This window comes from Strongylocentrotus purpuratus, unplaced genomic scaffold, assembly GCF_000002235.5.
Source record: "Strongylocentrotus purpuratus isolate Spur 01 unplaced genomic scaffold, Spur_5.0 spur5_scaffold_3, whole genome shotgun sequence".
Lineage (NCBI taxonomy): Eukaryota > Metazoa > Echinodermata > Echinoidea > Camarodonta > Strongylocentrotidae > Strongylocentrotus > Strongylocentrotus purpuratus.
The window spans coordinates 32,850,155-32,981,629 of record NW_022145609.1 but is presented as its reverse complement, the minus strand read 5'-3'; the positions used below and the strand labels follow the sequence as shown (position 1 = coordinate 32,981,629).

The 131,475-nt window shown below is 37.0% G+C and overlaps 6 protein-coding genes and 2 long non-coding RNA genes across 9 annotated transcripts; 3 read left to right on the top strand and 5 right to left on the bottom strand.

Moving 5' to 3' along the window:
* The first annotated feature begins 7,231 nt into the window (after positions 1-7,231).
* LOC100893045 lies at positions 7,232-25,127 on the top strand. The gene is made up of 10 exons (XM_030995899.1): positions 7,232-7,528; positions 14,823-15,155; positions 16,305-16,574; positions 17,524-17,655; positions 19,399-19,551; positions 20,809-20,940; positions 21,759-22,154; positions 22,919-23,185; positions 24,350-24,414; positions 25,086-25,127. Exons 1-10 carry the CDS (start codon positions 7,450-7,452, stop codon positions 25,125-25,127), a joined length of 1,869 nt encoding a protein of 622 aa, XP_030851759.1. The 5' UTR covers positions 7,232-7,449.
* A 9,198-nt stretch (positions 25,128-34,325) lies between these two features.
* LOC115928432 lies at positions 34,326-40,505 on the bottom strand. Its single transcript, XM_030995577.1, has 4 exons — positions 38,067-40,505; positions 37,259-37,573; positions 36,020-36,109; positions 34,326-34,978 (listed from the first exon to the last, which is right to left on the bottom strand). Exons 1-4 carry the CDS (start codon positions 40,318-40,320, stop codon positions 34,842-34,844), a joined length of 2,796 nt encoding a protein of 931 aa, XP_030851437.1. The 5' UTR covers positions 40,321-40,505; the 3' UTR covers positions 34,326-34,841.
* Positions 40,506-51,500: 10,995 nt separating this feature from the next.
* LOC591245 (receptor-type tyrosine-protein phosphatase epsilon) lies at positions 51,501-79,541 on the top strand. Its single transcript, XM_030995898.1, has 25 exons — positions 51,501-51,528; positions 52,079-52,381; positions 54,479-54,763; positions 55,853-56,064; positions 56,348-56,417; positions 58,094-58,323; positions 59,152-59,242; positions 59,610-59,694; positions 61,469-61,524; positions 62,150-62,325; positions 64,074-64,158; positions 64,781-64,857; positions 65,528-65,564; positions 66,144-66,241; positions 67,581-67,703; positions 68,301-68,458; positions 69,291-69,426; positions 70,342-70,491; positions 71,391-71,490; positions 71,995-72,074; positions 73,012-73,137; positions 74,388-74,519; positions 75,211-75,353; positions 76,047-76,182; positions 76,955-79,541. The coding sequence occupies exons 1-25, from the start codon at positions 51,501-51,503 to the stop codon at positions 77,027-77,029; spliced, it is 3,192 nt and encodes a 1,063-aa protein (XP_030851758.1). The 3' UTR covers positions 77,030-79,541.
* Positions 79,542-85,173: 5,632 nt separating this feature from the next.
* LOC105443009 (receptor-type tyrosine-protein phosphatase F-like) lies at positions 85,174-106,762 on the bottom strand. The gene is made up of 10 exons (XM_030995897.1): positions 106,697-106,762; positions 106,224-106,473; positions 105,369-105,671; positions 100,923-101,207; positions 98,426-98,637; positions 98,088-98,157; positions 97,229-97,458; positions 89,997-90,084; positions 86,996-87,092; positions 85,174-86,007 (listed from the first exon to the last, which is right to left on the bottom strand). Exons 1-10 carry the CDS (start codon positions 106,721-106,723, stop codon positions 85,767-85,769), a joined length of 1,803 nt encoding a protein of 600 aa, XP_030851757.1. The 5' UTR covers positions 106,724-106,762; the 3' UTR covers positions 85,174-85,766.
* LOC115928837 lies at positions 90,175-94,952 on the top strand. 2 transcript variants are annotated; one of them, XR_004066246.1, is made up of 4 exons: positions 90,175-90,411; positions 91,979-92,292; positions 94,303-94,406; positions 94,640-94,952. It is a non-coding gene; the product is annotated as an uncharacterized LOC115928837 (long non-coding RNA). The 2 variants fall into 2 exon arrangements; XR_004066245.1 differs by lacking the exon at positions 90,175-90,411 and having other exon boundaries at positions 91,896-92,292.
* Positions 106,763-108,961: 2,199 nt separating the features above from the next.
* LOC115928567 (tyrosine-protein kinase receptor Tie-1-like) lies at positions 108,962-117,631 on the bottom strand. The gene is made up of 6 exons (XM_030995896.1): positions 117,311-117,631; positions 116,370-116,636; positions 114,721-114,852; positions 110,705-110,848; positions 109,796-109,918; positions 108,962-108,975 (listed from the first exon to the last, which is right to left on the bottom strand). The coding sequence occupies exons 1-6, from the start codon at positions 117,624-117,626 to the stop codon at positions 108,962-108,964; spliced, it is 996 nt and encodes a 331-aa protein (XP_030851756.1). The 5' UTR covers positions 117,627-117,631.
* A 59-nt stretch (positions 117,632-117,690) lies between these two features.
* On the bottom strand, positions 117,691-119,678 carry LOC105436729. Its single transcript, XR_004066096.1, has 3 exons — positions 119,591-119,678; positions 118,644-118,775; positions 117,691-117,712 (listed from the first exon to the last, which is right to left on the bottom strand). It is a non-coding gene; the product is annotated as an uncharacterized LOC105436729 (long non-coding RNA).
* Positions 119,679-120,181: 503 nt separating this feature from the next.
* Positions 120,182-130,894, bottom strand: LOC105436733. The gene is made up of 4 exons (XM_030995895.1): positions 130,743-130,894; positions 126,092-126,424; positions 121,157-121,279; positions 120,182-120,321 (listed from the first exon to the last, which is right to left on the bottom strand). The coding sequence occupies exons 1-4, from the start codon at positions 130,813-130,815 to the stop codon at positions 120,182-120,184; spliced, it is 669 nt and encodes a 222-aa protein (XP_030851755.1). The 5' UTR covers positions 130,816-130,894.
* Positions 130,895-131,475: the final 581 nt, after the last annotated feature.

Here is a 131,475-nt window from a genome sequence, read left to right as displayed (position 1 = left end):
GGTCCTACTCAGGCGCTTACGTAGGGAGGGGGGTTGACCCCCCCCCTTTGGTATTTTTTATTTGTGTATTTTGAACGAACCCCACCCCCCCCCCCCCTTAGGATTTGTTTTGGGTTTTTTTTTTTTAAATTAAAAAAATAATAAAATATATATATATGCCAATGGCTGACCTAAAAAAGGTGACCTTACCCCCCCCCCCCCCCCTCCAACGAAGAAAAATGTCAAATTTTCAAATTTCGAGACCAAAAAAAGAAAAGAAAAAGTGTCCTCTTACCCCTTACATTATTTGAAGGTTTACACAAAATAATCCATGGGTTATATGTCCCCCACTAGAAAAATCAATCTAGTGCTGCTGCAAGAACCCCAACACCCACAGATCCCAGGCCTAATGATAATACAAACAGAAAAACAAACAAACTATATGGTACCTGGGAGAGTGGGAGAAAATTGCGATGAAATAGTGAACCTGAAATGGAAAAAATTGTGACAAATCAATCAATCGATCGATCAATCAACCTTACACTCTTTTTTATTTTTTCGATTTTCATTCATTCATACTTTCATTTACGCATTTGTTTTAAAATTTATTGGGTGCCCCAACAATTGCCCCTTTTACTTCAGATACGTGCCAATTTTTCTTTCTAATAAGTGTCCGTTTCACTTTTGATCATAACATTCACATTTGGGCGTCATGAGTATAGTTATCACGATACCAATAACCATGACACACACCAGACGTGTTCAGACATATTGACGAGGATTACGAAGAACAAGACGACACGACAAGTTTTTTAGTACAAAAACAAAAACGCCCACTCTTCGCCACTGAGCAACGCCCTTAATCCAAAATGTAAAAACGAATTATATCCGTGTTCCCATAATTTGTCATTGTACATTTGTGTATATTATTTTCTATTGTATATTGTTCATGTGTTTTATGTAATGCCAACAACTGAATTTCCCAATGGACCAATAAAATGAATCTGAATCTGAATCTATATCTGAAGTGCCTCTTACCACCTCTGATAATTGTCTCCTGTACCTTTGATAATTGCCCCTTTCCAACTCTGAGAGGTGCAACTTTTTCCGTTATAATAAGTGCCCCCTTTCCATTCACATTAGTGTTTTTTCCATCTCTGGTGAGTGCCCCTTTTCAGGTGCGAAAAGTGCCCCATTTTACTACTGATAATTGCCCATTTTTACTTGACCCTTGCTTCTGATCTCTTTTGATAAGTGCCCCCTTTTCCTTTCTCTATAATATGTGCCCTGTATCTAAAGCAAAAATCGATATTTTCTTTAACCCCCCCCCCTCTCACTCGCATTCATTGTTGATATAATTATGTTACTTATTAACAGATCGTTCAGTCTTTTATGATTATATTGTGCTTAAAGATAAAGTTGAGTTCAGGTCATGAGATTGTATTGTGAAAGAAATCGATTGATTATGTAGCATATACTGTAAGTATTAGTGTGTAATGCAAGGTTCTGGAGTCTTAAAAATGATTATAAATTTGGCCCAGTCTGGCTTGGTGAAGTAACAAAGACTGTACACAGAAAGATGTATATGGGACTTCACAAAGATGTGGCATAAAAATCGGCCCTCATTTTGAAGCTGTTACTTGTCATATTTAAATATGTCGTATTCCACCTTATAATATTCCTCATACATCTATATATCTCTCTTTGTCTTTCTGGATTTCAAAAATTGTATAATATATGATATGCAACTATATGTATATTAAAATTCTCTATTGCAAAAGGCTTTTTATATATTACAATATGAATGTACATGTATATGTAATACTTTAAAATCAAGACAAGGAACTTTGTACTAGATTCACCGATCCAAGCATAGATTTATCACGTACAGCATTTTCCCCTTTTCTCCAATCACCGTTCAAGCTATTATTTGGTCTCACAGCCTTGGGAAACGCATGTACGTACACGTATATTGAAGAGCGCAACCTCATGATGTTATCGGGGGTAATGAGGTTTTATTTACCAGACTGTTAACGATCAATTAGAAACGGACACCTTTTACGGTGTCTATTGGCTGGGAGGGTAATGTTTAATACGTCATCATTCCTTTGTAGTGAAGATGGGCGTCGTTCGTCGGGATTAGCGGGTGTGGAGGGGATGGTGTGACCGAGGGGCAGATGACGTGAGGATAGTGGTGTGTGACACTTTGTTCCTAAAATGACCCTCTGTCATGGCTGGCTGTAGACTAAAACATGAATTTCGATGGACCAAATCGGACTCGTGTTTTAATATCTTCTTTTTGATGGGAGGTGGGGGGGGGGGGTAATATTGTGCTATTTCTTTCATATCGAAATCAAAAAAAGAATTCTTTACAACCATTACAAAATAAATCCTGGAAAAGGCATAAACAATTTTGTTACAATTCACAAGTAAACTTATCTTCACCATAACGAACCACTGGGTACTTGTGTTCATTAAAGAATTACATAAGAGTTAAACATTATAATCATAGGTAACTTGAAACCTCAGTTTACTTGAATTATTTAATGTATAACTTAAAGAGAAGGTTGAGTTCTGGGAAGAGGTGAAAAATAATTTGTGAGCGTTATCATTCTTATTATGCAAGTGTGGAAGAACATCAGATAAGACATGTTCCCTGAAAAAACATGGCTCTTCAGATGCCTTCATATTCTAAATATGTCATGTAACATCGTAAAGATCCAGGGTAGGATTTTTATGCCGCGTGTTCGTGTAGTCCCATATACATCTTTCTGTGTACAGTGTTTGTAACTTTACCAAGACTTGGCCAAATTTCTTATCATTTTGATGATTCCAAAACCTTGCAATACACACAAATTCTTATATGCTAGATGATTAACCTTTTCTGGTCGACTCCACACCGTTTCTTTCACAATGCAATCGCATGACCAGAACCCAACTTCATCTTTAAAGGCATCGGTTAACAATGTTAAATCTGAGATGCACAGCCCTACGTTTCAGTGTCTGTGATATGGTGCAATATTGAAGCCCTAACAAATTTGCGCTTTAAAATGATCAAGAATTGCCTTAAAAAGTAAAAAACTTTGAGTGACCGGTTTTACCATACTCGTTTACCCCAATAGACTGTAGTGTTATGAATATCGTTCGGAAAACGCACAATTTGGTTTTGATTTCCAATCATAAATATCTTGATAATCAGACAGGCGATTGGCTTGTAAATGTTATGGGGTTCCTGACTGACCTAAAGGCCAATAATTACTTGCTCCTATTTTTGTAATTAAATCATTGAATAAAAGTATATATGCTTTTCTTTGGAGTTCAAAAAGAGAAAGAGTGAAAAGAAATGTCTGTATAAATAAACAGTTAGATGGTGGTCTTGATATGGTAGACATTGAATCGAAAATAAACTCTTTGTATTTATCTTGGATAAGCAAATTATTGGATAAACAAAATTGTAGATGGAAATCATTATTCAGATATTGGATTGACAGGATTGGATTTTTTCCAGATATTTTACGATATAACTTGAATAAGAAAGCTATGAAAATGATGTGTATACAAAAAGGACTATCAGAGTTTTATCAAAATCTTCTTGTTGCATGGTCAGAATTTAAATATCGAGGTTTAGTTGATGTAACAGAAATAGAAGAGGAGATATTATGGAAAAACAGCCATATTAGATTCAAGAATTCTACATTATTGTTGTCAAAGTGGTACGTAGCTGGAATGTCTAAAGTAAAGCACGTAATATCAAATGGTATTTGAAAAAACTCGTTTATGTTAAATAAAAAAAGTTGGTATTCATCAATTAGTATTTGAGTTCGAATATGCAAAATTGAAGAAATGTTTCCCATGCGATTGGTTGAATAAATTTATACGTTTGACAGAATGTTGAATTAATTAGTAAGCAAAACGATTCAAATTTAATTAAGGTAGCTACTGGAGATTTTGTTGATATATCTAGTTTCAAGACGAAACATTATTATTTACCCCTCCTGAAACAAAAACTTCAAAAACCAAATGTTACACGTTACTGGGAATATTACTTGAACTTTAATACCTGTTTCTTTTAAATGGCAGAATGTATTCAATTGTAAATTTCAACAAATAGGAAATAATATGATAAAGCAAGTTAATTTTAAAATATTGCATAACATATTTCCTTCAAAACTAAATTTATGCAGATGGCGTAAAATGGAAAATGACCAGTGTGACATATGTAAAGAAACAGAAAATACTTTTCATGTCTTGTTAAAATGTAATAAGGTTAGAGTTTTTTGGGAAATTATTGAAAACTTATATTAAATTACTTTCATGAACAAATAAAAATTAATGAAAAAGCATTAGTAATAGGTTATTTTATTGAAAAAAAGGAAAAATTTGTAATAAACTTCTTGTTCATTTTAGGACAATACATAATATACATAATGTATATTAAACTTCGGTGTGATGGAAAAGAGTACAATAGTAAAAGTCTGTTCATTAATTTCAAATTAAAACTACGATATTACATAGCAAATAAACAAAGTTTTCTATTAACGAAACACAAAGAAATTTTCCAAGAAATGTTAAGGTTATAACTATTTTTTTTAAATACTTTGTCTTTTTTTTTATGTTAAAATGTAAAATGATGTAAATATATATGAAATGTGAAATATGTGAAATAAAACACCTCGGTAAAAGGACAAGAAAAAAAAATGAATATCGTTCGGAAACCGCAAAATTTGGTTTCGATTTCCAATCATAAATATTTTGATAATCAGACAGACGATCGGCTTGTAAAAGTCATGGGGTTTCTGACTGACCTAAAGGTTCATGATTATCATTGCAGCATGAGCTAAATCTATGATTTTGTTTCAAAATCTGAGACAAAGATACCCAATCCATTTGTCGTTAACTTGTCTAATCCCCCCCCCCCCCGCCGTCATTACACCCAACCTCCATTTCAACGGTCCTAGCGACGCCCCTGATGAGGAAATAATGTAGCAATTAAACTAAAAATATTCAGCATGGCATACTGTAGGAGCAGTTCAAGGGGGGGGGGGGTGGCGGTTTAACCCCCCCCCCCCACCCTTGGCAAAGAGCTAGATCCGCCCCTGTACTGGGTTATAGGATACTTATATAATGTGTAAAACTCCACTAAGATTCTAATCTCCAGCGCACTTTACATGATCCGATTTTCGAAGAAATGGCAATTGTGTTAGATATGGGTTTTTAAACCAACACCATCTTCCCGATTAAGGTTCTGAATAATAATAAAAATTGTAACAAACGGAAATTCAATGCATTCAAGAAGTCAATCGTACTACTGATCGGACGTAACTACAATTCTGAGCTCATTTTGCTTTTTCTTCTTCAAGGAATCTTGATATCTCTTGAAAATTAAGATTTTGTTAATCATACGACTACTCAAATCCTCGTTCATACTAAATGCTAAAGCAAACTCTTCCCAAAGTGGATCGTAGTCATATCGTATAATGCGCGGTAGGCTTAAAGTGACTCGGGAACATTGTTGAAAGTTGATGAAATAACTGTAGGCCTACTTACCCTCGAACAGGCAAAAAATCCTGAGAAAATTCTCAAACCACAAAGATATTTATGGGTTTCTTTGAAGGCGTCACAGTACAACATCCTCTAAAAGTGATTAACAGTAAATTCTCCCAACCATTTTTACATTTTCGAAACCGTTTTTTCTTGAAAATAAGACATAAGACAGGCTTTTAAATATCTTTCAACACTTGAATGTCTGAATGGTATATAGAGCTAATTCATTGCTTTGTGACGATTTAAATTCACCTAAAATGTAATTAAATTGTAATATTATAGTTGGGAGAATTAAGAAATCGATCCGATAAGTTTTTCCCAATTTGTATCATTAATAATGGACCATTCAAACTCAAAATTTCAGATTATCTTTAATTGTACATCTAGCATTTAAGTCACTACCTTAGCACCATGTTCTCTCATCTTAACAAAGTTACTTTAAGGAACCGACAACAGACGGACAACAAACAGACCAAAACTTTAATTACCCCAAATGGCCAAATTTAGTCAGTTATCGATTTTGGGGGAAATGTTTGGCGGTGTGAACTGACATCCCTGACTAAAGTACTTTGAGTAGCAATCTATGACGCTCGTTAAATAAATAATGTAATTCTGGAAAGACGGCTCTTGGTTTTTATGCGAGGTGTACAAATGCACCTGTCGAAACAAGAGTTAGACATTAACAGTACACAATGCAACAAGACTTGCTTGGAATGTTAGTCGTAATTACCAATACAATATTCGAACATACCGTGTGTACGTGCACTCAATAATTGTTAAAAAGGGATAACGCATATTCCTATTCCAAAATGTTCATTTTTTGGTAAAAAGTGATCATTATTGGACAAAATGCTAACCTGTAGATTTACCAAAGTATGTACTAGTATTCGATTCTTAAAGATAAGCTTGAGTTCTGGTAAATTTATAGAATAAATTATCACAAAATCCAACGAAACTTACACTAAATGTGCAAAATTACCAAAAAATGGCATTTGCCAAACAAGATGAATAGCATAGATTTATTTATATCATATTCTAACCGTTCAAAACCTATTGCTCCGGTTTATCACACAATTTCACTGGTCTTTTTTTCTGCTTTGATACAAATGACAAATTTGTGTCCCTTTGTTGCCACAAAAACTATCATGTTTTGCCACTACTAATATTACTGCTGATACGTATTCATAACGATCTTGGTGCTAGCAAATTTTGCCTTTTAACTTCCTTAAAGTTCTCCCCGTTTTCCCTATTAACAATGCTCTATGATATTGCGTCTGTTCTATTTCAAAACAGACAATAGATGATTACGAATCTCATTTACGTAGCCTTCAATGTTTTAATACAGGTGCCCTTTGAACAGCCGAGCAAGGTTTAATGCCATTACAGCGGTCTTATGCCTATAGCTTCTTCTGGACCTTATCAACTAGACAAACAAAATGCCAAGTAGTACCCTTTAATACCAGCGATACCAACATCAGGGGGGTGTTTCACAAAACTTGTCATCAGTGACGAATGACAGTTTTTGTTATAAGCCACTGAAATCCTTGCTTCTGATTGGTTATCAGCAGATTTGTCACTGATTTTGGTCATTTGTCATTGAAAAAGGATTTGTGAAACAGGTCCCAGATCATCGACAACGGGCCGAAGCAAGACATACATGTACACTACCGCCCATGGTTAAGAATTAGTCGGTTTGGCTTCGGTTTTGGAGTGGGTTTAGCGTTGTGACTGAGGCATCAATCATAATGAACCAGGAAGCAGTATGCATGAAAATATTTCTAATTTAGAGGAAGGAAATTTGAGGAAGCAAATCGGATGATACTATATACATGCATGGAGATAAGAAGATCACTTTACTCGGCTTGCTCGTAAATGGACATTTTGGTCTTTAGTTGATGGTTACAAGTGGTTTCTTTGTGTAGAGCGATGGACATAAACATGTTTGGAACATTTCTATACTGGTTTATCTTCTTGCAAGTGACACTCATAGGACAATTGACATGCGGTAAGTAGTTTGGACGCTTCATGTAAACCCCTCTAAAATTTTGGAAATTCAAGTTTTATTGATTATATTTTCTCTCTTGTTCTGACACAATCATCACTATGTTTATTAGAAAGTGTGTTTATTTCTTTATAAAAATGATCTCCTATTCGTTACGATTTTTTTTTCATGGAGTTCGCATTTATACATCAAACTTAGAAACAAGTTGCAAAATGCACTGCTCTTGTACGGCTTTGCATTTTTCCTTCTTTGATGAATGTAGGGCTGGTGTGTAGTGCACTGCGTAATCCATTTCGCAACTTTTCACTTTTTACCCTGCCCCTTATTCTGATGTACTGCGCATTCCTTGTTTACAGAAAATTAGTCAAGGAATGCGCAGTACATCTATGGTATCAAATATGGTATCATCTTAATAAGGAAGAATAAACAAACAATCTGATAATGCTTACTTAAAGGAGCAATTATCTCGTGACAAGTGAGATGTAATCGATCGAATTCGAGTTTCAAACTTTTCGAGGGTTTTATATTTGTGTTTTTTAATATTTTATTACTATCCACTTGTAAGTGTAAGGGATTGTATTCCTTCTGCAGTCGTTTCAGCAATCGGGATAAATGTAAGATCGCAGATTTACGTTCGTATTTTTCATGATAACTAATGGGTTAAAATTACTGCTGCTGCTACTACTACTATTACTACAGCTACTTTTACTACTACTAATACTAGTAATACTGCTACCACTACTTTAACTACTTCGACAATTCTACTAGTACTACTACTACTGCTACTACTACTAATAGTACTTTTTCTAGTACTACTACTGGTACTACTTCTACTACTACTACTACTTTTGCTACTACAACTATCAATACTACTCTACCACTAGTAGTACTACTAGTAATTGTACTGCTACTACTACTTCTACTACTTCTAATTTTGCTACTTCAACTATCAATACTACTCTACTACTAGTAGAACTACTAATGTTGCTGCTGTTAGGACTAATACTAATACTGCAACTTCTGGTACAACTTCTACTCTACTAGCACTAGTACTACTCTGCTACTGATAGAGGTACTACCACTGCTTCTACTACTACACTGTTGGTCATAATGGTGGAATAATTTGGTTTTACCCCAATTTATGGAAAGATTTTAACAATGATTTTTATTCCTACTAGATCTAGATAATAGTATACATTCTCAGATTTTATTGAATACAAATTTGTGAGTGTTTGTTTTGCGTGACTGCTAAAGCATGCGTATGCTACTATGCTAATCTACGAGGAGATCTACGTCCTTAAGTCATAACTGACAGTTATGAGGAATAATGCCTCATAAAAGGGCACTAACAAAGCATATCGACACGGTTTTGATCCTGGGGGCTCACATAAACGAGGCCATTGCTTAGCCACTGAATCATGACTGTACGCAGCGGGGGCTAGGGTACGTCGCCGTCCCCACAAATACAAAAAACAAAGAAAATGCAATAAATTATCAATAATTCATTGCATTTTGCCCCGACCCCTAAGATAAAAAGGTCCTCTATGTGGGCATGCCTTGAACCATAATGCATTGCCCTACAGAGGATTTGTAATGTTGGGGGCCGGGGGAAAATGCAATAAATTGTTGATAATTTATTGCATTTTCATATTTTTCTAAACCGTGTCGATCAGCTATATTAGTGCCTTAATCCTTAATATTAGAGGCATTCATCCTCATTACTGTCAGTTATAAATTAAGGAAGTACGTCCCCTAGTTGATTAGCATAGTAGCACACACATGCTTTAGCAGTCACGAAAAACAAACACACATTGTCAAATTATTATTCAATACAATCTGAGAATGTATACTATTATCTAGATCTATTAGGAATAAATTATTGTCAAAATCATCCCATAAATTGGGGTAAAAAAAAATTATTCCACCATTATGACCAACAGTGTAGTAGTAGTAATACTTCTGCTGCTATTACAGCTGTTGCTTCTACTATTGCTCCTGCATACTACATACATACTCATGATTATTTTTCAATCTCACTTAAAGATACACAACACAATTCGAAGGACTTAATATAAGAAATTGAATATTTTGTAATTTGAATTCCCTATTGTACTGCTTATAGGTTTCGATTAGGTATTTCGTCTTTGTAATTTTCTTAAAGTTCACAAGTTGACGCACGAGACAGTTTATTGAAACTGACTTTAGATTTAATGTTTCAAATGCCCTTCTATAATATGTTTATCATATACGGGATTTTTTGTCAACACTTATTTCCGCAATCTTTCTAATCAACTCCATTTCATTTTGAACTCAAAAACCTATTTTACTACGCACAGTATTACATATATATTAATAATAGTACATAATATTTGTATGGCGCCAAATCCACTTGACAATCAATGTGTTTTTTACAATTTCAACGATGTATTTTCCTCTATTGTGTCCTCTAACACGCTTAGACAGTTATGAAAGCCTGGATACACACTCATGCTGAGTTGGATTGATTTTTTGGAAAATGTTACACAAAAGCTCTCTTTTTCTTCTATTGCTTAGGCCATAAGAGGGGTAAATAAAGAAAGAGAGATATATATAAAGAGAAAGAGAGAGAGAGATAGAGAGAGAGATGAAGAGAGAGAGAGAGAGAGAGAGAGAGAGCGGGAGAGAGAGAGAGAGAGAGCGAGAGAGATGAAGAGAAAAAGAGAGCGAGAGAGAGAGAGAGAGAGAGCGAGAGAGACTTGAAAGTGAGAATAGGGGATATTTCGAAAAAGGAAGGATGTGTGTGTATGTATGTATGTGAGAAAGAAAGAGAGCTCGGAGAGAGAGAGAAGGAGTACTTTAACCTGTTTCCAATTATTAAAGTGTAAATTGTAATATGGAAAGGTTGATTATGTAGTGCTTAAGAATTGAAGGAGGCTTACGGCACTAGTTTCTTTTAACTATGACCAAATAGCTAAATGGCTCTTTGAGAGCCTGAAACTTTACAAAGATAAAGAATTAGAAATCAGTTACAACTTTTTCTTTTGGCCTTGACCTAGATTGACCTCCCATAGCTTAATGAAAAATGTTCAACGTTGCTTTATGTGCATGAGGTATCCCAGAACAGCAAATTGTTTACGGAATTTTTGGTTGGAGCCGAAAAAAATATATAGCCACAAACAATATGTTTTTTTTCTATTGATGATTGATGAGCATGGGTGGATCTTAAAGAAAGTTAACAGTAATCTGAATTAACTCGTGTATTTTGATGGAACAGTGCAATTGAAAATGGTGTTTCGGACGTTACATTTTCCGTAAACAATGTAGACCTTCATTTAACCCACTAGAACGATAAATTAATGAGATTGTATATGGTTTGAATAAGCTTATTAGTTACTCCAAGTCATTAAATTAAAAGAAAATAAACTTTAATTATAGTAGCGCTTATTAGAAATATACTCAAAATTTGAAAAAGTTGTCTCATTTTCCGTAAACAATTTTGTAACGTCCGAAACAATTTCCAATTTGAATAGCAGAAAATATATGAACTGCAGGACCTATCTATCGTAACATTTTAAAAACATTTCATGTCGGCTACCCACCAAACAAAAGAAATTTGCAATACATTACTACAATACTATTTTATAGTTAAAACCAATTTTCCGTTAACAGTTGTAACGTCCGAAACCAAAAATACCAATTAAATGATGATAATTCATATTTTGGGGTATCTGGAGTGAATAAATCATTATGAAATAAGTTGTTATAAGTCTTAACACAAATCAGCTCTTTCAAATCCAATAATTTTGTGTAAACACAAGAAGGGTGTTTCGGACGTTACATGATTTCGATGTTAACACATAGTTTGCAAATTTCAACTAATTTTTGATCATATGTGCAAGTAACGATTTCACAATGCACACTCCTGTTAAATACACTAATTTGATAATTTTATTTAGATTTGATGCAAAAAACGAATTTTCTGTAAAATATCTATTTTTTTTGCAAAATTGACTTATAAAACATAAAATATTGAAGCCACACTTTGTGATGCAAGGCAAGGCTGGCTGCTTTAGTATATCTTTAATTGTAATTTATCAGAAAAAATCTCAATAAAAGTGACTCATAAAAAATATTCAGCCATTTTAACAGCACTTTCTGGTATGCTGTTAGCACGTTTCGGACGTTACATTAAACTGTTAACAGACATTTTCATACTTTAACTCGTTCAAATGAGGGGCAAAGATAGATGTGAGAATAGCAAATTTCAATTTTTCAGCCTCTCTTCTTGCTATTTACATTGCTGTGTGTTTGCAAATCGTCAGGTTTTCATTTTATAGAGGTTGTTCCAAATGATGTCATATAACCAAAGATTGTATGGTCAATTTAAACTATTTGGTAGGTTACAAATGCTCAAAATCACCCATTTATACAATACCCAGTGTACATTTACATGACATGGGTATGATACAGTTATATAAAGTTGATAAAATCAATTAAATTAAAATGTTTTTCTAAAAAATTATGGGAAATATGGCTTTTTCATCTGAAACTACATTTTAAAAAGGGCATTCAGTACACGTAACTAATCTGTGTACAAAGGATTACTACTGGCATTATCCAATACTGAAAAGAGCATTAATACCTTATCTAATGATCCTAAACATACACAGTATCTTCCTCAATTGTATGCAGACATTTACATGTAAGCTAGTGTGAAATATAAATGGGCTTTAATATTGCTTGTCCCTTTTCTCTTGCCTATTCATTCACCATCGTTATATCGTTAAACAGAGAATTTGGAAGGATCTTTAACAAAAATTATATTATATGAATCTATAATGTTTTACAGATAACTAGAATACTTGATTTATGAACATCTAATTGGTATCCACATAGCTGTTGGAGCAATGTGCACTGTAAGATACATGTTTAACCTATACTGTTTGTCACCTGCGATATCGGCACAGCAAGAGTTAAGATCAATCAACCAACCAACCAATCAATCCATCCACCCATCAAGTAAATAAATAGATACTTATTCAAGAGCATTTTTAAGTGCTGTCTTTCGTGGTAAAGGATGATTCTTACTAGTATTACAATTTAAAACATACACAATTTTAAAATACATGTAAAATGTCTCATTCTCGGGATGTACAATGGATAAGAATTCCCTTATTTCTTATTACTTTAATGGCGGGGGTTCGTCTTTATAGTTTTATTTAAGACAAAAAATGTTAAATGTTTGGCTTACATACATGTACATGTATGTGTAGTGATATTATTGAATGACCACTACAGTATATAGTTTAATGCAAAGTGTAACTTCGTGTACCATCCGAAAAAAAACTATAACATACATTGTACATGTACACTGTTGTTCATAACATGCAAAAGAGAGTATGTTTGTAAGTAAATTTTTTAAGGAATATTGATGACTACAATTGCTATTAGCTTCATATTTTGCTCTGTTAAATCACACAAGCATTTATAACTACACGTTCTTGAAATGAACAGTATAACTTACATAAATTGGGTAGTCGATGAAGACAATATAGGTATATGTAATAGACTAATTAAAACTGCACAATTGTTTCCATAAAATATGTTAAAGAAGAATTTTTCTGCAAACAATTAATGTAACTTAGGTCAATAATACCTAAAGAAAGCAACTAACTTGAATAAAGTTATGATGTTAAGAGTGTGTAACGTTCGAAACACCAGTGGTGTGACATGTGAAAATTATTAGGCAATGCACTAGTTCCCAATTTTGTTTGTATGTATTTATCTTATATCATCATTTCTTATAATACAATAAGTTTGACCCCAGAAAAAAAGCACTTTACCTATTGAAATGAAAACTTGTTATTGTCAAAACCCTAATTTAGAACTATTTTTCACTTTCAAGGGATACGAAATCTGTATTTTTCAAGATAGAAACTCAAACATTTGCATGAATAATCTCTGAAACATATTCTTAAAGACCAACACATTTTGTTGGTGTAGTTAATAGCAAATGAGTTTTATATCACGGTTATTAGATATGCTATAGTTCACAATAAAATTGTAAGAACTCAAAGTATTCACATCTGGTGAATAAATAGGGAGATAGATTAAGCTCCGAAATTTGCATTTCTCAAAAGTATGAATAGTCCTGATCCTTAAAATACACGTTTAAAGTAAGTAAATATAATTTAATTTTTGACCCTTTTGTGGACACATTTGGTATATGTTAAAAAAAACCAGTGCCTTCTTACACTATGATGTTATGGAATGACCGAAATGGTTTGCCCAAACTTGCTGAAAGTCACGTACACTGAACACAAAAATAGGTATATGGGACCACACACAACAGTTGTGAGTACTCAACCTTCTGTTAAATATACAATCACTCCTATATTCAACCCCTTTCTAGACTCAAGTGCCACTTACTACGACCTATAATCTTTGTACCATTATCCAGCTTATTCATATAATGATGCATAATTCATTAATCATATACTAGTGTTGAATATGATACGAACGCCTATTGTCTACCCAGATTAAAATGTGTCGGTTCATTGACTTACCTAAAATTCATAATGTTCGTTCCGCCATCGTGAATTTTAGATTGTTGTAAGCATGGCCAATATTTACATGTTATTGTAGTCGATGAATAGTCTTCGTGGTAGTTGCATATGCTTTCCGTCCCCACGGTTATATCGTATTTCAAGAGAAATGATCCAGGGATTTTATTTTTAAGATTTCCCTAAGATGGTGCGCACAAGGAATTTCCTGAACACCATGTATATTATCATAATAATACTACACACGACCTTTAAGTCCACATGAACCCATGACATGGTTTACATTAGCTTAACGCTGTTTGATAATATACTGTTTGTCTTTGGTAAAAAGGATAGGAAACTTTTGTGGTAGCTTTTTATGAAGGATACATGGTAGTTTCTTAGAGATAATTTCAACTTCGTTTTCTATGGATGTGTCGATTGGCCGTCATAATGTGTTGGTATGCACGTGTAAGTGTGCGTGTGAGTGTGAGTGTGAGTGTGTGTGTGTTGGAAATGAGATATAAAGTGATACAGAGAACGTGGAACCAAAATCTATCAGTCTCCCAAAACAAATACGGTTAACCTTCATTATTTTATCTTCTTATCTTCTTTTTTTTCTTTCTTCTTTTGTTCCAAACTGTCGAATTCAAATCTAGAGGAGATGTAAACAAATCCAAATAAACGAGCAAACGGGGAAGCAAACGAATATTTGACACGTACTGATTCACAACGTGTCTATGAAAATTCATTTTACTTTTTTGTTCACCATGCAGCAAACATTCTGGATGTGACATGCATCAACTTCAACCCCATCTACGATACCAGCTCCTCGGCATCCTACGCCGCCATCTTGAATGGAGCTGATGTCACAAGCATGGTGTCCTTCCAGAGGTCGGTGGACTTGGATACGGGGGACAGGCAGTCAACCTGGTGTTCGATGGATGATGATGCAGGAACATGCGGGTTGCCTCAAGGATCGATGATCGACTCATCGGGAAGAGTTACTTTCCAAAATACAGATCAAGATAAATTTGGTGCTTACGGATGCCGAGCGGAGAGATACAACTGGACAACTGAGACGTCCACTATATTCATCAGAAATGATGGTAAACAATAATGATAATTAACTTAATAATAAGAATAATAATGATAATGATAATAATTATAAATTATTAGGAATGATAACGATATTTTGTATTACCCAGGGAAACCTCATCAGCAATAATGCTGTTCTCCCTAACGGACCTGCAATTTTAATTAACACATTAATTTCCATGTTCCCACTTTATAAACCTCGGTGGAAAGTAATAAATGTGGTAAAATGTAAACGCAATTTTCACGAAGTGACGGAAAATTGTTACGCAAAGTGAATGCAATTTTTTTTTCACTACCGTCACTTCGTGAAAACAGCGAATAAGGGTACTACTAATGCTTTACAATGTTTAAAGGGATTGGGTAACTTTGTCTCAGATTCTGAAACGAAATCCTGGATTTAGCTCATGCTTGAATGATAATTATAAACCTTTTATAAATATAACACTATATCACAGACACTGATATCACGCAGGGCCATGCATCTCAGATTTAACGTTGTAAAACGATGCTTTTAATGATGATTGTACATGATAATGTCGCTTCAGCATCGTGAGCTGTGCATCAGAAAGTAATCGGCTTGCATGCCAGCTGATTAGAGATTATTAGTTAAAGGGACAGTTTCTAATAGAAAGTTACGAACAAAAAAGAAATATTGCCCAGGCCTATGTACTCGATATAAAAACTCTTTCTGAATTTTCTTCCATTTTGAGCTGAAATCCCAAATCCTGGGTTTGGGGGATGGGGCTGCATCAATGTCCTCCCTGGATTCTCAACTGAAGGGAGAATTTAAGTTTTGTTGATCATTAATTCAATACCATCAGGGGTATCATGTAGATGGTGCATATACACGTCAAGTATACAAATAATGCTTTGATATACCTTATAAATATACACTGCATTCCAATGATATATTAAAATTACAAATAGAAAACATTTATTTACTGGAGACTTGATGAAAATATTGCTAATCATGGTTATAGTGTATATAGAACACTGCAATACAAACAAATGAACTTTATGAATGCGCTTTAAAGCCTAATTAAAGTGATTTAAAAAAATGGTGTACAAATGAAGTTCTTTTAACAAAATAATTTACGCAGAGGGAATCGTTGGAGATAAAACATTAATTTTGATGTACTCCATATTTCTTCTTCTTTTAGCTCATTTCACTCCTGGTTACTTCACGGTGACAGTAAGTCTCGATGAAGAGGTTCGTCTGTCAATGAATACTAGCTCATCAAGTGGAACTAGTGGTTCACTCGTGTGGATATTAAATCACGAAGATGGTAGGCAAACTGACTTGTCTACTAATGTTTCTGGGGATGCCCTCTACGTCAGCAAGGCTAAGAAAGCGGAACATGCTGGTGTTCACCATTACTACTATTCTGACGATCCAGATAGAGGAGGACTAGTGAAGCTTATTGTTAGAGGTAATCATGTCACCTTCTCTTCCAATGATCCAAAGATAATCAGTTTTACTTACAAATTATTTCGGTTGATTAACCCATAGCCTGCCATGAGGCTGCATGCACGCTACCTATTGAGTGCCATGTGCGTGCAAGGGCGCATTCGTAGTAGCAGTTATTGTTTATGCTCATTGGGCTGTGCTGTGTGTTTTGCACTCGCCATTCATAGAACCATCGCATTAATCAGATTATCTCCAAAACAACCTGGCACAGTGGGGATTAGCCCTGTGGCACGATAAGAGTTAAGAAACAATGTACCACAACATATAGGAACGAGGCATTATTTAAATGGCATTTATCTTGACCTAATATTTGTTTCCCGCCATTTAAGTTTACCGAATCCTTTTTTATCAGGAGAGATGTCTGGACAAAACCTTTATTTTTATTTGTGCGGATGAGCTCAATTAAATTCTGTTATTACTTATATATGTATGTCATTCAAACGTTTTTATGTAAGAAATTGCATGTTTTCAATTGATGTATTTTTTAAATGTTTTAAACAAAGATGGAATCTGAATAAATTAAATTGGTTTGAACTGAACTGAATTGAAAATGAGCTTTCGATGTCAATCGTGGAAATGATATTCAGAATACGACTATTCTGGCTTTTTGTCAATACATGTTTACGGTTGCCTTTTCGTAATGGTTTACTTGTAGAAAGTAGAGAACGAAAGTTTGACATTATGTAATGTTCATTGTATGTGAAGTTCTGATGATTTTTACCTTGTTTTTTCGTGTTTTTTTATAATACAATTTGTTTCGGACCATATAATTTTTTAACGATATCCCTAAACTACAAATATTTTTTTATTTTTATAATTTCATATTCTTGATCAATCAATAACTCCTTTTTGGGATGCAAGCATACTGTTTACAAAACCATTATGACTTCTTCATTTTTTTATGGTTACAGCTTGTCTGGATAACCTCTGGGGACCTGGCTGCCAGTACACATGCTCTGCTTGCTACAATGGAGGAGTCTGTGATGATGTGAGTGGACGCTGTGTGTGTCCACCTGGTTTCAGTGGTGACCACTGCCAAATTGGTAAGTGAAAAAGAGAATGGGGCAATTCTTGTTATCATCTACTCTCTGATATTAAAATGATTGTAATAAAAGCATTGATATGAATGATAGTAGTAAAAAGATCTGTAAAACGACTGAAAATGAATGATGATGGCGATGATAATATTAATGATGATGATGATGATACTATTACTACTACTAATGCAAATAATAATAAGTATCACTATAATCATTAGCATAATATAATAATGATAATCGTAATGATAATTATTATAATAATCATAATCATGATAATAAATAATGAAAAGAAGATCGAACAACAACACGACATCAAAAATAATAGCAACACCATCACTATTAACATCACTAATAGTACTTCTAGTACGACAACTACTACTACTTCTACTACTACTACCACTACTACTACTACTACTACTATATACCAATAATAGTACTGCTACTGCTACTACTAGTACTACTGCTGCCGATGCAACTACTACTACTACTACTACTACTACTACTACTACCACTACTACTACTACTACTACTACTACTACTACTACATACCAATAATAGTACTGCTACTGCTACTACTAGTACTACTGCTGCCGATGCAACTACTATTACTACTTCTACTACTACTACTACTACTACTACTACTACTACTACTAATACTATATACCAATAATAGTACTGCCACTGCTACTACTAGTACTACTACTGCCGATGCAACTACTACTACTACTACTACCACTACTACTAATACTACTACTAATGCTACTACTACTACTACTACTACTACTACTACTACTACATACCAATAATAGTACTGCTACTGCTACTACTAGTACTACTGCTGCCAATGCAACTACTACTACTACTACTACTACTACTACAACTACTACTACTACTACATACCAATAATAGTCCTGCTACTGCTACTACTAGTACTACTGCTGCCGATGCAACTACTACTACTACTACTACTACTACTACTACTACTACTGCTACTAATACTACTACTACTACTACTACTACTCCTACTACTACTACCAGGCGCGTACGCAGGATTTGTTCAAGGGGGGGGGGTTTAACTTTTTTTTTTTTTTTTTTTGTTAATTAAAAAAAAAAAAAAAAAATCCAAAGGGGGGGGGGGGGTTTAGGGGGGTTATGGGGGGGGGGGGTTTATACACACAAAAATAGCAAAGGGGGTGGTTTAACCCCCAACCCCCCCCCCCCCCTGTGTACGCGCCTGACTACTACTGCTACTACTACTACTAGTACTACAACTTGTATATTAATTATATTTACATAGCGCCAAAGCAGTCAGAACTAACTAGTCCAAGTGCTTTGCAGTGTATGGTAACTACGATCATTGGGTTTTAATATGCATTTTAACTCATTTAAAAAAGTAAAATAACTTTTTAATATCTCTAATCGGAATCTCTAGAAATGACTTATGATATAAATGTATAAATAAAGATAACTTTTAATGTAGACTATCTTATACAAGGAATTAATTAGGAATCTCTAACTCTACCTCTCTATCTCTCCGTCTCTATGTATCTCTGTCTGTGTGTGTGTCTCTCTCTCCGTCTCTTTCTCTTTCTGTATCGGTCTATCTGTCCCACTTTTTCTCCCTTTCTCTTACTCTCTTTGTCTCGGAATTGTGCTAAAACGACAAATAATGTTTGTAAAAGTACAACAAATAAGCAAAACCTATGAATGCTCCTCTCTGTCATGTCTATTCAACATTATATACAGCATGTGAAGCCGGTAAGTTTGGACAGGGATGTTCTGGATCTTGCACTACCCTTGAATCTGGTCGGACTGACTGCAGTGGAGCTGTGTTCTGTCTCCCGGATCCGTATGGATGTTCGTGTGCTGCAGGATGGACAGGGTTACAATGTGACCAAGGTAAGAGAGAATCAGATGACATGCCAGTTATCATGGCGATGTTTGCTTGGCATGCCATAATCAAGGAACCATTGCTGCATTTGATGTGATTTCCTTTTTGTTTACATGTACAGTACCGTAGCCATGATTAGATATAACATGGAAATTAATTCTAGTAATAAGACAACTGATATGATGAAAATGATTACAACAACAATAATGGCAATAATATTAATGTTGATGATGATGATATTTTATTTGTTATATATTCGTTTACCACAAGTGTGTCATTTATTTACCACTACTTATATTTATATACCACTACTTTTCTTCATAGGGATCCACTGGTGAAGATGACAATTATGATAACAACAACAACAATGATAATAATATGAAAGATAATGATGATTATAGTAATTACAATTATGATAATATGTATAAAATAATAATAATGATGATAATAATGATATCATTGCATTCTTCAATTGAGCACATATCCACCATCATGACCATGCAAGGTGCTCATGGTGCTCCAATATTACCCCGACACAGGCTGGGCTACACCACGTTTTTGGTGCTCACAACATTTAATGGACCCCCCCCCCCCTTCCCACACCCAATGTTCCCATTAACCATTGGGAGATGAGTGGCAAAATGTAGATTCACGTCTTGGTAAAGAAATTAGTGCCGCACAAGAGCCCGAGCCGAAGTCTTTTGCATTTCCAGTCATTAGATTATTAAACCACTCGACTTTGACACCCTTCAGAGCACCACAACCTCATGGCGCCACAACATTTCAACAAGAAAAACACAAGAGGAAAACAAAATAAACCAAAATAAAATAAAACGATGACTATCATTTTTTGCTTCTTGAAAATGACGGATTTCATATGACAAATTTTCAAAGTATTTCCCCTGATTTGGTGCTTATTATTGTTTCATTGGTAAACCGTTTCTACCCTGTTCAGGCACAGTTATAGAAAAATGATTAAAAAAAGTGGCATTGGGGGCTTTTGCAGTTCTGTTGTTAGGGGTGGAGCGGAGCAGCCTCTCATTAAAGAACAACTTTCAATATTTATTTCAATTTATTATTTACGTATTCATGTATTTTTAAAAATTTTAATTATGAATATTATTATTATTATCATTTTTTCGGGATGGGGGGAGGGGGGGGGGGAGGGGGTGGGGGGGGGGGAGCTTGAATAATTTCTTTTGGAGTAGTGAACCCCTACTGATCCTCTATTCTTCTTACTGGTTATCTCTTTTATCTCCACAAAGCATGTCCTGATAGTTCGTACGGCGCAGGATGCACTGAGACATGTCACTGCGTCTCTACAGGAACATGTGACCCTCTTACGGGGGCCTGTTCTGATGGTTGCGAAGATGGCTGGATTGGAGATCAATGCCAAGGTAAAGGAGCATAAAGGAAGTGATCAAATTGGAAAAGTGACCGTGACTAAGTTGTACTGATGAAGGCTTTTGATAAATTGCATAAATTAATGAAATGTTATGGGGTACACTAGTTTGCAGACGAGCAGAAGTTAAGGTCCTCAAGGATTCACATGTTTCGTACAGCTTCTAAACTTTACAAAACAACAACGAGAACAACGACAAACAAAAAGGGAACTCGCCGACTTTAGAAGGTGGCAGTGGAGTTATATTATTCCTACCTATATAACAATTTAACAATCTTTATAGGTATATCAAGAACTATATGGATATTTTGTGGATATCAATCAATTTCATCACAATCAACTAATTTTTCTTTTTTTTGTATATATTTGGGTGGGGGTGTAGAGGCGTGATGACAAAAAATACTGCAAGAGAATACATGTTTTAGTATGAAGGCTTTTTTATGTTATTGTTCTTCTTATCAGAGCACTTGAAATGACTTTTGTTCATGAAAGAACTCGTGCTAAATCTAATATGATTATGTAGAAACGGTCAACCAAACATTGAGATTGTGTCCTTCTTTTTGGTCGTTTAGTAATCGCAGGTAATTTTGCAAATATGTGGTAAAAACCATGCAATACCATGCTAATCATTATTTGCCTGTACACCTTTTCTAATTTAAGACGTTTCTATTTATACGCAAAATATGTTATAGATTATATGGGAACACTTCTTCGACTTTTCGACTTAAAATATCAATTGTATCATTGTGTACTTGAAAAATGTTGTTATCTGGAGAATTACTTCGCGGTTTCACATTTTATTTTCTACTGCAGTGACTGTTTTGGACATCATAGCTATGTTAAGAGGAGGTGTCTATGATGCCACGGCTACCAATAATTTCCTCGGTATATTCATGATTGGGGATAGTATTGTAACCGGAGATCTTTCCTTGACGTATTCCATCGGACGAGAAGTGGACACGGGACCAGGAGAGACTGGTCACGGAGCTTACTTTAAGGTTGATGGCTTAGTGAAAACAGAAGCATGGGAAGACACAGGGCTGCCTCCCGGAACACAGTTTACTAGATCTACAACTAGCGCTCAACACTCATTAAGAGCTGGAATTGATAAAACAAATGGCGGAGCTGCACGTGTCGGTGCATACCGAATGTCCGTCGATTACAAGGGATGGACCGAGCGAAATGTCTTGCTGAATGAGTACCGCGGTGGTATGATCGTTTGTTGCATTTTGCATGTATTTCTTTAAAAAATCTTATTGCCCCCTTACTAAACAAAATTATTTGTGCATATTGATACACATGTAATTGATGCGTCGCTTTGAATATATTCATTTCAAAGAAGGGTCTAATTTGTACTTCCACTTTGTTGATTAGGTAGATTGATATTTTTTTTAATTTAACATGTTGAAGGGTATTCATGCGTTTATGTATGAGGTATGAAAAAAAAATTACTCATTCACTCCATAATATAACCATGCAATGGCCGCATTACTGTTAGACGAATGTTGTATTATCAAATTTTGGGTAAGAAGGCAATTCCGACACGATCACAACCATTTTCGAAAAAATCAACCTCGGGCAATTTCAATAGCCTTGTGCGTCACCTATTGCAATTTGCGTACATGACAATGATGCATTACGTAGTTCGAACATGATTCTATGGGATGTAAAATAGGATGTTGAAATTGCCCTTCAGTTGATTTTTCAAAAATAGTCGCGATCGTGTTTTCTATCCTAAAAGAGTTTTCGTGAAAATGGATCAGTTCCACGATTATTAGATAAGCCTATCATACTAGAAACTACATTACCAAATATGTAAAGAATTGTACACTTTAATCTCTTACGGACTCTTTAGGCTTAAAGAATTCTTAGACATCAGAAGTGTTGATATGTTCCTATTTTAATTGATATGTACAAAACGTTCATGTACATTAAGTACATGCAACCTATCATTTTTTTATCTTTATTGTCAGAATCTAATTCAGAGGTTTGGCCTGAGAAATTATCAATTACGGTAGGGATTGGCGAGACCGTCACTCTCGGCGTCTCAACGACACAATCTGTAGACACTTCATCTTTGAGATGGCGATTCAACGGAGGAAGTGAAATCACCGAATGGAATGGAATGACATCAGTTACCATCTATGACGTCAGGAAGTCTGATGAAGGAATCTACGAGTGCTACGTCGAGGGTAACAGAGAGACAGGAAAACATGCTATTCTTAAACTCATCGTAAGAAGTAAGTAAACGAAGATTGGTACCGCCATATTTAAATACCTCTACACTTCTTAAACATTCTGCCGACGTTCTGCACCGATTACATGTTGATTTTACGAAGTTTCATTAAAAGGTTTATAATGCCGAAGGTTCATAATTCCGAAAATGACAAGAAACCCTGAAGGCCTACCGTATTTTTGGAATTACGAGCCCTTCGGAATAACAAACCCTATTTCCCTTTATTTGTTGGTATAAACCCTATTCTAATTTCGGAATAACGAACACTATGTCAGTTTCAGATTTATAAACCATTGGATAAACGAACCTTCTGAATAACGAAACAAATGTTCGGAATAGTGGACCCCTGGAATGGAAAATTTATGTTTCGAAATTACAAATCTTCAGAATTACAAACCGTCGGAAAGTGCCTCCTATATCAGCACACTGCAAACGATTCATCAAAGTATTATTTTTTCTCGAATAACGGCGTAAAGTAAAATATGTCAGAGGCGGATCTAGGGTGTTTCGGCGATTTAACCCCCCCTTCTCCATTGGGCGGCCAAGTGAATAAAAAAGTAAAACAGTAAAACGGCGCGATTTTTGGAATTTTTTTGGGTCAACCCCCCCCCCCCCCTGGCAAAAAGCTAGATCCTCCCCTGTATGTAATGCAAAGATTAATCTTTGTCAGATGTCTATAGTGAAATTTATATTGTAAAAATCGTTTTACGGAGTTTGCGTTGAAATAAAAACCATACAATTTAAGCAACATCCAATTCACAGATGAGGACAGCAGCAAGTCCTAACTTCCCCTGTCATTCTCGATTTTGAGCTCGCATCACAATATGATATATTTAGAATTGCGTTATCATGGCCACCGTTTATAGAAAGCTGCAGTGTATTGCTGAGCCGTCAGGTGGGTTACAAGAGGCCTACAAAAAAAAAATAATGTTGTATTGCCCTTTAGGTGCCAAAACATGGGTCGGTCAGTCGGAAATCTTTTTCTTTTTTACTTTAAAAAAAAAATTCTCCCTCTTTGGGCTGATATTTCTCAGTTTTTATTGCTTTAATACATTTTTTTCCTAAAAAACGGTAAAAAGAAAAAAAAAAGCCCACCGTATATTTCAAGATTTTCTTTTTTTAGGCCTGATTAGATGCCATGATTTGTCTTCCTACATTGTGTTTTTAGGTTGCCCATCTTTCAAGTACGGTCTTGATTGCTCCCTGAACTGTCCCGTGTGTTACGCTGGTGGGGTATGTCATGACGTCACGGGAGAGTGTGTATGTCGATCAGGATTCCGAGGAGTTAACTGCGAAATAGGTAGGCCTAAGTATTATTTGGTAACTTGTTTCTTTTTACTCAATCATTATTCATCTTCAACTACAATTAAGTATCAAAGAACTACGGCGTAATAATTCCGAAATAATCGAATTGCGAAATCGTATTGGAAATTGTAACGTTGAGATAAAAATAAATAAAAAACGTCATTAAAGACCCCTTCAGAAGTGAAAGATTAAATGGATGAATTATATATCCACGGAAAGCCCATAAACCATAGATTACAATGATTAATAATACTATACTTCAGTATCTCAGAAAAGTAACAGCTCTCTGACAACTTGAAACCTAAAGCTTTGAAAATCGAAGGTTGTCGACCTATAGAAACTAGCTATATATCGACTTGATGACATAATTTTATGTGGAGTAAGCGTATTTCCATTGAATTTGTATAATTAAGCAAGGTTTATCGCCGATCAGGTTCCCCGTTCACATGTTATGTCGTCACCGTTACTCTTGCAAATTTTATGGGATGCGGAAAATGAGGTTTGAATTTGCTTTTGTGCATTAATGAAAGGTAAAATATTTGTTATTCTTCTATACTTGTAATTTCAATTAATACGAAGTTGTCTATTCGTCGGATAAGGCCATTAAGGACTGGAAGCACTACCGCAAACATCTCCTCTAGCACCATCTCAGGACAGCTGTTAGGTCTATCTGTGAAGTGAGAATTAGGTGTTGCATTACACACTGTTGGCAATTTGACTAAAAGATGGAGCTGTACAATAAACAATACGCTATGGCAGTGTCGCTTGAAATGTAACAAATAATCTGTATTTTCTTCTTTGTTTACATGGTCATGTAAATGTCATTCCATTCACCAGCTTGCGGTGACAATAACTGGGGGAAATCCTGTACTGTGGTTTGCTCTAGTGGTAACCCCGGCTGCCCAAACCGGTTATTTTCACCACCAAATCCAGTCGGATTGGCTTGCATCAACGGATTTGGAGGAAACAGGTGTCAAACAGGTATGTTGAACCATAGATACCATACATACAACATTACAGATGAAAAAAGGAGGAAATTTAGGTTGTCAAGGCGCCAATATTAGAAATGGACCGGAATATGTTTTTTTTTTTTATAGAATTTTAAATAAAAAGTAGTCTATAAAAAAAAACATGTGTAAAGACTACAAGTAGAGTTCCCGAACACAAAATGTTTCTTTTTCTTAAAACTTGCTTGGCTGACTTATGCTACGTTTACACTATGTTCCCGGCGGCCACGGCAACCCCGTTTCGGGCCACCGTGAACGAAACAAGATTGACGTGACACAACGCGGGGTACCGTATGTGCGAACGTGACAGTCCTTAATAGGCCGTAACAAAACTTGGAGGTGGTCCGTAATGGGACGGGAAGCCCGAACATTCCCCGGCATCTTACGGTCTTTTCAAGTTTTGTTACGTTCTGCAACGTTTAGTGCACGTTTTGACGCGGTTGCTTCACGGTTGCTGCGCATTTGGTCCCGTTTAACCACGTTTAACCAAGGATTGCCCCGGTTCTCACGGCAGGTATTATGTATGGTAGCCGTTTTGTCGCGTTTATTCACGGCGCATCCCGGCGTCTAACGGTTTACGGGCGCGGTGCGTTGCGTTCTGACACGGCGCACACGGTCGGGAGTAGCATATATAAAAGACGGGCGCGGCAGGAGTTTCATTCGAGTCGGAGCAATCGACGCCACATTACTGCATCTACAATACGAAGAAAGAAGGCCAAACTATGCCACCGAAGAAGCCAAGCCGTTCGAAGGCCTTCCGTCCTGCACCACCACCACCACCACCACCACCACCACCACCACCACCACCACCACCACCACCACCACCACCACCAGTAGTAGAGGAGCAGGAACAGCCTGAAGATCCTCGCCGTTCGCCCCTGTCAAATGAAGAAGAGCATGCTGCTGCTGCTGACCCGGTCCCTGAACCTGAACCTGAGGCTAGGGAGGCTTGGGAGGCTGAAGAAGACGCACTAGCTAGGAGGAGGGCAGCCACCAGGGTCGTCACCACCTTTACGGAGGATGAGTCCGATGAGAAGGAGCTCATCATTGACTTCCTCCAGCAGCATCCTACGCTGTACTTTATTGCTTGGGAGGCCTCCTTTTTATACCATGGGCACAACCGTGCTCCAAAGCTGCCCGGCGTCCACGTTTCATCCGTAGAAAGCCTTGACAGAACGTGAAAATCGTGTCAGACCTTGATCAGAACGTGAGAAACGTGAGGGACCCCATCAGAACGTGACGGGCCGGGAGGGAATGTACTGGCGTCCGTGGTAGGCCGGGGCCGAACCGTAGTGCGCCTTGGAGCCTCCGGGACTCAGCAGCCCCTTTTCCCGCACGGCCCGTCATGGATACCGTGAAAGACCGTGAGAAAACTTGACAAGACCTAACAAAACTTGAACACAGAAAAATATTTCCAAAATCCCACGGCGCACTACGTTTCGGGCAAACGGGGCTGCCGTGGCCGCCGGGAACATAGTGTAAAGGTAGCATAAGTACTGCTCTTACCCTGTTATAATAATAATTAAAAGCAAAGATTTCCCCTATTTAGTTGATTCGTACATTTCTCACAATTTTGATTAGATATGTAATCTGCACAATAATCTAATGGAATTAAAACAACAATAAATTAACGGCTTTCTGGCAACATTTTCCTTTAATTGGCAGTGTACAAACAGACATATTTAATATCTATTTATAATTCATCATTCGTATGTTTCTTGACATTTCACTTTTTATTTTATGTCGTTAACATAAAAACGGCATTATATATTGCTCTGGCCTTCTCTACAAATTTCAGTATAGCTTCACAAACAGCACTGTTTTTCGTGGTTGCAATCCAGCATAAATTTAATGGAAAATGTTCATAATTCAAAATGTTTCAAGAGAAATCAAAATACAATTTAGTCTGATGTTTCCATCTAACCGAAAATGGAGTCATATTTTGTTGTTCTAGAGCACAAAAGTATATATTTTGTATCTACCTATTACAAGGTGTCATCGGATGGTTGGTGAAGATGATTGTGGATGTTACACTTATGAAAATGTAAAATATTTATCATTGACACAATCTTTTAATGTTTCCCAAAAGCTTGCACCGGTGATCATTTTGGTGCTAGTTGTGAACTGGATTGTAACTGTGATGGTACGTGCGACCGTGAGGATGGATGTGGAGGCCAATGTTCAGCCAACTATGAGGGTACCTACTGTCAAGGTAAGCATACAGAGGATGTTTCGTGATCGTCCTTCCAAATAATTTTCTTTTTATGTGATCTAGTGGGGATGCCATGTCTTTAATGTTAAAGCGATACTGAGCTGACGAACGTCCTGCCCTAGCGTATTGCACATTGCCGTTTCATGGTCAACTTGCCAACAGTGCGTAACCCGCTGATCTCTACATTACGTTAGAGTGAAGAGTTAAGAGGAACTAACAGCGCAGCGAGCTATGGAATCATACTGCTACCTGAGATGGCGCTTGAGGAAGCACTCGTAGTGGCTTTAATCCACTGACCATGTATGGATAAAAACATGAGGGCAAACATGAGGGAAAAATGCGAAATAAATATAAGCCACTACATTTTGTATAATTCATCTCAATGCATGCATCATAAGAAAATACAAACAATAATTTGAAATTCATATATATATTTGTATGGTCATGTTTTAAAGATATTCAAAGTGAAGTGCACAAATAGAATGTCGATATGCCAATTATCTAATAATTCATTGTCACAAAAGCCCCCTACAGGCAGCATCGTTTAATGACATGAAACGTTAATTTCCTTTGGCACATTTCGTTTGAAAGAAACAGTTTTGTATTAATAACACGTTCTTACAATAATTGTTTGACGGCAATTAGGACACGGATGTCCAGAACATTATTATGTCACTCAAATATCTTTTCATGATTTTGCTTTGTTTGCTTGTTTCTTTAGCCTTGAAATCAGACCGCTCTTGTCCAACCGGGTATTTTGGTACCCTGTGTAGCTATCCATGTCATTGTGCTGGTGGTGTGGACTGTCAACGGACCAATGGTCATTGTCCGAATGGAGTCACGTGTGCTGAGGGATGGGCAGGATCAGACTGTCAACAAGGTAAAAATGAGCGTATCTCAGGAAAAAAGGAAGGAAAACAGAACTTGCAGGCAGACAGGATGAAGCAATGTTTAGACTACGGATGAAATTAATAAATCATTATGTAGATTCATTGAGCCCGTTCCCCTCCCATTGTGTCACTTGCACATTCATTTTTAATTGCTCTATAAAATATATAATGATAGACTTCAGGTAAAAACATATGTTGCCTATGATCTATAATAGAAATAGAACCATACGATAATACTTTGATATTGCATGTGAGCATTTCCACGAGCCTTTTTTTTTTTTAACCTAGTGAATAAATACCGTGACCTCATCAAATCTTTCCAATTTGCCTTCGATCTCTAGGAGTGCGGAGTTGGTTCTAAAAGTAATAAAGGTGGTATTGTAGTATTATGTTATGTTATTTTGTTTGACGGTATGCGGACTTTTGGTCATTAAGCATAATTACGTTCGCGTGTCTAAATTCATGTTCAGCACTTTAGCCAGTTTCTGATGAAATACAGTTCCATCACCAGAGGTAAATATCTCCTTTATAAACACCAGTGCACACGCACACCCATACATGCATACATATATATATATATCACATAATCGCATTGAGTCACAAATAATTAATTTGCACGATATTAAAGGTATAAAACCAGTTCTGGTCATGCGATTGCATTACGTTGTGGAATCACTCAGAAAAGGTTGATCATCTAGTATAAACACATATGTGAACTGCAAGGTTCTGGAATCATCAAAATTATAAGAAATTTGGCCCAGTTTTGGTAAAGTTACAAGCACTGTACACAGAAATATGTATATGGGACTACCCTCTATCTATCCAGTCCGGATATTAATAATTTACCAAATATATCAATTAGAAGGCAGATTCCCGGCAAAAATGTTTGTCATCACGTATTAGTCAAAACATAATCTTTCACATGTTTGGTAATATTATGAGCTTCCATTTCATTTTTTGGAGAGGGGGTCGTTTCCAAAAACTGGTCTTTAACTGGTCTTGGATCGAATACCAATGTACCAATTGAAAAATGCGCCCATGAGAGTATTCAATAAGCTTTTATCAACCCGAACAGCTCTCCCACGACTGCTTGAATCACCATGGGTGTTTGACGTCACCAAAGATTCGGTCCTGCTCATTTGGAATGCCTGGACAGATGGTTACGACTTTGGAAATGGCCCTGTCCACTCCTACCAGATTGATTACACGAGGACGGATAACACTGGTGAATCCGAAGAACCTTTAATTATCACTGGAGATAGTACTGCTGAAATCACGGGGCTTTCCGTTTTCAGGGACTACGATTTCTACGTCAGTGTTAGAAGAGAGGTCGAGGGTCAGGTTGTTGCCGGTGTAAGGAGTGGTCCAATCAGTGCCAGAACAGATTGTGGGGGTAGGTCTATTCATTAACGAGTTCAACTGTCTTTATTATCTTCGTACTAACGTGATATCCCTGCAGTAACTACTTCCACATCGCAAACCGCAGTCTTAGCGTAAATTCATTCATTGAGAGGGCATTGATGTCTTGAGAGAGGGGGGGGGGGGGGGTGGGGGGGGGGGGAGGGGGGAGATGAGCATGGGAGATATGTCATAAAAACTGCGAGAGAGTACGGGAGAGGCCATATCTCCTCTTTATTCACTCCCTGTTCTTTTTCTTCCTTGTTATAGATAGACATGTCCACCATTTTGAAAAAATAATTTAAACGAACTTTAAAATGAAAGAATGTGAATTTTCCAAAAAAATATGTAATCGGCTGTCCTCAAGAAAGGCCTTGCTGCCTTTATAGATTCCTGGCTCTTACGGCCTTCCTGTGGGTAGATCTAGGAATGTCTTGATACATACACAAATATTATAATACCTTCAGCTTTTATCATGGTTGGGTGAACAAATTTCGACAGGTTTCTTAAAACGACCCGTGGTCGTCAAAGTTATTATTCATCATTATAACCTATACCTTCCAGGCAGGTGAATCACTGCGAGGTTTTTAAGCAGACTATAGTGCGGCGCGCTAGCTGGATATAGTAACAGTATAAAACTCTTTTCGGATTCACAAAGGGATAGGTAATGATTATATTACTGACTAGATCATTTTTCGTGAGATACAAGGATATACTGCCGGTACTGTACAGTTTCTTAGTATCTCCCTCAATAATTATACCTATCATTACAGCATATGAAACACTGCATATTAATCTTGGCGTTAATATTTTGGTCTTGATTTCAGCCCCGCTATTGGAACCAGACATCCTTTCAACAACCGTGAATGGAATGGACAGTATCACTGTTGAATGGAAGGTAAGTTGTGGAAATGGCTCTTCCAACTTGTTCTGAATATGTACATGTATATATATATATATATATATATAACTATGGATTGCACATACGGAAGACATGTGATAAAAATCAATATTTTGGAGACAGTAGCAAAATGGTACCATAAAGTTAAAACAAGCATACAAACTTTCGTTTTTATTTCGCAGAAAAGATCTTCAAACCAGAGTCTTTCAATTACTTAATTACTTTTTACCCTCAAAGACACACTTTTTCGGTAAAAGATATACCGTCGTAATTTATGTCTCCTTTACGTTTCATTACTATCTGAGCAACAAAAGGGAGACATTTTGTCTTTCTCATACTATTGGGAGACATGTCTCCTAATGATAGTGATACTGAGCATGCACACATATATGTATATATATATATAAATGTAACATAATTAAAATGTATGTTTTGCTTTATAGATTTTTGAACATACTATTAGTCTTCATACAAGCCTAAAGGGTTATAAGGATTGCACATAGGCTTAGTCTATATTAAATTACAATTATCGTTATAATTATAATAACTATTATCATTATTATCATTTCTATTAACATTGTTATAAATTCTTGTTTATTAACACGAAAATGTCTCCTTCATGTGGGTGTCTCCTATAAGTAGGTATAATAACACCAAAATGTCTCCCAAATGTCAGATCTATAGAAATATTATCATCATCATTATTATTATTGTTATTTGATTTAATTCCACAAACTGGAAACTTCCTGGGTCTTTGAAGACATGCATTACTTCTAGGAAACACCCACTCAATGGAGACATATTTGTGTCTCCTTGAAGTACAAGTTTATCGATTATTTTGTCTATGTTATTATTAATGTTTTTTTTATCATTTTTTTCTTGTGTGGAGGTATATTCGCACATGTCCTTTGTTTTTGTTAATACTCGATATGACATGCAGTGGCGGATCCAGGGCGCAACAGGTGCGCAACAGTTTTTACCATCTTCATCCCATTATCATAATTATAACTATCCTCTTTATAAATCATAATATCATTATCAATGTCATATGAATGGATTTGTATACTATAAGAAAAATATGAAAAGGAAAAAGAATCTTGCATGTGAAGACACCATATGCTAACTTTCAAAAAGGAACCCGAACGCGACCCGACCGTTTAGCACAAGCCAAACAAAACGAACCAGACACAACGAATCTCACAGACATGTGTATATGGACACAAACTCAATCAAAATATGCATTCACATCTTCAACTGGTCATCCACAAAAGGTCACATTCAAAAGCAAAAACAAAACGCGGGAACTATTTAGTTATTTTATTAGCAAGGAATTTATTACAAAGGTAAACCATGGATTAATTGAGCAAGTCTAAAATCAAGCAATAAAAATTGGGCACATGCTCAAAATTATAAATAAGCATGAAGTAGAATACATATATTATATAAATGGGAGAGATCTCAATGCAAAATATTAAATTAATAGTCACATTGAATATTAAAGAAACAATTTAAATTGCACAGACAATACAAGAAAATATTTCAGTGTATCACATCATCAGGCAAGAAAATAAAGAAATGGCAAGAAAGAGACAGAAAATTGGAAATAGGGAAAGGGAGGGAGGAAGGGGAGAGAGACAGAACAAAGTAGTGTGGTGGTGGTTTTGGTAGTAAACCTCCTTGGTAGTGGTAGTAGTAGTAGTAGTAGTAGTAGTAGTAGTAGTAGTAGTGGTAGTAGTAGTAGCAGCAGTAGCAGTAGTAGTAGTAGTACAGTGGAACCTCGTTATAACGATATCGGATATAACAAAATCCTCTTATAACGAGGTAATTTTGCTGGTCCCAGCTCTTTATATTTCTTTGGTTTTTTACACTGATATAATGAGAAACCTGATATAACATTAGGTAATTTTCATGGTCCCAAGGACCTCGTTATAAAGAGGTTCCAATGTAGTAGTAGTAGTAGTAGTAGTAGTAGTAGTAGTAGTAGTAGTAGCAGTAGTAGCAGCAGTGGCAGCAGCAGTAGTAGTTGTAGTAATACAAGACTAGTAGTAGTAGTAGTAGTAGTAGTAGTAGTAGTAGTAGTAGTAGTAGAAGTAGTAGTAGTAGTAGCAGTAGTAGTTTTATATTTCTAAAATATTTATAAAACTAATAATGCTTAACCTTGAAATTCTACATATAATTGGAACATACATACTCTACCCAACCATGACTAACTTGACATGAACCAATGAATAACCACTCGTGCATGAACGAAAACAGAGCTTCTCAAAAAAGGTGTAAAATTAAGATGTGGTCAAAACTTTGCCTGTATCTTTTGAATCTAGTAAAGGAAGTCATCTCATTTTTGGTCTGGGTCCTCACAAATGAAAGCAAAAGAAAGAACATACATGTGGAGATCTTCGGTTCTGAAATTAATCCCGATGTAGTCATTTTCATTTTATTCTGGGATGAATAGGGACAGTGCCCAATGTTATGCAACACTACAACCTAGTGGGTCAGAATGTAATCGTTATACTTTTCCTACATTTCTCATGAATAAAAACATTAACACATGTAATTATTATAGCACTAAATGAGCAAATTAGCATTATTTACTCTTGTCACAAAGAACACTGATGTAGCCAAATATGTACACCATATAAAAGGCAATGCTGTAAAATATTCCAATAACAGGAATAACAATAACAAAAGTTCAACTAGATGCAAACGTGCAATCCATATATATGCAAGATTAGATAGTAAAATGACATCTAAGTGTCTTTGTAATATCTGTGCTTGTGGAATCAAGTTGATGCTCTTCAAAAACACTTCGAAAAGGGATTGTGCTCAAACTGACATCATTATCAAGTACTATAAATACCCTTTGTCTAATAATATGTAGTTCACTCTAATAAACTTGAATTGAACTTGAAGTTTGACTGCATAACTACACTTCACTGTACAGTGTGCAACCAATCATTTCTAATGTCCAAACCTTCATCATGCACTGAAAGCAGTATTCATCATTACATCATTAATTAGATACATGTCATCTTCATTTGATCCTGAATTAAATTTAAAGGTAATACAAAGTTTTGGTATGGGGTCATGAATTTTGTTCAAATGTACATATTGGAAGCATATATACGATCCAACAAAACACAATGATCGTTGTCGCTGTTGTAATCGAGTCTAAAGTGATGAAATTGTAGATAATAAACTCTTTATGTTGTATAGCGCCCTCTCCGGATTGATATTACTTTAGCTTTAAAGCAATGTTTCTTGACTATTCTTTTGGAAACCTAATATCAGAACTGCATATTCCGAGATTTTCATGGTCGCAGCTACCGTTATATGACCGTAGGCGCTATTTGAAATTTATCGGGAGCACCGATAAATTTCATATTAGAATATCTCGAAATCCAAAGCGTTTTAGAGCCCAATTTATTCAGAGGCGGTTTTTCGTACACAAGGTTTTACAATGATAATGAAAATTTAAACGTTATTCTCCGACCCTAGTGAAATATTCCCAAAACTTTGTATTACCTTTAATATTCATTTAACTTGCATACATCCAGGTTACAAAATGTCCACTATATAACCATTTAGCACTTTCTTTAATACATACACTAAGTCAATGGCAGGGAAAACCGAAATAAACTAACTTCATTCAGGCTCATTAATCATCATTACACCAATGTTTCAACTGACCTCTTTGCCCACCATATTAGACTTTCATCAATTCAGCTCTATCACAAATTAGAGCAAGTTACAGGTTGCGCATGTGCAGATAAAGGACCAGGCTTGACACTGAAACAAAACGAGGATGAGTCCTTGTGCAAGCTCTTTCATGAATATTCATTTAGAAGCCACATACCTACTGGAATATACAGGTGAAGGTACATGTATTGTGCCAAAAAAGGCAACAAAAGATGTTAATCAGACCATATGATCTGACCCAACTAATATTATTAGTTTAGGAAGCTCCTCTCTCTGTCATCAAAGTTTTTCTTTGCTTTATTCCTTTCGTTCATCACCTTATTTCTTACCGCCTGCCATTCCATGGTGATTTGATGTCTTTGCAGGAAAGTGGTGCAGGCCTTCCTCCCTGGGTATGAAATAAGAACAATACATTCTAAATCCTTTGTCATCATCGATACTATCTTAGGTTATTAAATAGGAACTAGTCGACTTGTATGCCTCTGCCCTCTCACGCACTGCATTATATTGAACAAATTTGCATATTTGCACTATCAACTCATATGAAATTTCAATACTTATTATTAATTTGACTAAGCTATCTTTCAGAGTACATGAAAGCCAATTAATGTCAATTAAGTGCACTTTCTCCATAAATGCTGGAAACTGAAGAAAAAAAGTAGAACTCCTGGAAAAAAAGTTGCATATGTGCATAATCAAATAGGAATAACAATAAATTTGACTATGCATTTTTGTAAAACAAATAATCCATGTATACACACATGCCACACATTGATATATGGCCGAGGTCCGAGATGGGGGTGGGGAAATCAAATGAGTCCTGAGTTACTTGTCATGTCCTACATGACCGTCTCACCAAGTTTAATGACATCAATCAAGTCATACTCAAATTATCGCGTAAACGAAGAACATCTGATGGATGGGGGAATAACCCCCTCCCCCCCCCCCCCAGCTATTGCAGTGTCACTCAAAATCAAATTTATTAATTGCCAAGTCCTACTCAAAGTTTGATGATATTCCATCAAGTCATACTTGAGTTATCACGTAATTGTTCAAAACTGAAGGAGTAGTTCGCGACGCAAGATCCCCCCCCCCTTTGTTTGTCATAATATGCCATTACCATGGCAATGCACTTTCTGCCACTGTCATCAACTGCTGCCAACACGCTGATTCCTATATACTTCGTTTGGCAGGGGTATAATAATGACTAGACCTTGAAACTAGTAAATGGAAGCTACCAAAACTGAAAGCTGGGGATCCCTGGAACTTAGTTTCTTGGAACACAATATTCTGATTTTTATATAAATTATATGCACACTTCTAATACATGCTATACCAGTTTCCTGCCCTTTAAAATGACAACAAAATTACAACTTTTCTCAACCCTTTGCCTAAAGATGCACTTAAACATAAACACAAAGAAGCTTACCTGGTAATGGTTCCCCTTGTTTGATTGCTGCAGAGAAATACTGCTTGCACTGCTTGCTTCCCTGCTTTGACCAGCGGTTGTACCTTCGGGCTGTAATGACATAACATATAAGCCTTATATACTTCTACGCTTCAGACATGTTTCACAGTTTGTCACATGTTGTGCCTACATCTATGAAAGATGTTTGAAAAGAAGAAAAATACTTTAAAACGCACAACACTCCGGTTGCAGCTTGCATGACTACCCTCCCCTGAATTTGCTTTATCTCATGAAACATAACCACAGCATCGGGACACCTACAAGTACCAATTTATTTATGGGCAAAAGATACTGTAATTTAAACAGGGTGATTAATGTTTTGCAAACCTCAAATCCCCATCTCATATGATGTGGCAAAAATAAAATAAAAAATACTCAAAAAGAGCCCAGTAGACTAGATGCTCACCTGAATTTCGTAACCTCCCCATAGTGCCCCAAGGGGGAAAAAAAAGTTTGTAAATTTGCTCAGGGGCCTATAGTGTGTCTGCTCATCAACACCCCAAGGCAAACATTTGTGCCAAATTTCACTAGAATTGTTCAAAAACTGAGGAAGTAGTTCACGACACAAGATTCGACCGACCGCGCGACCGCCCAACCGACTGCACGCTGATTCCAGTATACCCCCTTCAAACAAAACGGATGGCAAAATCTCACTTGAGCATTCTGCTCACATGGGCTAAAAAATATGGAATAAATCAATCAACAAGCTGTATGCATGCGCACAGGTAGTTAGAGCCCATGTGTCCCTCCAACTTTTAAATGTCTAGGCCAAATACACCTTTACCATTACTCTCGCAGTTGCTAGATTCAAATTGTATCCATATCACACAATCTTTCAGTATTTACAATGGTTGCTGGGAAAACTTCTCATTATGGTCAGCTATAAACTTTTCCCATACAGTGTTGCGTTCCTGAGCAGATCCAATTAGTTTTACACCAATATTTGTCATATAAATGCATGAATCTACTACTTTTTTTTTTCTTCATGAATCTCCATTGTATCATATGCTGAAACCTTTATGAACTGATTCATTCTACAAGAACCAAGTTTTGAACTCATGCCTATGATTCTCAACAATACAATACAACTATGAATTCAGCACATGTGATAGTTGAACTGCAGAGTTAATGGGAACAACTCCCTGTTTAATATCAAAGCAACAATGTGCAAAAAAAAAAAACACTTCGCTTTCATATTACCTGAAGACCTATCCCCAGAGGTCAATGTTGCAGTAGAGCAGCCATCCTTTGAGGTCGCTGGTGTAGTTGAGCTGCCATCCTCAGAGGTCACTGTTAGAGTTGAGTTGCCATGCTCAGAGTTCACCCGTGCTGTAGAGCAGCCATCCTTTGAGGTCGCTGGTGTAGTTGAGCTGCCATCCTCAGAGGTCACCGTTAGAGTTGAGTCGTCATGTTTAGAGTTCACCCGTGCTGTAGAGCAGCCATCCTTTGAGGTCGCTGGTGCACTTGAGCAGCCATCGTCATCAGACGCTTCAGATTCTTTGCGTGCCCTCATTCCTATGGGAAGGGAAAGACAAAATGCGAACATCAATAATTTGCATACACGATATAACAACAGTCAATATAAGAGAGAGAGAGCATAAACAAATTAACAAATTTGTAATAGTGCAATCAAACAAATACAAAATAAATATATACCAAACACAAAGAGTTTGTGAAATAAATAAATAGTAAATATCACTTGATGAACATTTTTGTTTTCTGCGTTAGGTTTGCTTCAGATTTGGGAATATGAAATGGTGCAAGTTTTTTCCATCAATATTTTGCAATTGTTTTCATATAAATGTACAATTGGGTGTATCATTTACTGGTTGTTTTGTTGCTCGATGTTATTATCCTATATGCTATCCCAATTCAAAATTATATCAGCTCTTATTTCTATTACTACTGCCTCGCTGTTATAAATCTGAACTCGAGATAATCATAAATTTGCTGTACATATAATATGGTACATTGAACCAATGCAAAATTTGTATAAATGTTTACCTACCTCCTATATCTATATGATGGAGATGACTCCCTACTCGGGTGATTTCTTGGATGGCAAGTGGGGTCTGGTAGATTGTTTGATTGATTGTAGAGGAGTGTCCCATATGCCGGTAAAATAGTTCCAAGTCAGCATCAGGCAAGTCGAGGGATGCGTAAATTGTAGACACTCTGTGCCTGTTCTTGGTGGCATTCACCGTAACGTTGGACGAAAGGCTGATGTTGTCTGAGACATTCTTTAGAGCATGCCACCCTCCAACATGGTCATGAGACATTTGAGTACAAGCGAATATGTACTTATTATCAGGTCTTATTCCTGCTGTATGCCGGATTTCCTGATCACATAGAAGTTGCACAGGTTTCACAGTGTCTCTTGGGAACAGGACTGGAACCAAGCGATTAGTGCCCTTCCCAGTCTGGTAGCATATCTTGAGCTGAGATAAAAGTTCCTGATGGGCTGGATTTTTAACTTCATGAATCTTGTCTTTCTGCATCCATACACCCTCTTCTGCATCTCTCCATTCTTCGGTTGTAAGCCTGCTGGGTTCTCCACCACGCCTTGCATTCCACAATGTCAATCGCGAGCAAGTCAGATCTCGTAACTCTACAAATGTGTGAGAATCCCAAACCAGGAACTCATCAGAGATGATTTCTGTGACTTTCTTTTGAGTGTATGTCTTCAATGCTTCAATGTCAGCCTCAAGCGGGAGCTCTGCAGGCTTCCTCAAACGCACTTGGCGATTCTTTTGGATTTCGTAGTGTGCATCCCCAAAAATCAAATTCTGGTTCAAGTCAAGAATCTCTACGAACTTGTCAATCTCAGATGCATCTTCATCTAGCCTGGATACAAGAAAACTAGCTTTAGTGATTTTGCTAGCTTTTTTCAGCACAAAGTACAAGCAGAGTTTCAGTCCTGGCTTTAGTTTGCCTTCAGTTTCATCATAAGTGAGCGTCTGGATTGCCTCTGTCAAAGATTCGAAGTGCTCTCTACTGAACATGTCTCCAGCATGTCCCATTGTGAGATCTGCAGTCCCATGAACCTCGTGTTTCTTCTTAAACTCAGTGTATAAGGTGGCAAGTCTTCTCATATCAGCCATAACTGATTTTCTTACTTCAAGTTTCTTGTCTTTTTTGGATCTGTGTTTAGTCCACAGTCGATGTCCAACATTAACTATCACTTTGTCCGTTCTACACGTATTCCCAACGTCATCATTCTGGAATCTACTAAGTATGTCAGTGACAAAGTCTGGGTGTTTTTGATACACTGGATCTTTCCCTTCCATGAGGTTTACTGGTACTCCTTCAGATGGAGTGCATATATCACCTTGGCAAACTTTCCTGTGATGCCAGAAGAAATGTGAGCTGTAAAAGCCCTTGCAGTTACTGCACATTTTAAGGTTGTCATCATTCCCTGATTTTGGTAACTTTTCTCTTTCATAAATGGGGTTGTCATCTTTCATACGTTCTCTATTTACTTGGTATATGCCTTCCTTCCTGAACTTTGAGAACACCTTGTCTCTCTCCCGCTTTGGCAGCTGCATGGCAGATTTCACCTGCTCCTTATCCTTATGTACCAAACAAATGTGTCTCGAGAGCTTTTCACCACAAGCTTTGTTGCAGAAAGGGCATGGCCTTGATGGCTTCTTGTACCTTGTTTTCTTGTCCTCGTGTTTGTGTGTCGTTTCCATATTATCATTGGTTTTCTGATGTGGCAATTCTGGCCCTGAAAATGATCCTGGAAGGCACTGTTTATAAATCTTTGTAGGTTTTTCATCTGGTGTAGATATAACAGAAGATGGTCTCTTGCGCACTTGAACATTTCTTGGATGAATCTCAAGAGTTGCCTCATCATCACTGCTGTATTCCTCGTTGCTACCCTCCTCTGGTAGATATGTTGGATCAAGGTCAGATTCATCACTGTCAAAATGATTTTGGAGTTCACTTGATGATTTAGATAGGTTAGGGTAGATGAACCTTCTTGGGCGTGTGTACTGCTCTTCCTCATCTGAGGAACAACTTGATGGAGATACACAGTTTTGTGGATGCTCAGATTGTTCTAATCCTTTGAACTCTCCTTCGACTGGTTGGTGTCCTTGTGTCTCTCCTTGTTGGAGTCCTGGAGTCCCTCTTTCTTGTTGGTGGACCTGTGTCTCTCCTTCTTGTTGGTGGAAATGTATGTCTCCTCCTTGTTGGTGTCCTATAGTCCCTCTTTCTTGTTCGTGTCCTTGTGTCTGTCCTTCTTGCTGATTAATCTGCATCTCTCCTTCTTGTTGGTGTCCGAGAGTCCCTCTTTCTTGTTGTGTCTCCCTGTGCTGGTGGATTTGTGTTCCTCTTTCTTGTTGATGCCCTAGAGTCCCTATCTCTTGTTGGTTGACTTGTGTCTCTCTTTCATGTTGGTGGCCCTCTGTCTCTCCTTCTTGCTGGTGGACATGTGTATCTCCTTGTTGGTGGACATGTGTCTCTCCTTGTTGGTGGACATGTGTATCTCCTCCTTGTTGGTGTCCTAGAGTCTCTCTTTCTTGTTGATGGACTTGTGTCTCCCCTTGTTGGTGGATTTGTGTTCCTCTTTCTTGTTGGTGGTCCTCTGTCACTCCTTTTTGGTGGACTTGTGTCTCTCCTTGTTGATGGATTTGTGTTCCTCTTTCTTGTTGGTGGTCCTCTGTCACTCCTTTTTGGTGGACATGTGTATCTCCTCCTTGTTGGTGTCCTAGAGTCTCTCCTTCTTGTTGGTGGACCTGTGTCTTTCCTCGTTGGTATATATGTATGTCTTCTCCTTGTTGGTGTCCTAGAGTCCTTCTTTCTTGTTCATGTCCTTGTGTCTGTCCTTCTTGCTGGTGGCCCTCTGTCTCTCCTTCTTGTTGGTGGACCTCCATCTCTCCTTCTTGTTGGTGTCCTAGAATCTCTCTTTCATGTAGGTGGCCCTCTGTCTCTCCTTCTTGTTGGTGGACCTCCATCTCTCCTTCTTGTTGGTGTCTTAGAGTCTCTCTTTCATGTAGGTGGCCCTCTGTCTCTCCTTCTTGTTGGTGGACCTCCATCTCTCCTTCTTGTTGGTGTCCTAGAGTCTCTCTTTCATGTAGGTGGCCCTCTGTCTCTCCTTCTTGTTGGTGGACCTCCATCTCTCCTTCTTGTTGGTGTCCTAGAATCTCTCTTTCATGTAGGTGGCCCTCTGTCTCTCCTTCTTGCTGGTGGACCTCCATCTTTACTTCTTGTTGGTGTCTTAGAGTCTCTCTTCCATGTAGGTGGCCCTCTGTCTCTCCTTCTTGTTGGTGGACCTCCATCTCTCCTCCTTGTTGGTGTCTTAGAGTCTCTCTTTCATGTAGGTGGCCCTCTGTCTCTCCTTCTTGTTGGTGGACCTCCATCTCTCCTTCTTGTTGGTGTCTTAGAGTCTCTCTTCCATGTAGGTGGCCCTCTGTCTCTCCTTCTTGTTGGTGGACCTCCATCTCTCCTCCTTGTTGGTGTCCTAGAGTCTCTCTTTCATGTAGGTGGCCCTCTGTCTCTCCTTCTTGTTGGTGGACATGTGTATCTCCTCCTTGTTGGTGGATTTGTGTTCCTCGTTCTTGTTGGTGGTCCTCTGTCTCTCCTTGTTGGTGGACCTGTGTCTCTCCTTGTTGGTGGACATGTATGTCTTCTCCTTGTTGGTGCCCTAGAGTCCCTCTTTCTTGTTCATGTCCTTGTGTCTGTCCTTCTTGCTGGTGAACCTGCATCTCTCCTTCTTGTTGTTGTCCTAGAGTCCCTCTTTCCTGTTGGTGGACTTGTGTCTCTCCTTCTTCTTCTTCCCTTTGAACTTGTCCTCTGAAATGCTGAGGGGAAAAATAATTAGAAATTAGATGAATAAAGCCAAATAATGAGTAGAAACTTGTCCAAAATGTAATCAGTTTAGCTATATCACATGGGGCAATTTTTAGTATTATGGGTAATGTTCAGAGGTAAAGAATTGAATCTCACATACATGACTTGTATTGCTTTGTCTATCATGGGTTACAAGCAAAAACATGAAAAGGTAAAATTCGACTTTTATCACATCTGATAATAATCTTGTAATTTCCATCATACTCTAAATTTATCAAAATTAATTTTACCTTTTTCTTCCACGGCAGTTCTCGAACTCCATAATTGTACAGAACTTCGGTCCCTTTAGATATGTTCTTTGTAGCAATTATCCACATGTGTGGATGTGACTTCATATCTAGTATCTTCATTCGGGCGTTCTCCTCCCTCCCTTGTCCATGATTCACGAGGCGGCCGAGTCTATCCCCAAAAGCACACTCATCAGTTGCATCAAGACTGTATTCCAAAGAAAAGTGTACAATATTGTATGTCATTCAACTAGATGGATGTTCGACTGCGCGCAGTCGAAAATGATGCCTCCACTATTGCGCGATTTACATATTAAGCCCAATTACATAACGTGATCACAAGCTCTTATTGCATATATAATGAGCCCTGTGACCTTTGACCTCATAACCCAAAAATCGAATTAGTTCATCATTGGCCCCTTAAGGTACATACATGGGCCAAGTTTGGTGAGAATCCGTCAATCGGTTCTTGAGATAACACGACCACAAGCTATTTATTGCCCTATGACCTTTGACCGCATGACCCCCAAATCCAGCTTTAGTGAGGATGGGATGAACCATCCAAAAGTAATATGTAGATTTAACATCTTATGTACAAATTTAACATTTTGTACACAAAGTCTGAGTGACCTTTGACCACACTAAAATGTATAGGCCTCCCTAGCTAATGCATCTACCATTCAAATTTGGTAATGATAGGACGAACCATTCAAAAGTAATAGGTAGTACACATACGGATGGACAGTGCCCGTTTCATAATCTCCTAATAGGAATAAAACGTGCAAACTTACCAGTAGCTTTGTCCTTGATGCTTAAAAAAAAAACGAAAACCAGATGATTCCTCCTCCTCACGTTGGTTGCCTTCTTGGGCAGATATAAGTTGGCCTGGGTACTCCAACAAAAACTCCCCTTTTGAGATGTCTCTTTGTGCCACTATCCCTCTTCCTGTAAGAAAAATTACAGTAAGACATCATTACACCAACATTATGGTACCTCTAAACAACGATAGTTGATTGTTGACGTCACAGCTGAAAGTCATCTTCAACAAAATATTGATTTGCAATTTATTTCGTGCAATTTACTTTCAGGCGCACATCTAGACATTGTCCCTATATACTCTATATGTAGTAAATAAGGATGTCCAGCTCAACTCAATTTGTTTTGTTTCTCACTGTTTTCATTTTGGACACCCTCCAAGAGTTGGGTTTGCAGGTTCTGTACATTGTAGAGTTTGAGGAAGTAAGGATTACAAAAAGTATCCAAGAAGTGTGTCTGATTTTCTTATGCCAGATTCACTATTCTATTTCTTTTATGTTGAGATGGAAATGGCAGGAATTTATATGTTTCCAAAAATCACAGTGCCAATTTGATCAGTACAATTAATTTTGTCAGAATATCTTGACAATGTGTACTCGGACAGACGGTGTGAGTTGCCATTGACACCAATATATGTTATTCGATCATACCGGTGTTTACACAATGCCATGTTCCAAACAGTAAAAAAATGATGTATGTAAATATGCCTGGTCAATCTTCGGGATAAAATTGGCGGCGCACAACATGCCATCGAACAGCGCCTTCTAGAACACCAGGTATACATGTACATCCCTTTATGTTATCGTGGTAAGAAGAAATATGGACGGACAGACGGATAACCTAAAAACAGAATGCCTCCGGCACCACTTCATGTCGGAGGCATAAAACAAAAGAACTTGAGTTGAAATGAATGTGCAAAATATGCAAATTATGTTGTTAAGTTATGTTTCTGCTGTGACATCAATCAAATATTGTTGGACAGTATACGACCTAAACTTGTAGCAGCCCCATGAAACTTAATTATGAATTAAAAAATGATGTTGCTTACCTTTGTTCTCAAACAGCTTGACAATGAAGTGAGGAGGGTCCTTTTCTTTCTCTGTGTATTGTGCTGCTACCTCAAGGGGGTTGGGTTTTCCAACACCACAATGTCTTCTTCTGGTCAGCATGTCTAAAAGGGTTAGAGAAAAATAGAAAATGAAGACAAGGCCTATATAAACCAAGAATTATAACAGCATTTAATAGGAAAAACTACAGATGGTATTCATCAAATTTAGTAGGGTTACACCGCTATGGAAGAAGGGATTACATTCCAGTAAGGGAAGTATCAAGTTCCAAAAAGGGGTCCATTATCTATTTTAGTGTATGTCACCATCACCACAAGTGGCCTAATTGGGAATGATGAAATTGGGGGATTGACAATAACTATTTGGCCGCTAGAGGGCGTTAAATTAAATGAATTAAATGCTTGTTTCTGATTGGTTGACGTGCGCTGTTGGCTCAGCGGGTCCAGCTTCAGGTTGTGCTACCTACTTCCGGTCTTTTACGCCGAAATCCTACAGAATTCAATTTTTGCCGGCTAATTTGATCATTTCATCCGCAACGGAACCCCATACTCACAAAAACACTTATTTAAACTGATTTAAATCAATGTTTAAATCACTTTTCGATAGCGTTTTAGAACCGTTCGTTATAATGACGCATCATGATTTTGGCTGATTTCAATAGGAAAGCTATTCATGATCACTCGTGCCTGTCCTGGAAGTAGGCAGCACAACCAAAGTAATATAGCGCCGCTATCGGAGAATATCTTACAGCTCTTGTCGATCTCTCGAATTGGTCTTGCATGGATACAAAATTTTGAATACCCAGTGAAACTTACCAGTGACTCTTTCCTTGATCTTGATGCTTGAAAAAAAAAGCCCTAGCCCTGCAACCGCGACTCCTCACATCGCTCGTCTTCTTGGGCAAGTAGTTGCTGCAGGAAAATAAAAACATGTACATATTTTTCATATTGTGTCAGAAAAATTGTGTTAAAAAAGACTGTTTGACCCTACAATGTAGATACACGCACCCGCTATCTCTTGCGATAGCGGTGCACCTACAAAGCTTCCTCTAGAACTTAATTTCCCTGTCTTATTTTTGTTTCTCAATGGAATTGTCATAGATCCAGTCTTGCATGGTCTACAATCCAATGAAAAAATCAGGAAAATTATTTTGACAACCCAAAAAGCATGCAAAGTTTCTGCAGATACTGCATGTTCATCGTTGGGTGTTTCGCGAGCAGTTCAACGCAGAACCCTATGCCAACAACACAAATAAACAGAAATTTGTTTTGTTATAGAGGTCTAGGGTAAATCGTTGTAATCAGCATTTTTTGACATATGGTTCTATATTCGCTGTCGAAGTTGGAATGCGCAGTGCGTGGCCACGCACGCGCACAGTACACATTCGCATATAATCCAACAGCACTTGATTGCCCTGCGTTAAGCATTTGTTTGAGCGGTTGCTATCGAAATGTACAAGCCGGGACCGGGGTCGTTACATAGGCTTCGACAGTGAATAGGAATTAAGCTTCATGCTTTGTACATGTAGGTGCAAGCAATAGCGGGTGCGTGTATCTAGGTTGACCCACAACAATGCAAAACAAAAAAGTTTGACCTTGCAATGATTCCAATGTCAGAGGAGATCTAGATCTAGGAGTAGGCCTACTAGGACTAGACTCTATATGGAACTCTTGCCATGACCCGTTCTCAAGACCCTATTTTTCACTCAACTTGTTGCCCCCTAGGCTATAGCAAGGCTAAGCCCTATCCTTTACTCAGGGGAGGGCCAATTAGCCCTAGACTCTACTAAACTAGCTGAGTAGACCCTACTAGCTTAATTTGAGCTGACTGCGGCCAGGGGCGTCGCCAAAGGGGGGGGGGGTGGGTGTGGGGGGTGCGAAATTGCGCTGCCGTCGGGAAAACAAAGAAAAGGGGGAGGGGAAAAAAGAGAGGGAAAGGGAAAGAAAAGAAAGAAAGAAAAGGAAAAGAAAGGAAAGAAAGGAAAAGAAAGGAAAAAAGGAGAGGAAAGGAAAGAGAAGAGAAAAAAGAAAAAGAGGGAAGAGAGGAAAGAAAAGAAAAGAGAAAAGAAAGAAAAGGAGAAAAGGAAGAAAAAACGAGAAAAAGGAAACAAGGGGAGGTAAGAGCCTGAGAGAGGGGGAGGGGGTTGTTGGGTGGAGTCGTCTCGTCGAGGGAGCAAGAAAGACACGCATAAATAAATTGCTGTGTCGGGTCAGCCGTGTCGGTATTCTTGCTCGATCCTCGGGTACTATATAAATGCAGGAATTTGAAGTCGGCGAGATGTATAATGTCGGTTGGCCGACAATTTTTTTTCCCCCTACTAACTGTGACGACATCGAGAGAGACTACAACTATAATACTTGTACTTTCTAGAAGTTTGACTTTCCTATAATATCAGCTCAAGAAATCAGAGGTTTAAAAGTTTCGGGTAAACTAAATTCAAACAAGGATTAGAGTCAAGAACGGTACAACGAATCGTCCTTTTTCTCTAAAATGTTAATGAAACGTCAAAGCTTTCGCGCTTCGCGCGGAACATTATTTAGATAAGAATTAAGAGTCGAGAACGGTACGACGAATCGTCTACTTTCTCTATATTGTGATGAAACGCCAAAAAGAAAACGTCAAAACTTCCGCAAGCGCGGGCGGGGGAAAAACTGAATTCAGACAAGGATTAGGAGTCAAGAACGGTACAACGAATCGTCCTTTTTTTCTAATATGTTAATGAAACGCTAAAGCTTTCGCGCTACGCGCGGGAGGGGGAAACTTCATTCAGACAAGGATTAAGAGTCGAGAACGTTACGACGAATCGTCTTCTATCTCTAATAGTTTAATAAAACGTCAAAGCTTCCGCGCTTTGCGCGATTGGGGGAAACTGAATTCAGACAATTAAGGATTAAGAGTCAAGAATACTACACTGAATCGTCTGCTTTCTATAATAATTTAATGAAACGTGAAATTTTCCACGCTTTGCGTGGAAGGGTGGAATCTTCATTCAGACAAGGATTAAGAGTCGAGAACGTTACGACGAATCGTCTTCTATCTCTAATAGTTTAATAAAACGTCAAAACTTCCGCGCGGGAGGGGGTAAACTGAATTCAGACAAAGATTAGGAGTCAAGAACGGTACAACGAATCGTCCTTTTTCTCTAATATGTTAATGAAACTCCAAAGCTTTCGCGCGAAGCGCGATAGAGGAAATCTGGATGCGGACAATTAGGGCTGATTAAGAATCGAAAACGGTACAACGAATTGTCTTCATTGTCTAATAATAAATACTACAAATTTAATGAAACGTCTAAGCTTCCGCGTTTCGTGCGATTGGGGGAAACTGAATTCAGACAATTAAGGATTAAGAGTCAAGAATACTACACTGAATCGTCTGCTTTCTATAATAATTTAATGAAACATGAAATTTTCCGCGCTTCGCGTGGAAGGGTGGAATCTTCATTCAGATAAGGATTAAGAGACGAGAACAGTACCAAGAATCGCTTTCTCTCATAATTTAATGAAACGTCAGAGCTTCCGCGCTTCGCGCGATTGGGGGAAACTGAATTCATACAAGGGTTTAGAGTCGAGAGCAGTACAACGAATCGTCTTCTTTCTCTCATAATTTAATAAAACGTCAAAGCTTCCACGCTTCGCGCCCGGTGGGGTCACTCAATGTGACTTCCGGACCGCATGACCGTTACCAAAATCGCGGAAAAAGGGGTCAATTTCAAGCAATGTCCGCGGACAAAATATTCCTCGAAATTAAGAAAATAGGGGCGCACATGTGTCCCCGAAATTGATAAATAGGGGTCAGGAAAAGGGAAAAGAGAAAACCGGGAAGGGAAAAGAGAAAACGGGGAAGAAAAATTCTCGGAGCCGAGTCTTGTCCTTGAAATATGGTAAAAGGGGTAAATTTGCGAAAGTGTCCTTACAATCTTATAAATAGGGGTATTCCAAAGTACGATTTTGTCCTTGTTTTGACGTAAAAAAGGGGGTTAAATTTCACAAAATGTCCTTGAAATTGACCGCAAAAGGGGGTTATATGCATTGGTGGTAACGGTCATACGTGTCACTCTATGCAGGGGAGTGACCCCACCGGGGCTTCGCGCGATTGGGGGAAACCGATTTCAGACAATTAAGGATTAAGATTCGAGAATACTACACAGAAGCGTCTGCTTTCTATAATAATTCAATGAAACGTCAAAGCTTCAAAAACGTCAAAGCTTCCGCGCTTCGCGCGGAAGGGTGGAATCTATAAAGTCATCTATAAAGTAATCTATAAAGTCAGATAAGGATTAAGAGTCGAGAACACTACAACTAATCGTCTGCTTCTCTCATAATTCAATGAAACGTCAAAGCTTCGCGCGGGAGGGCCCTTTGCGCGCTCTTTAAGTGATTCGCTTATAGGATCCAAACTAGATCTACGCGCCTGCATTTAAATATATAGTCTAGATCTAGCTATGATACTGACTAAGTTAACGAAATAATTCTTATATTTATGTCAAGGAAAATGACAATTTGCGCATACGCAAGTAGATCTAGATCTACTATAGATCTAGATTCTAGATAGACTAGATCTAGATCTAGATCTAGTTCATAGAAAAAATAATTTAGCCTTCGGCCCCGGGTTGATACTAGTATTGATAGGGTTAAATTTGTAGACACAGGGACATTATTACATTTTGTCGGTAATTGGTGGCTAGTTTTGTCGGTAATCGGTGGTCTCTAACTTACACCCCCCCCCCCCCCCCCCCCCCCCCCCCCCACTGAAAAAGGTCTAGCGACGCCCCTGACTGCGGCACACCCCCAACAACAAATAATTTGAGTACTACTACTAGCCTAGATCTAGTAGTAGATCTAACTTAGATCTAGACCTAGGTCTAGATGATACTTGATAGATCTATCTAGACTAGTAGGGTCTAGAACCTATAGTAGAGTCTAGATCAGCTAGTCTAGATCTAGATATAGAGTCTAGACCCCTACTACTACTAGATCTAGATTTTACTAGTAGACCTACTAGTACTAGTAGGGTGTCTGAACGATTTTTCAATTTTCAATTTGGGATCGTTTTTCACCATTTTTGTTTGATATTTGAATTAAAAATGTAATCAGAATAATACATTTCAAATTTCAAGTCTCGCCGATGTTTCTATCAAAAGATACAGCCCCTTCAAAACGCTGAAATATTCATAGCATTTTGCTCAGAATCGACGAAAAAGACGTACACGCAGAGTTATGTTGTTTTGCTAAATTTAGCCAAACAGCTGTATCGCGCGATATGCAAGCGTATGCATATCGTACGCAAGTTGCTCAGCCAATGCGCGACTTGCAAGCTTGAGCTACGCTGTCTCCGCGACACGTGCCATTGACTAGTATGGTTAGCGTTCGTCGCACAAAAAACCCGGAAGTGAATGCACGTTATAGTCAATGGCAATATCGCGGAGATGTCTCCGCGATATTGCCATTGACTACAACGTGTATTCACTTCCGGGGTTTATAGTGGGAACGGCCATCCATACTTTCATTCACTATAAGCGCACATGTTACGCGATGTAACCATGGTTTGGACTGAGCGGAGCTCACGCCTCCCTAATTAGCTGATTCCAAAAATGTGGGAGGGTATTTTCAAACTGTTATAACAAATGATCCCTTGGGGCTAGCAAAAAAAAAAGCATCTGGATATTATCCTTACGTCTAGCCCTGCTTAAGCCGCGGGGCGGCAGCTCAGGAAAGTGGCAAATTTTGGAGCTAGGATGCAAACAACATTTCAATCGCTATTTTGACCAAGATATTTTTAGAATTCTGGGGGTGGCCCCCGATGGGGAATATGGAGAAAAACCTGCTCTTTCATATGACACCTCATTTATTGAGTTTCACCTGCAGGATCATTTGTTATAAAGGTTTGAATTTCAAATTTTTTCATAAAATCATTGACCAATTTTGGATGGTCGCGCAATGCACGTAGACCACATAGGGAAGCGTACAATCTCTATGGGAAGGGTTTTAGCACACAACATTGGGTGCGCGATCAGACACCCAGTACTAGACTCTTCTACTTCTAGATTCTAACTGTTAGACCTCTAAATTGGAGAATTTTTTTTTGCCAAGCCAAGGCCCAAGACGTACTAGATCTAGTATGAGAATCACACAGGGTCGACTCTCTAACAGTTAGAAGAGCTTTGCTGGAGTGGATCTAGTCTAGACTTTTCTACTCTAAAGTCAATTGGCTACCACTCTCATGAGTGTCTCAGCCCCATATATGCAGGACTAGTAGTACGGTAATAGAAGTAGTCTATGAATATGATTAACAGAAAAGAATAAAATATCCACATATAGACCCTATAGGCCTACCTGAAGTTCAGACAACCGTCCCGACTTGCATGCTGCTATAGCCTGCATACCGTACCGTACCGGCGCGGGAAGCTTGGGCGGCAACGCCTGGGCTACATTCGTGGAGGTCCTAGTAACATCTTGATCTGCTGTGTAGCGGTGTAGTTAGGAGACACCTTTTGCTATATATTACGGTGCAAGGGAGACAATTTTATCGGCAAATATATGTATATATTACTGCGCATGTGCGAAGATCGCGATATCGCATTGGAATAAACTACCTTAAAAAAGAGGGTGCTTTTCACACCATAACGGATATATATTTTTCTTTAAAAAAATAATGAGCAAGATGCACATTATTACGTTGTTAGAATCACATCTGATCTTAGAAATGAATATCCCACACATATACGATTGAGAAAGCGAGATATATCCCATAAACTTTGTGTCTCTCAAATGCACTGTTATATCAACGCCGAGTATACACCCCCATATTTGAAAGGGTTTCTATTTTAAGTTGATGTACCCTTGTATCAAATGGACGGTGCGAACATTGAGCTACAATGTTAACATGAATATTCATGAAGCATTTTGGACACCGTTCCTTGTAAAACTGCATGTATGGGGTGTTGAAACGTAAAGGAGACACGAAAATGTCTCCCTAATCTGGGTGTCTCCTATAAGTAGGTATAATAACACCGGAATGTCTCCCAAATGTCAGATCTTATATATATATATATATATATATATATATATATATAAACCTAATGCAGACAGTAACTGTGGAATACATACTCCCAGGCTATATAAGAACACTTAAACAACAAGAAATCATTGAAATATAGGTTTCCTAATGAAGTTTTAAGCATATTATGCTTAAAACTTATTAAGTAAATAAATAAACAATCGTTAACCTTTGACCTTTCTATACGTAACTGTGCAGATCCCTGAGACACCTTCTTCATCTTGGCTCCAATGTGATTCATCAATCGTTAGCTACAACCTGACTTATTGGCCAAGGGATGATCCCACTAACTCTACAACTATTCCAGTAAATAGTACAGAAGATATAGTTGTCAAAACAGTCAATGAGTTGGATGTCTGCACCGAGTACGAGTTCTCCATTGTCGTTGTTAATTCAGTCGATTTAGCTGGGCCTGCGAATATGACGTCAGCGATGACTGAAAAAATACGTGAGTTTCTGCATTACACTTCAATTTTGGGAACAAAACCTTGTGGCTACGAAAATTGTCACTTTTAAAAACATTTTTAGTTTTTATATTTGATAATCATTTGATACGATAAAATTTGTTTTCGCAGCTCGGCTCAAAATGAAATATTAAAAAAAAAAATTTTTAAGGAAAATATACAAATTATATACAAATATACACAACATAAAGATATACAAATACATAAATCACAAGAAATGCTGGTTTTAATTTTCATTTGAATTCCGAGACCAAGGTTTCGTTCGGCTCGGCTCCTGCTATGGCCATTGGTTAGTCACGTGTTACTTCTCTGTCGCAAAGTCCATAGAATGTTCTACAATATTATTTTAGTAGTAGGGCACACACGTGATAATTGAATATGAACTTCACCTGCCTCATATTCCATTCCATAAGGATAATCTAAAATGATCCACATGGAGTTGTGTATAGACACTTCAGACATTACCTACAAAGCAAAAACTTGGGCCTTCGATACTGCCTAACAACCTCCTCTCTTCTTCTGATTTGCCCACAGCTCCTCAACCAGTGGATAGTGCTGACGTCACTTCTGATTCGTACAACCACCTGGAGATCACGTGGTCAGAACCATTCAGCCAATGCGGTGATCCGAGCTACAACGTATCACGTAGGCTACTTCTCATTGACCAATGTGACGATTCTATGGCGGATATGGTAACGCGTGAGGTAACAGGCGATCCAATCATCGAGTATGACGACCTTTTGCCATACTCAACCTATGTGTTTACAGTTCTGGCGACTCTGGAAGGCTATGAAGCAGAAACAGTCTTTTTCATCACATACAACTCCACTGAGTCAAGTAAGTTAAAGACACATACGCATGGGTCCTCGTTTGTAAGCTTCACATCGTTCGGGTATTCACCTAAAAAACTGATGTTATCAATCACTAGGAGTTTGACCTTCAACTACACTGTCGCTCATAACGGTGGAATTTTTTTTTTTACCCCAATTTATGGAATTATTTTAAAAATAATTTAAAAATAATAGATCTAGATAATACTATACATTCTCAAATTTGATTGAATAATAATTTGCCATTGTGTGGTTTGCGTGACTGCTAAACCATGTGTATGCTACTATGCTTATCAACTAGGGGACCTACGCCCTTAAGTCATAAATGACAGCAATGAGGATTAATGGGGATCTGGCGCTGCTCAGTGGCTGCCGGGCTCACGATCAATTGGCAAAAAGAATTTTCGTTTCGGTTAAATAAAATTTGGAGTGGACTATTAGGCTATTATTATTATTATTAATGCCCTACAAAAGGGCACTACTATAGCACATCGACACGGTTTTGGTCCTGGGGCCTCACAGTTATGAGGCCTTTGCTTTGTCACTGAACCATGACTGTACGCAGCGGGGGCTAGGCTAGGGGGCAGTTTCCATAAATAAAAAAAACAAAGAAAAAATCAATAAATTTTCAATAATTTATTGCATTTTACCCCGGTTCCCAACATTAAAAAAATCCTCTGTGTGCCCATGCCTTGAGCCATAATGCATGGCCGTCCAGAGAATTTTTTATGTTGGGGACCGGGGTAAAATGCAATAAATTATTGAAAATTTATTGCATTTTCTGTTTTTTTTTTTAAATTAATGGAAACTGCCCCCTACCCTAGCTCAAACTGCGTACAGTCATGGTTCAGTGACAAAGCAATGGCCTCGTAACTGTTAGGCCCCAGGATCAAAACCGTGTCGATGTGCTATATTAGAGCCCTTTTGTGGGGCATTAATCCTCATTACTGTCATATATGACTTAAGAGCGTGGGTCCCCTAGTCGATAAGCATAGTACAATACACATGCTTTAGCAGTCACGCAAAACACACATTGGCAAATTATTATTCAATAAAATCTGAGAATGTATACTTTTATCTAGATCTATTATTTTTAAATTATTTTTAAAATAATTCCATAAATTGGGATAAAACAAAAATATTCCAACTATATGAGCGACAGTGTACATGAATGATAGGTCTTTAAGTATTTGCAGTGCACTTTCCAGCAATTATTGTCCCATTAGGAAATGTCATCGTGACAAGTATTACCTTTACCGGCAACCCGAAGACTCTCTGCGATTTTAAGTATTTCTCGGTGAGATAACTAGGTTGCTGTGTTGGAAATTTGTACAACCATTCAAAATATTTCCACCGAGTAAGGTGTTAGAAAATTGAAATACATATGACATAATTTGGAGTCTATCCCTAAGAATGGAATTCGTGATCCGTCCGCTTTTGTCAGGACGGCACTCGCCGGCTTTCCGCGATAAATTACGAGTTACGACCCTGCCATGGGATGACGGGATCGAAATCTTCAGGGAGGCTGACGTCTCTTTGCTAGAATATTAATTTCCTGTTTCCTTTTTGATCACTAGTATGGCGAAAATATAATGGTAATTTCAAATAAGATCCAGTAAACACAGAGAAAGCAAACCACGTGCAAAATGTAGTGGTTAAACGAGTATTGATAATTTAAAATTCCCAAGGGATTGCGCCGCTCAGCATCCCTACCCCTCATCTCTTATGCCTTTGGTACCTACCCACAGCAACACCATGCTGTATCCCTCGATCTTAATCAAACCGGGTTCTACTCCTTTTAAATCAGATCTTGTTAACGTTTTGTTTTCGGAAAGAGACGTTAAAGATTGTTCTCCAGATATAAAGAATTCCATCTGGCATGGTAGAAACCTGTCTACATTTGACACTCTTCACCCAGGTGAAGTAAATGGATGCAAGGTAAAGAATACTGTTGAAAGAACCTATCATGGTAGCTTGCTTACACTAAAGCCGGGATAACGATGTGTTACTTAGGACACCAGTAGTGTATTTGATACATTTAGTAGCTTCACTATATAAAGTGGATAGGTAACCAATTCGATTTATAACTTAATCCACTTAATAGATTCCACTGGGCCACCTGAATACTTCACAGTGGCTAGCACCGTGAAAAGAAAATTGGATTATACCTGGAGCAGTCCCCCATGCGGAGACCGGAACGGAGCCTTAAGTTACGACTACGAATTCGGAGAAGCGGGAGGGGATGAGGTGCAGAGGGAAAACCTTATGATGACAAGTCAATCATTTGAGGATTTAAAACATTACGTGATGTACGAGTTTACTGTCTGTCCGAGGACAGTCGTTGGACCGGGTCCCTGCATCTTCAATCAGACCAGAACACTACCAAGTGGTAAGATCCATTATGAATATCGTTATCAAAGATTGGACGTTATTTCCTTTTTATTTTGGGTTTATTTTCACCAATGACATTTGATTCCTTGCCTTAGTCATATCATTATAATATAGACCAGTTCCGAGATATTTTATGTACAGATGATCCTAGAAATCTCCTAAGATCTTTTAAACATGGAGAAGTTACACTTTGCGCATGTTAGAAGAATCACTGCCCAAGTGATGGTAGTGCTCAATGAATACCTATTGTTTGCCATCTTGCAAAGGATACTTCCACCAGTGTATCATAGAACATACCGTCGATGCATAAATGAATAATTAAACAAAATTATGTACACGTATCCAGCTTTCGTCTCAATGGGTTTTACAGTATTGTGCAAATTCCATTTATTTGCCCGAGCGCAGAAAGGATCTCCAAAATGGCTTATTTGGTCGAACCCTCCCATGAATTGGGTCATTCAAAATAATTTTCGAGCCATACTTGCGTTCCGTATACCAATGTGCAATGGAGGCCTCATATAATGCTTTTGAACACTGATAAATAGAGATAATCTTGAATTTAGTGATCCGAAGAATGTGTTGTTGTGTAGAGGTTTCGTGGTTCAGTGGATAAGCCTCCGGACTATTAACCGTAAGGTATGGGGTTCGAAACCCTGTCGTATAATACTAATATCCTTTGGCATAACATTAATCTGCATTTGCCACTGTGACACTCAACTGAGGTGAGGTAAATGAGTACCCGCCAGGAATCAACTCCTGAAAATGCTCTAGCCACGTAATGGCAGCTGTGGTAAAGCCGGGTCGATACACAAAAATGGAGGGCCATGAGTGGCAATGTTCCAGACATAAGCGCTTGACGAGACCCCATTATTTATATCGATATTATTATAACTACTTTTATCATCATAATAATAATTATATTATTTTTGTTATTATCAATATGATATTAATATTGTCATTATCGTATTATTATTATTATCATTATCGTTATTATCAATATGATTTTATCATTATCATCATTATTATATTTATTAATATTATTATCAATTTTATTTATTTGTTATTAATATTATTATCTTTAATACAGAGCCCATTGGCCTTCTCAATACCGGCAGCGAAGTGGGGTCAACGAATCAGACATATACCATCATCGCCTGGGAGAAACCGGAGTCAATCAACGGTTTATTTTTGAGATATGAGATCCAGAAAGACAATGATGACGTCATCATGATAGAGGAGGAAGACATAAGAATGTATGAATTCTCAGATTTAGAGCCTAACAATGAGTATACCATACAGGTAAGTTGGTTATTCAGCTAAATGTGCCGTCTCTGCTCGGACTTTCTAAAACCCAATGACAATAACAGCTTTAGAAGGATATTTCTTTTAAATCGTGAACAAATACTAAATCGCATGCGGTTTCAGCAAAGTTCAGGATTTGTCCCACAAATAAAACACCCTTGTGATATAGATTTCGATGCTTGGACATGCTAAGAGCCGGTTGGACAGTAACATGATATACCACTGGGAACCCGTTTCAGAAATTAATATCATAATTTTGTTACAATACTGCCTTTGTTAGGTACGTGCTGTCAGCAACGGAGGGAATGGTGCTTGGGATTCGGTCGATGTCACAACACTCCCAATACCAGGTGAGTTCAAGAGTATTTTAGTGAACCGTCGATCCTTCACCCCCTTCCCCCTCCACCTAAAAACAAAGAGAAATCAAAACATTATTACTGGGAACATCATCATCATCTTACCTTTTTCATCATTATAGATTCTACAATAAACAACTAACTTAAAAAACGGGAACATTTGACCTTGAAAACTAAATGTATAGTGCTTAAAACCAGTGGCGTAGACAGGTTCGTACACCTGGGGGGGATGACTCAGGGGCGGATCTAGCTTTTTGCTAAGAGGGGGGAGGGGTGATCAAAATAATGACGATGCGGAGCATCGTCCACGAGCCGCGAAGCGGCGAGCCGATTTTTTGGGGGGTGTTTATTTGAACCCCGTAAGTGATGTTTTCCTGGCATCTATTAACACAATGGAGACCATAAAAAGCAGTGCATGATAACGTCTTTTTAAATCAAGTAACAGTTAAATACACAGTTATATCCAGAGTTATCATGTGTTTGGTTAAGTTACCAGATGAGTTGAATATCTTCTCACAATATTTGCACTTGAAAGGGTTTCTCTCTAGCGTGCGTTCTTTTTTCTTTCTTTCTTTCTTTTTTTTTTTGTGGTTTTTTTTTGGGTTTTTTGGGTTTTTTTTGGGCCGCCCAAGGGGGGGGGGGGGGGTTAAACCCCCTAAACTCCCCCGTAGATCCGCGCCTGTTTAATCTTGTGGTTATCTTGTGGTTTCCAAACCACAAGATGACCACAAAATACTTGTAAGATTTACTTTTTTTACCGTCTGAATTGGCTTTCACCTTGTGAATGCGGCTAATAACAATAAACACAATTACAATAATGATGAGGATTATTATTATCATCATCATAATTATTATTATTATTAATATTATAATTGTTATCATTATTATTATTACTATTATTATCATCATTATGACTTATTAAGTAAGCAAATATCATTCCCCAAAACCTGGGGGGGATGATTGTACATGCCATCCCCCCCCACCTTGTGAGGTGGGGGGGATGCATCCCCCTCATCCCCCCCGTTGTCTACGCCCCTGCTTAAAACGATGGACTGCTGATTAATTTGCGGCGTGGTCGTAACCGGCGCCAGTGATATTTTAATTAGCAGCCGCATCAATACTTGTGAAACTTTTCGGAAGCGCCTTTAACAAGTCGTAACTATATGGAATCTCTAAAGAAGCTTTTTATTTAATATAAAAAGTGTCTATTTTGTTCTATCACCGTGGGTTATTGAGAAATCCTCTGGATGGGATGTCGACGTGTCTTTCGAAATGATACTTGCCAAAGAAACGCCGGTCACTCTCTGAAAATTGTCTTTGTATAGAATGTGCATATTGTAAACGACGCGTATTTTCATAATCATTGTTCGAAAAAAACCTTTTAAAACAAAAATGTCCTTCACTACTGGAATGCTCTGAATGATTCCCGCTTCAAATACTTTGAAGTAAAACGATTGGCTAAACAGCTTAAAAGTAAAGGCAGCCATGAAATGAATCCAAATGTCTCAGAGTCAGCAAGTTTGTATATATGAATTGTTATGCCTTTTTAGCTCACAGCAAAAGATATAGACCTATTTGGATCATGAGACATGTATTTATATAATACAAACGCCTATATTACTATGAAATTGAAATATTCATTAACCAAAATTTCTCTTTTCATGCAACAGAACCAAACACGCCAGCAGTACCGCTTTTCAAGGCAAAGAATGATACATCAATCTCCATAGAGTGGCCCCTCGTGGATGATACAAATCTAGGAATATACAGGATAACACACTATACAGTCAGTTATTCAAGTAGCACAGGGGATGAAGATACTATCGACGTCACTTATATTACATCACCTATGGTGTGCACTATCGCACCGCTAGAACCGGGAACGGAGTACTACATCAAGGTGAGCGAGTAATCTATCTTTTTGTTATCATTCAGACTTTCCAACATAATTAATATTTCTTAAATAAATGACGTAAATTGAAAATAACAATAACATAATGCATTACTCAAATGAACTCTTGTTATGGAGGGGTCACATAGTGACAAACAGCCGAGGGTGGTATTCTGAAAACGATGTGATATGTTATGTTAGTAAAAAGATGAGGACACGCCAATATAATTAATGTTTTGGTGAAGCTGGCTGCGTTTTCGTCACAAAAAATAAAAGAGTGCAAGCACCAGAGTTCATTACGACAATTAACAGGAATTATGAATATGTCATGTATGTCCTATATGTGAGATTTAAACGATAGCAGTGTCCGAATATAAAAATTATGTAAATATGTGATGCTCATGTTTTGTTTTAATAAAGTATACAATGAAAACAAATTATGCAAGGAAATCTGTTAACTGTCTTGACTTAACTGTCAGACACTATAGACTGACCGACTGACATTTTTTTATCTTTGGTAAGAGCATACATAAAATGAGGTGTAACAGGTACATGAGCATTTGTCTACATCAATAACCCACTACCTGAAATGTCCAAAATTAAACTGGCTTTTCAATTATCTTCATTCATGAAATGGAAAATTCGCGATTTTTGTTTCGTTAAAAAAGCACTGTTTGTGCTTTGATAACATTTTTAAACAAGCAAAACCTCTTCACATAGTTTGAATTAATATTTTATACAGCAATAATAGCTGTTGTGCGATTGAGTCTGAATTATATTATGCAATGACGATTTACGTCATTTCATCTATAAACTCGTATGTTATTGATGACACAGGTTCGCGCTGTCAATGAAGGAGGACCTGGGGGCTGGTCTGAAAGTTTGACTGAATCTACCGAACCAAAACCTACTACCGGCGGTCCTAACTGTAAGTTTCCAGTTCAGTAATAATTTCTAAAATCTTTGTTCTATTTTTTTTTAGCTACAGCTCATTGCAATGCTGTAAATTATTCCAAACCAAATAAATGAATACATTTTAATATATTTGAAATTACAGCAACGCGATTTTCGTAATGTTCATAATTATGAACGTTCCGTTCGAGATTATGTAAAGACAGGGTGTCCGAATGAAAACGCAACACCTGAGATCTGTAATTTCAATGACATCACAATCATTATGTCATTGTCTTGGTTTTAGGTAGATTTTGTGCATGCTGCCCCCTATACAATCCGCTGTGTTGGCAAATGGATCGTTGCTGTTGAAAATTTTGTCTCTATTTCTGTTTTTCCAACAGCTCTGGCCGTTGGTTTAGGTGTTGGCGTTCCCATTTTACTTATTATAATGGTTTCATCTGGTTTTATCGTATACAAGAAACGAAGGTACGTGTTATAATATTAAACTGCTACTTATATCAGTGAAATTTTGCAATTTTGATCTCATGTTTTGTGGAAGTTACAGTTTTGTCGATAATAAAATCTGTCGTATTGTCAAGAATGGATTTTTATTGCATATAGTATTATTTTGAAGTATGGAGTTTTGTTCAAACAGATTCACAAAATAATAAACAAAATAGATTTTTAAAATAATTTATGGATTTTCTTGAATAATCCTTTATTTTATTTTGTAACAAGTCAGTATACACATCCCCATAAAGAGGGAAGGAGAAAAAAGAGGAATAAATAAATGGGAGAAAAGGACACGAATAATTACGTTCCAAAGAAACAAGAAGACATTTTAGGAAACAGAGAAAATGAGATGAAAACAAAAACAATCTAGGAAAGAAGTGGGCCTTGACGGGAATAGAATGCTCATTTGTGTGCGTGTGCGTGCGTGTATGCGTGTGTGTGTGTGGGTGTGTGTGCGTGTGCGCGTGTCTGACTTTCGTTGTTCAATGCACTGTTTTATTCCTCACCCAGTAACTTGGCGCAAGTGAGATCTGGCAGTATTGTAAAGATTGTCTGATATTCAGTGATGCATGCAGAGATTCAAATGAAAATGGTACCTAAATGTACTGGGAGGATAACTCTATCAAGATATATCATGAAACCCATGATTAAATATTTATACTTCAAACAATTACAACTTTTAAAAAGTGGGACATTTTTTGTCTGACTCACTTTGTAGTTCAGTGCACCGCACGGCACCCGGGCAAGCGCCTTGAGGACCCCGGACCGGCCACGGCAGGGCACCTTCCAGGAGCCGTCGCGACGCGTCGGTACACCTGCTCATCGGACAGAGCCCGTAAGGTTACCGGCCGGCCCTCGGCCGGCAGCCTGCCGGCACCCTTACGGGCGCCTTGCATTTTACTCGACCAATTTTCTCCGGGCACCTCCTGGGCGCCGCACAATATGTGACCGCACATGCCGTAGAAATGAAAATCGGACGGTTCCCGTACGGTCTCTAAATCAACGGCAAGCCGCCGGGTAGGGGAAATCGTACGGGACCCGGTTTATATGTGACCTAGGCATTACACTGCGCTGCAAGAAAATTAACTTTCCAGTCTGCTCCTACGAATCTGCGCATTAGTAGCCCAAATTTGCGCTGTTTCGAATACGTGCTACGCGTTGACTTACGTTACAATGGCCTACGCGTATTTCGCAAAAACCATTACCCATAAGCTCTCACCATGTTTGTATATGCGCAACCAGCGAAAAGAGACTATCGCATGACAATGTGATAGATTTCATTATATTTTTGATCAATGAAATCCTGTGATCAAACATAACATTGCTATGATGTTACCGATAAGAAAAATGCGCTATACAGTGACGTCTGCGCTGCTCACACTTCACTTCCTTATTAACAGTATACATTATTGTTATTATTATTATTATTTGTTATGAAGGTTTGTTTGAAAAATATAAAACAAATCATATAATTTCAAGCCACTCAGAAAAATAGTGCTATTCCTGTCACCTCGATCCATAATTTCAGCTAGAGCCTCTCAGTGCATGGTATATTTTGTTTACTTTCACTACGACCGCGCCGAGAATTGGAATCTATATAATTCGTCATATGACCTCATTTAGACCAATCGTGTTGCAAGATTCTTGGTACGTGTAGGTGCCTAGGTGGGGTACAATGTAAAGTAGATATTGGGCTAGACTGTATGTCTTAATTTGTTTCTTTGTATGTGTGTTCCTTATTGCTTAGGGATGCTCCACCAACACCACCAAAGGAATATGATCTAGAGAATGTTCCAGCTGACGGTAAGCAACAACTCATTTATTTATTATTAATATTATTGTTTTTATTATTATTATTACTATTAATCATATAATTATTGATATTATAATTTCATTAATGTTTGATGTTTTTACGTTTAATTTGATACTTTGATTTCCTCCACATCAAGAGTGAAAAGAGTGAATTGCCGCCTTTTCTATTGAACGGAAGTTGATTTTCGTAGGGCTTTGCACACAGTTGCATGTTCAAAATGCCGGATCAACTTCAGCAAAATTGTGATTAAAAAAAAAATAGATAACAATATGAATATGGATAATTTTTGTATACGTCTATTATGTTCGTACATCCTCTCTCTCTCTCTCTCTCTCTCTCTCTCTATTTCGTCATCACTTCTGTCTGCTTGAATTTTCATAAATGTCTCTAGAAATCCTTATTCTTAAAGAAGTAAGACAACTTGGTTTCGTATTAGTGCAACTACTATAACAAAGATTATACCTTCAAAAAATCACAAAACTCCCACAATTAAAAAAAAAAAGGTAATTCACACAATGGTGTTTCTGGACTATTAATCTTTATTTTACATCAATTTCTGGATACCTCTTCAAAATGATTATATTCTTTTAATCTTGCTATGATTGTACTTTAAAGAAAATGGGGGAACCTCGAACCCGGTTCTGGTGCGTACCACCATTCCTAGCACACCCAAGGCCAAGCCTCCCGTCAAACAACGGCCACCACAACACGAGCCTATACACATCAGCAATCTGGCCAAGGTTATTAAAGCCAAACGAATGTCACGTGATGGATTCGAGAAGGAATACAAGGTATAAAGACACTGAGGCTCTAGCGAAAGGCTCTTCACTTTGATTGTTTATGGTTTACATCATCGGAGATCCCACTCGACCACCGTTATTTTACGCATACCTAGCAACACGTGGATATTAAGTTAAAGCGGTAGGCCTATCAATATGCAGTAGTGGCACTCGCCATGCTCGCATTTCATTAGTATATGGGATATGGGACATGACAAGGCTTATCATGGCAATTACCCCCGGAAAACTACCCCCAAGGAACTTAACACAGGTGTTAAATGGGTACCCGGTAGGATGCGAAAGCTAATGTGGTTAGATTAGCAAGTGTGCGCTTGTAAAAATGACGCCTGGCTGGAATGCTCCCCAGGGAGTGGAGAATGTACATACATTTTGTGCAGGAAAGCCTGAATCCAATGAACGGGGTAATAATGTACTTATCTGTAAAGCGCTTTGAGAGGGCCTTCGGTCCTGAAAAGCGCTATATTAGAACGAGCTATTATTATTATTATTATTATTAACCCTATACAAGGACAATAATCCCCGGAAAATATCCCCCTAGGACAATTACCCTCTGTGGAAAATTACCCTCTAGACAATTAACCCTTGGTCCTAAAAAGGACCCCTAGGACAATATTCCCACCCTCATATCTACCCCCAATCGGAATTTGATGTAGATGGTAAAATTTCGGGTGGTAATTGTTCTCGGGGTCTGGGTTGTCATCGGTGGGTAATTTTTCGGGGGGTAATTGTCCTGGGGGGGGGGGGTAATTGTCCCGCTGGTAATTAGGCGGTAGGCGGGCACCATAATATGTACACGCTTTTAGAGTAGAGGGTGGGGGAGCCATTATCGGATTTGTGTGGGGCCTTTACCAATGAAAATTACTACGAGTGGATCACGACCAAGGCCATGCGTACTTCCCCCATCAACCACCCCCTCCCGCCCTGATCCTCGCAAATTATCATGGATGTATAGTTGATATACAATTTTGGCGTGTTAAAATAATTGCTATCATTTAACCCTAATAAGGCCGGGGGGCCATTATGCCCCCCCCCCCTCCACAATTTTTCCGATTGCTCGGGAACGCATATGGATGGCGCCCCGCCGCTTTTGTCTTTGCATGTCAGCCCGAAAATCGCTCATTTTCGTGATTTGTGTACAAAACATATGGGAAAGTCATTTTTCCTAAAAACAGATCAAACATGGGTTATTGGGTCTTGTTTAAAGTTTAGGTGGTTGTTTAGGGAGTCAAAATAGTTGAATTGTAGTAAGAAATGAAATAAAACAACAAAAACAATGAAATACATAAGTTAAAAAAACAATGAAATACATAAGAAATTATCAAAACAAGGGATAACATAAGGAATAAGCTGGCTCTTCCAATTTTTTTTGTATTATTATTATTATAATTCAGAATGGTCTAATGAATATATGTAGTGAAAAAGAATTCTTAAATATGAATAATATATGATTTATGGGTAAAAATGTGATTTTTATGCCTTTATTTCCATAAATTACCATAAATATGCAAATAAGTGAATTTTTCAAAAAATTGAAATTATCATATTATTCTATACACTTTACTTGACATGCGTGCAAATTATCGCGGCGATCGGCCGCTTTGCGGCCGAGATCATAATCCCCCCCCCCCGCCGTACTAAGAACTCAAATAGCCCGGCCTTTTTAGGGTTAACATGCTGTTCTTTTAATACTTTGACTAATACTAAGGTAATTTTTTTTTTATCAATTTTTCGATCAATAGGCCTTGTTGAATAAAAGTGACGAGGGATGCATTGGCAACAATCCTGAGAATAAACCAAAGAACAGATACAAGAACATCATAACGTGTAAGTTACGAATACCTCATATTTTGTATCGCCTAAACTATAAGGTAAACGACTTGTAAAAAGCCAAGAAAAAAAGAAAAATATTTAAATTGCTATTCAATTAGCAAAATGTGGACGTCCATTCTACAGAGCAACTGTTTGGTGCACATGTTTTACATTTGCTGAATATTCATTGACATATTCAAAAGTATGCTATAGTGAACTAAGTATAGCTGTGGTATGGGGTGCTATAATTTAATTGTATAATATTGTGCAGGTGAATGTGAACACGTTTTACATATGTTCGCTTGTATTTGTATGACAAATTGTGTTCAAACACAATAAAGTGTAGTTGTCGTTTACTCGATTCTCGCAAAATATGACTGCTCGTGAGTTAATATTGTGGATAGTATATAGGTAAAGCGCCTAAAGACATTTGTATTTAAGCGATATATAAAAGCGGAATATTATTTAAATTATTATTATTATAGAGGCATAAGCCGGCCTGATGGAAACATGCCCGTACCCATGATGATTTGGGCAGGGGTCGCGATTCGCCCGCTTTTATTGACCCTCCCCTTCCCTACCCCGTCAATTGCCTTATTAACGATTAAAAACCGCTTTTCTTTTGTTCCCTTTCCAGATGATGAGCATCGGGTCAAACTCAACAAGTTACCAACAGAACCAGGAGCTGATTACATTAACGCAACGTTCATTGATGTAAATTATGTTGTCTTGTTGGTGATATTTGTGACATCATAGATTTGTCCTACGCACAGTTATTCTTGAGTTAGGGTTAAGGCTTTACAGGGTTAGGGCTGCGATTCGGCCTAGTGCTAGGGCGAGGGTAAGGGCTAGGTTAAGGCATAGGGTTAGTGCTAAGTTTAGCGTTAGCCCCTTAATCACTGAATGGGCAGGTTGCCAGTGCTGGACCAAAATACTGCGTAGGTTTAATGTTTTGTGTCACTAGAGGCTCGCTCAGTTATGGCTCAGCAAAACTGCTGCGTTAAAAAAAACATATGACGTTAAGTGTAATTCGCTGAACATTTTTCTATTTTATAACGCAGTACAGAGCTCAGTGAGTACGCGCAATATTTTTGTTGTGCACACTCCCGTGGTGGTCTTTTCTCGCCAATCTTAGTCATTTGTAAGAAGAAACGAATGTGTTAATCTGCTTATTATTTTAGTAACTCTCAGAAGATAATTTCGGCCTATATTCCCTCATGTAGTCTGACCAATTCATCATTTTGTTATCGTTCGCATTTACGGAAATGTTGACTAAGCTTGTATTCAATATCATATCAGCGTCTGCAAAGGCATTACTTTATTGTATGAATAAATGTACCTTCATTTTGGAAATATCTTTTATTTACTATCTTCTCACTTACAGGGATACAAGAAAGAAAATGCTTTCATCGCCTCCCAAGGTACGAATAGTATAAAGTCATGTACATGTTTTTGCTTTTTTGTCTAAGGTGTTTTAAAGGAGCGTGATCATTGACCGCAAGCCTCAAAGCAAAGGATGATCAAACTAGAATCAAATTTCGGTTGCACTTATTGTGATCATTTATAATGAAAGATATAATGACAATGATAACAGTGATGACACTATACTAGGCCTACTACCACTACTACATCTACTAATATAATAATAACTACAATGATGATTATGATAATACTACTGCTAATAATGATAATAATAAAATAACATAAATAATAATGATAACAATAAAAGCGATACTAATGATAATGATAATGCATAAATAAATTATTGTGAACAAATTAGTTAGATAGAACGACGGATTTGATGTCAGATTTTGTAATAAAATTACTGGCAGAAAAAAAATATCACCTCAAAACATTTGTGGACTCCAAATACTTAGGAGCTTGCGGAAATATCATTAAGAAGAAAGTAGTAATTATGTTGAACCGCCATCTATAGGAACATATTATTTTTTCATATCAATGGCAATTAAATGCCTTTGCCTCCCCCACCCCCTACACAGGTCCGAATGCTGCTTCTTTGAATGATTTCTGGCAGATGGTTTATGAACAGAGGACGTCAACTATTGTGATGCTGACAAACCTCTTAGAGAAAGACAAGGTAAGGTTTCAAACTTAATAAGTACTGATCCGTCAGTTATTTTCAAACCAGATGATACAAACCAAAAGATGAATGAAAGAGCTCTATGCAGAAAATAATGGAGAGCGTTTAATGCTTGAAACGTGCTAAACGGCAGGGCACCATAGAGAGATAGAGAGAGTCATAATAAAACTCCCCGCAAGATCTTCAGAAACCCGAGCTCTGAGAAGGCGCGATGGCTTAGTGGTAGAGCAGTAGTCTCATTATCTGGAGGTCCCGGGTTCAAAAACCAAGTTGATGCGCTAGTGCCCTTTGGTAAGGCATTTATCTTCATTTTCAATTCCCTCGGCGAGGACTTAAAGCCGTCAGTCCCCTTTTTGCTTAGTTACAAGCATACACATGCTTTCATAACATTAGTAGTCGTGTACACAAAAACTGACAATGATAAAAAAATTGTCTGAATAGCTATGCTCTAAAGGCAGTCATAGAGACGGTCGTTTTTGGAGGACAATAGTTGTCCTCCATTAACGAGAATATTTCCGCGTGGCTTTTAATTCACCCATGCATTTCGTCGTGGCGGTGCTTATAAAATCTATGTCTGTAACTTTGTTGATTTGACTCTAGTCCCCACTCCCTCCCCCTCCTCACTTAAAAAGTCATATTAAATTAATGCCCGAGGCACATGTGCGTTCGTTTTCTTCTAAGGAAACTCCAATTACCGCAGACTAACATCTTATGTTATCAGGGTTTACATTTCAATGGCCTTTTAAATGTAATTTATCAAAGGGAAATTATATTAAAATGTGTCAAGTGCCTGCTGTAGAGTTTATGTGCATGAGCAAAGCGAACAGAATGTGTTCAACGGTCATAACGTATCTGGCACCTGCGCAGTATTAGGGAGTTATTGTTTATCCCCTAAACGCAAGTGTGAAAGGTCTTGCATCTCTAATATGCGCTTAGGCATCTTTAGCTACAGAATCAATATCGCAGACAAAAAGATCTCATCTGAACCTCTATTTATTCGTTGATCTTCTTCTTACCAGACTAAACGTACAGGATAAATAAATAGAACTGTAGACCAATCTAACCGCATAAAATTCATGGATAGCAGTAATCTAAGTCATTTCACAGTAGCATTATTTTTCTCTTATTGATTTACAATTAATTATAAATTGTTATCGTTCTATAATTATGAACAATCCAATATTTAATTTCCCATTTAATACGTTTAAAGTAGCGTTATTCTTCTTACAAATTTTCTTTCATTTTCTTACAAAATATACCTTAAACGTACGTTATGACGATTTGCTGATAAGATGGGACATTTTACATGGTTATGCGACATGATTTTTTTCTACAGAAGAAATGTATCGAATACTGGCCCTCCGCGGGAAATCATAAACGTTATGGTGAACTGGAAGTAATAGCCAGAGAAGTAAAAGATGAGGGAAGTTACGTCCTCCGAAAGTTCGAAGTTGGAAAGGTGTGTACATTTCTTCTTCATTTTACCAATTGTCTAACCTTAAAGTTAATTAGTGTCTCGGTCGCGTTATATCAAAGGTTACGATTTATTATATCACCCCATAATGAATCATATCTTTTTTAATCAATCGTAACGTTCACAATAAATGTAACAGTGAGATTGAAGATACAGTAGGTTTTTAGGATTAATTGTAGGTTGATGTGTAAGTTACACGGCTCTCCAAAAGATTGAAAGGGGGACGAGACAGAGTGAGTGAGAAATTAATATACACAAAGAGCAAATGCTTTGCTCCACCCCTCTTTTTAAAAAAGACATGCAAAATATAAAAGGCTCTAGTGCATTCACTTGAGCATCGTTGTACGAAATCGTCGTAAATATAAGCCGAAATCCCATTGCAACGCGTGTTAAATAAAATATACGCTCCAATGGGGGTTTCATTTCTCTGGTGTCCATGTCTGCGAACTTGTGACAGTTTCTTGAAACGCTGCCCTGGTTGTTTATAAAGTTGTAATTGCCCTTTGATATTAAAACACAAGAAAATGAAATACTATGAATTCCTTTTTTCCTATCTTTCTCTTTTTCCATCTCCTTCCGCAGCCTGATAGAACAACCAACAGACTGAATATCACTCAATACCACTATACAATTTGGCCTGACATGGGCGTTCCTGAGAGTTCCCAACCTCTCCTAGATTTCAGGGATATTGTAAAGAACGCCAACCCCGCCGACTCCGGTCCAATCATAGTCCACTGCAGGTGAGGTTTACTTTAAAACACCCGATATTGCATACGATTGATTACTACACGATCGCATAGACTTTCAAAAAATCCACCTGGGGCTTTCAAAAGACTTATCCATCACCTTTTTGAAATGTGCTAACATTGCAGCGACCTTTTAATGTAAATCCTAAAATGCATTCTATGGGATATTCTGTGGAATATCGTGTTCGACCGTTTTACCGATGATTTATGGCTTATTTTACCTGACTTCTAAGAATTGAGTTTATGCATGTAGTTAAGCAACAATTGGAAACCAAGGCTTTACATAATATTCCAGGGACTTGGTAATTAAGATTGTAATGCCTACGAAAGGACACATGCAAGCGCATCGACCCGGGTTCGAACCCGGAAACTTCCGGTTACGATGCCACAGAGCCTCCACGCCTCCTCATAGTAATACTATATGAGTGATTAGGCAATATTATTTGCGATTTTCAGCTTTATCTAAAGTAAAATTGCATAGATATGGTTATCGTTTCTCTTATACAGAATAGAAGGGCAGTTCAACAATAAGAATTTATGTATTTTAGTTCGTTCTAATATCAATAGTCTCAAAGCGAGAGCGAAATAACCTTTTGTCACACGATAGGAAGGCCATACTTGTATGAAACCTTTATAACCTTCATTCAACGGGTATTCACATTTTTACGCGTTTCGCACCTCAAACTATGATATATTGATATTTACTTAGTAATAATATTCTGCATGGTCATCCAGGTACATGTACCTTTGCTCAAAGAGCCAGACTTTCCTGGTTGGCTATAAATCCTTAATATGAAATAATAATGACCCTTCCTGAAAATTTCAGTGCTGGAGTAGGACGAACGGGAACCTTCATAACCATCAACTGCATGATAGAGATGATTGAAGCAGAAAAGAAGATAGATGTCTTCAATTTCATAAACGAAATGAGAAAACGAAGAGCCTTCATGGTACAAGTACAGGTAATATAAACATAACAATGGATAACCCTTTATGGGTGAGCTGCTACTATCTCTATTTATACTACGATTACTACTACTACTACTACTACTACTACTATTACTACTACTACTACTAGTAATGAGAATGATGATCATAATAACAATGTTAGTAGTAGTAGTAATAATAATAATGATGATAATAATAATAACAATGATTCTTATTATCATTATTAGTATATAGCCATTATTTCCTTCTGAAACCTAATTACAATTGGAAATATATAAATATTTATTGAAATATAATTTCATCATAGTACAGAAGATGATATCAATTAAATCTCTTTTGAAAGTTTTCATTTTATTTTCCATTTGATTAAATCTTTTCTTTGATGGATGGGGCATGCAGATCCGCCTATATTGTATCATCGCACTCAAAGGACAATCCAACCCTTTTTAACAAGTTCAATTCGTATGAAACCTGAAACATGAGAAAAACAGAACGGCGAAAGTTTAAATAAGTCAGACAAATAATAAGAAAGTTATGAATGTTCCTCTTAAGTGCCTTTTACCTTGGTGCACCACTCAAAATATATCATGAATAGTCACTTTATATATTTAACGGTTCTCTGAAAAAGAAACTCCCTCCCGAGCCATTAATTTTTAAAACAAAATGAAATTTAGTCGTTTTTTTGTGTTGGAACAACCGGAAAAGTTTTCCGGCATTACATCACAGTGACATAATCAATATAAAGTCCCCGTACGTAAAGTGATTACAACTTTAAAAAATGTATTACTTTCTTTTTTTCTGTCCGATCTCGTTTAAACTGACACCAGCCTGCTTTTCTATTTTCTGCTTTCTTTTAGAGTTGTGTGCTAATAAGGTTATAATATTCCCTTTAAGCCAAAATTGTTCCATTTTTTAAATATCTCTTTCAGCAACAATATGAGTTCATCTACGAAACACTTCTCCAGTGGTCCCACTGTGAGAAGGTATCATTCAGCATCATAGACTTACCGACCACTGTCAAGACCTGGGGGACTATTAAAGATGCCGATGGAAGAACAGAAATGTCAAGGCAATTTGAGGTGAGTCAATAATACGAGTATTAAGCAATCCATTATAATTTGGATATCAGGAAACTTTCGTGCAGGTGGGACGTTTCGAAGGAAACATACCTTCAACGTATTTCAAAATTCTTTTTTTCACCATAATTTGATGGTATAAGTTTATAAACAGTTTTTACAAAAATATTGATATAATTTTGGAAGGGAAGGACATCTGTAAAATTGAATCCGAAGGCCTAAACATTCTGACCGACAGTTCCAGCAACACTTCGAAGATTGCGAATAAAACTGTTGTATTTGTCTGCATGTATGCTACTATATATGCCATTTTTACGAAACGTTAGTAATATAACTATGTAATGCTAAACAAATAAAGAAAGAGAGAAACTATCGGACAAGTCCAATGTATGTCATCATTTGATTACCAAAGACGTATGGAATGCCCCTTTAACGAATACAAATTTACATCAAAAGTTTTAATTCTTTTTGTTTTACTTTATATTTCTCGATCTGATCCAAGCTCGAGTAAGTCTTGAAAACTAATTATCAGATACATACAATAAGCTTAGATCAAAGCCTCGTCTTATAATGAGCTACTATTGATCCAAATCAATCGCAAGTCCTCTCACCAATCGCAAGTTTCTAGTCTCCTATCTCTTTTGTACATATTTAAGATTTATTTAATACAATCGCAAATACGTTGCGATTAATCTCCTCTGATTATAAGACGGGGCCATGGTCGATAATAACATAAGGAACAAAATCGATTGTACTAGCTTTACAACATGTCCAACCCAAACCGAAAAATACACTATTAAACTCGTTCTGATAATTAGAGGAATGGCAAGTTGCATTAAAAAGTGAAACTTTGAAGGTCTGTACATCAAACGTATTTAACCCCATGTTATATTGTTTCCTAGGTCCTTGAATACATGGCCCCTATGGAGTCGACAGGATCGGACCAAAAGGGCTCACTGCCGGTAAATGCTAAGAAGAACCGCTACCCTGATAGGGTACCAGGTAGGTGTTATCAGTTTTCTTTTAAAAAGACAAGTTATTTAACAAGAAATTTTTGGAATACTTCACCCTTTATCAAATCAAAATGCGGCTTCACTTTTAATGTGGTAAAAATAATTGCGAGCGCAAACTAAACACAACGTGAGCTCACATACGAGTGTTTTCGTATAGTATAACAGAAAATAAATACGAAAATTTTGCCGTCCATCTATCTTACACCTCCTGCTCCTTGATACAAAAATCTCCAAATATTTCTCTGTGATGTCTGTGATATCAACATTTCCACCAAAAAAAAAAATTACACTCAACAAAATATATTTTCTGGATTTGCTGTGATCTTGGTTTGTAATATTACCCCCCCCCCCCCCAAAAAAAAGGAAATTATAATAGACAAATTAATTTCCATTACCAGGGACTAATATTTTAATATTTTCGATATCATAATATATGTGTTATATATGATCACGATAACAAGGTGACTACAAATAAATATTCGAATTATTGCAGTGGACAAGTTTAAACCGCTGTTGATGACGAAAGGAGACGAAGTAGACGACAACGATTATATCAACGCTTCTTTCTTCGATGTAAGTAAAGTTGATATCTTTTTATCACGAATCTTGCACATTAACCCATCTTGCCCAAATGGAAATATATCATTCTTGTAATCAAATAAGAACGAATGATGCATTGAATATAATGTATTAATTATCATTGCAACGAGCTTAACATTATGTGATATCGGCATGTGTATTGTATACGCAAACCTGTCTACTAGGGCCACCAAAGGGAAACACAAAAAGAGGCCACTGCTAACAGGTGGCCTTTCTAGACAAGATCGTCCACACACATTAATGTGGGTGCCCAAAATAGACAGTTGGCTTTTTATAAAGGATGGTCATTAAGGCAAGTTTGACTGTATTCATTATTATGTATTATTTCAAAATAATGATTGCGCAGTGCCTTTAGCGATGTTGGTGATGCTCTGAAAGAAAATACTTTTTCTTCCGCATCGTTAATCCTTGGTTACAGAATTGTTACTTAATAATAAACATTGTCATGTTTCTAGCAATGTTTCAAAGTCTAAATTATACTTTACTTTTACTTTCTTTATTTGGATGGGGCAAAATATGACAATACAAATAGAAATTGAATACGTTCAATAAACCAAAGTGGAAGTCACTTGAATAGCGTTCCAGTTTTCAGTGTGAGTAACCTACTCACACTGAAAACCTAATGAATAAATGAATGATGCTAGTTTGTTGATTTGATTGAAGCAACCCGCATTCATTGTTAAGGCGCGTTCAGAGGTGGCGCGGTAAACCGCCACAAAAAGCCGCCGCGGTTTGTGTTTCGCGTATAAATAAATGGCAACTGCGCGGCGTGCAACCGAGGACATGCGTGTATTTCATGCGTTCTGTGTTGTACGATAAAGAAATGTGAAGTGTATACAATTTACGTCATCATCACGTTATATCTTAATGAAGGTTTTATCAAGAGTGTTGAATTATTTGCATGTTTTAGGTTGAGGGTCGGAAGAACGTCCATGTATGCACCCAATGCCCGTTAATGTCTACTGTAGGGGATTTCTGGCGTCTTGTTTGGGACTACGACATACACACGATCATCCATCTCAATGAAATGGACTCGGTAAGTATCACTGGCGGTTTTTGTGTTGAGAATCAGCTAGGCATATCTTAACCCATTGCTTACTGGAACCTGGTTGTCTATGTGTTAAAGGTAATACAAAGTTTTGGGAATTTTGAAAATTGGGTGGATAGTGAATCTTTACAATTTTGATATATTTGGATGCCCCTGTTGATGTATTATAAGCGCTAAAAAAATTAGCCCCTAAAACACTTCTGTTTTCGAGAAAAATTGAATATAAAAATTTACCGGTGCTCCCGGTAAATTTTGATAAATTTCAAATAGCGCCTATGACCGTACAATGGTAGCTGCGACCATGAAAATCTCAGAATATGTAGTTGGGATATATATTTTCCAAACAGGAATAGCTAATCGGTCGATTTTAGTCAAGAAACATTGTTTCATAGCTAAATTAATATCTTGACCTTGAGAGGGAGCTATACAACATTAAGAGTTTATTATTTATAATTGCATAACTTTAGACTCGATTTCAACCGCGACAACGATCAATGTATATTGTAGGAACGCATATGCTTCCAGTATGTTAATTTGAACCAAATTCATGACCACATACCAAAACTTTATAATACCTTTAAGTCTATGGGAATTAGATAAATTAGTAGTCAACGGGTTAAATCTCATCACTAGTTTGACCAGGAGGGAGTAGACCTCCCTGCAGGGTCACTGCAGGTGGTTATCTCATCAAATTAGCTCTCAATTGACATAAGGAAAATGATATCATGTGGAACCAATGGTTACCAATTAGGCGTTGTTTGCCATATAGAGGGCACAAGTAGCTATAAATAGTGCAGTAGGGCTTTAACTACACTAAAGCAAATGAGCGCCTATCAAATTTGCAACCGTAAAGACACGTGCAAATGTTCGAGACATTTTTCTATTCAGTTTTGTCAGAGATATGTCGGTTGTATATAATGAAAATTATGTTTTATGAATCGGCGGACCCGAAACTTTCGGTGGGGCTTTGGTAGGTCTCCCAGGTTTTCAGTCTCAACCCTCCAATTTGCATCTTAGCCATACCGCTACATCGACTCTAACCCGACCGATAACCGACTATTTCCTGTCTATTTCGGGTGAAGTTATTTCTAATTGGTTCCAAAGTGTCCGTCTCGTGTCAGTCTTATCGGTATTACTGAGGTGATCATCATATTGTTACTACACATATTAGATATCAATTTTCAGTGAATAATTTGAATGGAAAAAAATAATTAATCATAATTGTTGTTGTGTATCAGACGTGTGGACAGTACTGGCCGGACTCCGACAAAACGAATTTCGGTTCGTTCACGATTGAACTACTCTCGGACAGAACGCTCACGGATACCATGACTGAACGAGTTCTCAAAGTAACCACGTCAAAAAAGAAGGTGAGAATGCGTATAACGATGCTGATTATGATAATGATAGTAGTAGTAACAATATGACAGTAATGACGAGATGATGATGATAATGATGATGATGATAATACTTCTACTTATACTACAAATTACAATCATGATAATAATAGTAATACTACTGATGGTATCAATAATGACAATGATAATGAATATTATAATAATAATAATAAACGAATAAATAAATAAATGAATGAATAATCAAAATAGTAATCTGTTCTTGTCTTTATCTTAACAAAACTTTGGCAATGTCTCAATGGGCTTCCAAAGCCTTTTTAGGGTTTGGGTTGTCATGGAGTGAAATATTCTCAAGCTGACGAATATTCAAATCTTTTAATTAACCTTTGGGTTGTTTAGAATGAACGTCATTTTCAGCTTCGACTTTGGTTAACCAAACGGCTCGCTAGTGAAATACCTACATATAGCTGAAGTAAATTCTTTATTTGACTCAATATTTGTAGGGGTTTCTTTAACAAAAAAAGTTCTTTTTTACTCTAAATGCTTGGTCAGATTTGACGCGTTAAACTAGTAAACTGCTGCAAAAAAATGGAAAAAAGCTATGGGTGATAAGATAAAGGCAAGTGAATCGTTTTTAAGACTCGTAAAAATCCCACCGTGGCCGTACTGCGTCATATCTGCATCACCCTTGATTTTGTTTGTTTAGGGTGAACGTCAGATCACGCAGTTGCAGTATCTGGGATGGCCGAATGATTCGCTAGTTCCGAGATCAAAGATGGACTTCTTCGAACTACTAACGCAGGTCGACAACAACAACACCTCTGAGAAGAAGTTCCTCGTCGTTTGCATGTACGTAATTATACGAAAGATTATTGTATTGTTTTAATATATTGTATTATGTTCGAATGTTAAAGAGGACGTACACCATACAATCCAACTCATCCTCTTCGCAGTACTTGATGGAAAAGGAAAATGAACCACTCCCTATATCATGTCTATATCATTCAGCATATAACATGTAGCATATCATTATCATGTGCAACTACCAATCAATGCTGTCACTGTGTATCTATGCATGAAATGTACTGACCAAAAAAGTTCGGAAAACTAAAGTTTGATTAAAGATTTCTTTCTTATTGGTAAATTATTATTGTTCAATTAATTTTCAGTTTTTAGCCTGTCTAGTTCCCCTTGTATTTGTTGCATTTAATCATCGAAGTCTCGGGCTAGCTTCAATTTGTGATTGTAAACTTTAGAAAAAATTAATAATTACATGTATTCATAAAATGAATTCCCAATTTCTCCCCTCCCCCCTCTGTCTGTCATGTTGTCGGCTTTGCTCTCTGGTTATGTTTGTCTCCCTCTGACTCTTCTCTCCGACTCTCCCTTTATCCCATGTTAACCAAGTCCATTTTACAATCCTTTCTTTCTCTCCCTCTCGCTTCTTTCTCTCTCTCTCTCTCTTTCTCTTTCTCTGTCTCTTTACCTATGACTCCCCCCTTGGCCTCATTTTCTTACTCTTCTCACTCTTTGTTCGGTCAGGGATGGAGTTGGAGCCTCTCCTACCTTCCTTGCCGCCAACGCCGCTATCGACAGGGTAAGAGAAGACAAGACGGTCGACATCTTCAGCGCGGTCAAACGTCTTCGCAAGTCTAGACCAGGAGTCGTTGACGAATTGGTAAGACTTTCCACCTGATTGCAGGGCCGTGACAATACCTTTTTTTAAAGGAGGAGGGAGGGGATCAGATCAATTTCCGACATGATAGCTGAAAAATGTCTATTATAACAACAAAGAAAATCGTCCAAGTTATAGGATTTGTAGAAAAGATTTAAAACAAAAGGAAAAACAAAAGTCATTAGCTTTTGAGATTTACCGACTGCCAATACAAATGTAAAATTCGCCAACATAAACAAATGAGGAGTGTCGCCCCTGCGCGATTTAATAGAATGTAAGATATTATTGTACCTAAACATGTTTAACCGATAAATCCATCATGACTAAATCGTGCAACAAGATAACTGATAGAAAAACAATATATCCCGTCACAAGGCTATGAAAGCAGCCTTTTAAAGAGTAATTCACACTGTTTATGAAAAATAAATTTCAATTTGCTCTAAGACCAAGTAGACGACCAGTTTTATTCAGTCTGCTTTGAAGGCTAAAAGAGAAAAAAAAGTTTTAAAAAAATATATAATTCATATTATTGTTGGCATCCCCGATTTCACATTATTCTATGATTTGTCAACTTTATTATTAAAGTTAACCATATAAATGACAAATGTACGTAAATTGTAAAGTATTCGGGGAATCTCCCGTACAACAAATATTAAGGGTTTCATGAGATAAATTTCAAGATGTTGTTTTACCCTTGATATTCATTTATTTTGAGTCCTATGATGTTTGCCAAGACGTAAATGTTCTGATTTTTTTTAACTCTTCATCTTTGCAGGAACGATATGAATTCTGTTACGATGTCTTAGCAGCTTATCAAGACTCTGTACAAACATACGCAAACTATATGTGAGAAACAGACGACTACGTCTCGGATTGTGCTTTAAATTTCAAGCCATTCAAGCCAAAATTGCCAGTAGAATAGCCCTATTAGCAAATTGAAGGAAAGCTTCTATAAGCAGGCTAAATTGTGCCTTTTCTGTTACATTACAGAATTTTACGACTCTTAGTTTTGTTACCTCTTTAATTGTGATAATACTTTGTTGATGGTACTGCAAACAATTCACTCGCTTCATAGGATATTGATATAACATTTGTTAAATTAATATACATGTATTTTGTGTACAGTCATAAATTGGATATCATGTACTACTTTGTGTAGCTTTTGTATTGAATTGGGTAATACTTCCGGTCATTTTATTTGATGATGACATTACATACAATATATATGGATAGAAACAATAGAACAAATCTTCTTTTCATTCTCTCTCTCTCTCTGTTTCAATCTCTCTCATTTCCCTTAACTCTCCCTCTCCAGACACCCCTTGTCATATTTGTATTCCATCTCTTTTCTTTGTAGGCTCACCCATTTTCTCAAACTCTCTATTTTTCACTTTGCGTATTAAACTGTTTTTCCTATCTGTATATTTCTAGTATTCCCACTAACGAATTTTCAACAAAATCTTTAAAACCATGTGAACCTTTCACCTTATAAACCACATTTTATACTTAAACTATAATGGTAGCATATAAAATATTATTATGGTTTATCCTATATTGACATTGCTTACATGTACGTTTGAATTGACTTCATACTAGGGTAATGGGTTCTAGCCGTCACGCACCAGTGCGTACAATTTATTTATATATACATTGCTTTCAGTTACATTCCCAGAGTTATAGTATTAATATAAGAATGCGCCATTGTGATGTGTTAGGATACAGTCACTTATATTGAGGTCATTAATTCGAATCCCGACATGAAATTTGAGTAACTTATAGGAACCTGTTTAGAAGGAAGTCCTCAATGGTTCTTCTAGTGGAAGGTTATGGTGACTGGGATTAACAGGTTTAAGGCAGTTCTGATGTGAAGTTATTGAAGAAATTGCAGTCTAAATGTTTGATTGGGCGTTTCATTGAATCCTAAATTCCAAATCGGTTAGAACAATCGAGTATCAATAACAAGCAGACAAGTACATCCCCCACCGAAAAACCGCATTAAGGTTTACCCTAATTACACATGCAGCATGTGCTTCTAAATTGTATTACCATTTACTTTTTTCCGGATTTGCAACCACCCCCATCTTTTTACTGAAAGGAAATTAATGATCTGCCACTGCATACTGTTACCGATTTAATGGCTTTTTAAAATGTTGTATATGTTTCTAGTTTACCGCTACCGACTGGTTTTCTTTGTCTTATTTTATTGATATCTTCTTCTTTTTTCAACAAAAAAAGCCGAATGAAACACTGCTATAAATATCTGAAACATATATATATGATAAATAGTATGAATAACTGCTTTTTAAGACTTTTATTAGTCGAATGTTAAACAGAAACTACACGCATGTTACATATTAAAACAGCGTGTTTATACCCGGCTCTTTGGGTTGTATGGTTCTTACTTTATAATATTATGATTACACAGAAATATAAGTCTTTTTGTCTAGTCTGTAGCAGGAGAAACGAAACATGTTTTAAATTGATGGTAGGAAAACGTCATGGTAGGAAAACTTCAAGGAAGAGTTTTTTTTCTTTGTTTAAAGTTATTTTTGCTGCTACTGACATGCGAAAAAAATTGACGCTTTTTAAGTAACTATTACACAGAATTATATGTTCGTTCTTTCTTAATATATGCCTGGTTGTGTACTTGCTTTACCGATCAAAGTGAAACTTATATTCTTGGATCTTTTTAGATTGAGGGAAGAAAATCTATGACCAATCGTTTTCTTTTCTGTAATTGCATTACATTTAAACATTACCCACTCTTTAAATCTTAGAGACGATATTGTATACGACCGTTACCGTTTGATAGACAGCATGCTTTTGCAGTGTTTCTGAATGATTTCAATCTTATGTTCATTTAGGTAAAGAAAAACACTGACATAAATCTCCTTGTAATCTGTCGAAGCTTTGCATTCGTTGATTTGATTTGATTTGTTTGGTTTTCCGTTTCAATATAAAGTCAAACTACATTATCGACAAATATAATGTAATTAATTCATAAATCAAACAAATTAATTGAAAGTAACTAAAATAATTAGATCATTGTTGACCTAAAACTGATACGCTTATTCAAGATATGATTACTAGTGTAGTCTATTCCAAGGAGACATGCTGAGCAAAACATGTTTCAAGAATTATACTGAACCTGTTGCGTTAAAAATATATATATAATTCCCGTTTGATAGCAGCTTAAAATTTATTCAGTATTCGGACATTCGTGATAAATAATTTCTCCTGATAAAGAGCAATACTTACTCTAAGGTTGAAGTTCATTTTTGTTTCTCTTTATGTTTATTGTAAGAGTTTTATTGAACATAATCTGTAAATGTAGAATTTGCAATTAAAAATTGAAATATTTATGGTCGGATTTCTTGAACTGTTTTTTTCTTCTCTCCTTTGGTTGAGTTTGAGTTGCAGTTATTTTTTTCTTTGTATATTTCGTTGAATTAAGTCGAAAATGCTAAATTGATATAAAATGAGATCATGTATACAAAATATTTTAAAAAAATCAAATCTATTTCCCCGCCTTGAAATTATTTTGAGACTGAAGATCGATATCAAATAGCTTTGAGTTGTAGGAGAACTTTATAGTCGTTTATAGCCTAATAAAACATAGAAGATGAGGTATCCAGTACGATCAGATCCAAAGAGTATTTTGATAAAGCGCCTTTTCTTTGCAGTTTTATAAAACACGCTTCACAACTACACGTTTTCCTATGTCTGTAATACGCTAATGAGATGATATTAGGAGGCTGAAAACACAGTTTAAAAATACTATGTCCCTTTTACTGCCAACAACAGATATTGTAGAACTGTGCAGGGATTATGAATATGTCAGCTATCTGTGAAATTTAAACGTTAGCAGCGTCCTAGTATCCAGACTATGCAAGGAAACCCGTTTACTTTGTAGACTTCCCTGTCAGACAATATTGAGGGACTGACTGACTTGTTTCTTCTTTGGTAATAACATACATTAAACGAGTTGTAACAGGTACGTGAGCATTTGAATACATGTACATCAACAACCCACTACTTGTAATGGCCAAAATTGAACTGATTGAATCTTTGCGTAGCACAAAACTTATACGACCATTCGGTACAAGGGTCTGTACTACTTAGGTGATTGCAATCGCTGAAATTGTCTTTTTGTGGGAAAAACGGCCATTAGTTGTCGAATCGACGGATACAGATATGCCGTTCATCGGTTCAAGGATTAAATGGTTATGTCGTTATGATATATGGTTATTTATATAAATGATACATGGTTGATCAAAAAAAAATTGCTCAAACAATCGCTTTGAAGAGTTAGATTATGATACGTGGTGATGTAAATAAATGGTACATTGTCCATGATTGATAAAGAAAATGTAGAATGGTTTTAAGCTCCCGGTATAACATCATTCATATTCACAGTATAAGAAAAATATTTTCCATACATATTAGGGGTCGAATAAAGTTTATCAACTTGACACCTGCCCCCCGGACACCAACCGTAGTACAATTTACCTCCGACAACTACACACCGCCTCTAGGACAATGACAAGTACACACTAACCCCGGAAGATCCCCCACAAACGTACAAACGAGCACAACACTACTACATGTAAATAAGTGCAAAGCAATATATGTACCGTATTTAATACAATGACGTCTGATTATGTATAACTAGGTCCTACGGCATGGTAAACAAGATTTTATACATAATAACTTGAAAATTGAGGTGGAATTTATTTCTATCATCATGACAATACTGTATATACAAAGATAAAATATGGAATTTCATAACATGTAACAATATCAAAATTACATATAAATTGACATAACAGCATTCAAAATATAAGGAAAATTTGAAGGTTTAAACCATAGTACAAATGGAAAATGGTGCATCTGTAAAAGCCAGTAAGCCTTGACAATAAATATTGCATGCACCAGGCGCAGAAGTAATAATTACATACATTTGGAAGAAGGGGAAAAATGGAAGAAAAAAAAAAGGGGGGGGGGGGGTATTAGTATTAGAGGCGTGGTCTTAAAATAAATTATGCATTATAAGGAGAGAGAAGATTTTTCTTGTAAAGTCTTTTGAATGGAGCATTAAATCTGATAGACTGTAAAAATGGAGGTAGGGAATCCACATTTATGAACCAACATAACGGAGAGAATCGGTCAGTATATTGGACGAAGCATTCCAATGATGGAATTTATCAGTGTAGTGGGTATGGACCGCATTGTTGAGACTAAATAGGTGCATAAGGTTTGGAGGTAGTGAGTTCGAGGAAAATCGTTGCATCAATGACGCAATTTGCAATTGATTAATATCATAAATATGTAAATTATTGAATCTTCTAAATAAAGGTTGTGAGGGAGCTAAGAAAGGGGGATTACAGCAGAGTCGTAATGCCTTTTTTTGAAGTCTATGTAATTTGAGTAACTTAGAGGGATGTTTCGTCACCCAAACATAATTGCAATACATAATATATGGCAAAATAAATGCATTATATAACGTGAATGAGATACGGAGTGGGATAACAAATCTTAAGTGAATGATAAAACCGACGCTCTGGAAAACCTTTTTGGTAATATAATTAATATAAGAAGTCCAAGATAGGTTTTCATCGAAACGTACTCCAAGGTAATTAAAAACTCTACACTGTTCAATTAATCTATTGTTGATAGAAATAGATACATTGTCATGTACAGGATTTAGGTTCCTAGCATTTTTGAAAATAACAAATTTAGTCTTAGAAACATTCAAAGACAGCTTATTACAAACCAGCCATTCGTATACATACTCCAAATTAAGTTTCAGTTTATGGGTTAATATTTTTTTTATGAGGCAAGAATATTCGTATCGTCTGCAAAAAAGTGTGAATTTACAGAAAGTGGAACAGTTTACAATATCATTGATGTATATCAAAACTAGCGGAGGCCCCAAAATAGAGCCCTGAGGGACGCCATATGATATGGGATTTAAAAAAGAACAATGAGAATTTACAGATGTAAATTACTTCCTTTCGTCAAGATAACTTTGAAATTATTTGTGAGGTAAACCACTTACACCGTAAAAATGTAATTTAACTAATAATATATCATGGGGTATAGAAACGAAGGCTTTCGAAAAATCCATAAAAACACATATTGTATGATTATTTACATCAACATAATGGACTATTTTATCATATAAATCAAGAATAGCAAGACCTGTGGAAGAATTTTTTCGAAAGCCATATTGTTTATTAGACAAAATGTTGAAACGAACCAAAAAAAATTATAGTCTATTAAAAACTAATCTTTCAAGTATTTTAGAAAAAGAAGGCAGAATGGACGGTAATTATCAACATAATCTGTATCTCCCTTTTTGAACAAAAGAATTACTTTGGCGATTTTCATGTTTGAACGAAAATCAGCATTCTTAAGCGACAGATTACAAATATGTGTTAAAAATACCAGGGGCGGCCGAGTGACTTCCAAAGTGGGGGGGGGGGGGCACCAACAAAAAAGGGCACTTTCTGGAAGAAAAGAAGGGCACCTACAGTGGGAAATCTCAAAGCGAAACTATGCAATTTTTTAGACATTGGTATATACCCCTACATTGTGATTACATTATCAGGGATGATTTCAATATGTGTTTCTTTTCATACATCATACCACATATCGCTTAAGAATCATACTTTACAGTTGGGTGTGATATCTGAATATGCATTTACGAGCGAGCGAAGCGAGTGAGAAAAATTTAAAGATTTTAGAGGTCGCAGTGCGAAAAGTTACATATTAGAAAGAGGAAAATGCCAATCGTGATGGGGTTATGAGCACATTCTCATGAAGGAAGACTGAAAAGACCTTTGATAAGTAACATATTATATCATCTTTAAATGCGAGCGAGCGCAGCGAGCAAATATTGGGGAAAATTGCTCTTAGTCGCTTTAAATAAGGGGCACGTTTAATGATTACATGAAAAGAGGACAATTATCGAAAGGATAATTATAAGAGGTGAAAATGAGGCATTTTTTCATCTGAAAAGAGGCACTCACCAGTGATGAAAAAGAGGCGTTTACGAAAATGGGAAATAGGCATTTGTTGACGAAAAAGGGACACCCATCAGATTTTGATAGGGGCATTTATAAGAGGTGAAAAGGGGATAGGTCCCTTATTAGAAAGGAAAAGGGGCACGTATCATTATTAAAAGGGAAATTATCAGAGTTGAAAAGGGGCACTGACCAGATATGAAAAGGGGCACTTATGAAAATATAAAAGGGGCACTTATAATAAAGGAAAATGTGCATTTGTTGAATGAAAAGGGGGCACCGTTCAGATTTTTAACAGGGGCAGTTATGAGAAGGAGAAGGAGCTCTTTATTTTTAATGGGGGCACTTATCATAAGGAAAAGGGGCACTTATTAGAAAGGGATAGGGGTAGTATGAGAAGGGGAAGGAGCTCTCTCTTTTTAATGGGGGCACTTATCATAAGGAAAAGGGGCACTTATTAGAAAATAAGAGGGGCACATGTTAAAATGAAAGGTGTGCTCATCCGAGTTTAAAAAAGGGTTAGTTATTAAAAGGAGAAGGGGCACTACTTACAAAGGAAAAAAGGGGAAGTTGTCAAAGTAAAAGGAGCATCTCTCCGTTTTGAATAGGGCAATTATCAGAGGTGAAGGAGGCACTTATTAAAAGTTAAAAGGGGCACTTTTCGTACCTGAAAAGAGGCACTTACTAGAGATTAAAAAGGGCACTTATTCAAGATAATTTCAAGATTCATGAGAATGGAAAATGGACACTTATTGCAAAGGAAAATGGGAACATGTCAAAGGAAAAGGGGCACGTGTCAAAAATAAAAAGGGCACTCGTCAGAGGTGAAAAGGGGGAAGGGGCACTTTTACTAAGTACTGAAAGGTACGAGTACAACATTTATTACAGACTTTAAAGATACTACATATGGCTCCGGTTGTCTCATTTTCGCTCGCTGGAACATTGCCAGCACAAACCACTGACCTCTACTTCCTGGACGGTTATCGCCCATTCCCATTCACTATACGTTACGTACTAAAAGGCTGTATTGTCTGACCGTTCATGAATATTCATGTTTTTGCTTACCTCTGCAAAATGTTTGCTTTTACTAAATGGAAAAGTTACGTTGGGGGGTTGGATGAAATGGACTAAATGAACCAAGCAGAAGAGATCTATGATAATTCATACTTCTTATCCTTCGTGTGCTTGACCTATAATATCAAAATGGCTAGGCAAACTGAGTCCAAAGTTCGACTTGTTTCACATGTGTATTATAGGCAATGATGAGCTTTCAACCTATTTTGATCAAATTACGGTGGGTGAACTTTCAAAAGTCAATGAGACATGAGGATTCCAATGAAAGAGCTAGTGATAACGTACGTCGGGGTGGATGTCCTTTCGTTTAAACAAAAAAAAAATGAATTTTTAACGATTTTTTGGGTACAATTCCATAGACTAACATGTTAGGCTGCTGACTCTGATGATAGGGGGCGTTGTGAAATGAGACTAAACGGAGCAATTATGTGTCCCTTCTGCAGCCAACATCAAATTCTATAGAATTTTGCGGGAATTATGAATATGTCATGTATGTCCTATCTGTGAAATTTAAAAGTTAGCATGAATTGCAGTGTCCTAATATTTCGGCACTATTGAGTGTCAGACACTATTAAGTGACCGAATGGTCTTTTTCTTCTTTGGTAATAACATACATAAAATGAGCTGTAAGAGGTACATGATCATTTGTCTAAATCAATAACCCACTACTTGTAATGGCCAAAATTAAACTGGTTGAATCTTTGCGCAGCATAAAAAGTACGACCATCTGGTACAACGGTCTGAAAATCAGTCTATTACTTACTGGCTCTATAGCTCTTAAGTCAATTCGACAACTTATAGTCGTTATTTCCCACTTAAAGACATTTCCAAGCACCACCTTTTTTTTAGGGAAGTTCTAAATCAGTATTATCTTTCAAATGCCGTTGGAATTTGACCTTTTCATTTTTGGGCCTGCAAATGGGACTTAGTACCTTTAAAAGACGTGTACTTATGCATACCCCAAACTGTTCCCCCTAGGCAATGTGTTAACAATATTTAAATTTCAGTGACAGTTACTGGTTTGGAAAATAAACTGTGAACAAAGTTACCTTTTAAATAATCAGAGAATGAATGATTAGAGTCAGGAATGGACTCAATTAGGTTTTCTCTAATGTTGACAAAATGTCATGAAAATATTTGCAATTTATTTTGGTTCATTTACAGTTTTTCCTTTGTATTGCAGCGTTTGATTACAATATTCCTATCAAAGCAGTACATCCACAGTACTAAGAGTAGACCTGTATATTTTTAGAACAACAAGCTATATTCTTAACAACTTTTTGTAACTTCTTTGTGGAAAAGTAATGCCCTTTTCCCAGTTACTTTTGCCAATGTTTAGCATTTAATTAAGACATTTTGAGAGATTTTGTATTGCCTTCAAAACAGAATTACTCGATAAATCCATTAATGTTGTTCCCTGTAATTGAAAATCAAGAGACATATAATTGCTGAAAAGCAAATTGTGTTTTTCTAAAGCTTCCAGTTGTCTTAATTTGGGGTTAGTACAAGTTCATAACCAGCATCGTCTTGTGTTGTGTTTGCAAACTGCTCAACATTCTGGTTCTTATGAAACAGGTCTGATGATGGTAGACGTCTTTCTCCTGGTTTTTGGGACGAAGTCGTTGAGGTGATAGCGATCTCCTGGTATATGTTGTCTGCCTCGGATCTGGGTCTTAGGTCCATGTAAGGATCTTGTCCGTTCTCTTCAGTCCTGATTGGTCCTTTGCGTCTGTTACATAATTATACAAAAATCACATGAATAAATCCATATTAATCCACATTCACCACTCTCCACCCAGGTGTTAAATGGACATACCCAGTAGGATGCAAAAGTCATTATAGTTTTCAGTGCTAAGCATTGTGAGCTTTTTTGAAATAGCGCCTGCCTGAAATGTTCCCCAGGGAATGGAGAAAGTGGATACATTGTGTGCGGGCAAACCTGAATCCCAATACCGGAGAAATACTTATCTGTGAAGTGCTTATAGAGACATCTTCGATGCATTTTATATCCCGAATATTATTGTCAGTATTATTAATATGAATGATTTTTTTATATTGAACAACTAAAACGATATAAAAATAAGACAATATCATATTTATCAAATGTAAGAATATGTAATCATTATAGGCCTTTACAATAAATACATGTATTAAATCTTACATAATTTCTTTTATATCTGATTTTTTTTTAGTATCATTTAATATTAGTATGATCATAAATCAAGTGAAATTTTCATGATATTTCTAATAAATACAACAAATTCCAATCATTGGGGTATCATATTTTTAGACTCAAATAGTTATAAATTCTATGAAAATTATCAAAATGGGAAAGGACGATTCTTAAATAGAAGGGAACGTTTCCAGATTGAGAAGACTCAAGTTTAAAGATACTTGTTTCCAAATTGATATTTCTTTTACACTCTAACCCATTAAATTGGAATAATTATTTTCTCTCTTTTTTAGAAAAATGATTCTGACAATATGGTTTACTCTTGATAGATAAATGTTTATATCTTCTCAAAGCTTTAATTATCGATTTAAAAATTCATAGTGCTATAACCCTTAAAACAACTCATTATTTGTATCGTGCATATTAGGAGACAGCTCTTTAATGGTCAATGGTAGTACCTTTCTGCAGTTGTTCATTACGTCTATTTATAACTCGTAAAAGGTGAAATGCAGGGCTCAAATAAATTGCATTAACCTAAAATTACCTGAGCTGAATAAGCAGGAAAGTAACAGCAACTGCATACAGCAAAATGACTACAACAACTACAATCAGGCCTATTTGCACTCCTGGAACAAGAAAATCTGCAAATGAAAGAGGAAACAACAAAGCAACACAAAAAACGAAACTAAGTATAGTGAGTAGAAATCGTAGCTCATTCATTCAGTCAAGAGAATATATGTAATAAATGCATTATTTTACACATTTGGTGAATACACCACCTTTCTCTTAGTGAAATTTTATACATGATATTTAAAACGAGTATGTCAAATTAACAATTAACAATTAACAATGTGCGTTATTAATCTCTATTTAATGAGTAGGTCTTTCTTGTAGGTCAAAGGTCCCATGGCGGAAATATAACGCGAACTCAATGTTTACATCTAAAGTGGCACTATGTTGAAGTCAAAGCATTTTAACAGCAAACGTGATACATTAAATCGCATCTCCGATTCAAACCCTTTTAGAACATGGAAGACAAAATGGGTGTAATTAGCAATTTTAAAGAATTATAGCGGATTAAAAACGGGTACTTTTTAAAACCATTTTAGGCACATTTGCATATTAAACAAATTCGGGGGTATAACGAATATTTTGGAGCTAAATTGAGGTCAACAATGGCTTGAAATGGTTTCAAATTGCTAAGATTAGTATCAGCAACACAATACAAGTAAATAATTCAATTAGTACAGGGGCGTCGCTAGACCCTTTTCAGTGTGTGTGTGTGTGTGTGTGTGTGTGGGGGGGGGGGGAGGTAGAGGCCAACGATAACCGACAAAACTAGCCACCAATTACCAACAAAATTAAATGTTCCAATATCTACAAATTTAACCGTATAAACACGGGGCCGAAGGCTAAATTGTTTCTCCTATGGACTATCTATAGTACTTGCGTATGCCCAAAAGGTCATTTTCCTCGACGACATAAATAAACCAATTATTTCGTCAACAAGTCAGCATCATAGCTATATATTAATGCAGGCGAGGAGCTAGGATCTGATTTTAGGGAGGGGCGATAGTGAGCAAGCAAATCACTTAAAGAGCGCGCGAAGCTCGCTCAATAGGGGAGGGGGGGGTGGGTGATAGGCCTCCAGCGCGAAGCTTAGACGTTTCATTAAATTATGAGACAAAGCAGACGATTCGATGTTCTGTTCTCGACTCTTAATCCTTATCTGAATTCAGTTCTCCCCCTCCCGCGCGAAGCGTGGAAATTATGACGTTTCATTTAAATATTAGAGAAAGTAGACGATTCGTTGAACCATGCTCGACTCTTAATTAATCCTTGTCTAAATGAAGTTTCCCCCTTCCGCGCGAAAATTTTTACGTTTTATTAAATTATTAGGAAAAGAAGACGATTTATTGTACCGTTCTCGACTGTTAATCCTTATCTGAATTCAGTTCTCCCCCTCCCGCACAAAGCGCGGAAGTTTTGGCGTTTCATTAAATTATTAGAGAAAGTAGACGATTCCGTTGAACGCGTGCTCGATTCTTAATCCTTGTCTGAATCCAGTTCCCCCCCCCTCCCGCGCGAAGTGCGGAAGCTTTGATGTATGATTTAATTATTATAGATAGAAGACGATTCGTTGCACCGTTTTCGACTCTAAATAAGCCCTATTTGGCTGAAATCAGTTTCCCCCCTCTCGCGCGAAGCGCGGAAGCTTTTTACATTTCCTTAAATCATTAGAGAAAGCAGACGATTCGTTGTACAGTTTTCGACTCGTCTAAATGAAGTTTCATCAAAATATAGAGAAAAGAAGAGAATTCGTCGAACCGTTCTTGACTCTTAATCCTCGTTTGAATTTAATTTCCCCGAAAATGTTAAACCTCTGATTTCTTTAGCTGATATAATAGGAAAGTGAAACTTCGAGAAAATACAAGTATCGTAATTGCAGTCACTCTCGAAGTCGTCAGAGTGGTTAAAAAGTCACCAAAAACAGAAAAAAAAAAATTGTCGGCCGACCGACAATATACATCTCACCGACTCACCGACAGAGCTGACCCGACACAGCAACATATTTACCCGTGTCTTTCTTGCTCCCTCGACGTGACGACTCCACCAAACAAACCCCCCCCCCCCCCTCCCCCTCCCCGTTTTTTACTGCCACTCCTCCGGCTCTTACCTCCCCTCTCTTTCCTCTCTTTCATCCCCCGTTTCTTTTGTTTCCTTTTTCTCTTTTTTCTTCTTTTTTCCTTTTCTTTCTTTCTTTCTTTTCTTTTCTTTCCTCTCCTCCCTCTTTTTCTTTTTCTTTCTTCTCTTTTCTTTCCTTTCTTCTTTCTTTCCTTTCTTTTCCTCTCTTTCTTTTCTTTTCCTTTTCTTGTTGTCTTTTTTCCCCTATCCCTCTCTTTTTCTCCCTCCCCCTTTTCTCTTTTTTCCCGACGGCAGCGCAATTTTACCGACAATATCCTGACAGGTGGGGGGGGGGGGGGTGTCGCACCCCCACAACCCCCCCCCCCCTTTGGCGACGCCCCTGTTAGTACATTCAGTACCGACAGCGCATGCGAAATCGCCCGTGCATGTGTCCGCGCGCGCAAAATTGTAATGTTAAAAAAACATTCAGAAACCAATAAGCATTTGACCAATTTGATTTTTTTACGCACGCGTACGCGTCCGTCATGGCGCGTGCGTGGACATGGGTGTAACCAAAAATTTACCTTTGACGTCAAGTTCATGCATATCGAATACCACTCAGAAATGACGGAAATATGGTCAATAACAGAAATTCACAAAATGGCGCCTTGATGACGTCACGCAAAAATATCTACGTTGGGATAGTCATGCACAAGGCGCATGTCATGAAAATGACATTATTATTAACCGGTTCTAGAACAATAAACCCCAGGAAAATCTCCCCTTATACTATACTCCGCAATTACTTTATTGAGATAATTTATAGTATTGCGATAAGCTGCAGTTTAGGAAGGTGAACACAAATTTAAGAATGTTTGTATTTAAAGTATAGAGTATGCAATACTAAACTGGAAACTTACGGTCAGGACAAGTAGTAAATGTTTGGTCGGTAGATTCAGTCAAACTTTCAGACCAGCCCCCGGGTCCTCCTTCATTGACAGCGCGAACCTGTATCATCAATAACATATGACTTTATTAATGAAAAAACGTAAATCTGTAATGGATAATATTATGCCTAATCGCACTTTAAAAAAGATATTGGGTGGTATTCTCGAAAGCGGCCTAAGTTAAATCAGTGGCCTAAACCTGGTTTAAACCATGGACTATCTTTTTTGCTATTCTCGAAGGCCGCCTAAAGATAAGCCAGGCTTAAATACGTCATAGTTCGGCCTAACTTTAGGCCGCTCAGAGGGCAGGTTTAAATACGTCATAGTTCGGCCTAACTTCGCGTGACGTCACGTTTTAGTTAAATCGAGTGTCCGCGGAGAGTGAACGGTAAGTTTTGCATTTGAATTTCTATATTTGATAACAATTTGCACTCTTTTGTATGGATAAGCGCTCATGAAAGTTACACCAGCTATTAAAGTATTTTTGTAACTTTCATGTTGCTGTACTGGTGATAATCTAAAATGCTTTTAACTGAATAAATTTGGAGGAAACTTGGTAAATGTTCACATTGTTCGCAGACCAGTCCCATACGTGCAAATAATTGTCGGTTAACATTTTCGTTTCCTGAGATTGAGCAATTTCTTACCGGGTAATTCTTTTTCTTGGCACTATTGTCCTTTCGTACGCATATACCACCTTAAAACTATCATTGCTAGACGTAGATCTACTTTTATAGTGGATTTTCGAGACGCTGTTGCCTAAAAGTGGACTAGCAGACTCTTTCGTTCGTTAGCCTCTGATTTGTGTAGTGTCGGCTGTTGTAATGTGGGTTGGAAAGTAATAACTAGGTCTATTAAGCTAAATAAATGTAAGTATAGAGACAAACAAAATGGAGCCTGCAGAAACACGTGTGGTTGCTTTGGTAGTTTAATCCAGACTCAATATCCATGTGCTTTTACATGTATAATGTAGTGAACAGAAGACCCTTGCATACACTTGCATTGTGTGTATGCATCTAATATGAATAACAATGAACTGTGCCTTAACAGCTGCAGTGCATTTCTAAGTGGCATGTTAATTTCAATTGCATGTTAGTTTCAATGAACCTGTTTCTAAACATAACATCGGCTCCTCTCTTTCAGGAGCCGACCCTACCCAAATCAGAGGCTAACAAACGAAAGAGACAGAAATTTCGGTCTGGTATCACCTCTGCCTGAGCTGCAGTGCTAGTTGTGGCTGTTGGTGCGATAATTTTATACAGGATGATGATGATTTTCATAACCACCCCCCCCCCCCCCAAGAAAACATTTTTTTTAAAACAATATTAATAGACCTAGATGTAAATTTCATCAATAAGAGTCTAGTCTAGACAGGTCTAATAGAAATTGAAAGGAAATGGACAGAAGCTTCCTTTTTTTGGATATACATTTGCTGATAATGTTACAGTAGTTTAGTCTAATAATACTATTGGGCAATTCCACGGTAACGGAAGGACACTCAGACAAGATTTTTGAACTTCAGGTTCATACTAAAAGAAATGTTTTATTAGTATGTATTAAACTATGGGGAACAAAATGTGTTTCAGTCAAGTGGGAAGCTTCATCAACTTCACAAAGTTTGGATAAACACTAATTAACTGGAAAAACCATGTCCATTTTTATGTCCTTCCGTTACCGAGATAATTAATATGCACATTCTTAAACTACTTAACTATAATGACAATTTTTTGTGTGAAAATTAAAGGCACTTATATAGGTATTATATCTATACTGTTTCACATCTTATACTAATAAAACAGTTCTTTTAGTATGAACCTGAAGTTCAAAAATCTTGTCTGAGTGTCCTTCCGTTACCGTGGAATTGCCCTATTAGTTAGTAAACTACAGAGAAAGAGAAATTGTAATTTCTTATCAAATATCAACATATTTTTCATCTTGATTTTCTGCTATTTCAGGTTCTTTTCAATTGATGCATGGGGATGAAAAAAGAAGGCCTCTCCCAAGCTACGGTGTCCCGCCTTGTGAAGTCCATCTCAATAGCCATTGCCAGGAGATCGGACCAATACATCTCAATTCCTTCAACAAGAGAGGCAGTCCTGCAGAGTGCAGACCCAACATGAATTTTTATAATTACTGCCATTTCCCTGGCATTAATATGGTCGGTGCTATTGATTGCACCCACATAGGCGTCTTTAAGCCAGTTGGCCCAACACCAGTTATTTCCTGAACAGGAAAAATAGATACTCCATTTTTCTTGGAAAGTCTGCTGGTGAGTAAAGCTGTAATTACTCCTAAATTTTGTAAACTAAATCATGTTTATACAATTTTTATTAAAAAAGATCTGCTGATTTCATGAATCTGCAGATGTGTCTACAGGTACATTATGAAGTGATTTAAAATTGTTTTGTCTGATGAATGTAGGTGCAAACTACACTCAAACTTTTATTCATTTTACATAGGCACGAGCTAATATTTTCAGCTCGATTGCCATGGCTACCAGTCACTCCTGACAGTGACAGCTTGGTCTAGACTTTTGGGAGGAACTATCTCTGAAAATACGACACAAATAATCAACAGTTGATTAACTACTTTAAAATTTGGGTCAGAAGAAAATTCAAACCTACCGCTAACAATTCTAGACCATATAAGACTTAACGACCTACAGACTGCAGTAAAGTACAGTGCAGTAAATTTTCATTTTACTTTTTTCCCTTTCACGAAGCTCATTTTGGGAGATAACATAAACAATAAGACAATCTTTGGTCTAATGTTAGATTGAACTAAAATGGAAAAGTTGGGCTCTAACGATTAGGGCCTTGTAAAATCTACAACCCAGGCTGCGTTTACATCTAGGTTAGGCCAACTGTCGGTTGGTTATCTAAGTAAGATGTAGACCTCTAGACTTTTTTTTTTTTTTGTATTGAAATTGTCTTTTTTATTTTGTGGTCACTTCACAGCACATTGATTTGACAAATTATTCACACACCAGTGAAAATGAACATTTGATTACATAATACATTGAACGTTACAGCTTATTAACCTATCAACAACAACAAAAAATCTTTCTTATCTGACAGTAGATATCCATTGGGCCATGCCCTGCCACCTGCTGTCATGGGCAGCTTCTTTGTCATTGCGTATAGCAATGTATTTCTCCATTTTATATGATTTAATCAATAAGGACATGAAGTTAGAAATATTTGGTTTAACTAATTTACATCTATTTAGGTAAATTGTTTTCTTTGCAATTATTAATATATGATTAAAAAGAATATAATTCTTCGACAATATACCAAGAATTACCGTTTTTTCGGTTAAAATCGAGAAATCAAACATAGTCAGCTCTTTTCCGAGCTGATTCCAAAAATCTTGTACTATTGTACATTTCCAAAAAAAATGTTCAATCGTTTCATTTTCCATGTCACAAAAAGAACATAATGGGGAACTAATGACTTTCATTTTATACAGTTTATAATTCAAATTCAGAATATTATTTAATACCTTAAACTGAAATTCTCTGTAAATTACATCAATTGTAGTTGAAATGATACCTGAACGAGCCAATAACAATTCTGTATCTGAAACATCATATCTATTCTTTAGTCTAAACGTACTGACTGGGCATTCATATTTCTCTGCGATCAACAGATCATAAAATTGTTTGCTTTTTATTCTGTTCAAGCATATCAACTCGGGGGGTAAAATAATATTGGAAGTAATATCATTTTTGAATGGATTTGTATAAACTATTTTAGGAATATTTATCTTTGATAACGAAGAGTACACTCCCTGTATCCTAAAGTAATCATTTGCATCTAGTTCAAATAACCTTTTCATGTCACCTTGTTGCTTTAAATTGCCCCGTTCTGTGAGGATGTCACTAAAAAACACCATTCTTTTAATGAAAAGTTTTCGAAAGAAAATCCTCTAGACTTGATTTTAGGAAAGGGACTAACTTGGCTATAGACTTTAACTACTTAGGGCTTTCTTAGGCCATGACATGGCAAGTACAACTTGGTGCAAGCACATTTATGAGATAGTACTGCAAGAATGTGTATGTTTGTTCTTGACTTTAAAAGAGATACCGGTAGTCATTCTGTAAATCAATGATTATTAGTAACTGAGTGGGGAGGGGGTGCCTAGTCACTGCCTACATGAAAGGCGCCTTAATTTTTTTTTTAAAGTTAGAATATGATTGACACTATAACTAAGACCAATTATCAATGGAGTAGATCTTTGATATTTTAATGAGGTCTAAACATTTTTATTTTTGTTTCAGGATGATGTTCTTCTTCAGTAAAATAAATGAAGGCAAATTCCCTGATAATTGAGACAAATTCAGAGAGAGGAAGGAGAACTACTGAGCTGCTGAGTTTCAGACAGGTAGGCTGTACGAATAAGTTGTTGTTTGTATGCCCAGGTACTTCAAGGAGGGCATTTGTTCATTCACATTTTCCCATCAATACTTTCAAGTAATTGATTATGCACTCCACTTTTACCACAATGTGCATGTAAGTCTACTTTGGTCACAATGTACATGCAAGACCTTTTTAATGTTTAACAGAAATAGGTTTCAATGTGCTTCCTTTCATTTTTTTCCTCTTTTTATTCAACAGCCATACTTGCAAGGACTATGAAGTTCTACTTAGCCTCTTCAATGAACCAGACTCTATCTGCTGTAACTGTGACTGCATGGGGATCAAAACCTTTGTATTATGATCCTCATAACATGAAGCTATGGTAACAAACAAGCAACCATTGATAAAAAGCCTGATATGTCCTTGTTGTGTGTGTGAACCCCAAAGCAACCATCACTCATAAGGATGTTTTTATGTACATCAGATGTTCATTGTAACAGCTGCACTGCTAAAGCCAGGGTAATTATGCTGCATTATTGTAGAGCGCTTAGAGACTTCTGACAAAGTAAGTGTTAGGAGCTATATAAGCACTGTAATTATTATTATTATTATTGTTTCACTGGAAAAATTGTGATTTTTGAGTCATTTAAGAAATCATGTTTTATAATGTGTTTTATAATATAGTGCAAGTCATGATATAACAGATTCCCTGCAAAAGAAAGACGGCTCAAAAGTAGACTATGCTTTGTTTTTAAAAAATGGGAAAAAGTAATGTAACAAATACATAACTTTGAATTCTAATAATTTCAAGTAGCAGATTATGAGGCTATTGGAGCTTAATATTTGACCTTCAATTTTATAATCGTATTCATCGTTAATTACAATCTTTTCTGTTTTAAGAAAAATAAATAAATTGAACATAATTGTTGATATGTTATATACAATATTCCTTTCATATCTTTTGATTTTAAGTGTGCATACTGTTGGGTTCATTGAATTATACATGGAAAAAGTCTGGAAATAGAACAGTGAGAGAACAGAGAGCCAGCGAGAGAGAGAGATAGAGTAAAAGAGAAAGGGAACCAAATGAGAAAGAACAATTTAATGGTGAGAGATGTCATGAAAATGAGAAATAAACAATGATGTGAGATAGTGTGTGTGTGTGAGAGAGAGAGAGAGAGAGAGAGATGGAGATAGGGAGAAAGAGTTGGGGGGGGGGTACAGTGCCCCCTTTTTCAAATGCCCCTTTTTATATAGGTAAGTGCCCTTTTAACTTTGTAAGAAGTGCCCCTCCCCCTTTTCACCTCTGATAAGTGCCCCTTTAATTTTGAAATGCGCCCCTTTTCCTTTGACAAGTTTCCATTTTCCTTGGCAATAAGTGTCAATTTTCCATTGTTTTCAGTGCCCTTTTAAATCTCTAGTAAGTGCTCCTTTTCAGGTACGAGAAGTGCCCCTTCACCTCTGATAATTGCCCTATTTAAATTTGAGAGGTGCCCCTATTAACAAAATTATCGGTGCCCCTTTTCTTTCAACAAATGCACATTTCCTTTTTTTTAAGTGCCTCTTTTTCATTCTCATAAGTGCCCCTTTTAAAATATGTTCAATGCCCCTTTTCAGGTGCGATATGTGACCCTTTTAACCTCTGATAATTTCCCTTTTAACAATGATACAATTCCAGCAAGTGCCCTTTTTGTTGATGCTGCCCCCTGCTTTTGAAGTCGCTCCGCCGCCCCTGGACGTCATATTGCTCAAGTTGTCGAGGTGATGCATCCTCTCCACACTGCGCGCATCCATTGTCTTAGCCCATTGTCTTAGTGCATTGTGACGTCGCAGCTTATACTGAGCATGTGCAGAAACTGTAACCATGGTGAATAATCCATGGACTAAGTTAGGCCAGGTTTAAACCATGGATCAGTTAGGCCACCTTTCGAGAAACGAAAATGACTTAGGTCAGCGGCCTAAGTTAAGCCTGGCCTAACTTAACCACGGTTTAACTTAGGCCAGGTTTAACTTAGGCCGCTTTCGAGAATACCACCCATTAAGTCTAACTCTCCCATGAGGTTTGGCTTGTTTGATTTTGTAAAAGCCCATTCTTGTTTGTAACGATACAAAATATAAAAGTAATTATAGTACAAAAATCCTATATTGTGTTTCATTTTCATGAATTGAAATTATTGAGAAATATAACTTTATTTCCTTTAAGCCCTTTTCTGGGCTTTATCGTTACTCAACATTTTATATTTTAACCCTACAATTCGTAAGGATCCCATTCCAATTTTGCGTTATTCTCCAGAAATGTTTTTGTTTTGTTTTAGTTTCTTGATAATTGTACTTACAATGCTTGATTCATGCTCTATGAATTGACCTTCGTATACATATTTATAAATGCGTGATTGTAAATACTTGGTCCGTTTGTCACGTATATGACCCCGGCACAGCAAGAGTTTGTTTGGGTAATACATCATATATATTCGGAGTGTTGGCTCAGTCAGTAGAGCGTCCGCCTCACAACCGGGAGGTCGTGGGTTCGAACCCCGGCCGCGTCATACCAAAAGACGTTAAAAGATGGGAGTTGTTGCTACCTTGTTTGGCGTTCAACAATAAGGGGATAGAGCAACGTCGATCTGGCGCTGCTCAGTGGCTGCCGGGCTCACGATCAATTGGGCAAAAAGAATTTCCGTTTCGGTTTAATAAAATTTGGAGTGGACTATTAGGCTATTATTATTATTATTATTATTATTATTATAATCTAATCATATCTAAAGAGCATTATCCTTTCCATTTTACGTAACTTTTACACGTAATAGGATTAAGGACGAATATAAAAAAGATAGATTACTCGCTCACCTTGATGTAGTACTCCGTTCCCGGTTCTAACGGCGCGATAGTGCATACCATAGGGGATGTAATATAATTGACGTCGATAGTATCTTCATCCCCTGTGGCACTTGAATACCTGACTGTATAGTTTGTTATCCTGTATATTCCTAGATTTGTATCATCCACGAGAGGCCACTCGATGGAGATTGATGTATCATTCTTTGCCGTGGTAACCGGTACCTCTGGCGTGTTTGGTTCTGTTGCATGAAAGAGAATTGTGGTTGATTAATATTTCAATTTCTCAGTATTATAGTCACTTGCATTAGATGAATGTGTGTCTGATGATCCAAAAAGGTAAATATCGGCTGTTGTAAGCTTAAAAAACTTTGACCCTACATTTTGACTGACTCCGACCGAGGCATTCAGTTTTATTTCATGGCTGCCTTTACTTTAAGTTATTAAGGTAATCATTTCAAAACGGCCAATTATTCAGTGAATTCCAGGAGTGAAGGAAATATTTTTTTTTATATGATTTTTCGAAATATGGCAACGAACATCGTCTACGATATGCACATTCTAAAAAACGTTTTCAGGGAGTGACTGGCGTTTTTTCGGCAAGTCTCATTTCGAAAGACATGTCAGCATCCCATACAGAGGATTTCTCAATAATTCACGGTAATAGGAAAAAATGGTGACTTGTTATAAGAAATTAATAAATCCAGCTCCTTTAGAGCGCTTCTAGAAAGGACTTGTAAAAAAAGGCGCTTCCAAAAAACAAAACACAAGCGGTATTGACGCGGCTGCTAATTCAAATTTTGCTGATGCAGAGGTTCAGGAGTGGGGGGGGGGGGGGGTCGAAGGTTCACTAAAATACTCTTGAACCCACCTGGTATTGGGAGTGTTGTGACGTCGACCGAATCCCAAGCACCATTCCCTCCGCTGCTAACAGCACGTACCTAACAAGGCAAATTTGACAAATACAAAATGAAGACGGTATTCATTTCTGAAACAGTTTTTATTGGTATTTTATGTATCTGTGTAACAGGATTTCGAAATGTTTATGTGTTGAAATCCATATCAGGAGGGTGTTTTATTTGTGGGGCATAAACTTTGCTGAAACCGTGTGAGATTTAGAAAAAATTTCACGATTTAAAAGTAATATCTTTATAAAAATGCTACTATAATTGGGTCGATAATCAGTTCTGTGCAGAGGCAGCAATTTACCTTTATTGCATATTCTTGGTTCGGCTCTAAATCTGAGAATGAATATATTCTTTCTTCCTCCTCCACTATCATGATGACGTCATCATTGTCTTTCTGGATCTCGTATCTCAAAAATAAACCGTTGATTAACTCCGGTTTCTCCCAGGCGATGATGGTATATGTCTGGTTCGTTGACCCCAAATCGCTTTCGACATTGAGAGGGCCAGTGGGTTCTGCATTAATAATAATGATGGATAGTCATAATATTAATAACGATAACAATGATCATGATAATAATAATGATAACAAAAATATTATAATACTATTCATAACTAGACATATAATACTTGTTTGGAACAAGTATAGGTGGGCTGGTCAACTTAAATTTGAGACAAAATAGAGCAAAAATAAGCGAGATACTGCTTAAAAATTCTTAAAAAACAATATCATGTCGTTTCATGACGTGAACGAAATTCACCTTCTATAGGGATAACGCAAATTATGAAATGTTTGACATGAGGCCTTTAATCGAGATTTTCACTATGATGACGTCATCAAAATGAAAAATAGTTAATACTCCGCTAGTAGAGAATTGTCTTAGCTACAACATATCGAAATTTTGAAGAAAATTGATCAATATTTACAGAGATACAATCAATTTTACATAAATATGCTTACGTCATAATATGCAAATTCGTATTTTGAGTTCCAAGGCCATTGTGATGATGTCACGATACACTTAATGGCCAAATGAGACATGAAATCATATCTCCGACTCATACTTTATCAGAATATGAAAAAGAATTGAGGATCCCGGTGCATTCCAAAGAGCTATAATGGATTTTGTATAGGCATGTTTTTGCCCATATATGCTATGTATTATAAGAGCTCGCGCGCACGGACATTTATCTTGAATGGACGCTCATCTTAATATTAATAGTCATAAAGAGATGAACATATTATCAAATTGATTGAACAAATACAAGATTTATCATGAAAGAAAAAAAAATGGCGATTCTACGTTGTGAAATGGTGTTACGCACGAAAACACGCGCGCAAGACGATTTTGAGCATTTCAAAATTTTGCGCGCGCACTGACGCGCGGACGTAATAGCACACGCGCGTTTTTTGTCCTGAAATTGACCGGACTAATATTGACCTTGATCATAATAAATATGAATGAGAAATGGATTTCGGTTATGAAATATGACCATGAGTTGATTTTCAGAAAATGTCACAAAATGGCGCCTAGATGACGTCATCAGTCAAGGTCAAGGTTGAAAAATTTTATGTGCTTTGTTCTAAAGCCTATACATATATGTGCTAAATTTCAAGGTATTTGATTGAACCATTTTTAAGTCATCTTGCTCACAAAAAAGTGGGTTGAAATAAGAAAAATAAAGAAATAATAAAGGCAATTTTAACAACATTATAAGGTGGTCTGTATTAGATACAGCCTACCTGATGATGAAATAATATAATTATGATACTAATGATAAATTCAGGAATAATAATATTTATAACGATAGTGGAGTCTCGTACCGCTCATGGCCCTCCGTTTTAATTAACCCAGCTTTAGCACAGCTGCCATAACAGTGCTCAAGCATTTTCAGAAATAAATTTCTGCCATGTACCCATTTACCCCAGCTATAAAGTGGAGTGTGGCAAATGGAGATTAATGTCATGACAAAGGACATTAGTACTACGACAGGCTTCGAACCCGTATTTTGTTGTTTATATTCCTAAGGGTTTTACACTGAACCACGATACCTTTAAAATACAACACATTATTCAGATCACTTCATATTTAAATTATCTCTATATGTCAGTAATCAAAGGCTTAGATATTAGGCCTACATTGGTAGACCAAACACAATATACAGATTCATAGGCCCAAAGGAGTTTGTCGACAAACCTAGGTTTTCGCGCGTCATATGACGCGCTCCGACGCGTTTTTACAAACCAGGTTTTTAAAAAAAAACGCGTCGAAACGCGTCATATGACGCATGAAAACCTAGGTTTGTCGACAAACCTGAATATCGGGCCAAAAACTTTTTGACTGACCCAATCCAGTGTGTATTATTAAATAAATATAAATGCATATACAGCAATTGATTAATCAGTCAAACACAGCAATAAATTGGATCTTACTGGGGGTTTGTTGACGGGAGGGTTTGACCAAAGAGGCAATTTTTTGAGATATTATCTACGCATGGGCAGATAAATGTAATTTGTACACACCTGTGATACCATCAGGACGAATAGTGGATTTTTTTTCTTCAAGAGGGCAAACAATAAGTTTAATAGAGCGCCACCATCACTTTGGCTTTGATTCTTTTAAAAGGCAAACTTGGGACTTCTCCATGTATATTTCGAGGTCTTCTGTTCCTGCGCTATTTTGGAACTGGTCATTAAATATGACAAAAGCAAGGTATCATACACATCGGTAAACATAAAACGAAAATGAAACGAAATAACGTCCAGTCTGTGTATTCAGGGATATCATAACGGATCTTACCGCTTGGTAGTGTTCTGGTCTGAATGAAGATGCAGGGACCCGGTCCAACGACTGTCCTCGGACAGACAGTAAACTCGTACATCATGTAATGTTTTAAATCCTCAAAGGATTTACTTGTCACTATTAGGTTTTCTCTCTGAACATCATCCCCTCCCGCTTCACCGAATTCGTAGTCGTAACTTACGGCTCCGTTCCGGTCTCCGCATGGAGGACTGCTCCAGGTATAATCCAATTTTCCTTTCACGGTGTTATCCACTGTGAAGTCTTCAGGTGGCGCAGTTGAAACTTATAAGTGGAAAATGTTAAAAATCGATTAAAATGCAATCACTGTATGAAAATAGCCTACTGATGTACAACGCAACACATCGTTACCCTGGCCTAAGCCTACGCGTGATTGGTTGTTCCAGCAGTGTTCTTTACCGTGCGTCCATTTACTTCTCCTCGTTGAAGAGTGACAAGTGTGGCATTATTTTTTAAGTAGCCAGATATACGTATTTATACGGACCACTAACGTCTCCATCCGAACATAAAGTACAAATGACTGATCGAGGAGTACAGCAGAGTTTCGTTCAGGGTAGTGTTGATCCAGTCCACCAGGCAATAACCATAGGCAATCAAGACGGGGGGGGGGGGGGGGTGGGGGGAAGGGCTCATGGGCTAAATCGCTTGGGAATTTGTAATTATCATTATTTGGGCAACCCCTAACCCCCTTCTTTCTTCTTGCACTTTATTTTCTGTCATTGTGTTTATAGGTTCATATTTGGATATTACCACTATATTGTCGTCCTACTAATGATAATATAAGAAACGGGAAGATGATATTCTAGTAAAGCCCCCATCACACCAAACTAGTTCTCACTACGTTCTGGGACCGTCCTAGAAAATCGTAAAACGGGTTGTGGTCGGGGCAGAATGTGTAAACTAAAATGTCTATAATACGATCCTAGTTCGTTCGTAAACATTCCTCAATACGTCCATCTCGTTTGTTCCCCGTCCACAGCCAGTTCATATTAAGTTCAGATCGGTAGATTAGGCAGTCCAAGCCAGTCCGTAGTCAGTTTAAACCCATTATTAACTAGTTCTACCTCGTTCTCAATACGTCCAAACCCATTCTAACTAGTTCGCCTCTTGTTCTAACTAGTTTTTAACCCGACCACCCCGTTCAGAGATTTCCTCATCTCGTTCTGAGTGCGTTCGAACGCGCTCCTAGAGCGTGTGCAATCCCGTCCTGACTCGGGAATCGGGAGGCTTTGCAGTTCAAGTCAAGCACCTATCACACCAACTATGTCTATAAACAGAATATTGATGTACATCAATGATGTTTAATAAATACAATACACACCAAACTAGTTCTCACTACGTTCTCGAAAATTTTGCCAAACGGGCTCAAACTGTGTGTGAACGGAGTGAACGTATTAGCAACTATTTACGACCTTTTTAAGGACTTCATGGACGGGCTCAGACTGGCTTGGACGGGAAGGGTGGTCTAGAACTTTGAGCCTGTTCAAAATTCACCACGTCCTGCAATTGGACGGAATGACAACGTACTTCGATCCTACTAGGAACGTGTTACCACTTGATGTGGTCGAGCATCAATGAGGAAGAACGCGCTGGGTTTGTATAGCACTCGAACCAGGACGGGATTGCAAAGCACTATACAAGCGCGTTCGAACGCGCTAAGAACAAGATGAGGACGAGTTGAACTGTCTCTGAACGGGGTGGTTGGGTTATAAACTAGTTAGAACAAGTTCCAAACTAGTAAAAATGGTTTGGACTGCTTAGAAATATCAAATTTATCCGATCTGAACTTGATATGAACTGACTGTGGACGGGTACAGACGAGTTGGACGTATTGTGGACTGTTAATGAACGTACTAGGATCGTATTAGAGACATTAGTCCAGTCCGAGCCCTTCCATAAACAGGTCGCAAACAGTTGCTATTACGTTCAACTCCGTTCGCACACAGTTTGAGCCCGTTTGGCAGCATTTTCGAGAACGTAGTGAGAACTAGTTTGGTGTGATGGGGGCTTTAGAGACGCAACCTCTCTGATGATTTTGAGCCCGTTTTACTGTGTCAGGATCGTGATTTATCGCAGAAAGCAGGCGAATTCCTTTCTGACCAACCAGGGCAAATCTAGAATTCCAGTTATAGGAATATGCTCCGCAGATTCCATGTGTATTTAGTTTGCAATCATTTGCGGACACCTGAGTTGATGGAAATACCATTTATTAATGAGCGTACAATTTCGCTCACAGCAAACTAGATGTCCCACCAAGAAATATCCTCAAGATCTCAGATTTTACCAGTGTGAAACATTATAAGATTCTGTGGGTTGCCAGGAGAGGAAAGATGTATGATGATGACATTTTATTACGGGGCAATTGTTGGAAAGTGCACTGCAAATACATTTAAAGGGATAGTTGAGTTTTGGTAGAGAGGACGCTAAAAACAAAAACAGTTTGTGAGATAATGAAAACAATTTGTGTCAAATTTGAAAGAGCATACAATTTACATGACAAAATCCTCTTTGTTTTATCAAAATCGGTTCAGAGATGGCTGAAATATCCATAAATGTAACCATTTCTAATATTAATGGGCTCCATAAATGTTCGATATTTTTAACCAGCCGTAAAAGACATGAACATGCTTATACTTTTCAAACAGATGTTTTTAAATAGTTGTTGATGATCTCTCTATTTATTTTTATTTTAACAAAACATGACATGCAAAATTTCATTATCAAAGACGGTTGAAACCAATGACTTTTTAGAGAATGCTCCCATGTGGTTTCACGGCTCATGTCAATTGTTAACAGGCTTGTTACTAAGTCGTTGGTAATTTTTGTATTCCTTTAGAGCATGGTGCAATAATTATCGGCCCAATACCAAAAGGGCTTTAACTGCTTTTGGCCATTAAGAGATAATCGCGTTTGAAGTTTTGGCCTCTCTAATAATCAAAAGTTTGTGGTAGTTTTTTTGTTTCTTAAGTCAATCTCGATAAATATGTTAAGTTATTAAGTTTTACATGAAATGTGTTAAATTTGTTTTAAAATATTCAGAATTTTTCATGCTATGTGCAAAAAACATGTAAGGGGCTTTTTGGCATATGACTTGAGAGTAGCGTATTCATGCCAGAAGGGCCGTAACCTACGCGGCGTTATGCCCAAAGGGCCTTAACCTGCGGTTATCGTACGCGCGCGTAGTTAGCGCCCTTCTGGCATAAAGAATTTTTCTTGTTTCGCAACACCTTTGGTTTGCCAGAAAGCCCCTGCTACGGCTACTGGATCACGAAAACTGATTAATTACAATTTTAGAAAAAGTATTTTTGATATCTGATTATTTTATTAATATAATGCAGCTTTCGGTGAAGTTATTTTTTAGAGATCGTACATTAAGGACACCTTGTTCGTTGTGTATTTTCATTACAGTCCCATACGTTGACATCTGCGTATTTCATGAGTTAGTTGTATTTCATGCATCCACATCTAACTTAAATCTCGCTCAGAATTCATGATCTAAATTCATGACATATACTTCCAGTGATTATTCTTAGTACATTGTGTCTATTGTAGACTAATCATGTTTTTTAATGGTGTTTCTACTGATATTTATTGAATTAAATGGAAATTACGAAATAATCTGTCATTGATAAAACGTTTGCCGTGTAGGTTAAGGCCCTTTTGGCGTAAGGAAAAGATGAGATACGTGTTAAGGGCCTTTTGAAATTAATAATTATCTTCATAAATAAATCGAATTTCAACAAGTGAAGCACATCATTTTAAAAAGAATTTTGAAATCTACAAGGTGATGTTAATAACTCAATAACCCTCAAAATCGTGTTAAGGCCCTTTTGGCATAAGGCCGACGTAATGTCTATTAGTTTGCAATGTAATGGTGCACGTTTTGGTTATCAAAATTCAGTTAGACCAAAACTGTACTCTCAATACCAAAACTCAGATATCCCTTTAAAACCTAATGGTCGTAATATATGAATGTTACTCAAGACAGGGAGGCCAACCTCCCTGCTGCAGGTGATCTGATAACATCAGTTTTAAGGTGAATACCCGAACGATGTCAAACTCCTAACGAAAGTCAATGCTTATGTATGGTCGTAGTGTCGTATGTTGGTGTCGTAGTCGAGTGGTTAAAGCACTTGAAAATGTAAAGGTCGTGGGTTTGATCTCCGACACGGCACTAATCTACATATGCCACTCAATACCCAAGACAAAAATGGGGACCCGATAGGATGACGAAAGCACTTTGTTTTGATAATTGATTATTCCCTCATGGTGACATATGGGTAAGAATACTTCCCCAGAAGTGGAGATTGTGCACATTGTGCGTAAAGAAATCCAATGACCAGGGTAATAATATTTGGTATTAAAAGGGCATCCGTATTAAGCGCTATAAAGATTCAGATTATTATTATTATTATTTAACTTTACCTGACTCAGTTGAGTTGTATGCGATCACATAGACTGTCTCTGCAACATAGCCTTCCAGAGTCGCCAGAACTGTAAACTCATAGGTAGAGTATGGCAACAGGTCGTCATACTCGATGCTTGTATCGCCTGTTACCTCCCATGTTACCGTATCCGCCATAGAATCGTCGCATTGGTCATTGAGGAGGAGCCTACGTGATACGGTGTAGCTCGGAGCACCGCATTGGCTGAATGGCTCTGACCACGTGATCTCCAGGTGGTTGTACGAATCTGAAGTGACGTCAGCACTATCCACAGGTTGAGGAGCTGTGGAGCAAAACAGAAGAAGAGAGGGGGTTGTTAGGCAGTATCGAAGGCCTAAGTATTGGCTTTGTAGGTAATGTCTGAAGTGTCTATACACAACTTCAAGTGGATCATTTTAGATTATCCTTATGGAATGGAATATGAGGCAGGTGAAGTTCATATTCAATTATCACGTGTGTGCCCTACTACTAAAATAATATTGTAGAACATTCTATGAACTTTGCGACAGAGAAGTAACACGTGACTAACCAATGGCCATGGCAGGAGCCGAGCCGAACCAAACCTTGGTCTCGGAATTCAAATGAAAATTAAAACCAGCATTTATTGTGATTTATGTATTTGTATATTTTTTTTGTTTGTATATTTGTATATAATTTGTATATTTTCCTTTAAAAAAAAAATATATATATATTTCATTTTGAGCAGAGCTGCGAAAACAAATTTTATCGTATCAAATGATAATCAAATATAAAAACTAAAAATGTTTTTAAAAGTGACAATTTTCGTAGCCACAAGGTTATGTTCCCAAAATTAAAGTGTAATGCAGAAACTCACGTATTTTGTCAGTCATCGCTGACGTCATATTCGCAGGCCCAGCTAAATCGATTGAATTAACAACGACAATGGAGAACTCGTACTCGGTGCAGACATCCAACTCATTGACTGTTTTGACAACTATGTCTTCCGTACTATTTACTGAAATAGTTGTAGAGTTAGTGGGATCATCCCTTGGCCAATAAGTCAGGTTGTAGCTAACGATTGATGAATCACATTGGAGCCAAGATGAAGAAGGTGTCTCAGGGATCTGCACAGTTACGTATAGAAAGGTCAAAGGTTAACGATTGTTTACTTACTTATGCTTAAAACTTCATTAGGAAACCTATATTTTAATGATTTCTTGTAATTGTTTAAGTGTTCTTATATAGCCTGGGAGTATGTATTCCACAGTTACTGTCTGTATTAGGTTTATATATATATACACATGTACATATTCAGAACAAGTTGGAAGAGCCATTTCCACAACTTACCTTCCATTCAATAGTGATACTGTCCATTCCATTCACGGTTGTTGAAAGGATGTCTGGTTCCAATAGCGGGGCTGAAATCAAGACCAAAATATTAACGCCAAGATTAATATGCAGTGTTTCATATGATGTAATGATAGGTATAATAATAATATTAAATGGTCTTGAGGGAGATACTAAGAAACTGTACAGTACCGGCAATATATCCTTGTATCTCACGAAAAATGATCTAGTCAGTAATATAATCATTACATATCCCTTTGTGAATCGGAAAAGAGTTCTATACTGTTACTTTATCAAGCTACCGCGCCGCACGATAGTTTGCTCAAACTTCGAGGCGATTCAGCTGCCTAGAAGGTATAGGTAATTATGATGAATAATAACTTTTTTTTTTAAACCTGTCGAAATGTGTTCACCCAACCATGCATAATAGAAGCTGAAATTATTATATTCGTAAATGTATCAAGAGATTCATAAATTCGGCTACACACAGGAGACATGTTTTAATGGCATCAAGGCCCTTCTTGCGGGCAACCGAGTTGAAACATGAAACAAAAAAGGTTTTAAAGTTCGTTAAGATTTTTTTCTCAAAATGGGAGACATTTACATCTGTAACAAAGAAGACACAGTAGAGGGAGTGATTGAAAAGGAGATATGGCCTCTCCCGCACTTTCCCTTCATGACATCATAGCGATTTGGAAGTAGTAAATGCATGGATATCACGTTAATATGGAGATAATGAAAGACAGTTGGACTCGTTAATGAATAGACCTACCCCCACAATTTGTATTGGCACTGATTGGACCACTCCTTACACCGGCAACAACCTGACCCTCGACCTCCCGTCTAACACTGATGTAGAAATCGTAGTCTCTGAAACCGGAAAGCCCCGTGATTTCAGCAGTACTATCTCCAGTGATGATTAAAGTTTCTTCGGATTCACCAGTGTTGTTTTTATCGTCCGTCCACGTGTAGTCAATCTGATAGGAGTGGACAGGGCCATTGCCATAATCGTAACCAACTGTCCAGGCATTCCAAATGAGTAGGACCGAATCTTTGGTGACATCAGACACCCAAGGTGATTCAAGCAGTCTTGGAAGAGCTGTTTGGGTTGATAAAAGTTTTCTGATATAAGTTTTCTGAATACTCACTTGGACGTATTTTTGTATTAGTGCATTGGTATTTTATCCACCCACAGTGCTCTATTAAGATCGTGCGGATTGAATGTGTGCGACATAATGCGACAATGTCATAGATATGCATGTATAGGCCTACGTTCGTGTATGGGTGAGCGTGTGGGTGAGTGTCTTGTGTGCATGGGTGAGGATGTATAAATGTGATTTATAGTTCTTGTGATGGAACTGCTTTGCGACAGAAACTGGCTGAAGCGCCGAACATCAATTAGGGCATGCGAACAGATATGGTTATTACAGAAGAAAGTCCACATACTGTCAAGCAATATAACATAATTCTAATAATAATGCAGTGTTTATCAAACTTTCAATTTCATCCACTGCAAATACTACCTCGAAAGACCACCTTCGCACTCAAAAAGATCTAAGGCAAATTGGCAATATGTGATGAGGTAACAGTACTGATTCACAAGACAAAAGAAGTAGAAGAAAATAAAGGCTCATTAAGATTATTTCAATGGTCACATGCAAAATGAAAGTATTGTCGTGGGGTTCTTTTTCTAGTTTAGATCGTAGGAAACAGAATTGTTAAACTGGCATCTATTTTTTCTTTGTTTTATCGAGCCAGTAAAAACATGAATTTGCGTGTGACAAAATGGGAGGGGAAAGGGCTCACCAAAACTAAATACATATGATTGACTACATTTATCCAGAGTTTAAAAATCGCTTCATCCTGTATGCCTGCAAGTTCTGCTCTCTTCCGTTTAGGAATTTCCCTTCTTTCCCAGATACGCCTTTTCTTACCTTGTTGACAGTCTGATCCTGCCCATCCCTCAGCACACGTGACTCCATTCAGACAATGACCATTGGTCCGTTGACAGTCCACACCACCAGCACAATGACATGGATAGCTACACAGGGTACCAAAATACCCGGTTGGACAAGAGCGGTCTGATTCCAAGGCTAAAGGAAACAAGCAAACAAAGCAAAATCATAAAAAGATATGTGAGTGACATAATGATGTTCTGGACATCTGTGACCAAATTGCCGTCAAATAATTATGGTAAGAACATGTTGATACAAAACTGTTTCTTTCAAACGAAATGGTGCCAAAGGAAATTAACGTTTCATGTCATTAAACGATGCTGCCTGTAGGTTTTTTTTTGTGACAATGAATTATTAGATAATTGGCATATCGACATATCGACGATATTCTATTTTTGCGCTACACTTTGAATATCTTTAAAAAATGACCATACAAATATATATGAATTTCAAATTATTGTTTGTATTTTTCTTATGATGCATGCATTGAGATGAATTATACAAAATGTAGTGGCTTATATTTATTTCGCATTTTTCCACAAATTCATTAACTCATAGCATGCCATGAGGCTGCATGCACGCTACCGTTATAGTGCTTTGTACATGCGAGCTAACCATTGATTCACTGCCATGTGCGTGCAAGGGCTCATTCGTAATAGCTGTTATTGTTCATGCTTATTGGACTGTGCTGTGTGTTTCGCACCGCTATTCATAGAACCATCGCGTTAAACAAATTATCTCCAAAACAACCTGGCACGGGGGGGGGGGGGATTTGGGGCTTGGCACAATGGGGTTTAGCCCTGTGGCATGATGGGAGTTAATGTTGCCCTCATATTTCTATCCATACATGGTAAGTGGATTAAACCCACTACAAGCGCTTCCTCAAGCGCCATCTCAGGTAGCAGTATGATTCCATAACTTCCTCTTAACTCTTCACTCTAACGTAATGTAGAGATCAGCGGGTTACGCACTGTTGGCAAGTTTACCATGAGATGACATTGTGCACTAAAATAACGCTAGGGCAGAAAGTTTTTCCGTTCAGTAAAGTTTTAAGTACGGCGTGCAGAGACATGATATCCCCATTACATCGCATTAAAATCAAATACTTGGTAAGGACGATCACGAAACACCCTCTGAATCTTACCTTGACAGAAGTTACCCTCGTAGCTGTCTGAACATGTGCCTCCACATCCATTCACACGGTCGCACGTACCATCACAGTTACAGTCCAGTTCACAATTAGCACCAAATCTATCACCTGAGCACTCTGTCGGTAAACATTGAATGATTGGGTCAATGATTAGTATTTGACATTTTCATAAGTGTAACACCCACACTCATCTTCACCGGCCATTCAATGACACCTTGTAATAGGTAAATACAAAATATATACTTTTGTGCTCTAGAACAACAAAATATGACTCCATTTTCGGCTAGATAGAAACATCAGAGTAAGTTGTATTTTGATTTATCTTGAAACATTATGAATTATGGACATTTTCCATTAAATTTGTGTTGGATTGCAACAACGAAAAACAGTGCTGTTTATGAAGCTATACTGAAATTTGTAGAGAATGCTAGAGCAATATCTAATGCCGTTTCTATAATAACGACAGAAATAAAAGGTGAAATGTCAAGAAACATACAAAATGATGCATTATAAATAGATAATAAACATGTCTGTTTGTACACTGCCATTTAAAGGGAAATGTTGTCAGAAAGCCGTTGATTTATTGTTATTTTAATTCCACTATACAAATGGGCAAATTACATATCTAATCAAAATTATGAAAATGTACGAATCAACTAGATAGGGGAAATCTTTGTTTTAGATTATTATCATAAGAGGGTAAGAGCAGCACTAAGTCAACCAAGCAAGTTTTAAGACAAAAGAAAACATTTTGTGTTTAGAAACACTACTTTTAGTCTTGAGACACGTTTTTGTTCATATACTACTATTTATCTAAAACTTTCACAAAAAACATTTCTAATTTTTTCTTTATTTGTCATCTGTAACTTTGTATGTATGGTATCTATGCTGTAACATACATACCTGTTTGACACCTGTTTCCTCCATATCCGTTGAAACAAGCCATCCCGACAGGGTTTGGCGGTGAAAATAAGTGGTTTGGGCAGCCGGGGTTATCACTAGAGCAAACCGCACTACATGATTTCCCCCAGTTGTTGTCACCACAGGCTGGTGAATGGAATGGCGTTTGCATGACCATGAAAACAAAGAAAAGGAAGACTATTTGTTACACTTAAAGAAAAGATTGAGTTCTGGGAAGAGGTGAACAATTATTTGTGAGCGTTATCATTGGTTTATGTGAGTGTGGAAGAACATCAGATAAAAGTTGTTCCCTGAAAAGCATGGCTATTCAAATGCCTTATTATTATAAAAATGGCATGTAACATCATACAAATCGGAACGGATTTTTACGCCGCATGTTCGTGTAGTCCCATATACATATTTATGTGTACAATGCTTGTAACTTTACCAAGACTGGACCACATTTCTTATCAGTTTGATGTTTCCAGAACCTTGCAGTGCACACCAATACTTATATGTTACATGTTCAACCTTTCCTGATCAATTCCACACCGATTCTTTTACGATACAATCGCATGATCGGAACTCAAGTTTATCTTTAAAGGCCTTATCCCATATATTAAACAACTTCATATCGATAGAAAATACAAGTATAAAGGAATATCAAATATTTGCGTTCATTAATGCACAAAAGCATATTCAAACCTCATTTTTAACACCCCTTAACATTACAAGTCAACAGGGGTTAAAGTTACGAGAGTTGCGGTGACGACATAACATGTGAACGGTAAACCTGATCGGCTCACCTATACAGCTGAGGCGATAAGCCTTGCTTAATTACAAATGTTTTGAATGTTTTGAATAAGCCAATCCTGCCTGGTATTTTGTATTCAGATGTGTCTGATCACTTTCCAATCTTTCAAGTAACGAACTCTTTACCACCAAATTACCACACCCACTTGAATAGGAACAATGCGAGTCAAGTTAAACTCCGAATAGACTTTAACTCATTGTGTGAAGATTTAGCATTGTATGATTGGTCTTTGGTAACATCCAAAACCAATGTCAACGAAGCTTACGATACCTTTATTCAAGATTTTAAACAGATGATTTCAAAGCATTCGAAAACAATACCTGGTAAGGATAGACGTAGATCATCCAAAAAACCATGGATTACGAAAGGCATTCTCAAATCCATTGGTAGAAAGGAACGCTTGTATAAGCGGTATTTAAAACTGAAAAACCCCTCCGTGAAGAAAAAGTACACATCTTTCAGAAATAGGCTTACTCACATTATACGTGTCTCCAAAAAGAACTACTTTGCTGAAAAGCTTGAATCAAATCGCCATGATTTAAAGAACACTTGGAAAACTCTGAACAACCTGCTTGGTAAAGATAGTAAATCGAAATTACCCTCATTCATTCGTAAAGATGGTGTAAGGCCGCTGAACCAAAAGCAATTGCAAATGCATTTAACTCGTTTTTCGTTAATGCTGGTTGTTTTGATGATCCCCAGACCACCGGATGCTTTCGTGACTATTTGAAAACCAGCGTAACGCATTCTTTGTTTCTTTCACCAACAGATCGAAATGAGATCTTGAAGTTATCTTCTTCCTTGAAAAATAAACACTCATGTGGGGTGGATGATATGTCACCATACGTTATAAAGAAGTTAATTTCCTATATTGTTGAACCTTTAACCCATGTGTTTAATTTATCATTTATGTCTGGAACATTTCCTGATTCAATGAAAGTTTCAAAAGTCATACCTTTATTTAAGAAAGGTGATATACATGATTTATCGAACTATCGCCCAATATCATTGCTTTCGACTTTTTCCAAGATTTTAGAAAGACTAATGTACAATCGATTATCTACTTTCCTTCATAAGCATTCAATTATTTTTTCGGAACAGTTTGGGTTTCGAAAATGTTATTCAACAGAGTCAGCTTTACTTTTTGCATCCGAACTTTTGTACAAATTTTATGAAAAAAAAGAGATAGCTTTAGGAGTGTATGTAGACCTTAGCAAGGCATTCGATTGTTTGGATCACAAAATCTTATTAAGAAAATTAAGTTTTTATGGAATTAGAGGCATTCCATTGGAATGGTTCCAAAGTTATCTGTCTAATAGAACACAATTTGTAAATTATAATGAATCTGACTCTGAATTGCTATTAATGAAGCAAGGTGTTCCTCAAGGTAGTATCTTGGGCCCGTTATTATTTTTGCTCTTCATAAATGACATTGTTGAGTCTTCAAGGAAATTACATTATGTACTGTATGCCGATGACACAAACATCTTCTATTCTGGTAAAAATTTGAAAGACTTAATTTTCGAAGCCAATGTTGAACTTCAAAAGGTTGCTAGCTGGTTTTCATCAAATAAATTAAAAATTAATCAGACCAAAACAAAGTTCATGATATTTAACTTTGGTAAAAAAAATGATACTTTAATTGAAAATGTTAATCTGACAATAGATGGTAACTGTATTGACCAGGTACAATTTGCCAATTTTTTAGGAGTTGCCATTGACAACAAACTTACATGGGCAAAACACATTGAATTAATTTCCAGGAAGATTCGGTCCCAAGTCGGTGTAATGAATAAGCTCAAAAGTTTTCTACCATCCTCTACCATGCTTTCGCTTTACTACACTCTCATATATCCTTACTTAACGTACTGTAATTTAGTTTGGGCGAGAACGTCTAATAATTTATTAAAGCCCCTTATCATACTTCAAAAGCGGGCTGTTCGGTTGTGCTGCAATGCTTCATTCAGGGCGCACACCTCTTCATTATTTAAATCCTTAAATTTACTCAAACTTCCAGATATTCTTTCTCAACGGACTTTATTATTTATGTACAAACTCCAAAATAATTTGCTACCAGTAACGTTTTATGACAGTTTTCATTTGAACTCGGATGTCCACTCCTTTAATACAAGAAAAAAAAATGACTTCCATCTACCAAAATTCACTAACTCATTTTTGCAAAATAAATCAATTAGATATCAAGGTCCTCACAAATGGAACTCCATGTCAAGTTATTTAAAGGGTATTAAGAACCAGAACGCATTTAAACTTAAACTGAAAAGAACAATACTTGCCACTTATTGATTTATTGAAATACATAATTGATTCATATATTTTGTTAGCATGAAACATTATTATTATTGTATTGTATTGTATTGTATTTTATTGTATTTCATCTTATTGTATTGTATAGTATCTGTATGTTTTTATGTTTGGGGTTGCTTGTTTACAAGTTTTTAACTTATTTTAGCAATCCCGGTATTTATTTATAATGATTTCATTTGTAATGATTTCATTTTGATGTTTTTATCTTTTGCCGAATAAATGTGAATTTGAATTTGAATTAAACAAATTGACTGCAAATACGCATACTACACATAAATTCGTCGCTGTTTTCACGAAGTGACGGTAGTGAAAAAAATTGCATTCACTTTGCGTTACGATTTTCCTCACTACCGTCACTTCGTGAAAACAAGGACGAATTGATGTAATCAAGTCGATATATCGCAAGTTTCTAGGTCAAGAACTTTCGATTTTTAGAGCTTTAGACTACAAGTTTTCAGAGAGCTGTCACTTCTCTGACATACAATTAAATATAGCATTAATGATATATCGTTGTAATCTATGGTTTATGAACTTTCCGTGGATATATAATTCATCTATTTCATGTTTCACTTCTAAAGGGGTCTTTAATTACTTTTTTTGTTAAATCTCAACGTAACAAATGCCTAAACGATTTTACAATATCTGCAACACAATCTTGCAATTCGATTATTTCGGAATAATTACCACGTATATTTCTTTGACACTTATATTTATTGAAAGTTGTCATTCGAAAAGCTTCCAAAAGATTAAAGCCTATAATAGAATAAAAAGAACGGAAAATCTTAATCAGTGCATCAGTTCCTATAAAATTATAATTAATTAATTTTACTTGACGAATATTGATTGAGTACAAAGAAACAAGTTACCAAATTATACTTACCTGTTTCACAATTAACTCCTGTGAATCCTGATCGACATACACATTCTCCCGTGACGTCATGACATACACCACCAGCGTAACATACGGGACAGTTCTGTGAGCAATCCAGACCATACTTGGAAGATGGGCAACCTTTAAAAAAGAATGTAGAGAGAAAAATCATGACATTTAATCATCTGGTACCCATGTGACGGCTTAGCAATGCTATGCAGTTTAATAAGGCCTACTGTTAACGGTGGCCATGATTAAGGATATATCCTATCCTGATGTGAAAAATGTTTACAATTTATATTCTACTATGGGCATCCGGAAAAGGCTAATGTATTTGATGTAGATTATATAACGATAAAGTATGAGCGATACATTTTTGCATCTAATATTTTAATTTGCGCCGTTATTCGAGAAAAAAACAACCTTGATGAATCGTTTGCAGTGAGCTGATATAAGAAGCACTTTTCCGACGAGTAACTCCGAAGATATGTAATTTCGAAAAACAAATTTTCCATCCCAGGAATTCATTATTCCGTACATTTGTTGCGTTTAATATTCAACAGGTTCGTTTATCTGATGGTTCATGAATCCGAAAATGAAATAGTATTGTATTAATGACTGCTTTGAGAAACAACTATGTTTCGAAAATTAAAGCAGTCATTAATACTTTTATATACCGAAAAGGGTCATAGAATACATGTGCGACTTACCAATCATGGTAATCAAGTTTGTTTACGCTATCGAGACAGCAGACAGTGAAAGGGCACAAGGTACATACAAATACGTGTGTGGGACTATGAACGGGCTGGATTGTTTGTGTTACTGAAATGTGCTCAGAATTCAAGTAATTCATCTATTAAATGACTATAACCGACAAGAAACAAGTCAAAGGTAAGGACAAGAATCAGTGCTTATCAATATAACATAAATTTTGCATGAAATACCATCAGGAAAGCTATCTAAATTTGTCAGAAATTAGCGACAAACACACCAAATTCAGCGCTGCAATGACGCACAAAACGGTGTAGAATTAACTTTTTTCATCCACCAAATGAATTCAAAGACTTGCATTTTACAATCTTCAATACCTGTATCACCGTTATCGTAAGCAATAAAATCACAATCTATATCTAGACCTAGATCTAAGGCTAATAATAAGACGTAGGGCCTACTCTGTTGGTTTTCTTGCTGTCTAGCGACCAATTCTTCGCACAGTACACGTACACGTATGGTATCCGCGATCGCTTAAACCAGTTTTTAAGCAAGACTGAACTATTCCCAGTAACTTGAATTTTACCCTCGAACTATTACATGGGCGTGGCATTTTTCGTTTATTTACGGGAATGGCTAAAACCATGACTGCAATTTCGACCAATCAGATGGCTGGATTTCTTAAGTGAGGTATATAATGTTTGTTATTCCTAAATTAAAATAGGGTACATACCCCCAAACAAGGGAAATAGGGTTTGTTATTCCGAAGGGTTCGAAGTTCCAAAAATACGATGGGCCTTCAGGGTTTCTTTTCATTTTCGGAATTATAAACCTTCGGAATTATAAACCTTTTATGGAACTTCGTAAAATCAACATGTAACCGGTGCAGTAAGTCGGCGAAATGTACAGGTATTGAAATATGACGGTATACATCTTCGTTTACTTACTTCTTACGATGAGCTTAAGAATAGCATGTTTTCCTGTCTCTCTGTTACCCTCGATGTAGCACTCGTAGATTCCTTCATCTGACTTCCTGACGTCATAGATGGTAGCTGATGTCAGTCCATCCCATTCGGTGATTTCACTTCCTCCGTTGAGTCGCCATCTCAAGAATGAAGTGACTACAGACTGATCCGTTAACACGCCGAGAGTGACGGTCTCACCAATCCCTACCGTAATTGATAATTTTTCAGGCCAAACCTCTGAATTAGAATCTGACAGTAAAGAATAAGAATATAATAGGTTGCATGTGCTTAATGTTCATGAAATTTTGATACACAGAAATTGTAATGGGAACGATTCAACACTTCTATTTTTAAAGAGTTGCTTAGGCCTTAATAGTCCGTCAGAGGTTCAAGTGTACAATTCTTTACATATTTGGTAATTTCGTAGGCTCATCTTAACCCGGGACATTTTCAACACCCTATAGGACATCCCATATAATCATGTTTGAACTACGTAATACGTCATTGTCAAGTTCGATAATTGTAATAGGTGACTCACAAGGCTATTGAAATTGCCTGAGGATGATTTTCTTCGAAAGTAGTTGCGATCGTGTCGGAATTAGCACAACAATACAAGATTCGTCTTATTGCATGATTATAATCTGGAGTCTATTCTCCTATTCAATATCCGTATGCATAAACATGTTAAAAAGGAATATATCCATCTACCAAATAAACAAAGTAAAAGTACAAAATAGACCAATCTAATTGAGCCCTTCTTTAAAATATATGAATTAAATCCAAAACATCAATTACTGTCTTGTTACTTGTGTAGCAATCCATGGCACAAAGAACGAATGTTGTTATGATTATCACTTTTCTTTGGTAAAGTGGCAATAATAAGTATAAAGCTAATCCGTGCTAAATGTATCAAACGACCATACCGCCGCGAAACTCGTTCAGCATGACATTTCGCTCGGTCCATCCCTTGTAATCGACGGACATTCGGTATGCACCGACACGTGCATCTCCGCCACTCGATTGATTAATTCCAGCTCTTAATGAGTTATGAGCGCTATGTGTTACTCTATAAAACTGTGTTTCTGGAGGCAGCCCTGTCTCTTCCCATTCTTGTGTTATCACTCCGCCGTCCACCTTAAAGTAAGCTCCGTGACCAGTCTCTCCTGGTCCCGTGTCCACTTCTCGTCCGATGTAATACGTCAAGGAAAGATCTCCGGTTACGTTACTATCCCCAATCATGTATATTCCGAGGAAATTATCAATGCCGTCCGTGACATCATGGACACCTCCTTGTCTTGAGAAGGATGTGATGTCCAAAATAGTCACTGTAGTAGAAAAAAGGGGGACATCGCGAAGTATTTATCCAGATTACAACATTTCTAAAGTACACAATGATGCAATTGATATCTCAAAACGATAAGTCAAAGAAGTATTCGCCAGATATTGCATTACATAGGTGTAAAAAAAGAAACGTCTTAGATTGGAACGTATGTAAATGTGGCTAAAAATTGATTAGCATGACATTGCATTTAAACCCATATTATCGAAACTATGTTCGATTTTTAAGAAAAACAAAAAGGGGGAAACAGTCTTAATACTTGATTCCTATATAATCAGTGATAATCTCATTATATTTAGTAATTTCTGTTAATAGATATAAATTAGTTTCGAGTGCTTTGTTAAGGAAAACAACACGAAATGGACTTCGAAGTTAAGAATGTGTTATCGGGTAATTAAAAATACTTGCATTATTTCGTTTAAAATGCCTCTAACCCCCCCCCCCCCTCCCCATCCCCCACACCCCAAGAAATGCAAGATAAAAAAATAAGCCGATTAAGATCAAATTGATACATAAAGGTATACTGTTTGCAGAAGATATCCATATATGTCATGATATACCTATAAAGATTGTTAGATTGTTACATAGGGATATCATCCCCCTGCCACCTTTTTATATTTGGCAAGTCCGCTTGTTTGTTTGTTTGTTTATTTTTGTTTATTTTTTTTAATCATATGTATGGTATTTATTTGTTCATGTTTTTTGGGGGGAGGGGGTTGTTGGTGTTTGTGTATTAAAACTGTAGAAAGTGTCAGGACAATTTCAAACCACAAGGACCTTATCTTTGACTGGCTCGTCTACATACTAGGTTATCCCTCAAATTTGTATTCATTACTGTAAATTATTATTAGTCTTGATCAGTACATCTTAGACATGTTCCAAATTCCAATTTGAGAACGTTCTTTATGATCCTTTACCTTGGCATTGATCTCCAATCCAACCATCTTCGCACCCATTAGAACAGGCCCCAGTAACAGAGTCACATGATCCTGCAGAGTCGCAGTGACATGTCTCTGTGCATCCCGCACCATACGAACCAGCAGGACATGCTTTGTGGAGATAAAAGAGATAACCAGCGAGAGGAGTAGAGGATCAGTAGCAACCCTTTAACCCCCCCTAAAAAGAATATAATATGAAAAATAATGAAAAATGCAAATAAATACATAAATAAATAGAAACAAATAAGCAAAATTAGTAATGAATAATAATAAGAATCATTACAAACAATTATTGATTCTAAAGAAAGGCCACCCCGCTTACAGCAAAAGTACCAAAGCCCCCAATGCCCTTCGACCCTCACTGCATCCTGTGCCATACTTAGCATCAAGACGTGCTTTGCGGAAATAGGGAGAAAGAGACTCATCAGCGGCTGTAGCGGGGGCATTAAGGATCTCGACCTCCCAAAGTAATTGTTCAAGCCCCCCCCCCCCTTCCCCCAAATATTATAAACATCAAAACTACCAAAACCCCTAATACCTCCCCTGATTTGTTTTTTCTATAGCCGCGACTGAAGAGGGTAAAATTATTAGTACTGTTCTTGTTTTTTTATCAATATCATCAGATTCATGAAATGTATTACAAGACCATTTATATGTACTTGACGTCATTGAACTATGAACAAAAGTGATATTAGACCGAATTACGCAATCGTTCCAAGGATATGGCATGTCAAGCAAACATCACTTTGCATGATAACCGTCATGTCATCAGGGCCCCGTCGCACAAAACCTACCGTTGACGGTAACTTTGCCATCAATGGTAACTACCATGGACACCTTGATTTTGATAGGCTGTCGAGCCCGGTTACCATGGTAGTTGCCATCAATGGTAAGTTTTCTGCAACGGGGCCCTGGTTCTCTCTTACCTTGGTCACATTGTAACCCAGTCCATCCTGCAGCACACGAACATCCATACGGATCCGGGAGACAGAACACTGCTCCACTGCAGTCAGTCCGACCAGACTCAAGGGTAGGGCAAGACCCTGAACATCCCTGTCCAAACTTACCGGCTTCACATGCTGTATACAATTTTGAATAGACATGAAAGAGAAAAGCATTCATAGGTTGTGCGTAGTAGTGGTAGTAGTAGCAGCAGCAGTAGTAGCAGCAGCAGCAGCAGTAGTAGTAGTAGTAGTAGTAGTACAAACAGCAGTAGTAGTGTTAGAAGAAGTAACATCAGCATTAGTAGTTGTGGAAGTAGTAGCAGTAGTAGTAGGAACTTCGTTTTCTTCTTCTTCTTCTCTTTTTTTTTTCTTCTTCTTCTCATTCTTTTTCTTCTCATTATTACAATTATTATCTTTATTATAATAAGTATTATTATTACCATTATTATTATCATCGTCACGACCATTTGTTCTAATTACTATTCTTTATAATGTTATCTTTAAAAACAATGTTTTTTTTCTTTTATTATTATATCAGAGAGTAAATAACAAAAATCGTTTCATTATTTTTGTTCACTTACCAATTTGGCAGTGGTCACCACTGAAGCCAGGTGGACACACACAGCGTCCACTCACATCATCACAGACTCCTCCATTGTAGCATGTAGGACATGTATACTGACAGCCAGGTCCCCATAGGTTATCAAGACAAGCTGTAACCATTAAAAAAGGTCTTAATCGTCGTGTAAATATTATTCCTGCATCCAGAAAGTGAATCATTGACGGATCAAGAAAACATAATATTAACAAAAAGGCATTTGTAGGGACCTCTCATTTGTTGTCCAAAAATTTTATTAAACAAAAGTAACAAACAAACGAAAAAAACAAAGTAAAATCTTCAGAACTCCACACACAATTAACATTACATGATATCAATGTTTCGTTCTCTACTTTCTTAAATGAAGGTACAAATCATTACGAAGATATCAAAGATGCTTTTCAGGCATAATTGTAGTTTTGAAAAGGCATATATCGACAAAAAGCCAGAATAGTCGGAATATCAATTTATACCACAATTTACATCGAAAGCTTATTTTCAATTCAGTTCAATTCAATTTTCTTGTTTTAGATTCCATTTTCGTGGAAAACATTTATAAACAAAATAAATATATACATAGCTGTACACAAAAAAAAGTTACGTCGAGACAGCTTCCCTGATAAAATAGGATTAGGTAAACCTAAATGGCTGGAAACAAATATCAAGTCAAGTTAATTGCAAGTCAAATAACGTCTTCGTTTCTACATGTCCTACGATTTGTTTCTTAATCAACCGAAATAATTGGTAGGTAAAACATTTTGTGATTATCTTTGGATCATTGGAAGAGAAGGTGACATGATTACCTCTAACAATAAGCTTCATTATTCCTCCTCTATATGGAGCGGAAGAATAGTAGTAATGGTGAATCCCAGCATGGTCCTCTTTCGTAGCCCTGCTGATGTAGAGCTCATCAGTCCCAGAAACATTAGAAGTCAGGTAAATTTGCCTACCATCTTCGTGATTTAATATCCATTCTAGTGAACCAGTTCCACTAGATGATCCAGGAGTCATTACCAGACGAACCTCTTCATCGAGACTCACTGTCACCGTGAAGTAATCAGGAGTGAAATGAGCTAAAGAAAGAGAACAAAATACATCAAAATTGATGTTTTATCTCGAACGATTCCCTGTTACTATGTTGTATTTGTTGAAGGAACTTCATTGCAATGACGACCTTCGTCATTGCCTTGTTTTCGTTCACATTCTGCCCCATTAATATACTTATCCTTATCCTTATCCTTATCGTCCGGAAATCCCATTCGTTTTGCACGTAGTGCTTATTATTCCTAGTTAGGTACTTTCCTCATATCCTTTTCCTTTCAAATTTCGTAGGCGTAATCTCTGATATCTCAACAAGGTCACCTATTTTTTTTATTTTCGAAATCAGTCATGCATAACCATCCAGGCGCCATTTTGTCCGTTTCTGGTCCATTTTAGGGCCTTTCTTCATTCCTTCCTATCTCCACTATCCTAGATCCTACAAACTTTTAACAAATTCCTTTAGATAGTCTAAGAGATGTTCTTTTATCTGCGACGTATAACTTGACCTTCAAAATGCCATCTTCATAGTCAAAATTCAAATCTGAAACCGACTCCGTCAACAATCTCCCAAATTCTTGAAAAATAGACCCCTACAAATCTAAAAATTGCAATAACTTTCTTTAACCAATTTCGTTCCGTCTCATCTTCTCGCAGTATCTTTATTTCATAATTGCACATAGCCATGCTAATTTTTACGCTCCAATGACTATGCAAAACATAAATAGCGCCCTCTAAAGTTCTGGGAATTGGCTTTCTTTCTGTGGCCGTATCTCCATCATGGCTTGGCAGACCCGTACCTTTTTTTGGATTTAGATACTTGAGCATATGCCCTTTCCAGCCATATACAAAATTATATACCCTAACACTGACCGACTTTGCGAAAAATGCCCTCCAAATTCGCCATTTTCAATAAAATTGAGAAATAACTTCAACTTGCTCTAAATTGGCGATCTTTATACCTACATCAATGAAACTTGGCAGACATATGTATCCATATACGTGACAACTGTCTGCTAAGTTTGGTAAAATTCGAACGTGTCAGCGCAATGTTATCGCCAAAAATGATGAATTTACTATGCATTACGTAATAGCGCGTTTAATGCGTGCAATACATTGCGCGAAGATTACAATGGTGTCAAACTGACCGCAATAAAGTGTTCTTTCGAATGATACCAAGTATAGTATATGTTCACACAGAAAATTGTGAATACATCGCATTTAAACAAAGGTCACTACACGAATTCCGCCGAGTTTCCGCCCGAATCTAACACGTATCGGCTTTGACGTCATTTTTTCAGACTGCTTTTCGCCCCTTAAACGTCCTTTTTTTTCCTTGAAAATTTGCAGTGACATGCCAAGTTGCAAAACGAAGGGCACCTTGTGGCCGGATTTTTAAAATTGGTCAATGGGGCCATTTAAGACGCCATTTTGTCCTATAAATCTATTTTACATCACGTGTTTCGATAGGATTATCATAGAAAAAAAGAGAGTTGTTTACAATAACAACCATGAAATTCTCTTTCTAATGATACCAAATACGGCCCATAAAGAGACATAAAGAGAGAGAGAAATAACAATTTAACTCCGGTCATTATACAAATTCTGTACGTTTTCCGCCCATGCATTACACGCATTGTCTATGGGGCATATCGGGTTCACGCTTTTGGCCCCCAGAACGATCTTGATTGCAATGACGAACATGCACCAAATCCCATTGGTTTTTGCACGCAGTGCTTGCGAGCCCTTTCTAGGTTCTTTCCCCTATCCCAATTTCTTTCAAACTTCGTAGGCATAGTCACTACCATCCCATCAAGGTCACTGTTGAGGCCTTTCTTTCGCCCTACCTATCTCCAGTATCACCGAAGCTACAGACTTCGTACAATTTGCTCTGGATAGTCCGAGAGAAGCTCTTTCGTTTGACACGTAGAAACATGGCGTCATTGCACGCACATCGTTGTGACACGATTGCATTTCTAGTTTTGTTTTTCATTTTGTTTTTATCATTTAATTAAGCTTTAATCGTATTCATAATTTTGTATCTTGTATTTTTCTATAAATATTACAGTCTATAATCGTTACAACATAGCAATTTATTTCATCTAGTCGCCAGTGAATAAATGTTACCAATTATAGAATGAAAGTATATCAAATTATTATTTGTACACTTGACGTGTGTATGCACCATTTACAAGATACCCTTATGGTATTGAATTAATGATTAACAAAACTCAAATCTCCCTGTAGTTGCGAATTCAGGGAGGACGTTCATGATTCCCCCATCCCCTAAACCCTGGATTTGGTATATTTGAGATTAAAAAAATGGAACAAAATCCAAAAATACCCTTATTATTATCAGGTTAGAATTTTTGATTTCGAAACCTCATTTTCATAACTGTCCATTCGACAAAATATATTTCATCATCTAGAATTCAAGTCGAGTACTTTATGATGCACAAGTAACAATGCTGTAGGAATATTATCATGTACAACCCTCAATAATCATTTTGTCAACATTGGAGTAAACCTTATTAAGTCCATTCCTGACTCTAATCATTCATTCTCTGACTATTTACAAGGTAACTTTGTTCACAGTTTATTTTTCAAACCAGTAACTATCACTGAAATTTTAAATATTGTTAAAAAATTGCCTAGTGAGAACAGTTCAGGATATGATAACATAAGTACACGTCTTTTAAAGTCTGTCATAAATTGTTTACTCGTACCTTTAACACATATTTGTAATCTGTCGCTTAAGAATGGTGATTTTCCTTCAAACATGAAAATCGCCAAAGTAATTCCATTGTTCAAGAAGGGAGATACAGATAATGTTGATAATTACCGTCCTATTTCCATTCTGCCTTCTTTTTCTAAAATACTTGAAAGATTAGTTTTTAATAGACTATCAAGTTTTTTGGTTCACTTCAACATTCTGTCTAATGAGCAATATGGCTTTCGAAAAAATTCTTCCACAGGTCTTGCTATTCTTGATTTATATGATAAAATAGTCCATCATGTTGATGTAAATAATCATGCAATATGTGTTTTTTATGGATCTTTCGAAAGCCTTCGATTCTATACCCCATGATATATTATTAGTTAAATTACATTTTTACGGCGTAAAAGGTTTACCTCACAAATGGTTTAAAAGTTATCTTGCCGAAAGGAAGCAATTTACATCTGTAAATTCTCATTGTTCTTTTTTTAATCTAATATCATATGGCGTCCCTCAGGGCTCTATTTTGGGGCCTCTCTTATTTTTGATTTACATCAATGATATTGTAAACTGTTCCACTTTCTGTAAATTCACACTTTTTGCAGACGATACGACTATTCTTGCCTCAGAAAAAAAATTTGATCTATTAACCCATAAACTGAATATTAATTTGGAGTATGTTTACGAATGGCTAGTTTGCAATAAGCTATCTTTGAATGTTTCTAAGACTAAATTTGTTATTTTCAAAAATGCTAGGAACCTAAATCCTGTATATGACAATGTATCTATTTCTATCAACAATAGATTAACTGAACAGTGTCGAGTTTTTAATTACCTTGGAGTACTTTTCGATGAAAACCTATCTTGGACTTCTCATATTAATTATATTACAAAAAAGGTTTCTCAGAGCGTCGGTATTATTAGTCACTTAAGATTTGTTATTCCACTCCGTATCTTATTCATGTTATATAATGCATTTATTTTGCCATATATTATGTATTGCAATTCTGTTTGGGCGACGAAACATCCTTCTAAGTTACTCAAACTACATAGACTTCAAAAAAGGGCATTACGACTCTGCTCTAATTCCCCTTTCTTAGCTCCCTCACAACCTTTATTTAGAAAATTCAATACTTTACATATTTATGATATTAATAAATTGCAAATTGCCTCATTGATGCAACGATTTTTCTCAAACTCACTACCTCCAAACCTTATGCACCTATTTAGTCTTAACAATGTGGTCCATACCCACTACACAAGAAATGCTGATAAATTCCATCATTGGAATGCTTCGTCCAATATACTAACCGATTCTCTCCGTTATGTTGGTCCAAAAATGTGGAATTCCCTACCTCCATTTTTACAATCTGTTGGATTTAATAATTCTTTCAAAAGACTTTACAAGAAACATCTTCTCTCTCTTTATAACGCATAATTTATTTTAAGACCACACCTATATTACTAATACTCCTTTTTTTTTTTTTTTTTTTTTTTTTCTTCTTCAAGTATATGTTATTATTAATTCTGCGCCTGGTGCATTCTATTGTCAAGCCTTACTGGCTTTTACGGATGCACCATTTTCCATTTATATTTTGAATGCTGTTATGTCAATTTTATATGTAATTTTGATATTGTTACATGTTATGAAATTCCATATTTTATCTTTGTATATATTGTTGTGATGATGGAAATAAATTTCAATTCAATTCAATTCATTAGGCGTTTTAAAGCTTTAGTTTTGCACTTATCAATGATAAAATATACATAAAATGCTTTTATATACTGACGTCCTCTGGCAAGACATTAGGGACTTTTAGATTCGCAGGAAGACAATGTGGATTGCTACGGTCGACGTCCTTTTAATGCACTGCCTTGAAAGGACGTCACACGTATCAGTCCACGCAAATCTAAAAAGTCCCTAATGATCCAAATTTGTTGCTTTTCACCGAGGTGTGTCAAGTAGGTCCTTGGCTATAAATGTGTTAATTATAATTGCAGGGCCCTTAGGGAGAACAGCATTAATGTTGATGAGGCTACTCCGGTTAAAACTAAATAATCGTTATCATTATAATAATAATAATTATTATTATTATCATAATCATCATTATCAATTTTTATTTTTGTTTACCATCATTTCTGATGAAAATAGTGGACGTCTCAGTAGTCCAGTTGTATCTCTCCGCTCGGCATCCGTAAACACCAAATTTATCTTGATCTGTATTTTGGAAAGTAACTCTTCCTGATACGTCAATCGTCGATCCTTGAGGCAACCCGCATGCTCCTTCATCATCACCCAGCGAACACCAGGTTGACTGCCTGTCCCCTGTATCCAAGTCCACCGACCTCTGGAAGGACACCATGCTTGTGACGTCAGCCCCATTCAAGATGGCGGCGTATGATGCTGAGGAGCTGGTATCGTAGATGGGGTTGAAGTTGATGCATGTCACATCCAGAATGTTTGCTGCATGATGAAAGAAATATCAAATGATTTATTCATATACACGTATTACGTAATGTTTCCTTTTTTTGAAGCAATTGTTTGTTCTTTCTTTTTTTTCCTTCTCTTTCGTCGTTCTTTTTTGTGGTCAATGTCAAACACATATTATATGAAGAAATCAACCAAACTAAAAAAAGCAAAAGAAAAACAATATTAACCTGTATTTTAGAAGATAAAGACCCCGTTTACAGTGAGCAAAAGGCCTGGCCTAGCACTGTAAACGCGCTAAAGGCCAAATGCGAGGCCAAACTGGCCGCGCATTTGGCCCTGCTCTGGAGGTAGTCTCGGCCGCGGCCAGGACCGGCCTTTTCTCACTGTTAACGCACGCAGGGCAAAATGCGCGGCCAACTGTTACCCCGGAAGTGAAAGTTCGCCGTGTATAGGAAATACACCAGTTTACGGATCCATCAGTGCGCATGCGCAGACATGGGCGCCATTTTAATTGACGCGTAAACAAAGCCAATGATCTAGAGGTCAGTGGTATTTATGCGTAATTTAAGATTGCGCCCATGCAAATGATGATGTGCGCGCACAACGCAGCGCGCAGGCAGTAATTTCATCATAATTTGCATGGGCGCAATCTTAATTTACGCATAAATACATGACCTCTGGGTCATTTGCTTTGTTTACTCGCCAATTAAAATGGCGCTCCTAACCATAAACTGGTGTATTTGGGGAAAGATTCACTGCAAAACGCGCGCGACCGGATCTGCACTGTGACCCCCGGCACGCCCCCCCAAATAATCGTTTGTTTACATTCAGAGCGCCACTACGACAAAATATTGAAAGGTTACAATTTAGGCCGCGGACGAGCCTGCCACTGTAAACGCATAAAATTGAGGGGCCGAGTAGGCCTTTTCTCACTGTAAAAGGGGTCATAGATATTGCTCCCCTGGATCCGCCACTGTCATGAAGTTTGTATAGATTTTAATATTTCATTTGCGTGCTAATAAACTGGGAAACGAAAAACATTTGCAGCAACCACGAAGACTACTCATCGGAGGAGGCGCGATGGCTCAGTCGGTAGAGCAGTGGTCTCGAGATCCGGTGACCCGGGTTCGAAACCAAGACGATGCGCTAGTGCTCTTTGGTAAGGCATTAATCCTCAATTAATCCTCTGGTTGCTTTAAACTAATAAGCATTTATGCTTTCTTAGCAGTCAGGTAAAATAACCACCACCACCAAATGTCGTTATGGGTTTGTAATAACATTGGTCGGTATTAACAGATTACAATGACATGTAAATGTTTTTGTTTTGCTTTATATAAACATAACAGAAAACTGAAATTGAAGATGACAAAACGAACGTGAGTTTTATGCGAATCATACATGAAATGTTTGTAGTCATAGTAGCAACGAAGTTGTGCTTCAGGTGCATAGACGAGCTGTATCGTGTTCGTATTATATTCAATATTTGTTCATGATTAATGATCATGCATTCGATAAGAATGATCGAATAATGTAAACATATTGGCCCGAATTCACAAAGCAAGGTTTGAGCTCAGACCAAGGTTCGAGCTCAAACCTCCTTTTGTTTCGCCAAACCTCCTTTTGTTCTTTACAAACCAGGTTTGTAAAAAAACGCCTAAAACGCGTCATATGACGTACGAAAACCAAGGTTTGTCGACAAACCTCCTTTGTGAATTCGGGCCATTATGTTTGGTATGTTTCATGGTACAAAGATCAAGGCGTTATAAATATGCACAGTGCAGGATATGAAGTAGCACATGCCCTAATACATAAAGAAGGTTAGTAGATGTGTTAATTGTGGTCTACTGGATACGGCACCGGATTGTGGATCACATGCTTCGCGGTTCGAGTCCCTCCACGGCACTAATGTCCTTTGGCAAGTCCCATGAACTCACATTTGCCACTCTCCGCCAAAGTTGTAGATGGTTGGGGTCGTAAACGTTAATGTGATTTGATTGGCATGTGTGCGTTGTATGCTTGTAAAATGGTGCCTGGCCTGAATATTCCCTAGGGAGCGGAGCGTGTGCGCTTTTATGTGCAGATTAACATTTTTGAAATATTTCTTTTTTATTTTATTTCTGCATTTTTCAAAATATAATAACTGAATAACAAAGAACATATAAACGTAAGGTATAAAACAAAATATGCAAAAAATAACAATTTCATGTCAATATATTTTTGTTTGCAAAGGATTATACACAAATAATAACGAGACTTAATATTTCTATGTACTATTATAAACTAAAAGTATTATCAAAACTATATGTTGTACAGGAGACCGCAATTATAAGCGATGCTTGACTAGGATGGTGGCCTCAAAAAAAATTCCTAAGGTAAAACCTAAAATGAAAAAGTGTTTAAACGATCTTTGTGTATGAGTTTGTGAGTGTGTTGTGTGTATATTGTGTCCATGGACCGGCGTAAATGATCAAAGTGGAAAGCGCTTAGAAACGTAGTATTAAGCGCTATGCAACATCGACTATTACTATAATAGTACCAGTCTTGTAAAACAATCACTTAAACCATTCGACCAAACACACACTAATATCGAAAGTGAGTGACTGTTTAGTACCGGAGACCGGAGAGTAGTCACGTAATAACTTAAAGGGATAGTGGAGTTCTGTTGCAGATGGCGCTACACAAAATATTTTTTGTGAGATAATGACAAACTGACTGTCAAATTTGAAAGAACATACAATTTAAATGACAAAATCATCTTTGTTTGATCAAAACCAGTTTAAAGACGGCTGAAATATCCATAAATATAACGATTTCGAATACTTGTGTACCACCACAAATATTTGATAATTTAAACCACCCGTTGAAAGCCGTTGAAAAAACAAAAAAAAACCTATTACGTTGTATTTCAGCCAATGCCGATGTTGGCTTTTAGGTGGCTTGTTCGTGTTGGTTATATTACGCACGATCATCCGGACCATGTATTGTTATTATTATAACGGTCACCGTATTGTTTTTAAGTGGAGCTGAATTGGTATGATCGTATTGGCTAAATATCACACATTTTGGGGTTTAAAATTACCCTCTTAGCAATTTTAGGTCCTAAAAGAGCACTAAAAATGTCATATATAGATAAGAATAAGAGAAATAACCACGCACTTTGAAGGCATTTGCGATCGGAAAACAGAACTCAACTATCCCTTTAATACTAGTTGTCTAGAAAGGAGATGAATATTAAGGAATGATTGTATATTGAAAAGAAGGTTGAGTACTATCAACTGTTGTGTGTAGTCCCATGTTCCCATTGTGTTGTACCATGTATGTGACTTTCGGTTATTCCATAACATCCTTGTGTAGGCCTACTAAGTTCAACTTTTATCCAATGTACAGTTTTTGTTAACAGTTTCTTTCACAGCGGCGAGTAATCTAACCACCAGTACTCCCTTGTATATGTAAGCGACTAACGGACATCTATGTCAATTCATCAAATATTGCTAAAAATTGAAAACAATTTAAAGCATTTCCTTTTTTTTCTCAAACCCCTCCCTCTATATATATATATATATATATATATATCTCTCTACCTTTAATTTTGTTGTCACATATACGCACTCTTCTAACCTTTTCAAACTATTCCGTACCCTCTCTTTCCAGACTGTGTCTCCCTCTGTGTCTCTCTTTCTATCTATTTACCCCTTTAATGGCCATGGCAATGATAAATCTTACATTTTTTCCTAATTGCTGAAAACGACTGCTGTTGCGAAGTAACATGTTACTTCACCTTGTCCCCCTTTCTTATGCACCATTTATGCTCGCCAATGTTTGTACAGAAATATAAAACATTTTCAGAATTTTGTTTTTGGTAAAGCATCCCTATTGTGATTGAAGGACCGTGTCAGCAACAAGGAAGGGTATTGATTAAAAAATATAAACATTTGATTGATATGTTTCCCCTTCACCTATCCAATGATTCACTTGTAATAGTGTACTAGATTCTTTATCAGATGGAAAATGAAACATTGAAACCAATATTGAATCATTCGTTTGAAACAAAGAGACGGGCTAAAAAGCGATAGTTGTATGCTACGTTTCCCAACGACTTTGTTAAGTTTTGCGCTAATACAGTCGAAAAGACTGTTAATGTTAACTATAAACGAATTTATATATTTTGCATTTCATATTGCTTACTGTGGGAATAAAAGCGAACGAAAAGATTAAATAGATAATACATATTTTGTAGATTAATAGGTCGGGGCGGGGAGAGGGGCAATGTGACCGCAGGAAGTTACCCCGCACCCTTACAAATTAGAAAAAACTTAACACAAATTATACATGGAAAATCAGAACTACTTACCACATGTTAATTGTCCTATGAGTGTGACTTGCAAGAAGATAAACCAGTGTAAAGATATTCCACGCATATTCATATCAATCTTTCATAACAAAGAAAACACTAAACCATCAACTAAAGACCGTAATAACAATTTACAAGCAAGCCAAGTGGAGTGTTCCCGTCATCTCTAAACATGTGTGTTGTATCATCCGATTTGATTACTTAATATTTCTCTCCTTTGAATTAGGAATATATTTATTGCATATTGCTTCCTGGTTCATTCTGATTATTGCCTCAGTCACAACGCCAAACCGAATCCAAACTGAAGCAAAACCGACCAATTCTTAACCATGGGCGGTAGTGTCATTCTTGCTTTGGTCTGTTGTCGATGATTTGATGTTGGTTTCGTTGGTATGACAGGGGTATTACGTATTATGTTTGTTGAGTTGATAATATCCTACAAAAGTTATATGTATATGCATAAGACCGCTTACATGGATGTTTACCTGGCTCGGCCGTTCAAAGGGCATGACATGTAACATTAAAGACTATTTATTAAGATTCATAATTATCTATTGTTTGTTTTGAAATATTATAGAGCATTGATAAGGGGATAAAAGAGTTAAACTTTTAAAATGGCAAAGAGCAAACAATGCTAGCACCAAAGTCGTTATGAATATGCATTAGCACCGCCAAAAAATTCCAAAAAGATCGATAAGTGACGAAAAAATCGGCCATTACCCCCTGGGACAAT

Bases quoted from the DNA above. Each gene is read 5' to 3' on its own strand.
- LOC100893045 (XM_030995899.1), top strand. From the start codon at position 7,450: ATGGACATAAACATGTTTGGAACATTTCTATACTGGTTTATCTTCTTG. The intron at 7,529-14,822 runs GTAAGTAGTTTG...TTCACCATGCAG, and splicing joins CATAGGACAATTGACATGCG to CAAACATTCTGGATGTGACA. The intron at 24,415-25,085 runs GTATGTCATGAC...TCGTCGGATAAG, and splicing joins CCGTGTGTTACGCTGGTGGG to GCCATTAAGGACTGGAAGCA.
- LOC115928432 (XM_030995577.1), bottom strand. From the start codon at position 40,320: ATGCAGATTAATCAGCAAGAAGGACAGACACAAGGACACGAACAAGAA. The intron at 36,110-37,258 runs GTAATATGAAAG...ATGTCATTACAG, and splicing joins CTCTGGGGATAGGTCTTCAG to CCCGAAGGTACAACCGCTGG. The intron at 34,979-36,019 runs GTAAGCTTCTTT...TTTCATACCCAG, and splicing joins ACAAGGGGAACCATTACCAG to GGAGGAAGGCCTGCACCACT.
- LOC591245 (XM_030995898.1), top strand. From the start codon at position 51,501: ATGACGTCAGCGATGACTGAAAAAATAC. The intron at 68,459-69,290 runs GTGAGGTTTACT...TGAAAATTTCAG, and splicing joins CCAATCATAGTCCACTGCAG to TGCTGGAGTAGGACGAACGG. The intron at 74,520-75,210 runs GTGAGAATGCGT...TTGTTTGTTTAG, and splicing joins TAACCACGTCAAAAAAGAAG to GGTGAACGTCAGATCACGCA.
- LOC105443009 (XM_030995897.1), bottom strand. From the start codon at position 106,723: ATGGACAGTATCACTATTGAATGGAAG. The intron at 105,672-106,223 runs GTGAGTTTCTGC...TTTGCTCCACAG, and splicing joins AGCGATGACTGACAAAATAC to CTCCTCAACCTGTGGATAGT. The intron at 86,008-86,995 runs GTAATTTTAGGT...ATTATGTAACAG, and splicing joins TTCCTGCTTATTCAGCTCAG to ACGCAAAGGACCAATCAGGA.
- LOC115928567 (XM_030995896.1), bottom strand. From the start codon at position 117,626: ATGATTGGGGATAGTAACGTAACCGGAGATCTTTCCTTGACGTATTAC. The intron at 114,853-116,369 runs GTAAGTAAACGA...TCTTTTTTAAAG, and splicing joins TCTTAAGCTCATCGTAAGAA to GTTGCCCATCTTCCAAGTAT. The intron at 109,919-110,704 runs GTATGTATGTTA...GTTTACCGACAG, and splicing joins AGGAAACAGGTGTCAAACAG to AGTGCTCAGGTGATAGATTT.
- LOC105436733 (XM_030995895.1), bottom strand. From the start codon at position 130,815: ATGAATATGCGTGGAATATCTTTACACTGGTTTATCTTCTTGCAAGTC. The intron at 126,425-130,742 runs GTAAGTAGTTCT...TTCATCATGCAG, and splicing joins CATAGGACAATTAACATGTG to CAAACATTCTGGATGTGACA. The intron at 121,280-126,091 runs GTAAACAAAAAT...CTCTTTCTTTAG, and splicing joins TATTTTCATCAGAAATGATG to CTCATTTCACTCCTGATTAC.